Below are 121,896 nucleotides of genomic sequence, written 5' to 3'. Positions count from 1 at the left end.
ATCTTCCATGTTTGCTTTAATATCAGACAGCTTGTCATATAACACTGTACGCATTTCATTAACTCTGGGATGAGGTAATCACACAAAAAAGGAAATGTCACACGCTGACTAATGGTTTTGCAGGTAGACTCGGCTATGCGAAGTTCTCACATCATCAGTGTGGACACCTCGAGGAAGTGATTTCTCTGACCAAGACATAAAGAAGAAAGCTCCTTGTTTTGCACAGGAAACAAGATTCAAATATATTTTTGGTTCTATTTAAAATGTATATTTCAATTCACTTCAGAGTCTGCCCCTCCAGTTACAGTCTTTCTGTCCCTCCACATCTTCCAGATTCACTGCGTATTTGGAATTCCAGTCTCGTTCAAAAAGGTTTTTTAATTGTTCCTGGATGGGCAGTTGTGTTCTTTGCGGGTTGGTCGAATTCTGTTTGATAATTAGTCCCACACCAGCTGTATTTATGAAGTAATCTTCTGACCAATTGGAAGTCCCTATGCAATGGAAAAGTAGCTAATTAGAAAACATTCGTTTCCCAGTGTTCTGTTCGATCCCCATACTTGTTAAGTCCACATTGCCTGGCTTTGCTGATTTGCTGTACAACTGCAAATCTCATTAGGACCAGCGGAGCAGCAAGAATCAGGTCACCTCCTTCTTATTCCAGACCTCAGGTTTCGGAAAGTCGGTATTAACAGCAACCCTGAAGCTTCATAACAGTTTGATTCCTTATAGCCTGCAGCAGATGCATGAATCTACTCACTACAAATATGGGAATAGAGTGCAACATTTTGGTATTAAGAGAGGTAAAAGCCAGCCTTTTATATGGATTTCTAGGCTTAAAGAAAAAAATCATTAATTGACTTAATTCTCTTTACTTGTTAAAGGAAAACAAGGGGAGAAACTGGATCCTCAGTCAACCCTTGATCGACCCTTAGGAGCAGTTCTGCTCGCTTTTAAACCAGGCAGAGCTGGGAATCCAGCTGTAGGCATAGTCTAGGGCTCTCTGCAAAGCCACAACCATTCAGAAAATCAAACACTGTGAAAAAATACACGTTTTATCACTTAGCGCTTCTGGTGTTCACCTTAGCCAGAAAATCTACTGTCAATTTCAGAAGGTGTTTAGGCATGAAAACAAACTATCTGCATATCTGTCTTCAAAAGACACCTCAGTGAGAAACGGGTTCTGTTAAAGGCAATTGGAGCTGCAAGTCCTCAGCCTGTTGGAAGATCCGGCTGTTTGCTGGTTTGCATTGCTTGGAGGATGAGCTAACTGAAATAACAGAGCCCTTTCACATTCCCTTTTTTGAGGGATCCTAATAAAAGAGTGAAAAATAAACACCATCCTGACTTTCAGGAATTGAGCAGCAATTGACATTATTACTGTCTTCTCATTTCCATTCTTAGAGTTCTGTTCAACAAACAGTGCATGGAATTAATTCCTCCCAGCAATTTCTTTTTATTAAAGCACGATAATGTTTTATACTAGAGCATCAGCTCTCACTGCATCATTCTGAGCACACAGTCTGTGAAATTCCTACTGTGCTTGTCACAGGCTGTGCGCTCAGACTTGTCATGCTCCGTTCTTAATGGTTCACAATCATGTGAAATAATCTCTTACTGAACTCAGCCTACACTATTTTCTCCCCTTCACATCTCTACACTTCTTTAACCAGGGCAGACATTCTGATAAACCCATAGACTTTGATATGTTTATCTGCTTTACATGGCAAAATGAAGTCTTTTTTGAAATTACAGCCCATCCTATCTCAATCTCAGCCCTATAGATCTGTCGGTACTGTAAGTGTTTGGAATAATGGAATACATACCAATATAGGCCACTTTATCAGTGACCATATATTTGTTGTGATTCACTCTCCCATGAGGAATATTTGTGTGATTCAGAACCGGAACAATGAAGAGTTTCTGGATAGAGAAAAAAAAAAAATCAACAACAAAAAACGTAAATGGAAATACCAGAGTGAAGAACAGACTGGATAATTGGACAATGCAGATTTTCTATATTTTCAAAGAATAGAATAGTACAGAAAGAACAGAAGAGAATATTCCACACACTGTTATTAAATGTACCATAAAAGAGATTTTACTCCTATCCAAGAAAACTAACAAATAGTACTTCCAGTATACATAAAATTGGATAAGCAATTGAGATCAGATAAGGATAATGTTCGCTTCACAATGTTCCATTAGTGGCACAGCTATTATCATTACAGGGCAGACAATTAAATGCAGTTTTAGGCAGCTGTTTAATAGATCTGCATTTACCACTGATTGCTGCTCTTATTTTGTGCTAGAATGGGCTGATCACAGACACAAGGGGTACTGCAGACAGCAATAAAGCCTAACTTTCTGTGTTAACTCTTACTAAAATCTACATTTTAGTTCTATGGTGGGTGGTTTTGGTTGGGTTTTTTAGTTTGGGTTTATTATTATTTTTTTGTAAAAACCATTCCTCCTTACTTTTGTGACTTTTCTCAGTCACGGTAACTGCATCATGTTGGGAGCTTCCACATCATCCCTACTCAATGAATTCCAGCCTTGTGCCCATGGCCTGTGTGTAATATTTCATGTTCAAATACAGATTCATTTGTATAGGCAGTCAGCAGAGCTCCCAACTGTAAAAAAATGACAGTAATTAGACCTATTTAAGATACTCCACACAGGAAAAGATCTATAAGAAGAGCACTAAGTTGTCATATAAACAGTTACTGTTGTGGTGCTCAGCAAAAGTGACTGCCTGGATAATGTCACAAGTGCTGCAGCTATGCACATCCCTTGGTATCACTAGTAGCTTGCAAGAGCTGCTTCCTCAAAGATTATCTCTTGGGTTTTATTTTCTCAAGGACCCGAAACTGTCACTGCAACAATGGACGTTCTGCTTCTCCTAAACCTGATAGTTGCACACGTAACTGGCAGCTCGGACCCAAAAATCAGTGTGAGGCCCATATTCTCAAGCTGTCTTTCCAAAATCAGGTTTCTTATCGTACCACGTCGACACTGATGTGGGCTTGGGGGTTGTTGAGAGCACGCAGGGATCTCAGATAGTAGAGCATGGCTGGGTCGGAGTGGGTCCAGCAGCTGACCAGAAGCCGGATTTGTACTCTGTAGTTGAAAGCTGCACGTCTCAGAGCATTGTCAATGGCTGGCCAGTACCTAGAGAAAAGTAGATAGATGGAAAGAGGAGTATTTTTGAAACAGTTCAGTAGAAAGCTGTGACAATCAAGCGAGAATACAAGTGATGCCATGCGCAGATGGGATCACTGAGGTCTTGTAAGAGGAATGCCTCCACTGGAGATATAAATAAGATTTCTGCCTTCTACTCAGCCAGTTCTTTTCCCAGTGTGTTTTGAGATCTCCCATCTCTGCCAAGCTGTGTTGAAATTGATCAAAAATTTTAAAACTTAGGAAAGTGCATGTACACAGGTACACACACAACATGGTCCATCATGCTCATTTCCTTAGGAAACTTAAAAATAACAATAGCAACTCCAATGTAAAGCCAGATCATACAGCAGGAAGTAGAAAGGACAGTGCAGAGCCCAGAGGAAAGCCTAGGGAGTCATTTTACAGAATATGGTCATTTCAAGATCCTGGAGACTGTTTCTAGTGTCTTTAGTACAGACTGGAGGACTGATACAGGAGAGGTCCGGCACTCGCTCACAGGCCCATGAGCAATGATCAGTTAATTTGCCTAACTTCTTTCTTTTGGTCTTATGTACAAAGGTCTGGCTTCTCAAATCCTCCTTTGCACATTGTCCTATCGTGATCAACAGATCGACCATGTGCTTTCAGGCTCCGGCTGACTCACAGATCCTGAAAAACTCGGAAAATCGTGGTATTTAGAAATGTTATTTTTGAACAGTTTTCACTTCTCAAGTATATCAGTTTCTAGTTGATTAACACTCAGGCATTAAGACAGAAGCTTTGTTCCCTTTGCCTCAGCTGCTGGAGGAACCTAACCTGAACTAATCAGCCTCCATTCATTATACTACAGCTGGTTGCTGTGGAGATAGCCTGAGGTCCCACGCCGCCATCCCTAGGCCTTTCAAACTCTTTTTTGCATGAGATCAAGCCCTAGATGTCACAAATGTGGATTAAGGCTTCAGATGAAGAATGAGGAGTATTAACACACTCATTTCTAAGGGGGGAAGAGACTTTCTGCGAAACTATTCTTAGCTAAAAGCAGGAGATGAGAAACCCAGAGTTTCAATCGTACAACATAGAAACCAAAAATCCTCTGAGCTGTTTTATTTACAAAAAGTATCCTCCAAGCGGCAGCTAGTCTTGGAGATTTTGTTTCAAGGACAGTGGAATTCTCTCTCTCTGTCTATTATCCTACACCCTTCCTGCTAACACACACATGCCCAGCTGAACAACAGAGGCTTTGCACGGTCATGCCAGAGGACATGACACATGGTATAATTCTGGCTAAAAGGCAACCTAGAGCTGCATAATTATTTTTCTTTAACTTCTTTCTCAGTCAGATTATTTAGATGATTGGAAAACTCAGAAATGCTATAAGCAGATAATACTCAGGGCACTTGGTTGCATGTAAACATCCTAATTGAAGCATATCGAAGAGGATTTGGAGTCTTAGTGGTTGCCCCATGACTGACTAACTTTTTGTGTTACTCAAATCTGAGCTGATGTGCAGAGTCTCCGTAATTCTGCTGTGACCTTGGGCAGCCCACTGGGACCATGGCAGTGGTCCACCACAAACAATTTGACCACTGCAGGTCACCACTACCATCTTCTCTTTGAGATATGCTGCTGCATGCACCTAGCATGCTTCAGGAACTTGGATGTCCTTAGAAGGAATTATTTAAAAAAAGGAAAATAGAAGCCCAGAAGTTTCTTTCAGAAACTGTTGCAGTGACCATTGCAGAGGTCGGCAAAGACGGTTAAGAATCAGCCTCTAAACTATGGGTCAAGTACATCAAACAGGCAGCAGAGCCAGAAGTCAAGAGTCTTCTGAAGTAAAGAACAGAAAGAAACAGGAGCAGAAGAGGGGAGCAAAGCAATATTTTCTGTGAAAAGTCAGGTGTCAGATATATTTCTGCTGTTCGCATTCCTCTCTCTATTCATAAAGCTAGTGCGTTGTGTTTTGAGTGGAGCTGTACTGAGGTCCCTAGTCTGGCACTTCACAGTTTTCTTGCTGTATGAAGGGCACAGGAAGCTGCTCCAAAATGCTAGTGAAGCACATGGGTGGTACTGGATGCCATCCTTGCTGTAGCATCAGTATTTGCACAGCCCACAAGGCAGTCATGAATGCAGAGCAAAGCCTCAGTTCTCTCCAGTCTGAGTATTTTCATTGCAGAAGATGGGGAAGAGTACATTTTTCCTTTAAATAGTGCAATCAACTGATTTTCTCAGGATTAAAATTGTACCTCTCTGGATGAGCAAAACGGCTGGTAGGGAAATATTCCATAACAGAAACATAGACAAATTTCTGTGCCTCACTGATAATACTGATTATAGCGAAGAGGTCGTAGGTGCGACCTTCTGGACAAAATGCTGGAGGAGAAGCCTGTGAAGAAGAAAACACACAGGTCAGCGATTTCATTCTTTTTCTGTCAGACTGTGATTCATTTAAATTCAAGATCTGTTCAGTTTTCACTGCAATAGCACAAAGCATTTGAGGTGGACCTCTTTCGTTCCTCATGCCTTCCATGTTCTGATAGGTTAGATACTTACTGATACATTGAGCCTACAAGTGATTACAGGTAGAGACCTGTACTCCATCCTTGCCATACTACCTGATAGCCAAAGCTGGGTCTACCCTTATTTCTTGAGTAGTTCCAGAGAAACTTGTTGAATGAATTATTATCCAATTGGAGCACAAGTAACTGAGGACTGCTGAAGAAACTTTTCCAGCCAATGCTTAAACGCAGCTTACAGTCTATCTTGCTATTTTAAAACATACTTACAGAAAAATAGGCTTTTGTCGAGATTCCATTAAATTCTACTTCCAGAGGCCGATGCTTGTTAATATGGGTAGAATAATTAAGGGGCCAAGGGAATGGGATGGTAGCATTAGCATGTCCAACATCCCAGTAAGTACTAAATGTTTTCCAGAGGTCTTTGGCCAAGCAGCTGCAGTTGTATATCACAGCGCCAAACTCTTTCACCTGCAGAGAGAGCAAGCTATGTCACAGCCCCAGAAAAACCCACCTCCAGGGGTTTCTGTGCTGTTTCTCCCACTCAGTCAATATTTTACATCATTATTAATTTTCTCTCTTATGTGCTAGGGCATGAATCTGTGCCCCGATTTTTGAATATGCAGCAGCAGAGCTTACCTGAGATAAAGATCTCCAGTCCATATTTGCACTACCAATATAGATGTGTTTCATATCTACAATCCAGAATTTGCTATGCAACACTCCTCCTGCCAAATGTCCAAAATCTATCTTTTTTACGTGAGCCCCTGAAGAAAGATGGGGTGGGGAAAAAGGGTTTAGATACAGCATAGAGATGGTAATCTGTACTGCTTCTTTGACAGCTAGAACGTGTCTGGATGTCTCATGTGTGCAACTGGTAATAGCTACCAAAATTCACAAACATTCATTCCTGGGAATACAATAACTTGCAAAAACAAACAAAATGTGAACTTTCAGAAAAATGCTTAAGACCATGACAACATATACAGAAATCATGAACTAGGGAATACGTAGTGCTTGTCCTGTGAACCCATGTAAGCACTGTGCCAGAATAGGCCTTGGAGACCAGTTTCTCTCAGGTGCCTTTTTGCATTACTGAAGTTCTGAGGACGTCACTGAAATGAGATAATTACCTTTTCCCTCTAAAAGCTCGAGGTCAGTTGAATTTGTAGCCAAAGTTGGCATACTTGCTGCAACATACACAGAGACATTCTCTGCGAGTAATCTCTCGAACCTCTTCAGAATATCTTCACCCTGCATGGTACACTGTTTGTTAATTTTTATGTTTTGTTATAGAACATTCAGTAAAATATATGCAAGTAGAGTGTCACTAATGGATGCTTCCTTTGAAGAACCCCAATACAAGGAAGGTCAGAAATTTCACCTATTTCAGGAGTGTAACAACCAGAGAAAAAAGGGAAAAAATACTCTGATCCAATGTATGAATCAAAGTTTTTTTTCTATCATTTAATGCAATTAGTTAAAAGGTTTAAAAGTATGACCACGAACATCGCAGACTTCAAAGATGAACGCCTCAATGAAGAGCAACTGATGGATGCTGATGATCAATAGATATGCTGCGTCATTTCTGCCTGAGGATAAAAGTAACAGAGACTGTCCTAAACTGAGCTGTGCCTTTAGCAGAGACAGGGCTCAGCCTCACATCTGTCACTTTGTCGTGGCTTAGCCCAGCTGACAGCTAAGCTGCCGCTCACTCACTCCTCACTCCACCCCTCACCCTCACGGTGGGGTGGAGAGGAGAAAAAGGCTTGAGAGTCTACATAAGAACAGGGATCATCCATCGACAATGGCCGCTGGCAGAACAGACACGGCTTGGGGAGAAATCAATTTAATTTCTTATCAGTCACTTCAGAGAGGATAATGAGAACCAAAACTAGATCTTAAAAAGACCTTCCTCCCACCTCTCCCTTCTTCCCGGCTCTACCTCCTCCCTCAGCAGCACAGGGGGACAGGGCATGGGGCTTGTAGGTCAGTTCTCAACACGCTGTTTCTGCTGCTTCTTCGTTAAGGGAGAGGACTCCTCACACTCTTCCTCTACTCCAACATGGGGCAGTCCTCCATGAACTTCTCCAATGTGAGTCCTTCCCGCAGGGTGCAATCCTTACCCATCAGATTGCTCCAGCGTGGACTTTTCCTATGGATTCACGGCATCTTAGGGCACAGCCACCCACTCTGGCATGGAGTCCCTTCCCACCAACTGCAGCTGCATCTCTGCTCCACTGTCAGTCTCCAGCAGTATGTGAGGTCTTTCCCAGGAAGACAATCCTCTGCAAACTCCTTCAGGCACAGGCATCTCTGCTCCAGCGTGGGCTTCTCCACAAGTTGTGGGTGGATCTCTGCTCCACTGTTAATCTCCACAGGCGGCAGGGGGGCTGCTGCCGTCTCACCACGGGCTGCAGGGGAATCCCAGCTCTGGCACAGCTCCTCCCACTCTGTCTTCACTGACCTGGTGCCCGTGTGGCCGTTTCTTTCAGATCTGAGTCCTCTCTCTGCTGCAGCTGCACTGAGCCCAACCTGCTCGACAAACCTGGGCAGTCCCAGCAGGATGAACTCTGCCCAGCGGGTGCCCCAGGAGCGGGGCGCTTCCGAGCTCTCCCAGTACCATTGTGGTCATCTCCAGTCGAGTGGCGGTGGCCCAGCACAGACAGCTGCCCGCATGGGAGGCCAGGAGGGGCAGGGGAGGCCAGCCCCCCTCCTCCTCCCTCTCTTCACTGCAGGTCCCGCCTGTCTTGGGCTCCTTTGTCCCTGTTTTTAGGGCATTCGCAGAGGAGCTGACTGGCTCAGCCCTGGCCTTAGGTGGGTCTGACCTGGCCAGAGATCGGTCCGACCAGTTTTGGAACATGGGAAGCTTCTCTCAGCTCCTTACAGGGGCCATCTCTGCAGTCCCTCCCCTGCTACCAAAACCCCACCACATAACCCAGCACACACTCTTACTTCTCCTCCCGTGGAGGAAATGAGTCATCTTACAGCACCAGACCCACCTGGTGAGGAAGACAGGGAGGACAGTCCCAGAGAGCCCGTGTGAGGACATCGAGGAAGGTGTGCCAGGAGGGAGGCAGAGGCTCTGCCCACCGTAATGAACAGGCCAGCATCTGGTCTATCAGCAAACAACATGGTTCCTGACACATGACTAAACTCTGCACCTGCCCGGAATAGGGTGGCCTTATCCCTTCTGCTTTTCATAATAGTCCTCAGCCCATACTGTCCCCCAGACTCTGATCAGGATTGACTAGGATTTTGGTAGCTGCCACAGGCCAAGGGAGCACCATGGGGCAATTTAACATGATGGACGGTCACAAGGTAAACCTGTGTCATGGCCTCTGTCATTTACTGTTGGTGGTGGAGCCAGAGAGGCCCCACAGGAAGCCTGGCTGCACAGGGTGCCCAGGAGGACAGCCCTGCAAAGGAGAGCAAATGTCCTAAGCTGCTGTCTGAAGTCATGGTTCAGGGACACCTGCAAAATGGGCGAATGGGGAGAAGCAGCCTCTGAAGCAGCCAAAAGTCCAGCAAACTTTGCTTCCTGACTCTTCCAGCTAATCAGCGGGAACTGGCATGTTCACTTGTGTACATGGGATCCTGTAGGCCCTTCAGCCACGCCACTGACTGCCTCTACTACAGGCTGTCCATATGCAGTAAGTGAGTGTGGTTTTGCTACTGACCTCTGGGATGCTCTTAAAACACAACATAGAAATATTTGGAGACATGGATAGAGCCCAGATAGAGTCTAACTTTACTGGAGGAGTTAAGTTGATGTGCTGCTTCAGACCAGCACAGAAAACCCTTCTGGGTTTGCAGGAAGTAATGTCTCCAGGAGACACACTGACCACACAGTCAATCTGCCATCTGCTACGTGTTCATGAGACATACAACCACAGATAACTCTTGTCATTGATTTTCTCCTACCTGCTTGGAAGATGAATCATTGACGTTGATATCCTTCCCAGTAAGAGACCAATAGTAAGAAGCCACATGAATATTTTCCTGGGCTATATCAAGGAGTCTCATCCAGGCTTTGTACAAGGGTTTGGCTGCAGTGCTGTTTATCTCAAAAGCTAAGTCATAAGGAACACTTTCCACAAGTTCAAAGCTGCAATGACAATTGTGTATCATGAAGCAAGCGACTGTGACCCAATAGAGGGATGTAGATTCAGATTGGATATTAGGAAAAAATTTTTTACCATGAGAGTTGTAGAACACTGGAACAGGTTGCCCAGAGAGGTGGTGGATGCTCCATCCCTGGAGACGTTCAAGGCCAGGTTGGACAAGGCCCTGAGCAACCTGATCTAGTTGGAGATATCCCTGTTCCTTGCAGGGGGGTTGGACTAGATGACCTTTGAAGGTCCCTTCCAGCCCTAACCATTCTATGATTCTATGATTCTAAGTAGGAAGCCAAGCACCTGTCATGCTGTACAGTTGGCCATTTTGAACACCAGTCTCAAATGCAAACAGGTTGAGTTGGAAAAACAACCTGGGAACACTCTCTATCCCCAGTTTTTATAGCCAAATATATATATACACTGTCCTCCCAAATCCAGCAGAATGGCTTCTCAGTAGCCTTTCTGAGCTTTGAATTTTACCATTCTAAAGACTATATTACTAGGAGAAAAGTAACCTTCTGGGGCTGGGTGTTGCTTTGGTTTCTCCTCCACCCTCTGCCAGGACAAACACCCACTGCCTCCTCCAGGCTCTGAAAGAAGGTAAGCTCAGTAGAGGCTGCTGGCAAAGGTTCTGCAGGCAGAGGCTGCCTGCTGCTTGCCCTGCTGCCTTCCACCACTGCCACAAAGGGAGGACGGCTGGAGGTGGTGGGGCAGCTACAGAGCTGTGCCAAACACACAAGCACAGGACCAGCAGTGGAGCTGTGATTCTGTGCCTACCACCGCTCATAATGGGCAACTGCTAATGATCCAATGCCTAAACAATACCCTCACTTTTCCAGAATTAGTGATACTTTATCACTTATTATACAATGGGAAGAGAACAAAAGCCAGGTTGATATTGTCAGCATTGTAACTATTTCTCCACTTGATGATTACTTTTCCGTGTGCTTACCTGCAGGAATTATTGGACCTATTGGTGTCCTCCTCAATTACTGTGGTTCCTGGGAGACCTCCATAGAGTCCTCCTTCCTCCTCCACCGCTTCATAAATGTTGACAACTGCTTCTTCTCCCTTAGGATCAACTATGATGTTCACGCTCATGTAAACAGCCATCAGGACAAGACCAAGTGTCAAAATTGCCCCTAAGATTTGAAACTACAACAGAATCCAAACAGAAGGTTTAAGCAACCAGCAAGTCACTGGTACACCAGCTAATAGATGACTACCTGTTGCAGGTGAGTAAATCACAAACGTTGAATAGTAGTTCTGCTTTCAGCTACTGCAGACAGTATTCTTAGATACGTCACTGAAAGTGAGGGCCACGAGCTATACAGGGGTTGGTTTCTATGAGGACCATGATTTTAGTTTAATTTTTTCCAATATATCAAAAACCTGATTTCTCAAACCTTATGATTAGTTTCATAACTAATAATAATATAATAACTAATAATCAATTAGACATTGATTTTCTTTATTTTAACACAAGACAAATGGATGTTTAACAAAATTTCTACCAAAATCGAAACAAGGAAATCCATAATGCAAGATTAGCTGTGGGATCAAGCCCAGCACTACTATAAAGAGGATGTTCATGAAGTCAGGGAAAGAAAAACAGATCTGGAAATGTCAGAAGCAGAAAGACATTTTGTAGTTTCTAAACATGTTCTAGTTTCGCCTTCTAACTTAAAACTCACTTAAGTGAAACTACACAAATCTCATTTATCCATGTGACAAGTGAATAGTATTTCCTTGTCGTTCTACTGTGGTGAGTTAGCTTTATTTCCCTTTTTCTGTACTTCTTTTCTTTTTTTTCCTGAACATAGATTAAAAAAAAAAAAAAAAATAGCCTGGCCACCTGGTATATCCAGATCTGGAGCCCAGCCGCTCACTTGCTGTAACTACAGCGCCGGGCTCTATATGTTGCCCTATATTGAGAAGGAAAAGACAGCCAGTAGTGCAGATCCATTTCCCTCCAATAATTATCATGTCTGGCTCCTGCTGGCAATTCTTGGGAGCTGGGATCATCCACCATCCCATGGTAGTTAACGTGTGCTTCAGAGTTGCGCTTTTAAACCTCCAGGCAGGAGAACCAAGTCTGGGAGTGGTCATGAAGCTGTAGCTATAAATGTGAGCTCCCAAAAGGGTACACAAAAAAAATCACACCGAAACCAGTTGTCTCCGAAAGTATCTATTTCAGTTTCTATGTGGATAAAGTTGCTTATTGTCCATTTTCTCTGCTTTTCTCAAGATCTACAGTGGTTTGAATGGGAAAAAATGTTTTTAAACTGACTACCTACTTCAATTTTTGCCCCCTGGTTTGTTCTTGCTCTCATTCATGGCAAGAAAATCACATCAATTTTTAACAGTTCTGAATTTCATCCTGTGAACACATTGGCAAGACTTAAACATTGCATAGGTTTTAGAAGACATTTCTAAGGTAAGAGATCTATTTTGAAGTCACATCTTGGCGGTCACCATGCTGTACCCTGTGTTGCCCAGGTGCTCCAGACATACTGAATAAATAAATTGATGCTGTGCTCATGGTGGAAGTGAGGCTGTTTGTATAAGCAAGGATTACTGTCCTGAGCCAGGGCTGCAGGATTAGGCTCCACATCACTCCCTCTCGGCAAGGTTTGATCAGTCTACCGGATAAATCAATGAGGGTTTTGTCACTCACTTGTTTACAAATAGGATCGAAACCTACATGGATTTCTAAAACGGGCAATAAAATCATTCTTCTTAATCTGTTATTTCTTTTCAGAAATGTCAGTGTAATCTCAGCTCTTGTAAGCAAATGTAGCATATCCCAATAATTACCATTTTGACGTCTTTTTGATTGTTCACGCCTAATTTCATGTTGGAGGACTCATTAAACATCAGGGATGTTTTTAATGCTTCTTTTGCAATCTGAAAAACAGAAATGCATGCAAGGGGAAAAATAAAGCTTTATGGCAACATTTGCATAAAGCCAGTTACAGACTAAAGATGCAGGTTACTGCCATTGTTTTATATAGTGCTCTGGGATTTAAGTAGGCATCCGTGCAACTCTCTCGCAGTATTAACAGGTCTTGAGTGATGTTAACAGACTCCAAAGCGAGAGGGAGAGACAGGTCCCTGCGGTTTTTCCCTGGTGCTGTCTACACACAAATATCACTGCAGTAATTAATGTGTGAACAACTGGATTGCTGCCTCTTCGAGTTATCCTCCAACGCCCACGTTTGTCCTGTTGCAAGCTAACATGTTTGCCAACAAGCAATAATTAAGCTGTGGGTGACAGTGTACAGCACCAGTGTCGTCCCCTGTGTGACACTGTTAGGCTTCTGCTCTCCTCCTCTGTGTGTCAGTTGTCTTCGACACTGGCGTCTCTATCAGAAGGGATTCGGTTAAGCGGACAGGAACCAAGCTGAAATCTAAACTCCTTTTCTCCCCTGTTGCAACCATGACCCTGGGAATTAAGTTAACTTCTTTTCCTCCTCAGATAGTACTGCTCCAAATTTGTGTTATCAACAGCAGAGGGAACCACGAAAGCAAATACCAAAATACCCAAACTCATGGCAGATGGTAGGGCAGAGGTAGTTGGTCACTTGCCTATTTTGCCGCCTCAAAAGGTCAAACCCACACATGGGTCATGAATCATACCTGCACCAGCAGAGGTGAATTTGTCCCATAGGAGTCAGCTGCTGTTTTTCATGCTCGGAAGCAAGAAGCACATCCTGGGGTATGGTAGATTTCAGAATGTGCTACCAGATGATCTCACCACCTGTCCAGTCCCCAGACTATCACTTCCTATCCCTGAGCCACTGGGCATTTTTAGCCCGGAGGATGAACACGCTGTAATAGTATCAGATATGCAGTTGCTCCATGGGTGGCCACTCTCGAACAAGGTTTAGGTAGGAAAGATCTCGCCAGGCTTGTCCCATCCATCTTGCCATATATTCACAGCTATTGCCACCTGAACTGGATGCGCTCATGGTATCTGCCCTCCCACACCAGTAAGATGGCATGGCCACACATGTCCATGCTGCATCCAACTCCTGCCCACTCCACCTTTCTGTTTAGATGCTGTGACTGCACGGAACAGGCAGGAGCTGGACACAGCATGGACATAGCCCCAAAGGCTTCTTGTGAGACCCAGCTCACAAGAATTAGTGGGGCTGAACCAAAGAGGTGGAGGATGACTTGGGAGACAAGGGAGGTGGGTCTGAAACAGTGACTTGGGGAATGCGGAAAGGGATGTGAAAGAGGATCCAAGGTGAAAGAGCAGACAAGGAGAATGAGAAAGGGCAGAGGGAAAAAAAAGGTATGAACAGTCATGCTTAAAAACATGCTAGAGCTGCAGGGATGAAAACTAAGTTTCCGTTTCAGGGTCTGCTTGTCGTTATTACCAGCTGTACCCAGTACAGCAGTGCCTACTTTCCGAGGCAGTTTTACTCACACTTTTCACTGGCACTTTGCTTTGCTGCCCTCAGATCCAGCTGCAAGCTTTTACATGAGAAATAGTTATAAATACTGGCAGGTGAACACACATCCTCCCAGCCCTGGAGAAACTGAGCTGCTGCCAGCAGGGAAAGACAGCTGGCCGTTCCTTGGTGAATGTCAGGTCCCCAGGTCCCTGAAGTCCCAGTTCGTGTTTTAAACACAGTAAAAAGACACAATGTCTTGCCCCAAAAAGGTTACAGCCCAGCAGAGAGGGGAGATGTAACACAGTACGCAGAGAAAGCCGTGGACCACAACACACACCGTTCCTCCACCCTGAGAGAAAGTGGTGAAATGCCAACCCAGAAAATTTAGTGGGAAGAAAAGGAAGAGAAAGCAAGAGAGAAGATGCTAAGGAGTTTGGTAGGAAACAGAGGCAAAGGGTTTTTCAAAGGAGGAGGAGAAAGACAACTGAAAACCCACAGCAGCAGCCCTTCAGCCCAGGCCAGGAGAGCATAGTGAGGTTGCAGGTCACACTCCGCAGCTCGCTGCTTCGGCAGCAACTGTCCCGATCAGCTGGGCTACCCGGTAACAAACAGCCCCCCTGGCTGCTGCGGGTGGTTCTCATCACAGAACCAGGGCCTGAGAGGTGTCATCTTGTCCCCCTGGCCTCCAAAGCTACAGTGCTCCCCATGATACACTTGGCGAACCAAGCAGTGCCTTGGTAAGGAACTGCAGCTGTAGGTGCCCTTACGGCCATGTGATGGCTTCAGAAGGAGGGAGCTTGTGAGAAACAACTTGTTTCGGTTCTCTTTTTTCAGCAACAGTTACAAAACGGCTTCAAAACACAGCATTTCTCTTAAAATATGAAAGTGAACCAATCTCATATGTGCCATAAGAGAGTCATCTAGCATTTGGCTCAAACAAAGTTCTTGTTGATATCTTTGACCGGTGATGGGTTAAGTACCCAGCTGCTACACAGAAGTCATGAGAAGTGCACTAAAATATGCAGTTTAACTTTCAAGAAAAGAAACATCACAGACGCAACCAGAATTCCTAAGAATAATATTGTAGCTAGTCAGTAATTAACTATGGCTCCCTCTAAGCTTTCAGGGCTTTGTAGCTGCCAATTTCAATGACCAAAGTTCATCTAGAAGTAATAAATACAGACACGACTTAGCATTGCTTCACAGACTGGAACACAAGCTAATACCACAATCTGCTGAGTACACACGGGAGACTGTTGTTTAGACTGCTTTCTCCCTGCCCCCAAAGTAACTTTTGGTACTTCTTTTCTCCATCAGCATCAAACTGTTTCAGATTTTGGATTTCAAACTCAAGAATGGGACTTTTTAGTATACAAAACCCTCCCTGGGAACCGTTTGAAATTCCTCAGATGAACAAAGTGCATTCATCTCTCCATGACCATCCCCAGCACTCTCAAGATGATGGCACACGTACTTACCATCCTGGAAGACCTCCTCCCTGTGTGGATGTCCTACTGTAATCTGACGTTACTCCCAACTCTACTTACAAGAGGCAGCATACATGCTCGTTTTCGTCAGCAGATTTGTTTCGGGTGGTTCTGGTTTTATCCTCCTCCTGCTGCAGATGACTTCCTCTTAAACACTGAGCTTCACAACACATACTGACAGTTAAGAGTCCCAAGTTATCATCTAGTTGTACTACCCAGTTCTTAGACTCCAGGTCCTGATCTCCACCTGTTTGGCATAACTTTCTGCAGTAGTTGACCTGGCTCAGACTCTGTTGAATGGTTAAGTTCCCACTGCCTTCAGTGGTGTAAGATCAGAGCCTGATCAGCTTTAGAAGACACTGTTTGAAAGGACTGCTCAGCTTCGGTACAGTTTGCATCCCAGACATGACAGTATTCTCACTGCGTTTGTTCTTAACCCACCAGAAGCTTCATTTTAAGCTGAGGAACAAACCCTCCAAACCACTTCTCTACCCAGTTCCTCTTGCAAGGACTCTCCTGCCCAGTCATCCTTGGACAAACGTGAGGGAGCAAAGTAGCTCCTTTGAAATAACATAGCTTCATCTTAGACAAATGGTATTAGGAATTTACAGTGATGTTGTTGGGGAAGAAGGTTACATGCAATGTTGAGTTTGAGGCAGCTTCTAAGGAACGATGTCTTCTATGGAAATCCAAAGGCTGCACCTCTGTTGATACAACGCAGTATGGTAATGCTGCCGTTATTCTCCAGGGCAGTCCCTTGATCCTATTGAACCGAAGGATGCAGTTCCCTAGTTCAGTACTGAGGAAGGCTGCTGTAGGGGGCAAACAACAGAGGGACAGACAACTGAGAGCCAACAAGGATCATGAGGCCTTATCATACCCCATAGCAAGCTGCTGAAAATGGAAAAGCTATGAGAGCCAGAGGATAGGTCAGGTACGGCAGAAAGAAGCCTTTCTCTGGGAAACTGAAGGTGTGTCCTAGTTTTAGCTGGGACAGAGGTTTTTTTAACAGCTAGAAAAGCTCCATGTTTTGGTTTACTCAGAGGCTCACTCTGAGAAGAACGCTGATAACAAGCTGCCAAGGACTCTTCAGTGTGCCAGAGTGCAGAAGCACGGCGGGATAAGGGGGGAGCATAGATGGGACAAGGGGGACACGATTCCCCTTGCGATTCATGTGGAACTTAAGACTGAGGGCCAAACTGGCCCATTAGTATCCATATCGTGCAGCGTCATGCCCAGTATAAAAGCGAGTGGGCAGCCGGGAAGAAGGGCTTTTGCGCTTTGGCTTTTGCGCTTTGGCTTTTGCCGCTTTTGCTCTTGCTGTGTTTTGCGCTCTATTGCTTTTCTTTTTTTCTTTCCTCTCTCTCTCCCAGTACTTCCCACTCTCGAGTACTCTCTCTCTCTCTCTCTCTGCCCCTCTCTATTTCGGGGCCTCGCGTTCGTCGGGATTTGCGTTTCGGGACGAGACGGGCTTCGCATACGAGGGGTGGTGAGCACCTACATTGTATTAAATCATCTGTATTAAATTGGTTCTTATCTCAACCCCACGTGTTTCCCGTTTATCCTTTAATTCTCTCCCTCATTCCTGGGGGTGGGGGAGGGGGAGTGACCGGCTGTGTGTGGGGGGGGGCGGTTCAACCTAACCCACAACAAGGTGTCATGAATTGTCTGCTCCCTCTAGGACTAAACCACAAGCAGTAACTCAATGAAGGCCAAAAGTGAGATAAAAGAAGATAGTAGAGTGGATACGATGATGGTCTGGACCAGGCAGCTCTCTCCTGAATTTACTGCTGCACACAAATCACCTGTCACTGGGGACATCACAAATTTCTATTAAAACCAAGGCAAAGGCTACCACATCCCTTGACTCAGGTTACCGGAAGCGGAAGGCAGGGTCCTGCTTGACCGAGGCTTCATGTGAAGTCAGGAAAAAGAGGCAACTTCAGCGAGCCACCATGCTAAAGGTCCAAATTGCCTCCAGGAAACGTCCCTGATCCTCTGCTCACTTCAGAGGCTGAGCAACCAAACTAAACATTTCAGCTAAGTGCCTCATGAGTTGAAGTCAGCGTGCATGCCGCACACGTCAGCAAGCTTAGCAACGAGCCGCCGGGCTCTGCTTACGTGCAGGACCGAAATCCCAGCACGGACTGTGCCGATGTAAATCACAACAGCTCCCACTGACTTCAGTGAGTTCTGGATCGTACCACACAAGCAGCAGTGCATTTGCATGAAGTTCAAGACTTATCATTAGTTGCTCCAACATCACCAGTTTACTTCAGACTGGGAGAAGCTGGCTTATACCAGGAGGAAAAGCAGTTTCCAGAAAATGGAATTGTATTTCTCCTCCTCCTCGGCAGCTCTCTAACCACTTACAGCACTGATTAATGCCATCGTCCTCCTCTTCCTCTCAGCTTGCAAAAGCCTCGTTTCCTTCTGCTTTCTCTCTCCTTCCTTATCTGATCTCACATACCAGCCCAACATCAACACACGTTCTGATCTTACTAGCCATGTTGTAGCTTTGAGGGTTTAGGATGGAAGTGGGTTTGTGGGGAGCTTATGATTTATTTGACCAACTCATGCAATTGGAGGGTGGAAAGAAAAAAAGACTGGCAGGTTTCAGGGCAAACAAGCCATCTTTTTGTTCCTCCTCTTCCCCATCTCTCAGACAAGGCTCCTTCTACCAGCTGCTCTGGTGGCTTGCCACCATCCCACACACAGAGTAAACACATCTCCCGCCGTACAGTTGGATGCCACCCTGTGGTTAATGTACTCCCTCTAAAAAGCGTGCTTGGACTCCAGTTTGTTAGGAGGGTGCATTAAAGATCCAGGTGAAAGATCTTTTAATGCCTACGTGGGAGGGTTCACCAAGAAGAAACTGCCAGTTTACACGTTTCTCATCTCCAAGAGCTAATAATAGACAAGAATGTCGCTACCATTGCAGAGATTACTACAAACTACGCTTTCTATTTCACGAGGAGCAGGCGGCTGGGCTCCCAACACCAACAGTCGACAGAAGGATGGGAGGCAGGAACAGCCAGGGCCCTTACACTTGGAAAGAAAAATGGTCTATTTATACTTTGTGCCAAAAGACTGTATATTCAAATGAGCTGGGGGGGGGGGAGAGAAGTCATTTTAGATCAAGAATTGGGAAGTGACTCAGCTGACAAGCCTAGAGAAAATTTGCAAGTCTAAATAAAATTGTGGGTTTTTCTTTGTTTGGAAGTATTTTTAATCAATTTCCACTTAAAAAAAAAAAACAACAAAAAACGATAAATTCACTAAAATATCGAGCCATGGACTTGAAACATTTAACTTGAAATATTTAACACTTATTTGGAATAATTTTGTTCAAATTCAAATTAAATGCTTGTCAGGTGTATTTTTGTTTGGGAAAATATTTCAATTGAAAAAAAAAAGCATCAGTGATCTGCAGAGCTCGGTGATTGCAGAGTCCTTCACTGTCTCAGTCTTGTCACTCCTCTTGTGGGTCACTCACCGTTCAGTCGCACCTCGGAAAGACGACCTACGACTATTAGGAAAAGCTTCTGTGTGTGCTGTCTGCCTTGAATGTATCTGGCTACAAAAATCACACTCCTCTTCTCCGATTTGCGAAGTATCTGGCAACCCAGGAAATCACTGGCCCAAGTAGCTGCTATCCTCATGTCCCCCTGAAGATAAAGAATGTTTTTCCTGCTTACACAGAGTTTGCTTTACCTGTGGTGAAGGTGTGTTAGGGGCTGTGTTACAACCCATCCCCTTCAAGCCTGCCCCACCATTGGTGGCCAGGAGGGAGATCCATTCCCTGTGGCGAACGTACCTCCCAAAGAGTGACCTGCTATCCGTGGTTACTGCTGTGCTAACGCCACAGGTCTTGCGAAACCAAATTTCACCCAAGCCTCTGGATTGGTCCCTTGTCTACGAAGCACCCCCAGGTGCCAGGTAGATGCCACATTTGGAGTTTTGTTGTTTTTTTTTTTCCTTCCTACTGTTCCTGTGAGTTGGATGTTGCCAGAAGCATTACTGTCAGAACAAGCTTTTCTGGCACTAATTCTTTGGCAAGCACAGTATTTCAGTAATTTCTATTCAGAGGAGGAAAAAGAAGCTTAAGGAGGGTAGAGTCCTACTGTTTTCTTACGTTCGTTTTCTTGGCTTCCCTTGCTCAGCTCACGTCATTCAGAGACCCCAGAGTAAATGCATGAAAAAAAAACACTTTTTCTAGATAACCTCATCAGCATGCTCCTGTGCGTAGGTGCTCAAGTCTCTGCAAGGCTGCATCCAAACGGTTGCACCCCTCCTGAGGAAAGCAACACACCCCACAGCCAAACCACCCACTGTTGTCCCATGCCAACCCCATCCCACCAGAAAAAAAACTGAGACCAGCAGGGCTTTGCTCTTGAACAGTCCACAAACAGCCTTGTCAAAAAAGGCATGGTCCTCCCACACCTTCACGTGGGCAGGACCCAATGGACCGAGGGTCTATTGGTAGATCTTCACACAATGTCAAAAACCAAGAACTTGCCTCTTTGATGGCCTGAAAGTTTTGCTGTAAGGAAGGATCCTGCAAAACCAGCTCAAGGCCACACTTTCCGGTGTTCCCTTCTTATATACATGGGCAAATCAGGCTCCATACTTCCCAGTGCAGATGAGGACGTTGTAGAGGCAGCAGGATTGCAGCTGAACACTCAGCAGGAACATGCACAGAGGAGATATCACTTTTGCCATCTATCCTTTATTTTTAAATTCTGCCAGATAGCAGCTTTCATTACGTTGTAAATAGTTTTGGCCACAGTCCACTACCTCTTACATTTATTCAGCTCAGACTGTTAAAAATTAATGAAGGGATGCACTACTGATTTCCAAAGGGCACTTTGCGTTGCATCCAAGCTCAAATACCACTCAGCACTGCTGGGGAAGCCTGTGGAGAGGCAATATAGTTAGTGTGTAACCCAGCCCTGAATTTTAGAGAACACAGGAAGTCTTCTCTGGCAGACAGAGCACACACAGCTTAAGAAGCTTTTTAAGAAAGGCAGATTTTTTAAAAAATTTATTTTGTTTTTAAACACAAAATCCCTCCCTTAAACTTTAAGCATAAAAGGTCCCATGTCCACACACCTAATGCAAAGGTCAGCAGATCGGAAGTCTCCCACTGATCCTGGTTAGGTACTAATATAATTTTTTCCCTTCTTTGTCTGCATTTTAGTTATTGCTGGTAAACAATGCAAAGTTTTCATCTGTTACGCATGTTCTACTGCCTGTAGAAGCTGTGCTAATGCGAGGATGTGGAGGAACCGAGCAGGGTCAGGGAGCGGCACCCTGAAGGCTGTGCAGAGGGGAAGGAATTAACGTTACTTCAAAAGTGCCAGGAAGGATGCAAAGGTCAGACAGAACGGCAGGAGGGAAATAGAACAGTGATGGAATGAAGAGAAGAATCAAAAGAATTTCACAGACACAAACTCCTATGTATATATAAAATATATATTAAAAATATATACATAAAGGTGAGAGCAAAGGAGAGAGTATAGTAACATTCTTCTATAATCACTTACCTGCCGGGGAATGATCATATCCAGGCTGGATTTAACTACTACTGTTAACCATGGTAATGAAATAAAACAGTACTAAGAACTAAATCCAATATCACCATACCGTATTCAGAAGGAAGACCACCCTCAGGCAATGGGGACTTGCAGATTTCAATCCTGTTAAGTACGGGGGCAGAGGATAGGGGACTCCTGCACTATTGGAGACGGATCTGCCCCAGCCACAAGTGTCACCAGGACAGATCCAGTTGCACTGAGAGTCTTCAGTTGCTGACAATTCTTTCATTACACTGTACTTAACACCGATGTAATGAGGCAGTTGAAAAATTTAAGTCCACCAAACACATACTGCCCCCCCAAATTAACACACGAAACCCAGAATCGTTGTCACATGATAAAAGAATGATTTATTAGAGCAACTTTATGATAAAATTATATAAAATAACAATTTATTTTTTTAAAGACGTCCACAATATCAACTTGAAACAAAATGTACAGATACTGCCTATAATCCAAACAAAAATAAATTACCATTCAAAAAAACATAAGCAGAAAAAAATCAGGGCAAGAGAAAAATCAAAATTATACACAGCATTTCAAAGGGGGTGTGGAAAAGAGAAAGTCATTAGTCGATTCAAGTTATACAAACGTGTTTCAGCTTTACTCTCAGACAGCTCAGCTTGCATTTGTGTTGCATGCAAATGGAATGATCCAGTGAACAGTTCAGAACAGCAGAATCAGCAGCATAACAACAGCAGAGAGTGAAATAGGCACGATTCAGCACGGGGCACATCGAAAGTGAACAGGTAGTTCTGTCTGGTCTTTGCAAAAGTTATACACATTTACTGAACTTCAAAAATAGCTAGCGTGATCTGCAAAACAAGAAAAAACTAGTAGAATCTAGCACTTAAATACTTTACACTATTTTATCTCTTTTTTGTCTCCTCTTTTTTTCAGTAGGCTGTATGTAAACATTCCGCTAGTTGTACCTTTACTAAATACTCAAAGATGATGCAGACGTTCTTTTCTCCTGGAGCACGACCACACATGACATCGCTGCAGATACATTTAGGTCATCGCTCACAAAGCTCGTACGCATTCTCGCAGGAATTTACATTCACACCATCAGACCAGAGTAACAGATTTTTACATTTGAAAGCGTCGAACTGAGAACATGGTTTTCAAGTATAGTGGAAGAGCTGAGGGCTGGGATTTTGCAAGGTGCTCACGGCGTCAGGGACCCAAAGCCTATGGAAACCCAAAAGGACCTGAGCACTTGCTTCCCTACGACTTTGAAAATCCCACCCTCCGTTACATTTCTTTAGTCAGATACAAAACACAGGAAAGCAATATGGTATGAGAGTGACCCACAGGCCAGCGTCACCCCTGCCAAGCTCAACGCAAGGCCCATCTGCAGCTACCGGAGCCAGCAGGTATCTTATGCACTGATCCTGGGCCACCCAGATACACCACTGCACACCTGTCAGGTTCACACTGGAGTCACGCAGAGGCATATTTGCATGGTTGCATACAGTACTGCTTGTAACAATGAACAAAGGAGTAGTAGTCAGGTGGCCAGCTCTTTGGCTTATCTGGAGCAGACAAGTGCACATGGGGTGTGTGCTTGGGAAGCAGTGGATACAAGAAAAAAATACATTGTGTTTCATCGTTGACTAGCAAACTGTTTTAAATGCAAAGATCCGAGGATGAATGTTGTGTCAGGACACAGCAGCATTTAGCTGAGTCACAAATAAAACAAATCAAGCTGTGCATCCTCCCCCACTTCACACACGCATTTCCAAATTATAAACTGACACCAGGTGCTGCATCCTTATTAGCGACTTGAAGAGGTACCACATTTTGCAGGTTGATTTAACTGATGTCAGGTGTCTGCGGGCTCTCTCAAGTTCAGAACAGAGCAACCAAGGAAGAAAATCCATCCTTGATGTGCTCATGAATGAAAGAAGAATCATGTAATTTTCAAGTGAAAGTAAACAGAGGTCCCATCAAGGACACATTGTCGAGAAACAAATCCACTAGAGCATAGCCAGAAGATGTGGAAATGTGGTTAACAAATAAAAGTCATATGTCTGAGGAATTCACTTGTCTCTACAGCAAAACTGAAACTAACAGCAACACCTTATCTGTGAAGGTCCTTCAACTCCTAGTGAGTTGGGGTAGCACCGGGTCAGTTCAAACCCTGTCCAAGAAGGGCTTGAAAAATTGTCTCGTATGTCAGGAACGATACCACCACTTATGATATTAATCAAGGACACAGTCAGGTATTTCAAGAAAAGATAGCTGAGAATAAACAATTGAATGAACACATTCAGATAGTGCGTATATTACAGGCAGAAGAACATCAAGGGCAAATTCTTTTTTTTATTCTGCATTCATCTATGTGAAATCCAGCAGATTTCTTCATGGAAGAGCACCTCCACAGAAGCAGATGAGTCTTATAACCTAGTGGAAATCTTGGAAAGATATTTGCACCTATTGTTTACCAGCCCATCTTGCACGCTCAAAAGAAAATGGCCTGTGGGCATACTCCCGTTTTGGGACTGATCCTGTTTCTGCTGAAATTGACAGAGAGCTCCCACTGGCTTCACCGGGAAAGCAATCATGGTCTTCGCTAGTAAGACTAAACACTTTGTGAGCATCCCTATTTATTTAAATTATTTCAACAGGTTCCCACTGTTACAACACTCTAGCAGAAAAGCTCAGGTAACTACTGAAGCTAACTAAGGAATCCACTACCCACCCCAAAATATAAAGTCAGCACACAAGAAGCAGTCAAGCTTGGGAAACCATTTGCACTGGTTAAACTACACACTGTATGAGGGCAAAGTGGAACTCATCTGCTCACCTTTCCCAGTAAACGTATCCTCCACAGCTACAAAAGAATTTCGTTACCTGGTTACTGTTTATTGACCAGGAAGAACAAAAAGGAATTGATACAAGACAGAAAGAACAGGGAGCAAACACATCTGGAAGAGATCCCCTCAAAACTAAAACTTTTGTTCTTAAAGCAACAAAAATTGCTTAGAGTTGCGCACTTTAACTGAAAGACAGAATACAAAAAACCAACTTTTTTAAACAAGGAATTGCTCAGTGCAACTGCACGTTATCTTTAGTGTTTCTAGGATTATAACAGACCAAAATAAAATCCAGACAAAAATCCCAAATGTACCAACTGCCTGACACTGTTGAATAGTTTCTGAAAAATACCACAGAAATGGTGGTCTTCAAGCACTTCTGCATTGAAAAAAAAATTCATAACAGAACTAGCCATCAAGGTGGAGCTACATTTAAGCCATTATTTTTTCAGTGCTGTCAACTGAACACTAGTTCACAGCAACTGTGCAATTACGTTTATTACACGAGCCATTGGAACAGATGTTTTTCTTAGCAATTAGCTAAATCACAAACATCTTCGTCTTTGGCCCAGCCAAGACCATTTGTAGCTCATGGTAAAAAGACTGTAGATTTTAAAAAGAAAAAAAAAAGAAAAAAGGTGCTTAAAGACAGCATTCATATCAAAATCATGAAAATCTGACAAGCTAAACTGTAAAATCTGACTTTTTGTACCTACCCCAAACATTGGGCCTGAAACACCATCAAAATAGTCACTGTATTAGTAGTCTTTACATTCAAACCATTATTAACTTTTACACTTTCCCAGGAGAAAACAAAGGGTTTATTCTGTCTTGTTTGGTGTTTGGACTGAAAAAAAGGATGCACAACCTCAGTGTGGTTGCCTTTTTATGACTGCTGAAAAGGACTCCTTGCACAACTGCAGTAAGAGTTTGTCCCAGAAACCCGCGATATTGCACGATCCTTCTGTTGGATTTGCACGTTGATTCCAACAGAGCTGTAATGCTTCACTTGTACACTTCAAAACAAAAAATATAATCAGACAAACAAAACAAACCCAAATATAGCACCAAAAATGTTTCTTTCAATTGCGCCTCATTACAACTGAATAATTATGAACAGGCCAATGCAAGAACACTTCACCTTCGGCAGTACTGAACGCAGCGTACGCCAAGCCTGTTTTCTTATGGCACACTGGAAGAATAAGTGAGTAATTTTCTAAAAATCAGTCTGCCTCTACGCTGAATATGTGCTGCTCCACAGTGCTAGTCTTGTTTAAAAGGCATACACAGACTTTCCATTCACCCTCACAGCATAGATTTTGTTTTTTTCTTTTTTTTTTTTTTTTGTGCAACGTGTTAGCAATCTAAACAACTGCTCCACACAAACTGTCCACAAACCACTCATACACCACTAATGCGACGGCAGATTACAGTATGATAGCAATACAAAATATTGTATCAGATCACATACTTCTCTCCATCTGGAATGAAATTCGAATCTTGTAAGCGAGAAGACCCACAGTTCGATTTCTGTGTGTAGTTTCTCATCTGTGCTGGGGACAAAGTCTCCAGCGTGGACCCAGACGTGTTAGCAGTCCTGACTTTAGTGGCTGTAGATTGTTTAGCAGCAGAAGATGATTTGTTACTGGCAACTACATCCAAGTTTCCAGTAGGGTCAACGATGGCGTTTATGACTGGAAGGAGGGGACAAGAGAGACATATACAGACACATGAGCACACTCAGCAGATTTTCTCAACAGAAGGTTGCTGCCTTCACTTTGAAGGCAGAACTGGCATTCATTTTAGTCACAGTATTTTCCTCATTAGTACCTTCAGGCCTAAGCAGCTTTAACAAGCAAAACCTCTCCCAAACTGAAGCTATGAGGACACTCGACTTTCTGGTTAAATTGGAAAAGACAAACTATAGTAGTCAAACGGCAAGCTTTTAGCAGGAGCCCAAAACGACGCCTGTATGTTTTTATATGTCTTTATTAAGCTCCTAGATGATGCAAGAGCTTGTCTTGCCTCCTACTGCACAGAGCGCTCTGTGCAAAATTTGAGTCCAAAAAGCACAGCGCAGCTTATTGGCTGAAAGAGCTGCTAAATATTACTTCAGTAGAACAGACCTTTGCCATATTCATCTTATGGGAATATGCTAATTACCACAAACAAAGCATTTCCACAACAACAGCTTCCACATTTCAAAAGTCAACAATTTTCTTTAAAATTGGCAGCACAAGATAAATCTACTCTTCATTCCATATGCACTCGTCAGAGAGCACCGCACTAACAAACTCAACTTCTGCATCCCTTCTGCATCCCTGGCAAATCAACGCATTATTTTGTGCAACTTACTGGCATTTGAGAGACAAAAAGAATGTTCTAAACGACCAACCTTCAAGCTGTTTTTGAACTCTCCGAAGCTCCTTCAGGATAGAACTGATTTCCTAGAAACAGAAGCATCAGAACAGAAAATTAAGCAACAAAGTACTCAACTGATGCAGGAATCTAGTCCTACTCCTTTCTGCCTATCTGATCAAGAAGATTCCACATCAGTTCCAACCTTGCTTGTTTCACAGAAAAGAGGAAGCTAGTACCTGTATTGAGGTGCACAGGCACCTTTGCTCTGCATCATTTCACCAAGTGCTACAACACCACCCAGTTCACAGCCAGAGTGGTTAATTTTAGATCTGAAATGCTATCCAGATTAACTGTACAAGGACTCCTCCACATCCTCCTTAATATCAAACACAGGAAGATACTTGTAAACTCAACTCCTAGCCCAGACAAAGCCATTGGCCACACATATAGTGCCGTAGCACCGAGTGACACAGATCCTGCCAGTTGTTGTATGTACGCTTGGCATTAACCATGTTTGCTGGGTCAATTATTTTACTTAAATCCCTACTGGCAGTCCCCACCAACGACAATAAGAGGTGATGAGAGCACAAACACCACCCTAGGGCTGCAGCTTTTTATTGCCCTGTTATCAAACTGCTACAGGTGAAGAAAACAAACATGCCCAAGAAACATCTGTCTACAACAGAAGCTGTGGCAACCACATGGTAGGTGATGCTTCTGTAGACATTTAAATGAGGCCTAATGACCCTGAACTTGAACATCTGTTAAGGGACTGGGTCTTTGAAGATTAATCACAAAGGAAGAGGGGAAGAGTTTGGTGAAACACCATAGCTGAAGAAATGCACTTTGTCACACTTTAAACAGCAACAAAAAACAGCCATTCAACCCCCAAACAGACAGAAATTTCAGAAATGGATTTGAGAAGGGACAGAGCTTGCTGCTTTGGCTTCTTACAAAGCCTTCATGGACAAAAGCCTTCAGTATTTCACTTGCTTGCATGGTCTTACCTTGTTTGATGTCTTCAGAATTGGCACTTCATTTTCTGAATTAATTTTGGCCTCCATCTCCTCCCAGGTCCTTTCTGAGTTTTGAAACAGAATCCTGCAGCACAAGAAGTGGGGCAGGTCTTAAAATTGCCATCCAAAGCTGCTTAAGAGATTTAATTATCACAACATGTGGCAACAAAGGAGATTAGTGGATTAGCAACTGGACAAAGCGCCTTTCAGCTGATTTAGGAACAATCCAAAGTCTTTCCCTAACTGATGTCTTCTAGAGCAACAAGCTTTGAAGAGATTTCACAAGCTTGGTGACCTGCAGGCTGAGTGTTTTGGAACAGAGAAGGAAAGAGGAGACAATCCGCCAATTATCTGCTGTATCTTTTCACAGGGAAGGTTTCAAAGTTGAAGCATCAACAAGCATTACAATTCCAGCATTAAAATTTCAAAGGCCAAACATAGGAGGAAAAGAGATGGCAAATAATCATATTACCTCTCATTCACCACAAGCAGTTTCCTACATCTAGATTCCCTGTATCTTGTTAACAAGACTTTCTGAGGTGACAATGCACTACCTTCCACAAGTAGCAAGTCAACAAACTCAGCAGCAAGTCAACATTTCAGGCCAGGGACAAAAAGTTACTTACTTCATTTTTTCAGCTAGGTTTTCTGTATTTTCACGGATTGTATGCGATAACTGGGACACCGGGTTCAACATCAGATTGTCAAAGATTACCTAAATATAAGGGAAAATCAGAGAACTTTTGGCAAAAGTGGCACGTTACAAAACTGGATTTTTTTTTAATTTTTTTTTTTTTTTTTTTTACAGTAAATGATCTCCACTGAAACATCTTCATCTATGTGGATGATACTTGAAGCTCAAGGGAGATTAAGATAATGTGCAGCTTTGTTGCAGCACTTTGGCAAAAAGTTTAATACTAATTTGTTCAGAATTTTTTGCTAGAGACAGAGAGACAGAGCTGTCTGCAGTAACCTAACTATTTAAGCATTTCTGAAAGAAAAAGCTTAAGGCTTTCCAAGCCTCACAGGCATCTTCCCCCCTCCAAAAAATCCCAAAAAGCCAAATCGCAACGCAAGAGGTCTCACAAGAAGCCTCACTGAAACCATCTAACGTGATTTATACGAGTTCAAGTCACCTTCACAGCCAGGTAACCCACCACATTACATTCCGCTTTATTAAAAACACCACCAAAACCCCCACAAAACCTCAAATATTCAAGTCCTGCGGCTCAGCAGAGCCCCCAGGAAAGCCCGCATCAGCTGGGGCACTCTGAACCCACACCTTTTATTCAGCCTTGGCACCTCTCTACAGGAGAGCGAGGGATTGCTCCAAGTCACTCACAGGGCAGGATCAGTACCAGTGGCTCAGCCCATGCTCCCCTCCGTCTGCCCCTCCAAGTCACACTCCACCTCCAGAGCAGCGGAGTGACTGTGCTGGAGCCCTGCCCCCCTCCTGCCTGCCCTGCCTCCCCAGAGCCTCCACCCAGCTCTTCCTTCCCGACCAGAGCCAGCCAGCAGAAAGCAAGGAGAAGCAACAGCCAAGTGTTTCACCAGCAGCCTGCTCCTCTGCTCTCCGGCACCATCACCTGCTACATCCCTCACTCCAACACCATCCCCAGTCTCAAGTTTCAGGCCAGGCTTCCTCACTCTTTAGCATCATCCCAGTAATTTCCAGGTTAACCTGCTCTCTCAGCCCAGAAAATTGCATCATATTGCACACGTTGGAGGGAGCAATGAAGAACAAGTGGCTTGCTGTCTGCATGGCAGGGCACAGCACAGTGAGCCAGCTGTGCCACAGCACTTGAGCCCACCTGCAGAAATGCCTTGTAAGATCCAGATTCTGCCACTGCTCCTCCATGGGCACCTCTAACCAGGATGTTGGTTGTAGAAAAGTAAGATGCCATTAAACTATCGGTGCTGCTGATTTCAAAGCTGAGATTTTTGTGCTTTCCTTTAAAACAGCAGTGAAATAGCCTAAGTGAGCTCTGACACTGAATGCCTCCTCCCAAACAGCAAGTGCCCACGCCTCAGGTTTTAGTGGAGTTTTACATAAGAGAGGAAACTTCCAGTCAGTATTGGCAAGAAGGGTGATTCTGTTCCTCTTTTTTTCTTTTTTAAACATCGTTTTCTAATCTACAAGTTAAGGCTCTTGAGAAGTGCTGCTTTTTTGCCTTTTTTTTTTTTTTTGAGTAGCCTCCTTTGGCAGCTTAGAAAGAGCAGGTACACATACTGCAGCTTAAAGCAATGTCATATATAAAATAAAGAAACAGTAAAGAAAAAGGTGGCCTGCCTCCTCACGGTTTCTTGTCCTCGTTTTTCTTGAGGGATCCTCTTCTCTATTATCGTTCATATTTTGGTCAAAATCCTTCAGTTCCACTGATCCCGGAGGCACTTTCTGGTAGTTCAGACTTGCTTCTGGAATGTGCTGCACCAACTTGGAAATAATGAGTAATGAGTCATTAAAAATAGTAGGGAAGGAGGCAAACAGGCATTCACTGCAGGTATTGCAGACTTTCAGGCAAGCCCCAGAGGAACACTGATTCATTTAAGTCTTGTTCAGACAGGTATGGGTTCCTAAGCAAATTACTAGACCCCAATCCTGCGAGTGTCTACCCACTGGAGTCATCCTATGAAACTCAGTGGGGCTATTCCACTTAACAATTTTGAGTCTTGAGCACGTAGTTGAAAAGTACATCTCTGCCTTTTTTGAATTTAGTTAGAACTCAAAAAGGCGCCGTTTTCCCATATCTTTGTTTTAATATATCAATGCAACATTAAAGCCACATTAAAATTAATCAGAAACCATTCAGTAACACATGGAAGAGATGAAAAAGCAATACAAAATCACTGATAATGCCAACAATTAACAGGAAGAACAGAAACACAAGACAGCTACTCCTGTTTGGTTGACTGACAGACAAAAATTCTACAAGAACGGGAGGAAAATAATAGTGACGAGACAGAGATACAAAAAATAATGGGATGGAAAGTGCACCTGAGATGGATATGCCAGCCGAAAAGATCTACGAGCAATCTGTGTTAAAACAGAAACAAAGAGATCAATGCTAGTGAATGACTGTGACAGCAAGTATCAAAGAGAACACACGGTTTTGGGTTATTTTGGGTTGATATTCCCAAAGCGCATTCCTGAGGACCAGCAGTAGATGCCCACCCTCGCATGCACTGAAGCCCACGGAGGTCCTGGTCACCAACCAGTTCTGCAGAGGTGGTCTCGGGCAGCTCCCCAGTTACTTCAGAATGGACCGTGCTGAGTGAAATCCAGCAGCCCTCCGAGCACAGAGAATGGGCTAAACATAGCCCAGGATGCTCTTTGGTTGGCAAAGCACACAGCTCTTGCGAGGAAACCATGTGCCATCCAAGGTCCAGGCTCCCCACACTCTATGCAGTAGCACTTGCGTTATGCACAGGCAGAGGTATGAGATATTATGGTACAGGGGTACAATAGCCAGAAGGTTTAGCTCATAAGCTTCTCTTTATTAAGCATCTTTTCAGGAAGTACGGAAACAGTAAGTTAGGCTGCTTGCAGCGGTGAAACAGCGTCAGAAGGGAATGAGATATTCCTACAGTCCAGCAGTTCTCAGCACAACCAGTTGAAAACACAGTTAAGGGCAGCACCTGCTCCACTGTCACCAGGAGAAGATTTTCAAGTGTGACCTGGTCTCTTCTCATGCTTTCTGTTCTGTCACATCAGTAAGCATTTCCTCTTGTCATACCAACACTCATACTGAGTACATTAAACAACAACTAAACAAACATAATTGGCCTCTTAAGTTTTAGCTATATCATTATCAACTTTAAAAAAGACCAGCCAAAAGAATGTCAGGCAGGGCCAAAATTTGCAGAAGTGGCTAGTGATTTGGGATGACCCACTTGACTACACTTGCAGCAGCTCAGCTTTCAGTGTGACGGCTCAGCTCTGCAGAAAGCTCGGTCCTTTAAAACCTACACACCCACAACCCAAGGCATCCCAAACAACCCGTGGCTTTAGTAAACAGGAATTAGGAAGGCTTCATCCTTGCTGAACTCTTTTTTTTGTTTTGGTTTGCTTTGGGTTTTTTTGCTTAATCTGTAGCAGTACTCAGCTCAGTATGCCAAGAATCTAGGTTTTATAAACTATATAGCTGAGGTTACAAAAACAAACAAAAACATCCCAAACATGCACTGGGGAAACTGAAAACCTCCCTGGAAAACATCCAAGCCAACACCGGACCTGAAAGGATAGAACATGAAGAATAAGATTGAAATCTAAGGCTCCATCTTAAAAGTTAAGAGAACACTCATGATTTCAATCTTTAAACAAACTTCGTAATAAAAGTAATTTAAAAAGCGATTCATTTGAGGCTGAGAAATGCTGTGCCACACACTGGTCCAAAGCAAAGCTTCTGGTATGGCATTAAACCCTCAAAAGTGATTCCAGCATCAGTACTTATTTTTCCTGCATTTTCCCCTCACTTCATTAGAATAGGTATAAAACTTTAGTAGTAGAAAATCAAGAGCTAGCAGAATGGCACACTGCGCTGCAAGAGCCAGAGTATCAGAGACAGTCACACAGGACAAACGTTTCTTGTTCACATACTTCCTTTTATCAGACGTTTCAAGACATTACTATTGTAACTACAATAGCTATTTCTCATCACTATGTCCTTTCCTAGTATATTTAATATAAAGTTGTTTAATAAACATAAAATTCATGGTGCTTAGCAGCACACATGCTGATCTTCAGATATTTCCCAGTGACTTCCCCACATTAAGTCAAAATAATTATTTCAGTATAGATTCAGCAGCACCTAGTCTGAGGGAGGTGTGTCTGCTGATTCTTGTCCAGTTCCAAAGACCAGATGTGTGTTTATTAAACTCACATCAGTTTATATCGCTCTCATTCATAACATGACCCCCAAGATGCACCATTCGGGTCCACATCTCAGCATCACCAGTAGAAAGTCCTGATGATTTAACCTGTTCCTGGCTATCGCTAACATAGGGCAGCTCCACTGATGCATGGCAGCATTCTGGGTGTAACTCAAATGGCCTGCCAGCCGCTGGCCCTGCTGAAATCATGATGCTATCCAACCCTGTTTGGAGCTAATCTAGTTAAAAGCCTTTATGGTGGTTTCAGCCACCACTGGCTGAACACACCAAAAGTTATGACTCCTGATGTGTCTTCACAGGCTCCCACAAGTGCTTTTTCCTTTACACCAGGGTAAGATCTCAAAAACTGCTCTAGCAGTGGGTACTGCCTGGAGCACTACCTACAGCATGACACAGTCCTGCATTTGCTCTCCTGACTATGCGAGGGGGCTGACTGGCACGTCCCACACAGCAGTGCTGCAAAGCCACATCGCAGAGAAACCCTCAGCCTGGGTTCGAGCAATCCTGGCTTTGTGATCCTGCCATTCAGCATCACAACCATGTGCTTTGGAACCCATCATCCCGCACAGAACAGAAACACTGTGTTTTGCAGGTGTTCTTGCTCTAGCAGCAGAGGACATATCCCTCTGTATGAGCTGACTTATGGTCATACCCTTCAGTGGCACTCCACAAAAAAGTAGGTACACTGATTTTCTGGAAGGAAGCAGGTGCTGAGTACTGGTCATTACCAACCCATAGCAAACATTTCATTTGCAAGTCAGATGTAAGGGAGATTTGTCACCTTAACTGCTCAAAAAGAATAATACAAACAGCAGTTTTGCAGGTGTGGCACTTGCAAGGAAACAAAGCAATAAAACACTATCTCAGAGCCTGAAGTTATTGTGAAACATTTGTGCACTGTGGCTCCAAACAGCCCCAGGACAAAACCCCTCCCTGAGCAGGCTGCAGATGACACAAGCACAGCCACACCTGATCTTCTGGGTATCTCCCTAAACTTCTGCTTTGCACCTTCAGTGATGATCACAGCAGGGTCACAGGGCCTCCAAGTACTCTCTTGGCAGGGTAACAGGTTTGGTCCTCAGCTTTGAATCCTGCTTAAGGACAGGTCCACGGTTCTCACAACAGAGGGTCAAGAGGCCCACCTGAACAGCAAATAAAGAGAACTGTGTATTTTTTTTAAGCCCATGCTGGTGGGAGACAAGAGGGAATCTGGACTTTAACAGCAGCTAAGGCAATTCTGCTTTAGCAGCTTCCTGGTGACCTTGCAGCCAAGTTTGAGCTGAGCTGAGTCCTTGTGCTGTGGCACTGGTAAGCCAAATTAAAAAAAAAAACACCTCCCTCCTCCCCACACCAGCGCAGACAAACTGCGTCAAACAGTTCAGGAGGAAGCCACAGCTTCACTGAAAAGGTGGAGGACAGCACTTCCCAGGCTAAATGCCTTCCTTCTTGCCCAACTCACTGCTGGAGAACAGAGTCCCTGCCCTTGTCCATCTATACACAGGAGGGAAGGGATTCAAGTAACACCGGCACAGCGTTTCAACAGCCCTGGCAGAAAGGACACAGCAGAAGAACAAAACAAACAGCTGATACAGAGTGTGCAGCCGGAGCACACGCTCAGTGCCTTGCCTGAAACAAGGAGGGAGGCTCTGGCACACCCACTCAACCCTGTTCCCCAGATGCAAACTTCAGTGACCAAAGTCCAACTAGAGGCCATGAGATCCTTAGGAAATAATACAACTCCCACCTCTTGCAAGGCTGATTCTGGCACAGAGGAGGGCAAAATAAACAGTACCCTAAGTAGACTGCAGTCAACCTTTCTGGTGGTGTTTTTGAGGAGTAGAGGGGATGAGGGTTTTTCAATGCTGCAGCAACTGGGGACGCTGCCCTGGTCTCCCACCACAACTGTGCCCCATGTACTTAGCATTCAGGGACAGAGATTTCTTGTTGTTCGGGATCTTACCTCCTCTCTCGCTGATATGGTGGAAGCAGGAGTGTTGGGCACAGAGCTGAGGGAGGTGCTTGGTGCCGTCCCCGATGAACTCTGAGAGTCCCCATCTCCAGCAACATCGTGAATCTCTCGAGCAAGGATGGCCACGTCCTTCACCAAGGTTTGGCTGAGCCTAATGCACAGGGCACGCAGCACAGCCATTAGGGCACATGATACAACAAGCCTCATATTCATAAAATATAAAAGGAGCAGCCACAAAAAGTTTATGGAAACTATAACCTCTGCAGAGGCTAGCGAAAGCAAGTTTTTTTGGAGTGTCTTGGCAGGGTACCGAGGAACACTCTAGCTGCACACAAAATAAATACACTCCCCTCCTGAACCCAGCTTTAAAGTAGAGATTTGATAAAAAGCAAATTCTAGTGACTACACACTACCAGAAGGTATTGGAGACAATCCATAAAGAAGTTTCATGTTATTGCTCCTGCACCCATCCACTCTACTTCCTTTTTTTTTTTTAATAGAACTCAGTCATTTTTCTTCTTGGGACTTCTTTGTTTTCCTTCAAAAAGCCCATACAAGGCAAAAAGCTTTTTTCTTTGTTACTTAAATAATAAAAACTCAAATTCTCGTTCCTTGTGGTTTATAGACTGTAAATCAAAATACACCTTTGCACTCTCCAGAAGGGCTGACGAATTACCTGGGTAAGCACAGTGTGCCTTAGAGGGATCTGGTTTTCAGAAACCAAGTCTTGAAACTTCAAGCCCCTTGACAGGTGTCCAGTTAACACTCTGTGTCTGGACTGCTGCCAGCAGAGCTTAAAAAAAAAACCGTTCAGACCAAAAGTAGCTGTTGTGGTAATTCTAAAGGAAAAGCTTCTATGAGAAAAAATAATCTAGCTAGCTTCACCTGAAAGACACTTTCTTCTTTAGTTCGAAAAACGAAGCCAGGTAATAAAACTGTCAGTTCATCAAACATTTTCTCTGAAAGAAAACACATAATTGAGCTAATAAAAAGCAGTTTGATCTGCCTGCCTAAGGAGTCCCCTATCTGCACTGGTTTGGATAGAGCTGTCACCGAACACATCCATTACGTGATTCACTTACTGTAAATAAGTGGCATTTTCCCTTTTAACTCTCTCCGACTCCTCTAAACCCCTCCCAGTTAATTTGGGAGCAGCAACGGAAATCAGAGCTGCAATTACCAAGCAGAGTCTGTGACCGAGCCCTGCAACGTGCAGCGCCAGACAAGTCTGATGCAACCATTTATTTATAGCTGCTGCAACCCACAGCGCTCTCCCGCACCGGAACGCTGCTAGGGGGGAAGCCGGTGTCTCCCACACGCACGCTTCCTGCGGTACAGGTATGCAGCCTGGTTTGAAGGCTGACACACTTTCTAGCAGCCTGACAGCAACGTTCAGGCAAGAAAAGCCCTTTCGAGGTCTGTGCAGCAAGTGATACGGGTGAGGTGGTGGAAATGCGACCAAAAGCAGACAGCAGACGGCTTCCTCAGTCGGAAGTATTTCAAGTATGGCCAGTACAATGGAAGACCAGTATTTCTGGAAAGTTGGCATAACACAGTTGCATATTAGAGATGTCAAACCTCAAATGCCACTGTTTAAAAAAAGAATCTATTTGCTTTACTGCTGAGGTCCTCCAGGCAACCACTAGACCACCAGTATACAATAGGTCCTGTATCCAAGGAACATCGAGCTAAGCAACAACTCATTTATACACAAGGCCGAGACAGATTTTCTTGTTTGGATTCAATTGTGCCAAGCAAAGAGGTTTCTGCCCCACAGCCACTGCTTACTTCTCCCTCACCGGCTTCAGGCAAAGCAGCTTCAGCAGTTTACATATTTAGTCTTTGCTAATCCATTTGACTTCCTCTTCAGAGGATTAGGAGAATTCACACCAACCAGTCTGTGCACAAGCAGTGACTTCCAGCAGAAAGCAGAGATAAGCAGGTATAGACAGTTACATCTTTTGACAAACTTAGAGCTAAAAGAGGATACCCATCCACACCTTGAACAAGAAACAAACCAAGATACAACCCAGCTTCCCTGTGCCTTGGTGTTTTCTAGAGAAAAGGTACAGCCACCGCTGTCCAGCTTAGGCTGCAAAGTTTTATGAAAACCTTTCAAGTCTGAACATGCTGATGTTCAGATATGAAGGAGATGGGGGGCACAAAAACAACAGGACAGAGTGCCTCTCCTTTCTACCTCCACACCTGGGTTTGTTCTGAACACCAAAAAAAACCCTTAATCCATTCTCAGGACATGGGTCAACACGTAAAGCCCCACCTCACCTGGCTATTTCTGCTATTTCTGCCGTTTGCGCCATGAAGTTGTACGGGTCAGGGTGGTCATCAAAATCTTCATCGTCATCCGTTTCTCTGCCATTGTGCTTCTGCTTGCTCAGCCCAGAGCCACGTATCCTCGGTGTTTGTGTGGCTGTTGAAGTATGGGAGCGTTTGTGTTTAGGGGAGCTGTGATTTGAGCCATATTCCTCCTCCGAAGTAGAAGTGTAATCTGAACCCTGTGGTCTCCGCCTTGATGCTTATAAAAAATGAATTGGTTTCAGACTGAGGAAAGTAGTAAAGAGTAACTACAAAAGGGCAAAAAGGTAACACAAAACTAGCCCAAGAACACAAGGAAAGGAGAGTTTCTGTGCAGATTTTAAGTTAAACAGCACATTCTCAGAGCTTACTTCAAAGTTGAGCGCTTATATGGCTCCCATTTGCTATACAAATTTGGAGTGGGAAATTCCAATGGAAAAGCAAAACGACTGTGTTAACTCCAATGTAGCAAATTACCACAGACTTGGCTTTCCATGCACAGAAGCTCTGTGTGAAAGTAGCACACATTTCAGACTCCTCTTAGTCCCACAGAAGTTTTTTTCTAAAAAGAGCCCACTTTTCAAGCCTGCAGATACCTTTCAAATTAGCTGCAAGAAGAAGCAAAAGGAGGGTTTTTTGAGTGAAGAACAGACTATGGTGCTTGGCGTTATTTGCAAGAGTCCACACTCCCACATTCACCTCCTGCCTTGCAATTCACCATTAAGGACACTCTATGAGAAAGTGTTCACACAGTCAGGACCAGCTCCAACCCCTGGAGCCAAGTGCAAGCTGCCCACTTATCCCAACCAGTTCTGCAGATCTGTAGACATCCAGGTATTCCTTACACAGGAAGCATCAAGATCATTTGAAAACTGGGCACCTGGTGTTCACTGACTCACTACACTCTCTATGGATACTGCTTATTCCCTTTATCCTTTCCTGGAGAATGAAGACCCACCAAACACAGAACCAGTTGGGTTATTTAAAATAACAACACCTAAAAGCTTCACTGTGTTACCAAGATTATTGTAACATTGAAACACTGCAAGTGAATTAAGCCAGCATTGTAGATCACACACACACAAAAAAAGAATCTGGCATAGATGACATAGGTAGAGACTACAGATGATTACTGATAGTGAAAAAAGTATTCCTACACATTGCTATCTCAGCTACAGCTACCAAATGTCTTTGCTTAGGATTAAAATACTTAAATTTGTTCATATTCCATCAGTAGAGACTTATCTATATACATTTTTAAACACAGGTTTAGAATCAAGAGGTCACCCTGTCATTGAACCGTAATTTTAAAATGAAGAGCCTCATTTCCATCCCTGTATGCGAAGGGAAATGAGAATCAACTCCCTTCGTACCATTCAAATACACAGAGTAAACAAATCGTGTATGCAGAAGAGCAGAAAAGAAAGCTCTTTAGCTTTCAAAACTGGTAACTTGGATTATTCTGATGATCTATACCCGTGTGTTTCACACAGTTACTTCAGACGGCCCAACAATCTACTGGCATTTCTCTCGTGGCCAGATAGTTCATTCTCTTCTTCTGTTAGTGAGATTAACTTTCTCCCACCGGGAGAGCTGGAAACTATTGTGGTTAGCGAAACACTTTAAGAAATCCTTGAATAAACCAGCCACATCTGCCTCCTTACTCCCCAGGCTTGACTGACACTCAGTCATTGTATCACAATCAAAGACGTCTTGATGGCACAGTGCAACAGTTCGATTTATCAACGTTTCATGTTCTTTTACAGAAATGGGTTCTAGGTGTTGATTCGCTACAACAGCGTTAGTACAGGAACATGCACCACACACTTGGTACAGCACCGTGAAGCGTGAAGTACACAAGCACACTTAGAGCTTGCACAAGGCCCACAATCCTATCAAGGAATTAGGAGGTTAGTATTTTAAGAGCAACTAATTTGAAGAAAGGATTAGCATCATTTGCTGCAGCTATGCACAAGGAAAGGTGTTAGTGTGGCTGCTACAAAGCTCTGGAAATCAAAAACCAATTCATTTAAACCAAGAACTGGCCAACACTTATCATTTTTCTCCAAATGATTTGAAGTCTGTGGTCCAAAGGCAGAGGGAGCGTAAAGAGTGCCTCCTGTTTGGAAAACTCTGACCACATTATTTTGTTTTAAATTTGTTATTGTTAAACAAGAAGTCAATATAGCATCATCTCAAAAAAGGCAAGAGAAAAGATTGTACATACTCTTCTAGCTTATTTCCATTCTGATTTACATGCATATACAAATGTGCAAGGAAAAAAAATCATTAACATAAAGGGAAGCTGGATGCATGAAAACAATCCGAAACAAAACAAGCAGCAAAATAATATTTTAGCATGCAATAAAAATGAATACTGCAAGAAGGATAATTATTTCAGCGATATGAATGTATATGAAAAGGACACATTCAGAACTCTAAGACTCTGTACAAAAACACAGATCTGGCAAAACCAGCATCCTTCTCAACAGGCCTAAGAAACCCAGCCAAAGGGGTTCTTCTCATTCCTTGCCCCCCATCATTCCTAAAAACTAGGCAAACAGATCCGCTTTGCCATATCCATGGTAGGTCAAAGAGTACGGGCACAGACCAGGACTTAGACCAAAGGCGTCAGGAACATCTTCTGCTTACCAGTTACCATCTGAGAGTGGTCATCTGCATCACCCACACCATCTAATCAAAGGCTGATTTCAACACGACAAATGTTGGTATTGCAAGGCTCTGTTGGGCACACAGCTAGGGGCAAGTCAGCCCCAAACCTCCGTCGTGTGGGAAACACGACCGTGCACCTGCCTTACCCATGGCAAAAGTGGATGAAAACACACAGTAGCGGGAAGGTCTTGGGGCGATCAGCGTGGAGTGTCCAGCCCCACATTGGCATTTACAGGAAGAACAAGGGAACAGCCTTCACAACACAGGGACATTTATTTCTTGTTCTCCTGTTTCAGATGCCTTCAAACCTGTCACTTTGGACATCAGCTGTCATCAACACCATTATAAGCTCTCTGGGAGCAAACTTTGCACTCTAGAAGTCAAAGTAAAACAGAACACAATTCCTTGTAGCACTGGAAAAACATTAAATTCTACCTTTTTAACAGAAAAACAGCTAATAAGCTCCTGTCAAATGGCAACTGGTTGTTTAAAATTTAAACACATTCACCGGAGATTAAGAAAAAAAAAAAGCTATTTGCAATATCCTCACAGACGACACCACAATAATATCTTACTGGGTCCGAGAGATGCTCTGCTGTCTCCAAACCCACAGGAAATCTCCACCTCCGTACTGCTCGTTAACGCAGACTTTTGTACTCACTGATGCAGCGCTCGTACTACTGAGGCGCCGATCCTTGGCAACCAGTGCAGCCTATAAATTAGAAAGAGGGGAATAGGGGAGAAGCATAAAGCAGGAGCACTTACTGGATGAGGAGGAATACTTGACACTGCTTGAACGGGTCCTGCTGAAAGGCTGCTTTGCAGATGTGGCAGCTGCCATTTTCCTCGCTGCAGCTCTAACTTCCGAAACACCCGTCTTCCGACAGGACTCCACACTCCGGCCAGAAAACCCCGTCCTTGACTGCGCCGTCTCGGAGTCACTGGGCACGTAAACGAACCTGCCCGTTTCCTCGGCATGGCAAGGATGTCCAGTCGGGAGAGCTTCTTCGTCTCCGTGGACTGCTTGGGGCCTGGAGCGGTGGCTTCAGGGTTGGAGGCCGTTTTCTCAGCATCGAGACATTCGTTGTCCGAAGCATCTCCCAGCCGGGCACGACGTAGCTTTGAGGCCCTCGTGGGCCGCGGGGTGGATAAACTGTTGGAGCGGGTAAGAACTTGCTGGATTTTCTGCACGTTTGAGGTTGTTTTGTTCTGGTCCTCCTTGGTGGCCTGAGTAAAAGGTTTCCTTCTGGGAACCGGCCGGATACTGAGTGCTCATGGTCAGACACGACCGCATCAGGGACCGGCAGGTAGGGCAAGCTCGAACTTCTCTCGTCATCCGTGAAGTCGAGTGACCCTCGAGTCCCAGCGCTCCGCTTCATCTGGAAGCGTTTGGCGGCCTCCGCACGGTTTGGTGTCTCCGGTGCTTGCGTTTTCCGCTTCTCCGTCAGCCTGTCCCGAGCGCTAGGCTGCCCGCACTGGTCCTGGATGGACGGCGTGGAGGAAGATTTCTCCTTCTGCAAGCTCACGACTGCTTTGCGTTTCGGGGCGCCCGTCGGGACGTTTTTGCCGCTCACCAAGCTGACTGTGCTGGCAGTGTCCACATCCGAGTCCCCTGACAAGGAGTCCTCCAGCTGACCAGCAGTTTCTGAGGGCTCCAGCTGTTGACTTTGACCAAGTAATTTGGCTTCCAGTGCTGCCAAGGCGGTTTCAGTGTCCTTAAGGAGAAGATGAGTCTCCTGACCAAAGTCCATACGAGTTGACCGAACAGCCTCTAAATCTTTAAGCAGAGGGTGACTTGAAATATGCGGGAGTTTATTTTGAGGAACACCACTGCTTGATTTATCTTTGGTAAAACTTTCCTGTCTAACAAAAGATGATGTTTCTTTTCCTGCCATGTTTTCTTGATCTTGAGGCAGACTCTGATGAAGGGAAATAACCACTTTTCCAGCTGCATTATGTAAGCACTAACGTCTTTGACTGGTGGCTTTCCAAGAACCGGTGTGCCGGCAGACTTGAAGGAAAACTCCTGATCCTTACCGTCTTTGTCTGCTCGAGCATGGGACATGGTCAGAGAGAGCTTAGAGGGAATCACTACATCGTTGCTGTCATCACCAATGTAGAACGAAGTAGAAACTGGCTCACTTACAGCTCTCACGTTTGAGACCCGGGAGCTCCTGGCTGTCGGTTCTCTAATCTTGCGTCTTCCCATCTGCTCTAGCATTTTATTGTTCTCTTTATATTTCTTGCCTTTTCCATGCTGAAGCCATCGTCAGATCTGCTGGCATCGCTGAGGCTATGGATCAAGTCTTCTTGAATGAAGAGGCGGCTGCTGGGATCACCATGGTTTCCACACAGTGGTCCCTCACGATAGTTCTCTTGGTAACCTCAGAAAAGGACTCCCAAGTCTTCTTGAATGAAGAGGCGGCTGCTGGGATCACCATAGGTTTCCACACAGTGGTCCCTCACGATAGTTCTCTTGGTAACCTCAGAAAAGGACTCCTGGCAAACCAGGACCGTGGGTGTGGGGCTGTCCGACTTATCGCTTGGTGGCAGCTGGGGAAGAAGACGCCTTGTTCTCAAGGGCACAACATTTCTGGTTCCCCGGGTTTGGGGGCTACGCTGCTTTCTGAAGAGAGTCAAGTGGACAAGAATCAACTGTTGTACAACTATACCACTTACTTATTTAGGAAGAGTTTGATCCTGCAAAGTGCAAGTCCACAAAAGCACTCACAAGACACATGCTTAGAACTAAGCTTTTATGTAATATGAACATCAGTAGGGCCTGGCTGGTGCTCAATCCCTCAGGTTATCAGTACAGACACTACACTTAATACCTTTGCTGGATCAGAGTGCTCAACACCTTCCCTCTCTCAAGGCAGGATTTCATATTCCTCTCCTATACTATACCTCTCAATACAAGCATATACTTGAGAGGCTAACAGCCTGGCATCTATCTACCACAAATCAGGCCACAGGAATGAGATGAAAAGCCATCAGACAACCACATGCAGTGATGCAGTGTTTAAGTGACATCTACACAACATAGCGAATTGACTAAATAGATGGTGGTTTTCACAGTACAAGTTCTCATACAATTATATCCCACCGCAAAGTCTCAGGAGAAAGACCTAGAACAATTAAGAGGCTCTGAATTAGAGATCACCACCCCAGTGTGGGTCAGCTTACCAGTACGGACACGCTTCAGAGAATGAGCGCTCTTACTTTCCCCCATGCTGCTGGCTAGGACTTCATATCTGATACCACCTTAAATACCAGGATAACTGGTTTTTTGACTATGGTAATATTTCAAACACTCTGGGAGTCAGGTTCTCACACAGTGTGAAAACAGTGGCAGTGACCTCCAAAACAAAGGTTTCTTCTAATCTTTACTGTGTCTATCTATAGCTGTTGATGGCATGACAGTAATGACAAATATTTCCAACAAAAAAAGGGTGAAAATGTTTACAGAAGTCAACAAAGTGCTGTTCTCCCTTTCTCGCATACCAGCAGGACCTGGGATCCGTAAGCTGCCTTCCAGCTACAATGGGAGCCTGATCTCCTTCCACCTCTCTTCCATACCCAGTTTTCTACACTGATCTCCACGCTTCAAATCTGCCACCCAACAGCAAACCCCAGAACAGCCTAAAATTTTCAGCACAGCCAGACACAGGAGAGGCACGCACAAAAAAGCACAAGTCAGCAATTAACTCTAAGACAACTTGCAAAGGGCTTTCATCTGGCATCATAATGCAGTTTAAAGAATCACTACTCTGGGCTAGTTAACATCCAAGGCCCTTACAATCTTTCTCCTTCCCAGGTGCCCTTTAGTCATGTCAAACGTTAACAATTAAGAATCTCTTGGATGACTCTGAAAAGCAAACCAGAGGCTCCCTCCATCTTTATTCCACCAGGAATTATTCACTCTGTCCTTCCCATCCCCAAATACATTAGCTAGAAAGAAAATAAGCCACAGCTAGATGCGCAGAAGCCCTTAATTTTGCTTTTTATATCATCCTGACTTAGATTCAGCCACCTTCAAACAGTAATGTCAGGGTAAGACTTACCTGCACCTCCATCACCCTGCCCAGAGACAGATCCAGAGTCAGAGTAACTGTCCGCAAGGCTCGCCCACCTAGACACCCACTTCTGACTCCCTTGAGATGCTGCAGACATCTACAACAAAGTGGGGAAGGCAGTGTCAGTAAACCAAATCCTAGCTACAAAATCTCACCTCTCATACACACATTGCTCAGTCTCCTCAAAATGGAAATCAATCTATACACATTTCCATCCAGTCAGAAAACCCATCTACACCTCCACCATCACAGCAAATCGACCTGGAGTGCCTGTACCTGCGCATCAGCCTGAGACCCACTTGCAGCTTTTGAGGCAAATGCCTGGAGCAAGGGTGACTTCTGACTAGTGCCATTTTCACTGATTAGATGCTGATGAGAACCGGAGTCATCTTTTTCACCTTTAATTACTGGTCTAAAGGCTGAAGAGATTCTGGAAAATTCAGGTGACTCAAGAACACCAAAAACCTGAAAAGCAGTTTGCATAGGAAAGATTAAAACCCAAGAAAACAGAAAAACATTACCCCAAAAATCCAAATCCAGGAAGCGTTAGTCACACACACTATGATCCCAAGGGCCAGAAACACTTGCCAACGCTTCCACACTAACTAATTCTTTTCATCTCTACTCCACTGTAGCAGCTTTAAATACACTTATTCATAGAATCCCACTCACGCCACCTTTCCTCTCATCCTCATTATTTCGGTGTGTTGCCTTTAACAGTAGTAACTTTCACCAAGAAAAGGAGTCCCTTTTCAGCCATGAGAAATTTAGGATGAGTCAGGAAAGCCATTTAACAGCTAATTCATGGAGAATTAGAAAAAGCTGGGAAAGCTCCACCTCCAGGGCCTTTAATAGTAGCAGCAAGTGGGCTGGGCAAAGCAGCCTTGCACTGCCGCGTGAAGACCTGGGAAAGGATGCACCTCAGAAACGGTGAGTGTTTGAGCTGGCTGGCGAGATTCCCTTTGGAGATAAACAGGCTTTCCGAAGGGAGTGACTAAGACCCATGCCTCCAAAGGGCTTGTTTCTCTTCCCTGACTACAAGTAGTTCAGAGGAACATGCCATCAAGGATGGTACCTAGGCTGGGCTGAGATAGCCTTAAAGTTCTCCACTCTCACTTCTATTTTCAAAAAAAAGGTGCATGTGGTGGTGGTGGTATGGAACAAAAAGCAGTCACCTCAAAACCTCAGCAAGTCCAGAATTTCTATCATCATTCTTCCTGGACAGAAACATTGAGGTTCCATTACTAGCTGATTCCCAAGTGGCAGGTCTGCACTGCACCAAGTCTACAGCAGAGTCGGGAGCAGAAGATGGCCAGCTTGCCTGCCCGAGTCACACAGCTGCCAAGACTACTCCCAGAAATAATTGTATTTTGTGGCATTTTTCCTTGTATTTCCCCTTCAGAGCAGTTAAACATCTAATGTCAGCACTAGGGCCTTGCTGCAGCTTGAACACCCTGCCCTGAAAGCTTCCGATCACATTTCAAACAAGATGTAAGGAACAAGCGTAATAAACAAACAAATGAGGGAAGCTAGATCCAGGCTCACAGAACACTGTACAAAAAGCTCTAAAGCCAGGTTCAATTAAGGCTTCCTTTAAACCTCACCATCTTCCTGCCTATGCTTCATTAGATCTTCATAGCAACTTGCCAGTTTTGTTTTCATAATAGACCGCAGATGAACGTTAAACCTGAAAAATCAGCCAAACTTTGGTTTGCCCTGTGGTTGCTTAGCTGGGTGGGTTTTCTTTAAGCTTCTCCCTCATCTCTGGGGTTTGTTTTTAGGCTATCATTCACTTTGCAAACTCCAAACAAGTACAGATCCATCTAGGATTGCCTCTGCCCTAGACCACACCCTTCGCTATCTACTAGCTGCCACTCACCCTGCCGGCAAGCACTCCCCTTTCCAACCAGGCACAGCCAAATTCAGGACCACCCACGACCAAGGCTTGTGACAGATGGAGATCACCGCCCTCGGCCTGCCTTTCCTTTGGCCTGCCGCAGGACACTGTCAGCAACAGGGCGCAGCTCCTGTCTTCGGAACAGTGGGCAGGAGCAACGCAATGCCAGGACAGAGGCTTGGGAGCAGTCTTAGAAAGCAAAGCTGCTCCCAGCCACGGCTCTCAGCAGGATTGGCCCCATTTATTCTGCTGTTGCCTCTCCTCTGAACAGATGGCAAGCCCACTCTTGCACTTTTGCATCCAAACCCTGTTTGGAAGAAAGGCAACTCTCCGCTGTGGGGTTACCCTGCATTACTGCACTTTGTAGGGTTTTTGTTTGTTTGTAATTTTGTTGGGTTTTTTTGAAGACCAGCCTCTCATTTTTTCAAGACAGGTAACCCAGGATGATTTCCCACTCCTACACCCAATTCGAAAGCAAGCAGTCCTCCTTGGCAACAGCTAACGCAGCTGGGCCCTCCAGTGCAAGGCGCAGAAGCCCGCGCCATCCGCCCTTGGCGCACCAGCCAAGCGCAGAAAAGCACCTTTACCTGATCTATCATTTTTCGCGCTTCCTCCACCTCTTTATCCTGCGCCTCCGTCTCAATGGTGTATGTGCCCGTCACTGACACTGTCTTCCTCATCGTTCCTCCTGCCCTGGGCAGACTTTACCTCCAGTGGTGGAGCAGAGACAGACTCTGGTTCTGACGATATAACACGCGTGGAGCTACCGGCATGGGCAGAGGCACCGGTTTCTCAGCATTCGGTTTCCCAGACTGAGCAGTCTCTCGCAAGTACTCGGCCATAAAATGAGCCATTTTAGACTTCCTCCCAACGCTCCCGTAAGTTTTGCCTGACGCTCTGGAAGCGGAAGAGGATGAAGTGTTGATCCGATCCTCTGTCTTCTCCCTCTTGAAGGAGCTACTTCTCTGGGTCCCAGAGGAGCTGTTGTTGGGTTTGCCCGCCTGGGCCCCAACGTGGGACGGTGGCACCGCGTTTCCTGGCTTCTCTGCAGGCAACGCATTCTTGCGCTTTTCAACCTTGGTCTTCAGCCCTGGATCGGTGTCGCTCTGGGAGGAGTGAGCACTGTGCGTGAAGGACTGTGACCGCTTCTTCCGTGGCGTGTCCTCGAAGAACTCGATGACAAAGGCCTGCTTGTTGTGCAGCATCTCATGGGGATCACGCCTCATCTGGCGCTGCAGCCTGGCTTGCTCCGTCGCACGTTCACTGCCCGTCGTCGTCTCTTTCTCTGCCTTGGGCGCCACGGGGTCTTCAGAGTCACTCTGCGTCCCGTCCTCGTGCCTATTGCCTGGAAACAAGATATGGAGATTTGATTTTCATATTCTCAGTTGTTGTGTCCCTGTCATTACCTCCCAGTTGAAATTTATCCCTTCAGTTAAAAGAAAAAAATCCTATAGGATTAAACAACTCCAAAGACATCTGCTGTGGTACAGGGATTGCATCCCATCAGAGGAAATAAAAGGCGGCAGCTATCTCCTGACCCCCACTTTTCACAACTAGTTGGCTACCAAGTTATTAAAAAACAATTCCAGAAATTATTTCAACCCCAAGGGTTTCTGATTTTATAAAGTTGATTCTTTTAGACACCTACTGTTTTCTTTCTTTTTCTTTCCATTTAAATAAAAACGATGACATTATTTTGCCGTTCTGCCCAATTACTGCAGTCAAGATACCTCATCAGGTTCTCTCTGTTACAGAGCAGAAATATCTCTGCAGGATCAGTAAATAAACCCTGCAGCCTGCATCCCATGAAACCAATCCCCACAATAAAAGACCAGATCAGTGCGTTACAAGTGCATGCACCTCTAGGCGCTCATTACCCTCCTCTACACAGGGGAAATAAACCAGAGGCTAGCAGAAAAGTGAATTTGCAGGATTCTTTACTTTTCCTGAAGATTGAAGAATCATGTCATGACACCCCCATTAATTACACCATCCTATCACCAGCCAAGCAAAAGCTAAATCATTACTTAGAGTTCACTAAGCTTAAAGTAAGTTTGTAATTATTTTCACTTATGTTAGAAACAAGCATCTTTACAACCTTCTCTATGTATCAGTGATGCCTGCCCCTCAGCACTTTAGTTCAGGACTCTCAGAAAGTAAGTTAAAGTAAAACAAAAAGTTAAAAGTAAAACAGAAAACAAACCTTTTTTGGAGAAGGAAACGGGTGTGAAGGCACACAACACGATTCAGTCAACGACCAGGAACCTGTCATCGGGAGAACGGGGAAAGAGGTCTCTGCGCTCTAGACTGTAATATGCAGCAAGATATACTGGCTAAAATACCACGTGTTTGAAAGGAAAACTGCTCAAACCTACTTTGCAAGTTCTCCAGACACATGGATGAAGACCATTTATTACCTTAACTGTGAAAGATGAGAATTTAATACAAGATCCATTCAACCCAGGAGTCACTCCTCTGAAGAGTTTCCTAACACCCTCATGAAGGAAGCCAGCAAACTTTGCATTGTGCCCTGAAGGCTGATAAGCTTCATCCTTGGAAGGGAAAGTTCTTAAATTAAAGGGTTTGACTAAGAACTCTGCTGAATGCAAAACGGTGAGGACACAAGGAAAAAACACCTACTGTGCCCATGGATGCCCCAGCAGAACACCATGCACATCCCCTCAAACTGCTAAGATCTGAACTCTCTAGTCTTGATACCAGGCTTTATATCCACCACATTGCTCTGAAAGTCAACAGACTTACTAATGAACCCTGACAGTGGGAATCTCTGATCCTGAAGACCCAAACCTGGTAGGCAGCCAGTGGCAGCCTCCAAGACATCTTCAAAATTAGCCCTGCCAGAAGAACACGTTACACAACTATCGCAGATAAATGACACCCTGTCCTCTGCCAAAGCAGAGGTGGATAAACTCCTCAGGCCACCACACTGTGTGTTTTAATCAAACGTCCAAAGAGTTGACTTCTTGATAGGCAAATTATGCATTAAATTACCTCAGCTTCTTTCTATGCCTTATGGACTGTAAAGAGGCAAATGCAGTCAGTCTAGTATTCCTATGCATCGTTCAGGAAAATCCTAGAATACGCAGCAGCTGCCCAACTCTCTAGTTTCCTCTGAGAGGAAAGAGCAAAACCACTGAAGCACATTTCTATCCCTGACAATGCTCTCCAGCAAGTCAACAAAATCCAATATCCCAGCAACAAAAAAACCCAACCCAAACCCCAAAGCCCTCTATCACACAGTCACAGCAGACTGAAAATAAGAAAAATTACTGAAAATAATTTCAGTAGACTGAAAATAAGACCCTAAATCATCAGGCAGGGCACCTCACCACTGTCCCTTATTGGGAAGAACTAGAAACAAGCAGTGACAACAAAACAGTACAATTTCGATGCCATGCCAAACCCAGGGCTGGATATGTGAGACATTTTAATCATAGGGGCTCTCAAAAAACTGTATACAAAACAGCAAGTTGGAGGTGTAGTAGGTAAAACTCTTCCTATCACAAGGAGTTTTTTTCCAACAAGGACCAAGCAAGTATTCCTTTAAGGGAAAACAAGGTATTGCTCTCATTTAAGAAAGACCTCAAACACAATAGGTCTGGTAACTTTCAATGTGACTTCATGGTTAAAGCTGCAGCTCCAAGCAATAGCTTTTCCAGAGGCCTACAAGGCAGTGAGGATGCAAGAAGCAGTGGTCTCCTCCTAGTTGTTCAGTGCACGGCCCAAGAGAGACATCCAAGCAAGCCCAAATCTTGCAAAGTATGTTCAGTCACGAGAATCATGGGAGTCCTACCAGCTGCACTGAGAACTGGGCTCCAAACTACACTTCAGACCTCTGAAAAACCCCAAAGAATTCCTCATATTGACACACTTAACAGAACACAGGTCCACAAAACCTGGAGTTTTTGAAGAGAGCAGGATTTCAGAGAAACTTTAGTTTAAGAGAGAAAACTTTGTTCTACAAGCGCAACAATTTCCTCCATTGGTGACCATGTATATCTCAGCTCTATCACCAGTCTCCATGTCAGGATCTTTGGTCATCCCACCAAGTGGCTCTGGTCATTACAGTCATCAGGATGACCACACTTAGCCTCTCTGGACTACAGCTACAAAGAAAAGTCATTCCTTCATGAGGATGTCCTGGTTTCAGCTGGAATAGAGTCCCAGTTTTCTTCTTAGTAGCTAGAATAGCACTGTGGTTTGGATTTAGTATGGGATTTGGTATAGAAGAATGTGATATATATTGATGTTTTTATTTATTGCTAAGGAAATCAAGGACTTCTCAGCTTCTCATGTTTTGCCAGTGTGCAGGTGCACAACAAGCTGGGAGGGAGCACAGGCAGAGCAACGGACCCACAACTCCTAGTTTAGGATTTGATTTTAGGCACAAATTAGCAACAGAATATTCCATATCATGCAACATCATGCTCAGTATACAGATGAGGGTTGGCCAAAAAGGTCTCTCTTTGGACCACTCTTTGGGGCTCTCACTCTTCCGGGATTGTGGTGTGAGGACTTCTCTGTTTTGGGATCGCTAGCTGGGACAAGATGGGCGTTGGTCAGCAGGTGGTGAGCAGCTGCACTGTGCATCACTTGTTTGTATATTATTATAATTTTATATATTATCATATATTATCATTATTATTATTATCATTATTCCTTTTAATGGTATTTTATTTCAGTTATTAAATTGTTCTTATCTCAACCCATGAGCCTCCTTCCCTTTTCCTCTTTAATTCTCTTCCCCATTGCCCAGGGGGGGGGAGGGTGACCAAGCAGCTGTGTGGTGTTTAGTTGCCAGCTGGGTTAAACCACAACAGAGGAGAAGCCGAAAGAAGAAAATCCACTGAAATACCTGTGTTTACCAGGCTGCCTGACCACATGGAAATTTTTAGGCATTTAAAAATCAAAATCATTTTTTCAATCACTGGTACTGCTGAGCTGGTGTCACAGATGTAGAGGAACCAGATTAGAATGTCCCCAGGCCAGCATCACACATGACTTCAGGCCCAGGCGAAGGGCCTGCTAGCCAGATTCAAAACCATTAACAGTCATTAAAGAAATATTCTTCACCTTGCAAATGTGGAGCAGGGATAATTAATCCCAGTTTTCCTTGACAGGAGAAAGGGTTTCCCCCTTTATTATGCTACATTTGCACGGACCGCAGAGAACTATGTCCACATTGACAAGACATTCACTCACCTTTAAGCGTCCTCACATGAACTGGCAGGTCACTCTTCGTACTGTACACATCGTCTCCTGGAGACTGCCGTCTCATCAAGCTTGGGTCATTCTGGACAAGCCAGTCAGCCACTTTGCTCTCTGCTGACATCACTTCTGTATGAGCTGGTTCCTTACTATACGGTCTTCTCTGTCTGAGTGAAAATTTAGTCACATGATCTTTTATCTTTATTTTACCAGGGGTACCATCATCAAATTCAATGGTGAAAGAGGCATGACTCTGTACAACGGGGGCTACTACAGCATCAACATCCTTTGTTGGGATCTCATGGACCTGTGTTTCTGGAGATTTTGATGGCTGCTGAAATTCTTTAGTTGGAATCTCAAAGTAACTTGGCTCTCTCGGAAGGCGAACACAGACTGTTCTTGGGCATCTCTATAAGAAATATTACCATTCAGTTCCTCTTCATGTTGGGTTATCTCTTTTGATCTTTCTACAAAAGGGGGGAAAAAAAAAAAAAGCAAGAAAACCTTACATTCACAAACATCAGCTGAAATACAAGTTCTGGTTTAGACAGCTTTGTACTGTGGCCTCATCACTGAAATCAGTGCTTACTGCACTGCTGCAGTCTGACCAACATTTGTTACATTCACTTCGTCCTTTCTTCCATTGCTCCCCAAAGCGAGAGCTGAGCACTCACACACACACACCCCCCATTGTAGTTTTGACAGAGCATATTTGGCTGGTTTTGCTGGATCAACACCTAATTCTGTAACATCACTAAGGATAAAACCACAGGTTTTCAGTAGTGCCCAAACTTCTTGGCTAGAGGGTCACTTTCTTATTTCAGCCTCTTGGGAGGGCTGCTAATCACAGCCCCTCTCTGCTAGAGAACAGAAACGCTGCACGTGCATCGAAATAAACCACTTCTTTGGCAGTAGAGCAGTAGAGCATATGCTTGACAGAAATATCAGGTTTACTGCACAAATGAAAAAGAGGCATCTTTCATGCATACAGATTCACAAGAGGAGTGGTAAGACTAAATACATCCAAGGATGATGAGGTGAGAAACAGATTGCTTCCACACTAACCAAATCCAGTCAATGCATCAGCTCTTCAAGTGCCTCTTAGATAGGAAACTCCTGGGAGTGGATGGTTTACTCAGGTGGTATGCATACAATCACAGACACAGCACCGCTGTCTCAAACAAGCTTAGCAAGGCCTTTCTCATCCATACTGAATTATTCCACAACTGCTGTTACTAATGTTCAAATATTTTAGAGGAAACATTTTCTTTATTATAGTTTCATCAGCAGCAATCTACACATAGGAAGGTGCAAATACAAGCCCCCAAAAAACGTGGTAATTAAAGCCTTGAAGCAGGGTAGCTTCACACAGTAAAGATCAAAAGTGTGCAGAAATTTTGTCTCCCCCATCTTCTCCCACCGCAAATCACCTCCATTACCTGCATAATGTTCCTCTTGCCTTCTGTCCTCCTTGTTATTTGCATCATCTTCCCCCCACCAGGAGGGCTGTCCGTAAAGAGGGGTGCGGTAAGTACTGGTTTCTAGGAAGAGGATAAGCAAACACTTTGACACAGAAAATACCAATTTACCAGGTTCACAGAAGTTGACCACATGCCAAAAAGAGAAAAACAGCAGGGTCTGGTGAGATCATGTACCTATCACATGGCAGTTATAACGACAGCAATTATACATAATAATTAGTATGTTCAGACTTTTCCTTTTTCCCCCTCTTTTTTCTTTTTTACATTCTGCTGCAAGAAGCTTACTCCAACTCTCTTCGCTGTCTTTCATAGCTGCCTTTCCCAAATACTGGCTTTTCTCCCTTTCTGGCATCATTATTCACAGGAAGTGGAAGACTTTTGGCAGGATGGACAACAAACAATAACCACAAAATTGTCTGCAACTCACCTGCAATTCAGGTGAAAAATCAGACTTTTGTCCTGATCTTAATTGGGAAGACTTTAGCTTTCCCTTCTCTTGCACCCACCATGTCTTTGGATGTTGTGAGGCCAGGCATTTTTTTCAACTACTCACCACTCCCACTCCAAGTGACACACATCCCACAACAGGAAATTCTTGAAGCATTACAAATTTAGGGAAAATGGTAAAACCACCTCCTTACACATAAATAAAGAAGTAAACTCTTGCTTGCTAAAGCTCAAAGTAAACCAAGTGGACTCCAGAGTTCATTGCAGGACAGAGGTTTTTCTCCTGAAGAAGCTTCCCCTAGAAGGGCCAGGCTTCTCTAATTTTCTCTGCTCAGTAAGCACTCACTGGAAGATCAGGGCTTTGCTGCAACAACTGGCACCCAAAGGAGCCAATCCACACTGCTTCTCATTTTGTCTCCCACAAAACAAGACTGTGTTTTGGCAGTGCCTTGGCTGCTGCTGTTTATGCAACAAGTAAAAAGAATACACCTCAATTTACCTGCGGTATAGTTGTTATGTTTTTATAATAGTTTAAGAGAAGCAAATAAAGCCGCTTTTGTTCTTTCATCTAGAGGTGACAGAAACACAAAGATAGGTCAGGAGCTGAGGTTAAGCTCCAGCTTTGTTAGTTGCTTCTGCCTCTACCCGTAACAGCCATCAGCACACGCTCTACTGGCCACGTCTTAAACCCTGGCTCCAGCTACAGAGCCATAGCCAGGCTTCTACTGCCCGCTGCTGCTCGGCTTGTGGTTTTAAAAACACACTCGCTCCACGTAAAGCAGCCCTCAAACAGCCCTGCAATTCTGCATTCCCTGCTCTAACACAGACATGACAGAAAATAGTCATTAGCATAAAAGAAGTCAGGAGAGGAAGGGAAATCAAGTCAAAAAGAAGCCAAATTTTATGCTGCTGTTTCTAAAGCTACACAGACCCAATGGCCACTACTTCAGATTTTTTTTCTAGAATAGTTCCAGAGATACATAAGCTCATACATTGACAGTCCACAGGCAAAAATTTGTCTGTAAAGATGCAGCCCACAGGCCCTTTTGAAGAGATCATCTTCGTGTTTCAGAATTAACCACGCTACCTCCCTCCACAGTGAGGATCAAAAGAGGCTGAAATATTTCTCTCCTTTCTGCCGAGAGTGCGTGAAAGACAAACCGCGTTCCCATTATGTAGGCGGCCTTTGAAAGTTCAAAGGAGGAAGCATTTCTCACCATGAATAAATTGGAATTGCCAAGCAGTATGTTTCATAACTGAAGATGGGTAAACCACTCAGAGGAGAGGGGAAGAAAAAAAAAACACACAGAAAAAAAACTATTCACAAGCTTGTCAATGAACAGAGGCACCCAAATGTAGGGTTTGGTCTCTGCCAAACCTGTGTGACCTTCTGTCACACAGCCTAGCAGAAACCCACACCCTCTCTTCAGGCCATGACTTGCCCACTAGACCCCCACACCAACCACGAAGGATCTGCTCTAACAAATCAGGTACTTCTTTTGGGCACACACTGCAATGGATTATCAGCCTCTGAATTGTGCTATTGATCTCGGCTGATGGCCAAGACGCAGTCAGGGCTGGGAGAAGGAGAACAACACTTTGGGGTGATGGACAAATCCATTAACGATAGCCCTCTATGTCTGGGGTAACTCATGCCTAAAGGTCAACGGGCATTGTGATAGGCTCAACCCTGAAGAAACACATGAGATTTTGGACACTTGTCTCAGATTAATATGATCAATTATGAAAGCTCATCAGTGGTTTAATTTAAGTTGCTCATGGAACAAATCCTGAGGATACTACCCTACAGATGAAATGCAAAGACCATCTCACACTTGACTCTTGCACAAGCAGCACCCTTCCCAAGCCTGGGTGCTGTTAGCGCTTGCACCTTGCTAGGAGTGGCCTCATTACAGCTTGTCTCTCCAGGACATCCCAGTCCCTTACAGGATCCCAAAGCCCACCAGTCTAGAAGATTCTAGTCACCTTGTTTCAAGAAAATTTTGTTTTCAAAGGTGCAGAAGTGAGCTAGGAGAGCTCACACCCATTCCGCAGGACAGACTTCTGCCCAGAAGCTGCGCCAGCCCCAAGACCCGTGCCCCACCTGCACACCGAACATAGAAGCCTCTATCCCCCAGGAGCTTTTCTACTATAGGAAAAAGGCAGCTAGTCAACCTTGGTCAGACTTTTTCTGTTGATGGGGAACTTTGAGATTGCAAGGAAAGCTGAAGGAAAAAAAGACGATTTATAAAGAATAATGAGCCAGCTCCTGTGCCTTCTCAAATTTCCCCCTCTACCTTAAAGAGCCCTAATAGGTGCTTGGAAACTCCCAAAATTCCCACTCTGACAAAAGCTAGCACAAAGCAAAAACCCCAGGACACATCAAGGAGCACCTACAGAGAGCGCATCAGGTTGGCCAGAGCACACAGACCTGGGGCCACCAGGGTGGGAGCTGCTCTGCTGCACTCACTGCACAGCAGCAGAAGGTCTCTCCTGCCCCACAACACGGAGCTCTCGTGGCCCCACCTGCAATTCTCTTGCAGCGTGTGCAACATCTGCTCACTTCTGTGGGTTTTTTTTTCATTCCTTCCCTCTCCCAGCCTCCACAATAAACTGGAACTTCATTTTAAAGACTGCTAAAAGCACAGATGGAAAGCCAATGAGTTAGTATCTTGCTTTGGAGACAGCTTCATATTTTAAGAGCAATTAATGTTTCCACTGAGCCTTCATATTAATTTGCATTTTGAACAACATTATCAAGTGACACAAACACCCTCATTCTCGGCTACTGCTGCAAGTGGCCAGATCCTGAGCCAGAGTAAAATTTCATAATCACAGAATGGTTAGGTTGGAAGGGACCTTAAAGATCATCTAGTTCCAACCTGCCTGCCATGGGCAGGGATATACTTCACTACACCAGGTTGCCCAAAGCCTCATCCAACCTGGCCTTGAACACTCTAGGGACGGGGCATCCATGACTCCTCTGGGCAACCTGGTCCAGTGTTTCACCACCCTCATTGTAAAAAAATTTCTTCCTTATCTATCTAATCTACTCTCTTTCAGTTTAAAGCCATCGCCTCTTGTCCTGTCAAGCCATTGCCCCTTGTCCCCTATTTCCCTGGCTTCAGAAGAGCTACATGAATTTGCTGCCCTGCTCATGTCAGAAGCTTCTGTCCCTTCTAATTTGCCAGCACAACCGACCTGACACCACTCCCTGCTCCAGCTCTAACATAACAATATCGTATGAAAGGTGGGGGTGGGGGGAAGCACGATAGACGATAGGAAGGCAGCTAAACCAGATGGTTGTGACAGAAGTGGGCCAGGGAGCACCACCTATGCAGCTGTGCCAGGGGAATTTGCTCTTCACCAGCTGGGATGCATTTTGGGTAGTGACCTCAACCTGGACCTGCGGCATCCAGAGCAGGGCATGTGCCTGTGTCCTGAGACACACATATCGCCCTGAAGCCACCGCCTGTCTGTTATATTTTACCGTAAGATGGAAGCTCTTGCAAGAGCAGAGAGACTCAGGGCTTGCCCAAATAATCAGTGAAGCAAGGAACACCAATGAAAACTAACTGCTCAGTCATTTTAACGACATGAGACTTCCTCCAATTGATGGCAGCTCGTTACCACCTCTCTCCACTCCTTGCCAGGCTGCCCAGATGGTGCCAATTCATTTAGACATATTTCTTGGCTCATCAATTCAGACAGACAGCCCGAAAATCATCCTTTTAGATAACTGAATTGAGGTCAGCACAAGCCTTCAGCCTGCTAAATACTGACGTATCGGTGACGGTGTAATATAGGGAAGATCACTGACATGCACGTTCTGCTCCTGGATTTCAGTCTTTGGGGCAGTTTCTGTTCTGTTTTAGGCAGAACAAAGGAGGTCCATTTGTTTAATAAGTCTGACAAGAACGTGGCCTGTTAAATTAGTACAGAACTATTGACCACCTGAAGGACAGGCATTGCAATGAAAGAAAATGAGATGTGTCAATACAAAAGATGTATTTATGGAGAAGTGAATCACACAGAACAACACATGAGCAAAACCAAAAATGCAGTCCAGTTGACAAAAGTGAAAGGAGAAAGCCTGCGTTAATGCTGCTTTCTATGAGCAAGTGGGCAGAAAAGCCTTCATGATGGGCACGCAGCTGCCGCCGCAGAGGGGTTTGATTCCCCTTGAAGGCATCCATCCCCTGTAGTCAGGACAGAACTGGGAGCTGCACTTCGCCCAGGTCCTCACAAAGCTTCAAACTGTCACGAAAGAGACACACTCAGCAACAGCAAATTTCTTTGCTGACAGAAGCACACGCAGCTTTGAAGCTGTCTGCAGCAAGTCATAACAAAAGCATGAGAAACCCAGCTTGCTTTAAGTCAAACTGTTTTTGATTCATTATTAATAACAATAATGTCCATCTTCAGAAGATGCAGAGTAGGCTTCTTACAGCTGAGGTCTTGGAAAAAAAAAAGATGATCTAGCTATAACATTTTAAAATTAATTCCTTACATCTCTGCTTTTTAACTCCTCTCCAAAATAGAGAATTCAGACTTAGTACGAATAACCATAAAGCAATTCTCTGACTCTTTGCTGCAGTATTTATTTTGCACGCATGTGTCAAACCTAAGCCCTGGTCTTTGGTACCTGCTGTGAACATACACAGATCCCAGAGGCTTTCAAATCAGGCTGATAATCACAAATTTATTTGTATCAATTACATGGTCAAACCTTTAACATGCTGCAAGTACCACCACCCTAGCTCAGACAAAAGCAGATACACCACCGCAGCTCTCCTAAATTAAAGGCTAGGGTAGAGCTATGCGTCTAAATAGCTATTACCATGATCTCAGGGGAAAGCAGCCAAAGACCATGGAAACCACTTCAAACTAGGCACAACTCCCACTGCCTCGGTCCACACTGCCTGCTGACCTCAGCCCCGGACACCAACAAGACTTTCAAGTCTGCCACTCTGTTGAGAAGGTTCCCTAATGACACGCACGCTAAGCCGGCGAGTGAGCCTATTTCACAGATCCTGGGAGAAGCTCAAGTCCTGCTCCTGCAGCTGGTGATGCCATTTTAGCTGGACGCTGCAGGCAGCCTCCACCCCTGGAAACTCACGCCTGCAGCAGTTATTCAGAGGTTAGTCATCAGATTCACCATTACCTATTGCCATCAGCCTGTGAGGGCTTTAAAAAAATAAATAAATAAAGATCAGCCTGAGGATTAACTATGCATTGAGAACAGAAGATCACAAAGTAGCTTATCTCACCCAGTACCTCAACTCAGGTAGCAACAGACGGGGATTGCCGACAGTCTCAAAATCTGCTCAGCACAAGGCCATACCTGGCCTCTTGATCACTTAAGGCTTTAAACATGAGACCTGACAGCTGCTTTTAGCATTTCGCTGAACTGTGGCCACTTCTCTTATTCATATCCATATCCACCCACAGGGCTTGCCAAGCTCCTTGCCTCAAACATTTCACAAAGACTGATGATTTTCTGCTTACAGGCAACATACACCCAAAAGCTGCAAGTTCAACAGCACAAAGACTAAATGGCTGAGCTGTTTCCCATTCACTCTGCTGGATCTCTTTATCCTCAGCCCCTCACCTCCTCCCATTTCTAAGCAGTTCTAATTGTTCACATTGTTTTATTAAACCTCTTCCCTGAAAGCTTGCATTCCCTCTGTCTCTTTTCCACACGGGCCCTGGGAAGCGATCCTTCTAAAGGCTTTTGTCACCCCAGACCTTGCTTTAATTAGTCAATGCAAATTCCTAAATACCTACCGGCTTAGCAAAACAGCTCTTTTTCCAAAGCCTCTTTCTGATGCCACTCCGAAAGCCCACTCCCCGTACGAATACTACATTCTTCTTTCCACTAATCATTTTAAATTGCTGCCACTCCTCCGAGCAACCAAGGAGAAACTGTGCATGTGTGCAGCTGAAGACAAGGTGAATTAGTCACATCACAGATGAAAAAGGGACCCGCTGATCATTCTGCTCACATGACAGAGATGCTTCTTGGGGAGTGAGGCGCCGATTTAAAGGCTTCTGTCCAATCCAGCAAAATACTTCCAACAAGAAGTCCTGAATTCCTCCATCTTTCAGTGGCATTAGCAGCACTTCACAGATTTTTTTTTCGCATCTGTCCATCAGTACCATTGCACGTGACACACGTCAGCACTGGCCCACACTAAGTTCTCACAGCCCCTTCTGCCTTAGACCTACGGTCTGTGCCCACTGACGATGACAGAAACGCAACGCAGGTCTGTGAACCGCACGCTAGAGAGATGGGTCACCCTGCTGAAGAGTCACGTCCTGATTTTGAAGGTGTTCCAAACATCCATCGCTTACGCTATGTAGGTTAAAACCAACCAGTGTGTGCTTTGGAAGGTGGCAATAAAAATGAGAATGTTTGTGCAACCAGGCAGCAAACACAAACTGGTTCCAATTACCAGCAAACTGGACCAGTTACTGTTAAGGCTTTTCAAGAACTCCATGCCCCTTGAAAGTCAGCTGGAGAGCTTTCCCTGCAGTGAGGTTCACCTCTTCTCACCCTCCACGATGTCGTGGTTAATCACCACCAACTTCATCCCTTTAACCGCATGTCTGTGAGGCAACATCGCAAAGGCCACATCCATGGGGGAGGGCAACACACAGACACAGCTAAAGGAACACAAAGAAAGGTTTAAGGAGTGGAAAATGGGAGTGAGGCAAAGGGTGTGGGCAAAGGGTGTGTGTGTGTGTGTGCTTCCACGCAGTTGGAGGCAACAACGAGACCAAGGAGAAAAATTATGCTGGTTTAGTACTGTGTCAGCTTAGAGGGATTTTCATAAAGACAATACCTAGGAGATTAAGGTCAGCCAACTCACTCCAATTCGTTATCAGGAACCCTTAATGGATTTACCCAAAGTCGTATACATTTCTAGAAAGCTGCTGTATCTAAGTCACCTCACCTAAGGTGCTGTCTCACTCTTACTTCATCCTCTTCCCTCCATTCACTTCCCTGCTCCTTCCTCCAACAGACCCAGTGGGCAGTCTCTCTGCTAACCCTAACACTTTCCACTCACTCTGCCATCCTGCTGCCACCTCTGGCAGTCATCTGTCACTGGGATACTTTAAAACCATATTGTTCCTCCCATTCACCATCAAGCTCTACAAGGCCACCAACAGATACCTAAGCAGAACAGGGGAGACACCTGCCAGGGCAGTACGTACAGGAGGTAGGAAGTTGGGTGAGATGGGTGAGACAAGACTGCTGGGACGTGTCGACCCACCATGATGGGGAACAGGGAGGAAGCAAGTTTGACAAAGGGTCTTTAAAGGAAGGCAGGGGTGGGTAAAGAAATGGAGAACAGAGGAACTTTTCAAATAGAAAAGGTTTGCAGCTAGGGAACAGCGAACCTGAAGCAAAAGTCTCCCAGTTCAGCAGTTTCAATCCCACACATTGGCGCATTAGGAAATACAGCCAGTTAAGACCATACATACAGGGCTTTCTTGAAAGAAATGGCTCGTTGCTTCTTTGCCTGCCTGCACCACGCCACAGCAGCCATACATTTTCTGCTCTGAGTCATCGACTCTGTTCAAACACCAGCTCACAATTAGGAAATTAAAAATAGACCAGACAGGTGCCAAAGAACTTACCAAACCTGCTTGGCCCACAGGTTCTCCAGCACACACACAGCGACAAGGCATGCGTGAGTCATCATGCCAACTGAGGTTTTTTTGAAGGCTGAATCTCCAAAAACTGAGAGTCTGGAATACTCAAGAGGTTTAGAAAGATGACCCTTGTAGAACTGCTTCTAGATGCAACCCACGACACGACACCATACTTGATTGTGACCCAGCACAGGGCTCAAGCTGCACTTTGTTCTGAATCTTGATTAACTGGATCCTGAGCAAGTACCTGTAATTGCTTTCCTCTCTCCTTTCTCCAGCTTTGCCTGTGGGGACTCAGTGTAGACTCCGTGCTCCATGGGCTGCTCCGCCTTCTTCATTGCTGTGCCTTTGTAATTCATCTGAAGTTGGCTGGTGTACTTCTCATGCTGCAGAGACACAAGCAACAGTTGCAGAGTGTCCCTGCGATTGTGTGCCAGCTTATGGAAAAGATAAACCACCCTTCCCCGCAAAGGCAAACACTGTGGCTATGTTCTGTAATAAAAGGGACACCTGAGTAAAGGTTGGAGACCGCAGAAATGCCAGCTCTCAAATACCCTACTTGGAAGACATTGCCAATTCTAGTCCATGAGGTCACTGTGACTTAGCTCTGCAAAACAGCTCATTAGGAAACCCTTCAGAGAGTAAACTAAGAATCAGAACTTAGCCCATTTTCCATTCAGGATTCAAATCCTGAAATCCCTTTGTTCTTAAGCAACGTTATAAATTCTTTCAGGGCACTCATTTGCATTATCTCTCTTTTTCAGCAAAGGCAATTAAAATACATTTTAATTCTTTCCCTCCAAACCTCTCACCAGCTAGGAAAGTGATTCTGCCTTAGAACAGGCTCCACATTAACACAGTAAATGAGCTATTTAAAACTGGGTTTATCACAAGTAAATTAATAAAAAGGTGTACCCATCCAGATTTCTCCCAAGTAAGTTCAATGAATTATTCGCCCAATTCTAGCTGTTAGATTTCCAACCCTCTCCAAGTCCTAAACATGGAACCAGGGCTAAGATGACAATATCTGCTAGCCAAGAGGTGATGCTTGGCACTGATGGCCCAATCCCTCATCTAAACATGACAGCTTTCCTGCCTAGAGGGGGTTGCTTTTCTGCCTTAGATGAGAGGATGCTTTAATATTTCGTACCTACTACTGAAATTTTTGTTTAAAAAAACATCCACTCATAAGAGGACTGCTCAGTAAGCAAAATGGGGAGCTTGAAGGCAAAAAAAAGATGATATACAGGAATAAATCAGGCAACTTTAGCCTGCTGGAGGAAGCATGATGGAGCTGGCCTAAGTCACCATGCTCATAGAAAGGCATCTGTGCTCCACTTCTGGGAGGGAACAAGTTCTGCTGTGCTTCACCCACAAGCTAATTTGCTGACTGTTCTTTAATACACTACTGCTTTAGTAACCTTTTTTGTTGGCAGTCATGAAATCATAAATAACTTCATCTACATGTTAGCACAGGGATAAGAGAGATCAGAGCCAAGATAACCGGGAAACATATCTCTCCTCAAAGGAAGGTTTTGTTAAGTCCCAATCCAAGGAGAGCCTCATGTTGTGGAATGTTTCACTGTCAAGAGTATTTTAATATTTCAGGCTTCTTGACCATTACTAGAGCACTTAAAAGAAAAAATTAAAAAAAAAGAGGCACCTGCATCCAGACATGCTTACCTTTAATGCTTCTTCTGGGACTTTGTGTTGAATTTGCTCCAGGACATACATGTTTGAATGTACGGAACTCATTAAGGAAATTGCAGAGGAAGTGGATGGACTGAGAAGCGTAGCATTTAGTCACAGATGAAAACAAGATCATAAAACAAGAGAAGCTTGTAATACACAGCCTGCACTGCATCCCACCATGGTCTTTGTCATGCATGTTCTGCAACAGAGCACGGAATCACATCTGCTGGCCAGACCTGGGTAGCACAGAAGGGAAGCAGGGCAGCAGAAGCTTGGGCTAGTGCTAACAGCTCTGTGCAGGACTCGGAGCAATCAGAGCCCTGACTCAACTCACACTTCACTCCTCTCCACAGCTGGTAGCACCAGGCAGACCACTTCTCCCGTGGTATCCTGGCCAAGATGGGCCAGTCTTGGATGCTTTGGACAAGGGAACAGAAGAGTTCAGCTCCCTGCAGGGATGCCTGGGACTACGGTGTTCTCCTGTCCTGACAAGGCCTTTCAGCCACTGCAGTTTCCTGGATGAAAAGTAAATCAGGTCATGAGCTGCCGTGACCTCTTAGGAAGGGAGGAGTTCAACATGGCTGAGCCTAAGCAATAATCCTCAGCAACACTGTGGAAAAAAAAAAAAAAGCATCTGGCAATGTCAACATGAACAACCCAATCAGCACAGCACGGAGGAAAGGGGAGGAAAAGGAAAGATGGAAAATGTTAGACTAAAAATAAACCAAGTGATACTGGCATAGCAGGGAAACTGCGCAGTCTGTAAGTGAAACTGTAAATGGAAGAGACAAACACCCTCATGTACAGTGCACAGCTGACTCGAAGACCTCAGGAGATGCTGCCATCCACATGGAGCTGAACGTGGTGTGCACAGAAAGCACTGCTAGAGAGTGGCACTGAAGCAGCAAAGGAGAGGAAGAGATTGTAACTGCATCAGCAACTATGCTGGAGTAAAAAGACGACTCTCAAACCTACATTCTTCACAGTTCTCCTGTTGAGGGCAGTAAATTCTACAATTCATAAATGCAATCGTTCATTTTGCATGAATATCCATTTAAGGGCTGCAGGACTAAACACTTCAACTCAGGCTTAGTGCTCTGAATTGCTTTCTATAAAAAGTTTAAACCTGTATCACAGCCATTAAAACCTATCCACACTCCAGGCACTGGCTTATGCCTTCGCTAGGCTGGAGTTCACAGCAAATCTTCTAAAAGTTTCCTCAACACCTAGAGACCAGAAGAGACATGACCAGCTACATGAAAAAAACACTTGGAGAACTGCAAACTCAAGAAGAGCTAGAACTGAGGTTACCTATGGGACTGTAACAGGCTTCATCACGTGTGCACTGAGTTGCCACCTTTAATGACATGATCCCAGATGACAGTGCTCCTTTATCAGGCAGCACTCAGTAGGGGGCTACTCTGTATTTCCCCCTCCCCATGTATGTCTGAACCCTCACCAACTGCACCTTGTTCAAATACTGATTTTTTTTTTTTTTTTTTTTTAAGATTCAGCAACCACCTCTCTTTAAAAAAAAAAAAACCACTGTGAAGAAAGGATTTATTTCTAAAACGGCAAGAGGCAGAGTGAGACTTAAGACCAAAAGTATGATCTTACACAAGGTCTAGAAAACCCTCTTCTCCAGCAGATCCAGGATTACACATGCACCAGTTTAAGCATCCCTGTTGCAAGAGTGAGTGCTCCTGCACAGTCGCTGCCTAAAGCCAAGGTTCCCAGAACCCTGGAAGACCAGGGAGGCTCAGCCTCCTCTTGCTGCTTCAGCTCTCTGGGCTCCTGCAAGGTTTGGAGTATTTCAAGGGCTACAGCATGGTCAAGCACAAACTGATTATTATGAGGACAACAAAAGGCACAAGAGGCCTTGGGGTCTAGGATGTACAAGAGTTTTCCAGCCAAACACTTCCTTCCCCTGCAATGGTAAAACTTAGTCTCTGCCTCTATTCTCAGAAACGTCTGGACTGTTTTAACTGAAATTTCCCCACAAAAGAAAAAAGAAGCTTAGAGAAGATGTTTGCTACTTCTAAATTCAGCCTGAGTGGGTAAAGTTTGGCAGACAGAAGCAACTGAAAAAAAGTAAAAAAAAAGCATGAAAAAGCATCAATAAGAGCCTTACTTACCACTGTTGCTCTGTAGGCTCAGAAAGGCATTCCAATATCTATTCTTATAGCCAGTCATACATATCACATCAGGACAAAAAGAAAGAGATGAAGGCAAAGGTGTTTTAGCAGACACTAGCAGCATTTGTGACTCTGTAAACAAAGCAGTAACTGCAGCCTAGCCTCCCTTGATAGAGGTGAAATTTGCTATTGCTAAAGAGAGATTTACTCTTGCATTTTGTGGCAGGAGCAATTTGCACAAGCAAACTTCAGTCGATACAGACTCAGGGGCCTGACCACAAGCCCCAAAGCTAAACGTGTAGGGATGAAGACCTGCAAATTGTCTGAAGGCAAGCATCTGGGTGAGATGATTAACAAAAACACACAAGTTGGATGAAAAAAAAATAGGAGGATGTCAGTTCAAACAAAAGCATATGAAATATGTTTGCTCCGGAGCTGATACCAGCTACAGTTGCCACCCAAATAAAAAGAAAAAACCCAACTCTTCCTTAGAAAAAGTCTGAAAAGTCATCTCCACAGTCGCTACCTCCACAGTCACTACTGCCAGTGCAGGGCCTGGTTCAAAGACCATCGAAAGCAGCAGGCATCATAATTAATACACCCCAAATCAGGTCCACGGTGGAGAATCAAAAGCTTATGAGCCATCCAAAGGCTCTAGGAGGCACAACAACACCCTTAGCCACAATTCGCACTGTTAACTCTCCATGAGGCAAACAGCACAAAACCCCATCAAAGACTGCATCCCACTCCCTCTTCAGACGAGAAGGATATCATAGCCGAAGCGAATGACATCATTCAGTTTTAGGGTGATGTACTTCTGGTCAGGAATCCTCACATCATTGATGAACGTCTGCGGGAAAGAAGCACAAGAATGTTTTTGACTGAGGGTATGTCGTGGGTTAGGTTGTAAACCACCCCTCACACACGGCTGGTCACTCCCCTCCCCACCCCCAGGAATGAGGGAGAGAATTAAAGAAGAAACGTGAAACCCGTGGGTTGAGATAACAATGATTTAATACAGATGATTTAATACAGTGTATGTGCTCACCACCCCCTCGTATGCGAAGCCCGGCTCGTCCCGAAGCTGCAATCCCGGACGAACGTGAGGCCCCAAAATAGAGAGGGCAGAGAGAGAGAGAGAGAGAGAGAGAGAGAAGGAAGGAAAAGCAACAGAGCGAAAGCGCAGCAAGCGCAAAAGCCAAAGCGCAAAAGAGCCAAAGCGCAAAAGCCCTTCTTCCCGGCTGCCCCTCACTTTTATACTGGGCATGACGCTGCATGATATGGAATACTAATTGGCCAGTTTGGCCCTCAATCTTAAGTTCCACCACAAATGACAAGGGGAATCGTGTCCCCCTTGTCCCAGCTATGCTCCCCCCTTATCCCGTCGTGTTTCTGTACTCCGCACACTGAAAAGTCCTTGGAGTTTCACTTCCAACCACAAACATCAGCTTGCTATCAACATTCTTCTCAAAGTGAGCCTCTGAGTAAAACCAAAACACGGAGCTCTTCTGGCTGTTAAAAAAACCAACTCTGTCCCAGCTAAAACTAGGACAGGGTATCAAGGTGACACATCTCAGATGGATGGGGGTCCTGGAGGGCACCCATGCCCATCTGCCAAAGGCAATGCACACATGTGGGGTGCACTAGCACAAAGTCAGCCAGGAGAGGAGCTAAGCTCCCTTGAAAAATCGACACCACCAAGCAGCTCCCATGGGCAAGTTAGAGTACCCCAATTCTGCTTCAAAGCAAGGTGCTCTGAAGGGATCTCTAAGGAGATTTATTTTTCCACCAACTGCTAATGAAATTTTAGTCCCCAACTCAAACACGCAAATGAGGTGCCTGAAGTTAGGAACTTCAGATGTTCTCAGTTCTCCTCCACCTTCACAACCAGCAAGTGCAGCAAATGGTGCAACTCATACTCTAATTCCTGATCTGGGAATCAGCTTTCCACTGGATGTCAAACAAGACTGGTGCCAGCCCCAAGGCCTGATAATTTAACAAGCAAAGACTATCACAGAGGAAGGGGGAAATGAACAAGCACAGGAAAACAAGCACTTGCAGTGGCATCACCATGACGCCTGAGGCTACATTGTCCAAGACACCATATATCAGCACAACAGGACCCTCACGCAAAAGATTCGTGTACTCGTTTTTCTTACGCTCCAGGCAATTACTTGAGGCCCAAAGAAACTAAGTCATCCTTATAAAGGTGCAAGAAATGTACTTCACAGCTGTGAACAAACATCACAGATGTCTCCAATGACTGCTTTCTGAGGAGACTCCCCAAGGAACGATCTTGCAGAACAAGGAGAAACAAATCATGGACACCTTTCACAAATAAACCCATGTACTTTTTTAATAACCTGGGCCAGAAACTCTCAGAGTGCTTTCTCTCTCTCTCTTGCTCTCTATTTCGAGCCTCCCGTTCATGGGATTGCAGTATCGGGATTTATCTGTTTTAGGATTGCAGCTTTGGGAAGAGACGGACCTCGGTCAAGCGGTGGTGAGCAATTACACCGTACATCACTCATTTGTATACATTTATCCTTGTACATATCCGTACATATACGTATTGGTAGCGGTAGTAGTAAATTGTTCTTATCTCAACCCATGGGTCTTTTCTTTTTCTTCTTTGATTCTGTCCCTCATCCCTGGGGGTGGGGGAGGGTGAGTGAGCGACTGTGTAGGGTTTGGTTGGCAGAGCGGCCTAACCCACAACAGTCAAATAAAAATAAATTGGGAATCAGTTGAAGAAGCACCAGTGTGCTGATAGGGACTGGGCACTTAACTGCACCTGGGGCAGTCACAGACACCACGAGTTACCCTATCTTGCAAGGTTTTGCAAGGAACTGCAAGGTTCACCCAGCTTTACAGACGAGGAAACCACTGCTGGGTCTTTGTAGCCTGAATACAAATGCAGCTACGCTCTGATGAATCAAAGTTATGCTATAAAATGAATTTACATGCTTTCACCACTGAGGCACAGTCTTTCCTTCTGCCTTCTCACTTCGGCCAAGCCAAGCATGCATGATAAGACCAAGCGTTAACCACAGGGGAAAAATAAATGCTAGAGTAGGAAGCTAGAACTTCAGCAGACAACAGCCCTCAGCTTCCTGGCAATTTACAGAAGAGCCGAGGAACAAGCCTATAATTTCAGAATAAAACCAGTGAAGCTGGTTAAAAGGCATGGAATTCCTATTTGCATGACTTTTTAATATTTAAAAATCCCACAACAGTCAGATCTGCAACAGGAATAATTACTTGCTGAATTTTCTACAAAACGAAGGTCTGCAAGAAGACTCATTTTGATGTTGTCACCTATTCATCCATGGTTACTTCAAGTAAATAACCAAGGAAACTGCTTATTGCAGATAGAAACGCTACCTTCAAAATCAAAAGACCCCTTAACAGAGACTGCAGAATCAGCTGACACTGTAATAAAAACAATACAAACAATTTTGACAATTAATATGAACCAGACTATTCAGGCAGTGCTGACAAGCCATAAAGTAAATACAAAATAAAAGCAAATTCTGAAAATGGAACTAAAATAAAGGTCCTCAAAAGCGATTTCTTTAGTGATTTAGGGGACAAAACAAGTTTTTATGAAAATTTTCAAATATGGACCTATGTTTCTTTCATGCAAAATAAATTCAGTTTGGCCACAACAGTCTTCTCCAATAGAAGCGTGTTCGACCGGCTGCAGAGGACAGGCACTGCTACAACTCCTTTTACTCCACCGTCCCTCTAAGCACAAGTCTATCATTAAAATGTTATAAATCCATATGCTTTAGCATGTGAAGATAGAAGGGAGTTAGTGGTTCAAGCCTTCCCTCTCTTGCAAGCAGAATCTTCAGCTGCTATTTTGTCACCATGAGTTCAACACCACAGGTTTTGAATCAGGGATCCAGCTAGAGCCCAGACCAGTTACTGGAAATATTCCCATTTCAGCAGGGCTCTGTGCCTTCAACTATTAGGCTGAGAAGGATTAACAGTCATTCTTGCTGTTTTCAGATGCCAGAAGAGGCAGAACAGTTGAGGTCCGCTTTAGCCATTGTTTTTGTACAAGTTTCTGGGTTCATCTTGCGGTTTTGTGGTTGTGATGGTGGAGGGCTTCTGTTCTAAGTCCCAAACAATGACTGCAGTAAAACCCCTACTGGGAAAACAATTATGTGAATCTAGCTTAGACCTGCTCCAGCAGAGGGAATAGCTCTGCTGGTATGAAGAAACAGCCAAAAAAGAGGCATGCCATGACATTAGGACAGTTTTAACTACGATACTGCATTTAAAATTCACAGAATCCAGGTGGGCAGACAAAGCCCTCACCAAGCTGCCTAACCACCACTGTGTCAATCAGGACCAGAGCAACGGTTTAAGATTCAGGCAGGCTCAGCTCCCTGTTCTGGGCTCACATTATCCCTTGGTCTTCACACAAGCCAGGCTCAAGGCAGGCAAAGAGCAATTTTTATCATAAAAAAAGAGGTGGTTTTAAATAGTTTCTCCCCAAAGTAATTAAATGTCTCATCATCCCATAAATCACTGCATGCACTGACAAGTGAATTGCCAAAAGGTCACCCTGCTCATGCTGAACAGCTGCTCCAGAATCTTCACCAGTTTAACGTTAACATCCTCAAAACAAGGCTGGAATTTACTTTCTCCTCTTTTGCAAGAGGTTCTATGATTTTATGAGTCCTGAAGCATTTTGCAAGGACACCAGAAGAAAGGGAAAACGAAATACAACATTCACGGAAGCTTTCCTTTTCTAAGATGAGATGCTACATGACTTCCATCTCAGGCCTTGCAAATAATTATATATGTTTAGCTTAACTCACACCAACAGCTGCAGTGACCAAAAGGGTCTCTCAGTAGAATTAAGTGAGCGCACAAGCGCTTGCAGACTCAGCACGCCGCGCGTCTGCCTCCATTGGCCGGGAGGTTTGCTACTTACGCCGTTTAAGCTCCCGAGATCCTTCACCCAGTGCTCATCCTTCTCCTTGTCATAGTTGATTACAGCGTGCTGCTTATCGACACTGCGGGACTGGGAATGAAAGCACAACGAATGGAGACCGGTCAGGCATGAGAGATGCTGTTAATCAAAGCAACATTTAGACATTTAACTAACTTGATATGGGGTAGGGGGAGAGAGAGAGGCAAAAAGCAGACAGGATTAAATATTATTTACTACTATAAATAATCAAAGGATAAACAGTAAACGCTTCCATGGTTGTTTAAACAGCTCACTGAAGACAATACATTATTTGCACAGAGAGAGGAGGGGGGAAATCACTGAAGACTGTCGAGACTGCACCATAATTTCAATAATATCAATACACACTGAAAACAAAACCAGTCAACTGAATGCCTGGGGACAGGATCTCAGCCAGTGTGAAGTATTTATTGAAGCTTTATTTTCCACCAGCTGAAGCCAGTGGCCTCATCACTAGGGACATTCCTATTTGGGATGATTTCTTCCTATTTTCAAAGAGAAAAAATAATTTCTCAAGTTACAACCAAAATTATTCATAACAATGTATACTGTTCCCAGGATTATGTCCCGGAGTTGATTGAAATTCTAGGAAGTTTTCCAAGTTGAAGGGAGGCCAGTAAATTTGGGATGAGAAAGAAAGCAACTCTAAAAAAATACAAATTTAAAGCTGGATTTGAAAAACACTGAACTAGACAGTGATTTGGTGCCACTGGTTTTGCCACAATGCACAAGTACCAAATACACCTTATCTTCAAATAGAGTATGACACTTCAGCAGGAATAGTGTCAGACTTCTGAGGAAGAAGTGTTAGAACAAAATCTGTGAATAATTTTGAAATACGGCATGTTACAGCTGTAAATACACCAGACTGTCTGTATTTAGAGCTACTGCCTCTCATAATTTGAATTCTTGCTGCAGTTGACCTCAACTGGTCACTGGAACTGGTCACTCCATCAGTATGTACACATGACACTGAGACCCTCCCTGGTATCTCAGGCCAGGGTGGGTAGCGTGTGCTACTAGAGCAGGGAGACAAGCCAGGCTCTAAGTCAGCTAATCCTCCCCTTCCTGGGCATCAACCAACAAGTTCTTGGTGAAAAGTCCCTCCCTTTCCAAGTTTAAACACGCTGGTTTACACAGTCCTGCTCTCAGCAAGTCACTGTCTACTTCCTTGCACGCACGCAGAGGCAAAGATTGTTTCAGGGGAATTCCTTGGTGAAAATGCAGAGTTTTTCTGGACAACTGCAACCATTGCAGGAATTTCTTCTGCCCCTGCCAATGTCAAGCACCACTGTAATATCCCAACAGCTGGCCAAATGGCAGCTTCTCCCCCTGCAAAGGATATGTCAGCCGAGGAGACCTGTCCTCCAGAATAACCCTGAAGTACCAATATAAAGCAAGAACATACTTGGCCAGAAGACCTGCTCTCCAACCTTGTGATGTCCCTCACATCATTCACAACATGCCACCACAAGCAGAGGCAGTGAGGAGAGGTGGCAGGTGACTCCAAGCCTCCAGTTGCCTCACTAATCAGTTATCCGCACGCTGCCGAATTTACTAAGTGTCAGCTCACGAGTCCCAGTTGAAAAACAAGGCAACACTCGATGCTTTGCTGCCCAGACAGCAATCGCTCCCCAAAGAAACCAACCAACAACTGGTGGGGCAGGCAGCAGTGACAAAGTGGTCAGGGGCACCCCACTCACATCTCCTGCTATGCTGAGACCTAAACGCAGGACGCAACGCACAGCAACGCCCTCCCAGGCAGGGCATACACAAACCTCTCATCCCCATGCCATCCCCACACTTGGCATCTGATCCCACCTCAAACTGCAGGTCCTACTCATTTGCAATGTGAAGCTGCTGCTTCTTTCTGTTACTATTCACGTTAGATGCAACCTCTCGGCAAAAATTGCAATTGTCCAAGCAGCTGTGGCAAGTCATGTGCAGCGTTAACGTAAGGATGGTCCAGGGATGCTGCACAGGACCTCCACCTCAACACCTGGGAACGTCTCCAGCTACAGCCTCACGTATCACTGCATCTGATGCTACATGAGCTGGGGTTGTACCTGACCTGCTACACGGTCCTCAGACCCTTTGGGAACATGCAAGAAGAGTCTCTTTCCACCACTCTGCCCACTCAGGTCCATTCCCACAACCATCGAGCAGTGTGGGCATTGCCCCGGACTGGGGCTCTTACAGGGGCTCACGGCAGCTTATTCACAAGCAGAGGGGGAAGACGACTCAGCACATGGCATGGAGAGAATTAATCCCCTTTTCCCATCCACAGGCAGTTATATAACTACATTTCACCCTGCTAGACTCCAAGATGACTGCACACAGGGGTCCTGCCTGCACAGCACAGATGCAGACGCCAACATCTTCCCTGGTCCCTGCTACCCAAAAATCATGGACATCACTGTTCCCAAGCGTTGCTTTAGCTTTTTACAGCATGTCACAGGACACTCATTTAAAGGCAGAATTTAAAGGCAGAACAACCCCTCTTAGCCCTCTTCCAAGGGAAGACAGACTTCTACTCCAAAGGCTAAGCCAGACAAAAAATTGAGGTAGATTTTATCTGGTACTAAGTCACAGGTCATTTAAAAAGGTTTATTTCTGGGAACCAGCTGTCTCCCAGAAAAGTCAATTTGCCCTGGATCTGAACCCTGATGTAAGTCAGCACAGCCTTTGGGCTGCTGTGTTTTAAAACAGCTGACTACAGCCACTCAGGGGTCTCAAACTAGACAAGGGTCATCACAGGGGAGCAGAGATGTATTCCTGCAGCATGATATTCCCCCTACATAAAAGCAGGAAGAGAAAGGAATCAATTCGTGCCAAAACTTCCCATCTTCCAAGGAAGTTTCAACTGTGTTCAAGACAGAGTCAAATGGTATGCAAAATTTGACCTGTAGGCATAGAATCATAGAATGGTTTGGGTTGGATGGGACTTGAAAGATCATCTAGTTCCAACTCCCCTGCCATGGGCTAGTCCTGAAACTACCTCTCAGCATCTCTTTAAAGAACACATCAGGAACACAGCAAACTGTTACACAGATCACACTTCTCTGACATTTTATGCTTTTGTGGAGAAGAGGGGAATTCTGTTAGTTTTATTTATGTTAAACCAGCAAACATCACAGCAACTGACAGCAGGAGTTCCTAAGGGCCCATCTCCAAGGAAACTCAACTTAAAACAACTAAAATCACACCTTATTTATTTTGATGCAGACTTGCCAAAGGTCACTCTTGCTTGAGAAGTGAGGTGTGGTTTATTTCAACATCAGTCAATTTAACATAAACTGCTCTTGCGTGCAGTGACAGCAGCAATCCAGCGGCTGATCACACTTTTGTTCTCAGAGAGGAGCAGACTGCCTCAATCCCACTTCCAAAGAAAAGACTGGAAACAGCCAAGAGCTCGAGAACAGTCCTGCTGAAGTCACTCCAGCCCAGCAGGCTAGTGGTTTCTTATGCATGACCCACTGAATCACAGAAATTGATTTAAGAAGTCTGAGTCAACAACACCACATTACAGAGTAGCCCATGGGTGCAGAGCTGCCAATGGTCTGCAACTCCACTGGAAAGATTTTAGGCAACCTGTAAATTGGAAAGCTGCAATTAACTTGTCTGACTCACAGATACAGGAGGACTCCCTAGCTTAAACGCACCCCTTGCACCAAATACCGAGCCTTGCTTACGATCAATCATAATCTCTACAACAAAAGGCAAGACTGATCCATCTGTCAGGAGGGGATACAGGGATCCAAGCAGAAAAAAAAATGTAAATTCCCAATAAAATGTGGAAAAAAAAAAAATGAAGTGTCTATATCCAGATGTCAAAAGCAGAAAAAAACTGGTACACCCTCGCAGTTGATCTGTTCCACTGAAAAGCACTTGCAAGGGGTAAGCAGCACTCCTCAGCTATGGCAAGGATCACCGAGATTCTGCTTGGACCCAAACAGCAAAACCAGAGCTGAAGCACCTTGGATGAGGTCAAGAAGGGGAAAAGAAGGCAGAGAAGGGAGGTCTCCTCCTAAGCATTAGTGATCTGCAGGTAAGAATAAGACTACACTCAGAGAGGCTGGGAATGAAGGAAGAACGCAGTGTTCTCACCATGTCCCGACACCCGACTGTTATTGAGTGAAAACAACTCTCAGGAAAACACAATGTGTGCTTTTCTGATTAACAACATTTACACTTCTCTGAAGGGAAAACATGGACTCTCATTTGTTACTACTCTAAACTCATCCAGGGATTGCATTTCCAGACATTTAAATCACTTCCTATTATAAGGCTGTCCTGCCTCTCCATCATATTACCTACAATGCATCATGTTTTAAATACCTAGTAGAAAAACCACACATGCAGCATATATCTGAAGACAGAGGCATTTTATAGCTCCTTTTTCTTCCAAGACCATATTAAGCAGATAGTCCAAATCACAGATGGGAACAGCACCCGAGTCTGCCAGTGCACCAACATCTGCATCGTCAGTCTCCAATCGGACACGCAGCCAGACAGCTCGCTGGTGATTCTCAAAACTGCATGCATCAAACCAGCAAAAGCCCCTGCTTAGCACGGGGAGCAGCAAAAACAGCTTCAGAAGCAGGGAGGAGTCTCTGTGGAAGTACACACGACACTAGCTACGTGTGCTGCAGATACCCTACAGCTTTGTGTCTGGCGAAGGGTTTGATACACAGAACAGGGCACTCGGGATGAAACCACAATCTGCAGAGATGCCAAGCAAAACCCACAAGGAAACAAGACCTGCTTAGGAAGGCAGGAAGAGAAACACAGCCAGCCAGCCTGCATTTCCCCACAGGGCCGGGGAGCAGACGCAGTTCAGCTGTCTATGTAGATACAGATGCTGCTTCTTCCCCAGGAGAATTACCATGGGCAAAAACCTACTGCTCGGGGTTGTGATTTGGACCTCAGCCCTGCCAGTGCCGCGAGGCATCGTGGTATCGGAGATGAAAATAAACAAATGAGAACAGTTTCCCTGTTCCTCACTGCAGTCTGTTGTGCATGTCTGGCACAAGATAACTGCAGCATTCTGGTGGCAGCACACAATAAACATTTGCTCAAATACTTTCCATGGTGAACAGGTTACATTTCTGCCAGTACTGTGCTCTGCACAAGTGTCCCAGTAAGGAAATACAAACCTCTCCCAGTGTCCCACTTTAGAAGGGAGATAGGCAAGGCCAACTTTAAAAAAAAAAAAAAAAAAAAATCCCTTGCCTTCTGGCCTGAAATAGAATATTTAGTCTTCAAAAGTAAACCCCAGACAAAAATTAATGACAGATATGAACACTGGTCTCTCTGTTTCACCACGATGCATTTCACTGAGTTGTGTACACAGGCCACTTGGGTACTTTTCCAGAATGTTAGTGAATGCTCCATCCTGCCCCAGGCTAGTTACAACTAAGACATCCCAACAAGAGGCAGCCTGACTGCTCCCATGGGCACATGCTGCCAGTTCCTAAATGACCCTGCCTAAGCAGACAAATGTTTCTTCAGCAAGTGTGGCCACCTCATCCTGGGGCTGGACTCACTTTGCAGCTCTCAAGCCGCAGAGGCTCCTGCCTTCAGCTTTGCTGCAGCCAAGATGATGGGCTTAGGGATCTGTGGCAGGACCAGGGCCTGAGCATTCATGCAAAAACAAGGCACTGAACAAAAGAGAGAAATCCCCCAGGAAAATGAAACTGTAATCCCCACAGCTTGGCAAAGGGATTTGGAGCCTGGCAGAGTTACCATAACAACTCAACCTGTTATTTTGGAGTAGAATGGGTTTTTGCTTGCTGGTTCCCCTTTCCGAAAGTGGAACACCGGTTCAGGTGACCCAGGGTCAGATCCCTGATCGCAGGCAGACAACATGCTGCCCACAGATGCACTGGCTTTCCCTTCGTTTTACACAGCCACCCAGGAGACACGGAAAAGCATCATCTTAGGTGGGACAGGAGCCTGAGTTTCTATAGCGCAGCCAAGTTGCGAGCTAATGCCTGGATCAGGATCTCAGACATGGAAATGGTCCCCTTTTTCCCTGCCCGCTCCAGAGAGGAACAAACTCTCCCTCCGCAGGCCAGGCTTCCAGCCAGCTGCATGCAGCCCTCTCACCCCTAATAACCACCTCCAGCGCTACCATCACCTCGCTCCCTACCCTCCCTCCAGCAATGAACTCCCCTCCCAGGTTTGCTGATCCTGCCATGCCTCCAGCCTCCTCAACCCACGTTTCACGAGACATCATAACCCTCATATCAACTGCAGAAAACAATGTGAAAACAGAAAACAACGAAAGAGAGAAGAGCCAAAAAAACAACTCTAGTCCTGGAAATACGAAACGCCCATCGTTTCTCTCACAGTTGCTGCCCAGGCACCTGGAAACGCTGTCAAAAAGCACAGCCTTCCCAAGGCTAGATCCTCTCCTTTCTGCCTGTAAGACACCTACTTTCCTTGTGACACCTAATGATTGACTCTCAGGATCACTGCAGTTCCCAACGCCCAGGGACTAACTTAGGTGCCAGTTTACACCCTCTGGATAACTGAAGCACGAGCAGGACACCACCCTGTCCCAACTACAGCTTCCCACTCCAGCCCCATGCTTCCACAAGGAAAAAGGTCAGGACACAAAAGACATCAGAGATTCCCCATGGCTTCTACTGGGAGCTCCCAAAGCAGGAAATACCTGAGTGATGGATTCACTGCAGTGAATCCACCTAGAAGTACCAGGAAAAAGATAATCTACCAAGTTCACACCATCTGCTTCCTCCCAGCATAATGCTGTAGACAAACTACACCGCACCTATTGGCACTGTTTATGTATACACTTACTAAACTACACGGGAGGAGGCATCGTATTATCAATTACAGCCTGGGGAAGGCAGGATACACGAGGTCAATGAAACCTTAATTTGACCAGATGTTACACGCACGCAGAGTTCCACCATCGCACTGTATTATTTGCGGAGTGCGCCATGCACCCTGTGTACCAAAGGCAGAACAGACCCTGTGGGGAGAAAATATCCAGTAATGACACAATAACAGATTGCATCTTCATGCCTATGTACACAGGGGCAGAAGCAGGATTACACAGACAATCTTCACACTGGCATGTCGTAACTGCTCTGCAGTTACAAACGCTCGAATTAGCAGCCATAAGAATGCTCCTTCGGTGCCTAGAACACTTGTAATTCCCTAGCTTTTTACCAAAGCAAGCTAAAAAGAGGGAAATGCCTATTCAAACACTATCAAGTAACCATTTATCTGATTCACCAGAAGAACAAACTTGTATGTTCAGCTCACAAGCCCCCAGCACTTGGACTAACTGATACCATAAGCAGCAGGCGATGTCCCATATGGAGCACTGACAGATGCTTGGCTAGTAGCTTTCACAGCTATCTGCTGACACCAGAATAAAAGCAAGCCTTGGGCCCATCTCAGGCCTAAGGGAGACACTGCTCAGCAGGCACATCCAGCAGTGCCCCCTTTCCGCACACTGAACAACTTCTGCCCGATGTGCATCACCTTCCACTTTTCCAAGTCCTGCTGTTCCTCTTCTCACTCTGCACAAATGACAAGTGACTCCTTGTTATGCCACCCTGCTCAGCCAAATTTTAATCTCCTGGTGAGGCTTTGCAGAGTAGAAATCCAACAATTAAATGCAAAGATCTGGCCTCTGGCTTCCTGAAACACGGGTCAAGAGGTTGAGCAAGTACTCTGGAAGTATCATTATGCTCTTGGCTTGTCCTTGCACTTTCCTCGACAGCTGCTTTGACCACTGTCTGAGTCAGGATACTGAGCCAGATGCACCTTGATCTAATCTAGCGCAGTTGCTCTTCACATCTAAATCCCAGCCTTGTGCATCCCTGCACCTAGTTCCTCTTTGCCCAACCTGCAACAGTTCTGTGCTCCAATCTGTCCCCTCACCCACCTCAGCGCCAGATGAAAAACGACTTAAGACAATAGTATCAAACAAGTCCCTGCTGACCACAAACAAACTCTAATTTTTTTTCAAAGGTTTGGAACTTGGTCAAACACATTTAGATTATTGACTGGGGGGAAATCACCTCTGACCTAGGCATTCACTCTTAAAAAGCATCACCCCCCAGCTCTACAACGGCAGAACTTCAAAGAACAGCTTGAACATACTTTTAAATAGTTTACATGAAGAAAACGGCATTTTTCTCAGAGTTGTTCACAGTGAAGACCAAACAAGGGATCTGATCATGTCCAGAACACAGTGCCTAAAACAGACACCTGGAAAATAAACTCTCATCCAAAACAGTTAAAGTTTAGCAGAGTTATAAGCAATTGAAAACAGTGTCACGCTGTCTTAAAACAAACGCAGGAGAAAGGTAGAAAGCAGAATGCACCATGCCATCCACACCTCCTCCTGCTGTACCTCACACATGTGTACAACCTAACCCAGCGTAGGACAACAGCATGCCTAAAACATTGCTCTAAAGAGAGGGAAATACTCAAGGGAGCACTGGTTAAACATTTTGCTTTCCCAATTTTTCCAATAAACATCTCTCTCTCAAACAAAACAGGGAAATCATGACTCTGCTTTCCCTTCTGTTAAATGTTTACATTTAGCAAAAATGCAAAAGAAGCTTTGTTTAGGGACAGAGAGGAAGATTTTAATAGTCGAGTGAAAATTACAAGTTTGCAAAATGTTTGTCCTCTGAGTAAATACCAATCACATTAAGCAAATGATCAAAGCTGATAAAAATGGCAACTATATTTCCCAAGAAAAAAGCTGGGGGGGGAGGGGAGAGATAATTACTTTTTTCAAGATGGTCCACAAACTCTTTATTTTTAGCTAAAAAAAAAAAGTAAACGTTTTCATAGGATGACTTCCTACCACCACCAAGCTTCACAAAAAAAAAAACACGCTAGTGCAAGTTAGTGAACGTTTAGATTTCCACATCCTGCTGTTTGCTGATTGTTACCTTAAGTGAGCCAGTGAGACTGCTGAATAAATCAAGCCCTGTTTTTCAGAAAAAGGGCAGAACCAAGCCCTTGACTCTGCGTAACAACACTGTGCATGCCAAGCTACACTACATGGCATTTTCTTCCATGCATTAACATTCAAACCCAACGTAAATCTCATTCACTTGTATTAGAAGCTCTACTGATGAGCAAAAACATTTAAGATATTTCTAATCCTCTTAATAGGTATAGAAGATTTCAAGGTAGATTATGTTTCCCCACTATCAAACCTACTTAATTTTAAGCTTAAAGACTCTGGTTTTCTTCACCTCTTTGTTAACCAGAAAGCAAATCTAGTACCTGTATGAAGTAAGTAAGCACAGGCGAAACTAAAGCTTGATTGTTTGGTGACAAAGCCACCATTTTGCTGTTTAGGGATTTGATACCTTGAGACAACATGTTCTAAGAAAATATCAAAAGACAAGACCCTTCTAAAACAGTAAAATGAGAAAGGCGAGATGGCAAGATCTCCAGGACAAGGGTTATCTCTGTGTCAGATGTTTGCACGCCGTCTCATACGTGCAGTTTCAACAGGGAATCACAAACTGTATCACATGGAAATCACTAAGCAGTAACGGTTTTAGAGACGAGAAAACACCAACCAGGTCATCCAGTCCATTCCCCAGACACTGCAGTCTGCTCCCAGTTGTGCGCTGTTAGGGATTAAATGCCAGTATCTTGAAATACATAGGCGAATTAACCGTGCAGTGAATCACACAGCTTCAGGGTCAGTACCACAGAAATACTACAGGTGCCAACACTGTCACAAGAGCTCTGTCCATCTGCTCTGATAACCGCCCTGCTTCTTAAGCTTTCCCCAAGATAAACGATAGTGCCAGCCTGCACAACGATTTTGTGACACGGACAGTCACAGTAGGAAAAAGTCTATTTTTAGATCTCATCCTCCATCTGCTCACACACAACTTCGCTTGGATATCAAGTCTCTGTTCACAGTCTCTCTTCTGCACTGAGTCTTACTACAATCGTTTCATTTGGAGTCCAAGGTAGCTCTGGAAAACATCTTTACAAGCAAATTGCTAGGAAAATAATGTGCTGTGCTGTTCAAAATAAGACCTTACATGTGATCCTAGAAAAAGCCTTATTACTGGAGATAGTAAATTAATGTGTTTATAAAGGGTCACATGTAACTCACCCCCTGAACATAAGCAGCTGGCTTTTACAGACAATCCAAAGCCTTCATTCTGGTGAAATAACAAAAAACTCCTTTAATACCACCACCACCACCACCTATGATCCCCCAAATATACGCGCTTTACTCTATCAGATACTGCTGGCTCCTCTAGGAACCTCAATTCATTCACCTTGTAGAAAAAAGCATGGCAAATGTAGAGCATCACAAGGTTGCTAGTCCACACGCAACACTGACAAGCCAGCTCAGACTTGCAGAGAAGCACAAAATACTCCATGTGGTATGGAGTGGCTCACAATCCACACTGTCCAGTTAACCCCATAAATAGCCAGAGAAACAAGCAATGCATTTTAAGCATGACTGATATTTGTGGACTTTTATTTTAGGGTGCACAACTTGAGACATGTGATTCTCAGAGTGGTAAACTCTAACAGGAAATAAAACCTCAAACACCTTCAAAAGGTACTAAGATGGGCACCCTAAAACTCAGGCCGTTTTTGGAAACCAAGGCCACTGTGTATGTTTTCTCCCTTCAGAGAGAATATGGCCATCAGGTTTCTGAGCAGTTAAATGCAGACTTACAGAAAATATCAGGACACTTTTAATGTCTCACCTTTACATGCCTCTCCAGTCAGACACACAGAAACATGAAATAAAAGATAGTGTGATTCACGGGAAAACCCAAGCAAACGATCTGCTGTCAGAACAGGAGCATGCTTCAGCCTCTACCACTGCAGCACAGCCATGCCATTCACTGCCAGCTAGCAGAGCAGTACAAACACTGCAAGCCCTCCTTTTGTGGACACTAACATTTTATTACAGCTAGACAACACCTTGCCTTCCAAGTACATCTCGGAGAAGAACTTCTACTCTCCTAAACAGACCTCCCGCTAACATATCATACAAAATTCCTGCAGTAACTACAAATACAGCCTGCTTGGTAGATCATCAGTAAAGCATTTAGGACATACCTGCGACCAGGCTAGCAGTGGAAATTGGGAGTCTCTGTTGTGCCGGAAGCTTCCTAATTGTGCCATCAACAGGCACATTTGCCACCTCTGTAAAGGGGCAAAGGGGGAGCTGGCAAGTGCAATCTACCATTTTTTTTGGCATTTCAGTCCTTATGGCATGGGTCTAGCAGAAACACTAATTTAATTCTGAGCTTCTGCAAATTCCTGAGCTGAACTGCTCCTGTCAAAAGCTCTTTGTGAGATTCCAGCTCCGTTTGTTTAGAGTGACATCCATTACATTACGCTGTCAAACATCAGACCACAGTCAACACTTCAGACACGTTGGATTAGGTTCAGCAGGGACACATGCTGGTATGGGAAGCACTAACAGAAGCTGCAAGTTAGTCCAAGTAACACAATTGCTTTGGGAAGAGGTCACCACCTTACTCATCCCACGAAATCAGCCAGTTTCTCTGCTAAACATCAGTATTTCCTACCATAATTAAAAAACCCCTAAGTGAGAGATACTGACAACTTAATCATATTTAAAGGAAAAAACAGGCAAACGAAAAACCTTATCCCTGTCCAAATCACACATACTAGCGAACAGTGCACGTATCAAATGCTACAAAGAACAGTAGCATAATCACAGATCAGGACAGAATGGTATGTATTTGCCTACTACTTCTAGTAGCATCAAGATAGTTTATCTATTTGACTAATCTCCCAACACTACAGCTCCTATCCATCTGATGACATAGCAATTTCAAAGAAACCTCATTTGCACTTTCACGAACATATGAAATCTTCATGGGAACTGCAGACTCAACATAAAAAAGGAAGTTCCTTTAAAAGATGTCATTTGGAAAAGGTATGCAACACGTCTACAGATTCTCAGCGTTACATTCACATCTACTGCATCTTCAGAAGAAATAACAAAAAAAAAAAAAGCCACTTACCTGGAGCATCAGTTCACAGTCATCTCTGCCAACAAATATCATCTCCCGAGGGAGCCGATGGCGAATGCCAGTGCTGCTCACCAAGAACCACGAAGTCACGCTCATTTTGGCGCTTGGCATTTAATCCTTATACATCCTGAACACAAAAAAACATGATGCACAGTGAGCTATTAATGAAGTGTGGAAGTACACCAGTTCATAGCTGCAGTTCCCAAATTTCCCTGTACTAGGGCACACAGCGCTGCCTCTTGGACTTCGTGTTCACGTATTCAATTTCTCGTGGCAACAAGCAGTTGTGAAGCGTGTGCCAGGCTCTGCTGCCCATGTGCCATGAGTAGGAGCTCTGCAGCCCTGGAAATATTCCCATAGCAAAGTAAGATGAAGAGTCTCAAGAAACGATTGTTTTTTAAAAAAAAATGAAGCATGCAGCTGAACCCAACCAATGAAACGATGAAATATGGAGGGGAAGAGGGTATCTTTTCCAGAACATTTCCTCATTGCTAGCACCGCGCACAAATCACAGCCTGAGCTTCCCCTCATCAGTCCAGAAAGATCTGGACCACCACATCAGTAAGGTGACATAACCTGGCTCCTCTAACCTTTCACAGTACGCTCCCAGGAGCAGTTCCACCGGTGCTGGGAGAACAGCCTCCCTATTGCTCATCCTCCTTCCACAATGATATAAACTGTGAGCCCACAAACCCTTCCTTCCTTCCTTCCTTCCTTCCTTCCTCCCTCCCTCCCTCACTGCATGAGCTGGTCCGAAAACCAAACCACGCTGCTACCCCAGGACAGGAAACACAGGCTGCAATTCCCACCGGAGGGCTCTGGTGTACACCGCTCCTCTTTCCTCCGCAACAGGCAGAAGAGGAGGCAGCTGTAACCTGCGAGGGCAGCAGCAACGTGCAGCACTTATCTGGAAGTCTCCCAGCCACACCTGTTTGTTGTCGCTGCTACAGCCCTGTTCCTGCGGCCTCTCCTCCCTTCTCCCATAATATCTCGTTTTCCTCTCCCTGGTTGAAGGAAAATAGAAGTGGCACACAACAGGCTCTCGCCTTCCCCTCACCCACCTCCCGGGATGGAAGTTGCATTCCTAAATGCACCGAAGGAAGGAGATCTCCATTTTATCTGGGCTGCGCTGCGCTCCCCGGCCTCACCGCCGGCCCTCCCCTCACCACAGCGGCCCGGGGAAGCGCAGGTGACACCCGCCGGGAGGATGAACGACCTCCCCCGGCGGAGCGCAGGCCTGGGGGGGGGACGCGAGGGGAGACTGCACGCCCCGCCGCCCTCTCTATGGCTGCGGACACGCCAAACCGCTCTGGGAGCCGGCGGAAAGGGCGCCCGTGCCCGTCTCACGACACGCGAGCGGCCCCGCCACACCGCGCCCGGCCCTGCCGGGGAAACACCGCCTCCCCGACAAAGCGCCCGGGGCGGGCGCCGGGAGCAGCCGGCCGAGCCCCGTGGCCGCCTCGCACCGCCCCGAGCGAGGCTGTGCGGCGGCCGCCGGGGCTGGCCCCCTCCCCAGGGCCCCGGCCTCGGCCGCGCTCGCTGCTGAGGGGACGGCGGGCAGCCGCGGCCGGAGCCGCTGAGGGGCCGCGGCAGGCCAGGTGCGGCGCGGGGCACCCCCCCTCCCGCGGGGCGGGCGCGGCCCTTTGTCTGCCGGGGCCCGGCTCTCCCTCCCCGGCCCCCCGCCCGCCCTCCGCCGCCCTACCTGCTGCGGCGCTCGGCGCGGTGGCAGGCCGGGCGCCGCGCCCCGCCAGCCGGCTCTGCCTGCCCCGCGGGCCGCTCCCGGCGCCCGCCCCGCCCCCGCGCGCGGCAGGTTCCCGACGTCAGGAGGCGGCTCCCGGCCGCGGCCCGACCGACCGCCCCGCCGCCCGGCCGGGGCCCAGGGGCCCGGCCCCGCTTCCGGCCCGGCTGCCGCCTCGGGCTGCGGCCGGCGCTGGCGTTCCCGGGCCCCGGCACCTGAACGGCAGGTGTGACTGAGGCCGACGGGATTTCTGGGTCACGGCTCCTCAGCGCAGGAGCAGCCGTGCCCTGGTTCAGCAGCCGTCCGTTCAGGGGCTCCGAGGGGCTCCCTGCAGATCAGCGCAGCCTCGCCACAGCTCTCTGACGGGGGTGCAGCCGTCCCCGACCTCGGGGGGCCCTACAGGCCGGCCCGGCGTTGTGGGACGGGAGATGCTGCCTCCGCCAGCCACTGGAGCCAGTCCCAACACCCGCCTCATCTCCCGTCCGGGTGCCAACACCGGCCTTGTCTCCCACCCGGGTCCCAACACCGGCCTCGTCTCCCACCCGGGTCCCAACACCGGCCTCGTCTCTCACCTGGGTCCCAACACCTGCCTTGTCTCCCACCCGGGTCCCAACACCGGCCTCGTCTCCCACCCAGGTCCCAACACCCGCTTCATCTCCCACTTGCAAGCCAACACCCACCTCTTCTCTTACCCACGTCCTAACACCCACCTCTTCTCCCACTCAAGTGAGTCCTAACACCAACCTCTCCTCCCCCACCCTCCACCAGGCTTCAGGGGATAGGTTGACATCCATCTCCACATGCCCTCAGGTCCTCTTGCAGGGCAGTACCTAAAGGCAGTTGACTGGGCTGAATTAATCTCAAGGATCTGACTACGGAATAAGAGCCTGAAATAGGTGCTGTGAAAGGATGCACCATTGTATGGGCTCTCTTCTGTTGCAGGTAACTACAAAATTCCTAAAGAGCAGTAAGTGTAGAGAGCAATGACCACTTTTTTTTCCCCATCAGGAGGAAACCTGAGTATCGTGATAATAGATCCAACTATTTCCCACTGCAAAAGCTTTTGCAAGCGAGCCCACGGCCCCTGCAGAAGCCAGTGGAGCTGCAAACAGCAGCAGCTACGCACTGGCTCTTCGGCTCCAGCTAGCATGGGTTGCTAAGGAAAGACTATAGGAAGACAGCAAGTCCATGGTGATATTTCCCCAAGCTTGTATTCCAGGCAGAAGAGACATCTTTGCATTTATATGCTGTATGTTGTATGTTTGATTTTGAGTATCATTTCTCTGTCACCTCCGGGAGCTTTCCTAGGTGGCTTCAGTGCTGTCTTTCAGAATTTTTGCTAGGATGTAGCCTTAGTAATGTCTGATGGCATGGGAACCATAGGTCCAGTACGCTGCTTGCAGAGGGTAATCCCACAGCAGCATCACTCCATGACTTACTCCTGACCTTACAGCTGTCCAGTCAGTCTAATGTCACCATGGCCCAGACAGCAGTGGAACCCATCCGCTGAGAACAGTGGCAGGGAGGGTCATCTGCTATGAGGCTATAGAGCCAGGGAAGATGAAGAAAACACCATTTCTTCTTTTCATTCCTCTTTCTGAAGAGCAGTAGGACTTTGTTATTATTTAATTAATAGTATTATTGCCTTCTTTAATCAACATTTGACTTCTTCCCTGGCAAATACATCGTGCCCTAGGGTGATTTCAAGGTGTGATTATCTTCAAAGGCTTCAAAGCTGGCTGAGGCTGCAGCATCTGTGTTTTATTGCAGTGCTCTTGCTATCTCCTCAGAGCGGAGCACCACGCCTTTGCAGCATGCCCTGTCCCTCCGATGCCAGGCAGGAGGATGGGGTGAGCAGCCGCTGTTTCCAGGGTGCTTTAAAGGCTTTCACACTGCCATAAAGTAATAGAAATCCTTTATAAATAAAAATTGGCTTCCAGAATTTCACCAGTTTGTCCTGTCATTGAGCGATGTTTTATTATTAAGTGACCTACAGCATAAGTTTTTGTAAATGTTATTCACTTCTTTCCGAACCGCATCTATTTGCTGGAGAGGCTGTTCTATGAGCTGATCCACAGAGCATCTCTATACTGATGTAAGGAAGGAGGATAATTCACTTCTTTATACAAGCCTGCCATCTAGGCAAATCTTTGTTATAAGTGACTATTAAAAGGTTAGTGTTTGCTTTAGTCTCTCTTTAAGCCCAGTTTTACCATTCATTTGTACAGGTGTATTTATCTGAGCAGTCAGTGCTTCACTATTTATAGAAAAGAGAAATAGTCCCCATTCCCACCACGTGTCTTCTGACCTGATTGGAGATGCAGTTTAGGGCAGTACACTGAGCCTGGCTGAATGCTGCCTTACAGCCTATTTTATTCTGGTAATCTAAAGGGACTAAAAAAGCTCATAAGTGGAGTCCTTCCTTCTCCTCTTTCCTCACTCCTCCCAAAATAGTGTGTGGGCTGCAGAATAGCCTGGTGCTACACCATCATCTTTACATCCCAGGCAGAGGGTGCCTCTGTGGGAAAGAGAAGCTGTTGCACTGCCATACTTCGATTTTTAGGGTTTTTTTCCTATTGGAACAAGCCCCGTTGGCAGCCACTGCAACAGCCCTAGGCTGCTCTAGTTTACACCGCAGGCTGACCAAACACAAAACTGCCTTTCAAAATATGATACTATAGACCTGTCTTAAAACCATCTCTTCCCACAGGGAGAAGGGAACGCCTGGGAAAGACCTCAAGAAGTGGGTGCAGCAGCATCACAATGCGGCTCATGCAAAGTTTGTGACAGAAGGTGCTTATCATGCAAGTTTCTCCACGTTCATCTACAGCACCATCACCTCCAACTGCAAGGCTCATGCCCATGGCTGTATTAACCTCCATGACCCAGGCGGCAGCAGGTTCATTGTACCGTACATTGCAGAGACGCAGAGTAAGGACCAGTCCTGGTCCCAAAGCGCTGCTATTCCCGGTAAATAAGGAGTGTGAGGGTGAGATAAAATGTCCAGGCAGAAGACTAACAGCAGGTCACAGGCCTACACGAAAGCCACACTTCTGCATCCAGAGCTGTTGAATCAGGTCGTCCACTCTACTGAAATACCTTTTGTCTGACACCCTGAACTCACAGCTGTCACAGCTTGGAGCAGAAGCACTTTAAACCCCTGCTTCCAAACAGAGATCCCACCATACCCAGAGGAGCTGAACTAAATCAAGCCCTTTTTGCCAGGCTCTGCTGTAAGGGAGATTTTCAACCATTCCCAAACATGAACCATCTTGCTGCGTCTTTCTTTTTTTCCCATGTGTCTTCCCTCTTGAAGGGTGGTTTTCCTTATGCATAAGCTAAGGGAAAGCAATAATTCTGGTTATTGCTTAGATATTCACATGATGGGTAGTAAAGATATGCAGGACTGCTAGGCGAACTCTGCCTGATTAACCCGTCACATGCTGGCTGAAATCCGGTGTGCACAGCTGCATGCACAGAAAGTCCCCAGGCACACGTGCAGTCCATGAATTCCTGACTGCTTTGCATCAAAGAGACTGTAGAAGTAGTCGTCAGGAACTATTTCCCAAGATTATTTCATTTACTCTTTGCTAACTTGCTTTGAGATGCACCAGGAGAGATTCACAAGTAGGTCATGCAGCATTTCTTAACCCCCTTCTGCACTCAGATTCTGCTCCTTTAGTGATGACTTTTCTTTTCCAGAAAGCCAAAACTGCAACCAGGCCAGTTCTCTGGGCCCCACTGCAGGGAGCTGCGTACGCTGCTGGTGTGTGCCTGCAGCGTTCTTACTTTGGATCAGGATTTCTGTGGTGTTTTTTTAATGCGAGCAGGAAAGATGTGTGGACTTTTGCAAGAAGACACTGCAGGCCTGAACCTGTGTCTTTGATACACTTAATGGTGCTGTTGCCTGCCAACAGAAAGTGCAGGATTGAGCCCTGTCCTATAGAGCCTATGACCAAAGCTTTTCATCACTGATTCTGAGTATCAGCATGAGCTGGATCATCATAAAATGTAAATAATCCTCCTTTTTAATATGTGCTTTTTAAGTGCCATTTTGAAAATCTTTCCCTTGATTTTTTTTTTGTTTGTTTCTTGTCGATTGATTTTTAAATGACTCGGTATTTGTCAAGAATATGGATGTTTATCTTAATTTTAGTTAGACTGGTGTAACAACGTCACTGAACAGAATTTGGACCAGCAAAAGCGATCTGCCCCTCCTTTCTGCCTAAGCATCAATCTTTCGCTCTGCCCAGTCCCTCAGTTGTGCTGGTTGCCAACATTCTCGTCTCCTGTACAGCCGGGAACAGGCCCCAGTCCTGCCTAATCAGCTGGGAAACAATAAGACCATTCATGTGCATGGTTATTCACTTGCATAAATGTTTGCAGAAATACAGTCTGACTGGGACAGGCCTCTGTCATTTGGATGGTTCTACAAGATGGATTTTACAAGACTAGTATTTTTAACCCATTTTTCACCACTTATAGAGACAGATTCTTAGCTGGAGTGTAGCAGCGTTGCGCAAAATGGCTTGTTTGGCGTCCTGGTTTTATACCAGCTGGAGAACTTTTCCTGTATTTTTTTACTCACAACGTAGTCCCATGTACCAACATGACATTTAATTTTACTGCTATGGAATTTACTAAAATAAAACCTTATATGTGTTAACGCTTCAGAATGTTCAGTATGGCCTTCTCCAGTTATCTTCTTTTATTCCCCAGATATGTCACAGAAATAATTTTCTTTTTATTATGTAGCCTAAATTGTAGAGCTATTTTTAATTTATGACCCTCATAACTCGAGGAGGGGCAGGAAGAAATATCAACGCAATAAAAGAGTGGAGCTGGTGTAGTGTGAACATTGTCAGAATGTCTCATTTAGGATTTGTGTGGTATAAAACTTTGCTGAAAGAATTAAAAACATACGCTTAACTGATCTCATATTTGGCATTTTTAATTAGTAAAAGCTCAGCAATGATGATGTCGTGCTGCCTGATGAGATTAGGTCAGGTGATACACAGTTGTGTGGTGTGGCATCTTAAATAGGAATCACCTTATGGCAAGTCAGAGCTATTTCGATATTGCATTTAAAGAAATAGCTTCTCAGGGAAAGTTGATTGGTTTCATAAGAGAAGCAGCAGGGTTTTGAGGACTCCTGTGTGGGAGAATGTGAACAATGGGCAGCTTGAGATCATCTCTATTTCATTTTTTTTCCTCTTATTCATTAAATTAATTTTCCTGTATGTGCATGTTTCTTATGAGAAAGGTTGCGAGCCTCCTTAGACAGAAAAAATGATTCCATTGGACTCCATGGCCTGGAGAATCCAATGCAACATGCATGCTCAGAGGACTGTACTTTGCCCTCTAAGCCATGAGCAAATTCCTTCTCCTGTTCCTCTGTGGTTCTTGTTATAGTAGTAAGGCAAGAATATTTTGTTGAATACCAGAGATGCAAGATTTCCTCAAGCGGTTTTGCTCCAGTAATCGCCTCTGGTTTTCTTTTCCTTCCTTTTCCCCTAGTACTTCACTTGTGCTCTTGCACATTTTCAGACCCAGCCCAAGCTTTACTGCATGGTTACATGTACTGCAGGCTCTGTTCCATGCAACTGATCCTCTGCTACCCTGTCCCAAGGGTTTGCTTGTTCAGAAGATGCGAAACTTCTCCCATTGGATCAATTTTAAGCCTTTCTAGGAAAATCCTCTTGATATTTAGATCACTGGGAACATGAAGAGGATGAAAATCCTCGTTTGAATTGAAACATTAGTTTGCACTAAAGAAAACTGAAATTGTCATTCAGTAAGAGCTCACTGATTTATGGACTGCACAAAGTTGCTCCTTGCCTGAGACTTCTTCAGACGTGGAGACTTGGCAATAGGTGAATGAGAACTCATTAAACAGAACCCATTCCTGTAGGTTTTGATCAAATTAAGGTCTTTTACTGGAAATCCAAGGCTGCTGATCTTTCTTTGCTGGCTTTATAAATAAGGCAAATAAAGAAGGGAGATTTTTGGTTACAGTAGATAGTTGCATCTCTAGAGGAATCATTACTATTGTCTCTGTAGCCAAGTGTTTCCTCTGCTAACTGATACTAGATTATACTATTCCGGTTTAATGAAAATATCAGTTCTGCCTGAAACTATCTTCTTGGTTACTTTCATTCTATTGCATTATAATTTTTGCCTGCAAGAGAAAAAGCTTTGATGAAATATTTAACAGATAGATTTAAAAAAAAAAAAAATCATAGTTTCCTTTAAATTGAAGGATATGCCCTCAGTAACATCCTATGTAGAGGCGAAGGCCTTACAGGAAAAGAAGGTTCATAATGTGCTGGCCTGCAGGGAATAATTTACTACATCACTTGGAGAGTCACCTATTTTCTGCTCTGTGAAGTTAAAACCATATTTCACTGTGTTGATCTTCAGCAATGCTCCTCTTTCACTTGAAAGTGGTGGAGAAGAATGTTATGAATATGGATGAAAAGGTCAGGAGTGTCAGGACAAGCCAGACTGCTTCGATAGGGTCAATTGTAGGGGCAGCTTCAGTAATTTATAGCATACACACCATCGGTTGGAGATTTATGTGCTTGCCAGGCATTTTATAAGAACTCATTAGGGCAATATTTATTTCTTTGAGGAAAAGAGTTGGATTAGCAGTACCATAGGAGAATGAAAGGCACCAGAAGGAGACCAGCAGAGCAGTATTTTCAAGATGTAGTAGTAGTGGGTTCATTACATGCCAATTCTTAAAAGCTTCAGGATACTTTGGGATAATCTTCTCCCATGTGTTCCACATGCATTAAGTCATCTTAAAACCCTGAAAAAATATGCGTGTTAGGTAACTGCACACAGATGCTTGGGGCTGTCCTTCTCACCACAGATTTTATAAGTAGAAGCTCCATCCATTTCAGGTAAACAAACCAATCCCAACTGACACAAACTCTCAGTTAAGCTGGGCATGAATCACTGTATCATTTCAACACTCCTGGCAAGTCTCAAGTGCCAGGGTATTTCCATGCAGGTGAAATTAACTCCCAAAACTGAATTGTGGGTAGGTGAGATAATTGATTGAGGAAGGTGAAGTGACATCTGAAGAACCAGAGGCACCACGGTGTTGGTTATCTGCCAAGCACAAAGCAAGTGCATACTTCTTATCCACACAGGTGTCTTTGTTTAAGTTGTCCAGAAGAGACTCAGAATACCTCTCACCTCCACTGCATTTTGCTATCTTGCAGTATTTTATGACACAAATAAAATTCTGGGCCCTTTCAATACCTGTACCTACAAGATGAATGCCTGCTGAGAGATGATGGCATCATCCAACTACCATTGTTAATATCAGCTTCAGTGTTTGGGGAAGAATTGCATTTTCTGCTGGAAAAGCTTTGGCAGAAGCAACTCTAAACTGATGGCATCTGGTGACTGCAGGCAGCAGGACCATGTTGTAGCTCACTGGCCAGATCTGGTATCAGAGGGTATAGGAGCTCTCAGAGGAGAGTTCAGCCATCAGCTTCAGCTGATGCTGCTCCTTTCCCTGGGGCACAGCAGATTTGTGCAGGTTTCCTCTTTTTCAATGACTCGTGTCCCTAGCACCAGTTCCAGAGAGAAAAGGAGGCAGGTAACACCAGCAAACAGCGCCTCTAGGAAAAAAACAGTGACTGTAACACCAGTCACTGCTGGTCATACCTGCCCAGCAGCTGAGTAATTAGGGATGAGAATGGGTTACACTACTAGATCTCACTAAGGGGCAGTAGCCATCCTTTTTTGCACTGGGACATGCAGAATCGCTTCTGCATCATATCACAGGGCAGGGCCTTCTCCATGGCACATCACCATCTTGGTCATGTCTAGCCTCATTTTGCCTTTGCCACTAGCAGCTATAGGTCAAATTTCTTCTCTTGGGATCTAGAAGAAACATCCTAGAGCTTTCTGCCCACTCACCATGAGTTGAATTTAAATACAGAGACATTCATTAATACTGTATTTTGTCTTAATTTCTCATTCATTCTCAAGGGTTATTTTCCCCACTCTACATTTTAACATTAGACATTTCTCAGCACCTGGGCTTGCATGTGTACCAGCTCAAACACACAGTGGAGAACGGAGGAGCCAACACAGCAGAGAGATACCAAGCGGTGTGGTTGAGACTGGATGGTCAAGAAAAAACAAGTGTGAAAGAAAATGCAGGAGGAGCGACAAAAAGGCTGAAGACTGTACACTTGGGTGTTGTACAAGACTTAGAGGCAGCAACAGCAGGTGGGACATGAGAGTTGTCCCACTTTGCGGCTATTTTCCCTCTTGTCGTCTTTGGTACCCAAGTAGACTGCAAGCATTTTGAATCGGGGACTGTCTTTAATACTTTGTACCATGCATTGAGCTTCTTAGCACTCCTCTAATACAAATAATCATTCAATAGAGGCTACTGTATACCTGGAAAGGTTGAAATTCAGATCCCTTTGAGACCCTAGGTAAACTGGAGGTAATGTCTTACAGAAATTTAAATATGAAGACAATAAAGTGAGGAGAGGAGAGAGATGGTAATAGAGTTAAGGTTGATGACGTGGCTTGTAATTTCTTTCTTTGTTGGACTGGTAATAGCTGAGCAGAAAAAAACTGAGCAATGTCTTTTACCCCAATGATCACATTTATAACGAGTCATCTTATTCACACACGGAGAAGATGAATAGGAAATTCTCCAGTGTGTAGTTTGACTGGTCCTATGATCTGTTGTTCAGCCATAAGCTGATTGCCTGGGACACGTCTGGACAAGGAGAGGAGCTGAGGTTAACCACACTCTACGGAGAGCTCGCTGTGCCCTTTCACAGTGAATTCAGCAAACTTTATGCAAATATCTTTTGCAAGTATTTGAAGGGAGGAAAAAAAAAGCAACACAATACTGTCGTGGTGGCACAAAAGGACTTTTGAAATTTCCAGTTAATAGTTGAAAGCATTTTGAACTCTGACTAGTGCATTGGCCAATTATTCGCCACATTTCTTTGTTCCACACTGGAGTATAAAAAGTCATGCAGAAGTATGGCTTAGGCTTCCTCACCCCTATAGATCAGCAAACAAGAATGAGCACAATAGCTTTCAAAGAAACATTTCCTGCTTTAATGCAAAAAAAACCCCAACCCAAACCCACCCAAAATAGCTATCTTTTAAAACACGCTTTTTATTTTTCCTTAAAGAAAAGGGGGATGGAATTGGAGGACAAGAGCGACTGTATAGTTCCTAGTCTGCCGCAGAGCCCCACGCACAGTGAACAGGAGGAGAAGCATGGCACTGGGAGGGCCAGGGAGCTCCCACCCCAGGAACCCTCTGAGGAGCAGGAACACAGCCCCCTCCCCACTGCCCCACTCACAGCAGCATGAACCTTGAGCCCAGGAGAGCCCAGGAAGAGAGAAGTCTACCTGATGTACCATAACCCGTGTGAAGGGATGTTGATGCTTTCAGAGACCTAATCATAAGATCAGGTCAAAGACTGAAGATGTTAACAGCGGCAGCGATGATGTCATTGGCCATTGGGCACTTCCTTACGGTGTACTTTTGTAGCTCTGTGTCATTTCTGCGCTGTGCTATCAGTGTTAAGCCATTTTCTTCCTTCTCTGAGCTGCAGCTGGTTAATTTTTTACATTAGAAGCACTTAGAGTGGATGGTGCATAGAAACCAGCTTTTAAAAACATTGTATGAGAGATGCCTGCTGTTGTAAAATAAATTCAAGAATGCCATTGGCTTAAGAAAAGTATCGTGCTGCCTTTCAGACTAATTTAAAACTTGAATTGCAGCCATTTTTAGCTTTAACAAAATCGATAAGACCGTATGCTGTGTCAGTCATTGCCCATTTCAATCTTTGAAGTCATTTTGGCAGCCAGTAGCAAAGATACCAACATCTGGGAGGCTGACTTCACCCCTGAAGATTCTTTAGGATTTCAGTGGGATTTTCATATTGCTGCAGTCTGGAACAATCAGGTCCTAAATCGGTCACAAGTACATTAAATAGAATAGAGCAATAAGCTGGCATTTGGCTCTAGTTTGCTTTTAAAATGATGCTGGCTTCAAAAGCAGTTGCATCACTATATGGAAATGGTAAAATTGTTGATGATGATGTGAAAAGGACTGAGGTGTTCAATAAATATTTTTGTTCTCAATTTGGAAACAAGAAGAATCATGCACTGATGTCATGAGGACAATGCACTTTCCATCCCATTAGTTACCAAGGAGGCTATTAAACAGCATTGCTAGAGATAAACATTTTTACCTTAACAGGTCCAGACAACTGTCAGCCTCACAACTGAAATGAATTGGCTCAAGAGTTCTCTGACCCGCTCGCACTTAATCTTGGAGGACTGCAAATGTTTGAGAGGACTGGAGAAATGCTGCGTTTTGGGTAAATGATTTAAAAAAGAAAATCACTGGGGCAATCGAAGTAATTCTAAACCAGTCAACTTAGCAATTCTGGGCAAAGTAATGAAATACTGGTATAGAAGTCAGCAAATAAAGAATGTCAGTGGGAATAATAGGGGTCAACATGATTTACAGAGAAGAAATCTTGTGAAAGAAACTTGATTTTCTCTTCTCCTGAAATCATTGGTTTGGCTGAAAGCAGCTACTAAATAGACATAAGACATTTGGCTTTTGTAGATTGCTTGATAGCTTGCAGTACGCTTGTTATAAACTACCACAATAACTAATAACATTAAAGTCTCAGGTACGGGAATTAAGAACTGACAAACTGGCAAGTCTTAAGTAAAATACAGACCTCAGGAAAGACTCAGCGAGAAACAGGGGTGTAACCATGTCCTGATACCGCAGCCAACATTACCCAGCTGCTCTTCCGAAGGTGGGTGGTTTGTGCAGTTTTTGTAGAACTGACTCGAGTTAAAAAAATGGGGATGTCACAGTTTATAGGAGTGCCAGCTGAAGCCAGTTTTGGACCTCCACCTCCTGTGCAACTGGCTATGAAAAAAATCTCATTGTATAACTGGGCTGCAGCTGGTCCCTCTGGGTATACGGAATCCAGTGCATGTGCAGGGCAGGAACTCAGCCCTGGGGTCTCTCTCCCGGCCGTGGCAGAAGGGACAAGTGCTGGTCGGATGCAGAAGCAGGTTGATCTGAACCGCTCACTTCAGCACCCGTACGGAGTCCCCAGATCCCCCTCTGACCCTCTGGGATCAGGAGATGGCCCGCTGCCTGGGGACAGGTGTGTCCTGTCCTGCATCGCTTCTGGAAACCTCCCAGCCCTGTCTGTCACAATCCATCTTCATGGACCCACGGGAGCACGAGAGGCTCAGTGTTCAGGATTCAGGTTTTCGGTCACCAAAGCAGTCGTGCTGGGAAAATTTATCACAGCCGAGTGCTTCATCTGTGCTTTGGCTGCTTTTGCTGGACAGTGTAAAAATAAAAAGCCAAGAAGTAAATGTGGAGATGTTAACATCCTTACACAGCGAGATTTCACATCCCTGACAACTTACACTCCAAAGTCCTCTTCTGGGGGAGGAAGACGGGCAGGAGAGGCTTTGAACACACTCATCTAGTAGGAACAGATCCCTCAAAACCTCTTTACATTAGCGGAAGGTCCAACCACGTGCATTTATTCCGTTCTGTGTAATTACGGCTCTTGCCTCCTGGTAATTATTTTACTATCCATGAAGGATTACGAAGCCATTAACCTGGAAGAGAAAAAGAAAAAAGCAGGGGCATGTGGGAAAGACTTTGAACACTGAACTCATTCGCCAGTTAGAAACAAAAGTGCGTGTTCAGAAGGTTAATTAGCAAAAAAGTCTGTCTCAAGGCAACTTCTGCTTACTACTAATGGATACTATGAAAATTCATAAATTCGCTGCTCCTGATGGAAGGATTTGCTGACTGCAGACTGCTGCGTGGGACTGTGTCTCTCCGCTCCTTCGCGAGGAAAAGGTAAGGGATGGCCAGAAAAGCCTCTCATTCAAGTGAAGGGGTAAACTCCTGCAGACTTCAAGTTCTTCCATGCTGTGTCCTTGTCTGCCAGGGACACACATTGCCCCGTGCTCAGGGAAAGGTTTAAACTGCAGTCTTTGCTATATTTGAAGGGAAACTTAAAGCTCCTGACCTAAAATTAGCACTGCCAGCTGCATTTCGGGCAGCACACCAGCTTTTGCTTTGCTCTTGACGCAGGGCAGGAAGGTCCAGGCTGCAAAGGCTCCCGATGCCCCTGGGACCTGCTCCCACCGAGGGCAGCCACACGCAGGCAGAGCCAGTCCTTGATGAGCAAGAGACCCAAGAGCTCATGTGTTCTGGGAAGGAACAGCATTCCTGGGAACGGCCGTACTCTGTCAGGCAAGGGACCACCTAGGCAGCAGTGCCTCTCTGGCCACAGCCAGAGTGAATTCCTGGAGAAAAAGGCAAAAATACCTACTTGCCCTGGGTATCGCCTGGCTGCCAGCCATCCACAGCTCAGGGGCTTCCTCGGGTCTGTGTGGTTTCCATCTGCTAAACAGCCTTTTGTGAATCTGGCCGGCCTTTCCTTGAACTCAGGATAATTTCTGTCATTTGCAGTACAAAATTGCAGCAAAGAGATACAAGGCCTGTACCAGGGTACCGTGGGCTCCCCGGTACCGGTGGAGGCAGAGGGGACTTAGGACACCTGATTGGAAGGGCCCACTGCATTTGAAGGCTGTTATAGATCAGCTTGCACCGAGTTTTCCTTCAGACCTTTATGCAATTCCTGTGATTTCTTGGCACTGAGCGCTAATGATTCACCTGAGTTGAGTCATGCACAAGGCGACGTGCCTCTGTAAGGCTTCCCACCGCAATCGCTGTGCTCAGCAAGTCTGTGAGGTGAAAACAAAGGATCTTGCAACTGCTAAGCCTTCTAGGGAAAAGGAGAGGCTTAAAAGAAGTTCAGCGATTGCCTGCACTGGTCACAACTACAGACTTTATAAATCAAGCTTAGCTCCTTCGCTGGAGAAAAGCAGCTTCTGGATATGTAAGACTTGAAGGGAAACGGCATAGCTGGAAGGCTGGGTTTGGGGGACAGGCCGGGATGTTGGGAAGGTAGGATGGATTTCCGCAAAAATGACAGAAGCCAAGGAGCCAAAGAGCAGCCTCAAAGTGACTCCAGAGCCCAGCCTCCTGCAGCGGGCACAGGACAAGTAACACAGGCTGGGTGGGTGGGTAAAAACCTGGGTAGAAAGACAGAAGGCAGAGAGATACCAAGAAGGCATCAGAGGCAGCATCACTCCATATCTAGGGAGAAAACCAGCGGTCAATGCTGCCTGCAGGTGGCATTACCAATGAAAACAGAGAGTGGAAGAAAATACGGCTTTCACCACCACCCAACCCAACACCTGTTTTGATCGGCAGCTAAGCTGCTGCTCTTTTCAGCAGGGCGTGATGGGACATGGCAGAGGGTTGCAAGATTTTGCATAAGGTTGGATGAATAACTCCAGCAACACCTCCCCTCACCACTGTTATGCAGCAGCTCTACAATCTAGATCAAGTATTCTGTTGACCAAATGACACATCTTTTGGCTATTCGTGATACGCATTTGTTGCGATGCTTCTACTACCCATACTGTCCTACTGAAACCACTGCCAGTATAAACTGAACGGTGCCTGTGTGCTCTCAAGGGATTGCAATATCCAGAGGATACAGGATCGAGGCAGGGCAGGAAGTGAGCAATCAGCCCTGCAAGTCTATGGGCAAATATTCACACACACACTCCCAGTGAACAGAACCGCCCCAGCTGCAGATGGGAGGACATCAGTCCACAAAACTCATCAGCTTGCAGTTCAATTAGCATCTTGAACAGGCAAAATCTAGAGTGGCCTTGGTGACATGAACATTTCTGCTTTGATTTTCAAGATCTGTATTGCTTGAACCTGTTTGTCTTGTGTTTAGCTCCATGACCTGATTAAATCACAAGTCAGCAAAAAAAAGTAAGCTCAAAATTATGCTGTATGCCCAGCAGTTCTCTTTAAGGGATTAGAACAGAATAGAATAGTTCCAGTTGGAAGGGATCTACAATGATCTTCTACTCCAACTGCAGTATTTGCCTATAAAAAGCTATGCATATTCTTCCGAGAGCCACCTGCCTTGCCTAGTAGATATGGCCAGTACCTTCCAGTAGATCGGGCTTTACTCAGTTACTTGTGGTTTTATCACAAGAAGCATTTATTTTAAAATTTGACATGCCAAGCACACACCTTAGGTTGAGTTTACGTAAGTTCCTTGACGCCAGTGAAGATGGCTTTCTGGAAATCCTGCTTTGTTGTGGCTTGAAATTGTGTAAAAGTAGACAGGGACAGGAGGCCTGAGATGTAAGAACTGGGTCATATTCAGATGCTCTGAGTTCGCCCAGGTGCTCTTTCACTCCTTTGTAATCATAGAATCATAGAACCATTTAGGTTGGAAAAGATCCGTAAGATCATCAGGATCTGATGAAGACTCAGGTCTTCCTGATGCTCTGAAGACTCAGGCAACAGGAAATGGCAGGTGAAGCGGCACAGGTGGCAACTTGGCCATCTCCATTTGGTCATATGTGAGGGTGTCTGAGAGAGGAAGATGGGTCAGGTGTGGAAGAGAGGTGGGAGTGAAGACCAAGCTCCTGCCAGATCTCATCATCTTGTTGAAACACAGCACATTGCTAGAGTTTCCGAAGCAAGTGGGTTGCCAGCATTTCTTTTCCCTTCTAGTCTTCCTTAGAACTAAAAAGAAATTTGGCTTCAGTTCTAGGCTTGAGGCAAAGAGAGGATGGAGGGGTTTAACCCAAATGATTAAGCCTTAAACCAACTATAACTAAGTGAAAATGGGTTTATGAGAGGAAGTTAGAAGTAGCACTGCCAACCTCACCTATAAAAGGTATTATGTCAACCAAACTCAACATTTTGTGGTTTCAGTCCTCTCCAAGATTTTTAATAGGCTGTGAACTTGTTCCTTTATATATTTGATCACATCAAGAGATATTCATATTCAGAAAATCATTTGGAGAGTATCTAAATGAAATAAGGGATTTTAAGATTCCCTTGTGTATGATGGACTTTCTAAGTTCCTGCTTGTGCTGTGATTTCTTCAGCTGTTTCAACACTGATTCCATACAGGGCAGCACATGAATACTGCAATGATTGGCTTTAAATAGAGATATATGAATATTTGTGTACACTAGTGTGTGCTTGATTGAAAGAAGACTCCAACCTTAAAGAATCTTTGAGAATGTGAACTCTATTTTTTCAAAGCTAAATAAACTTATTGTAATGCAGCCCACCAGTGTAAACCCGGCTTATACCTGTATAGCCATCTTCCCTTCCAAAAATAAATAAAAGAATTGCCACAATTCCTTTTATGCTGAAAACCATGCCTGCATGAAGGGGGGAGATGGGTGAGGAATTGTCTCTCGTGTTGATGTCAGTATAGTTAATGGGATAGAAACAAAAATGGAAATTGCTTCTGCACCCAAATGATTGCATGGAGGATGTGATATAGAGGTGAAACAGGAGCAGGGAATGCCATAAAACGGGCCCTCCTGTGATGGCCACACATGCTGTGGGATACACAGCTGATCAGTTCCTTTCAGAGCACCCGCTCAAAATTGCCTTATTTGACTTTCTTACTGCTCAGTATTTCATGTTCCTCCCTTTAAAAACAAATGCTCTCAAATTTCAGGTGCTTTTCCCTTCCTCATTTTTCTATTTTAGCAGAGGCTTCCTTAGGTGTATTGTAAAGCTGAGCTACCTCCCAGGTTGAGCCTGGTCTTCTCTTAGCCTCAGGCAGCTACATCACAACACCCCACGTATAAACAGATCAGGCTCTGAAAATCACTCTGGGCTTCTCTTCCCGATACTCATCCCCACAAGGACACTCTTCCAGCCCCAAGAGTTAGAAGCTGACTCATTCCCAGCCAAAACTAATCATGGGACAAACTGGATCTACTGATCCTGGTGCCAGCATTGAAGCCAGAAGCCAGTCCCTTCACCCAGCCCAGGAGCATGGTCCCCGCACCACGCTGCACCGCCGCAGTGCGGACAGAGATGGGGCCATGGCCCCTTCAGCTCCAGTTTGATAGACTGGGCTCCACTGGCCATCTCCAATATGTTTTGCATGAGAGATGATGGTGGAAGAGCATGTTCTATGATGTGCAGTGCGACACCATCCTGGAAATAATCATCCCTCCTCTTCCTCACTGGGGCTGCTGCTTCCCACCCCGGATAATCCTTGCTTGTGCTAGTGCAAAATTTGCACCGGGCACACAAATAAAGTGAAAAAAAAAAAAAGAACAAAACACATTGGTTTAGTCTGGCACAGGTCTTCAATGGCAGGACTGCTTCCTTCAGTGGCCATACCACCTTCAAGTGCTTCTCTCTCATTGTTTCCTCCTACATTTGTCTTCCTTTCACACAGAGGACCAGACTGAGCACAGTATCCCAGGTGAAGTCTCACCAGCCTCTGTACCATGGCCTTTATCCCACTTTGTATCTGAGATACATCCCCACCCCTTATATCCCACTGTCAGGGCCATGGCATGGTGGTGGATCTCAGTCCTCCTGATCTCAGAGGAGGCACTGAGATGTTCTCCTTCCTAGTTACTGCCAAGCGTCAAGCACTTGTTTCATGGCATAAACTCTGTTGTTACTCCACAAGCTCATGCTCACAGCAACTGAATTTCATTCCCTTCTCCTACTCTTTCCATCTCTGCCCACAGGGACACACCAGCTCCCCTGTGCTGGCAATGGTTTCCCAGTCTCCTTCTCGAGGAACTGCTCCAGTAGCTTCCCCCAAGGCCTTCCCTACTACTCACATTGTCCTGACCAGTTCATTACCCCACCAAAACACTCCTACTAATTCTCATCTTAATGCATCATTTCCCAAATGGCACTTTGTCAACTGCTCTGAGAGACAAGGTGGGTAATGTACGGATGCAGTAGGTCTTATCTGGAAGATCAGTTCTCTTATCAAATCCAGCTAACAGGTTAGGCTGGCATGGTCGACTTAGGATAAGCTCTGTTGTATGTTATCTCATTTTCCATTTGCTCCCATGTCGGTAAGTGCTCATCCCTTAAAAGTTTTCTTCAAAGCCTTTCATCCCACCAAGGTAAGATTAATCTAATGTATGGCTGTTTTGATCTCACCCTTCCTCTCTCCTTGTTTCAAGTTTGTACACAAATGGAGTGTTGTACTTGTCCTAATATCTTCTTCAAATCAGGGCCTATGTGCTGCCTTCCTTTCCTGCAGAAGTTTTCTGCAGCATTTTGCCACAGGCTTTTAACAGACAACAGCAACAACCAAAAAAAAACGACCAATCTGATAACAGAATGGTTTCAGCACTTAAAGGGGGCCTACAGGAAAGATGAGGAGGAACTCTTTATCAGGGAGTATGGTGACAGGAACTGTGAGGGTGGTGAAACACTGGAACAGAGAAGTTATGGATGCCCCATCCCTGGAAGTGCTCAAGGCCAGGTTGGATGGGGCTTTGAGCAACCTGATCTAGCGGAAAGTGTCCCTGTCCATAGCAGGAGGGGTTGGAACTAGATGATCTTTGAGGTCCCTTCCAACTCAAACCATTCTATGATCCATGATCTATTCTATCAACATGCATACGTGCATGCACAGAGTTGAGCTTGCAGCAGACTTTCTGCAAAAGGAGGTGGCAAGAGGAAACTGCATCAGTGCCGCAGCTTTATTGGAAAGGAGTAGTTTGCTAGCTGAGGAAAGCCAAAACGTCAAGGTGTAATGAGGTGAGGAAGGAAAGTATGGCATCATTTCTTCTGACCAGACATTGGAAGGTAATATGTTGTCACTGGCCACGTGTCCACCCACCTATAATATTTAAATGGCTCCCCATCGTCTTTTAGCTGAGCATTCAGCGTAATAGGTTTATTCCTTTTGGAGGCAGGGAAATCAGCCTTTTTTCCATTTTACAGGAGAAAAAATGAGGCACAGGGGGACTAGATTGTGTCATATAATACCATAATAGCATAAATACACATAATAGCCATGTAATGGCTATTTTAAAATTTTTAGCTGCACTCTTCATTATGCACCATTTTTCACAGTGTAGTGAAAATCAAAATATCCCAGTGCAGGAAAATTGCTTACTGTTACCGAAAATATAAAGTAGGTTTTCATGGTAAAAGAAAAAATTCCACAACTTCAAAGGTGGCTTCACTTACCTTTTCTAATTAGCGAAATACATTTAGAGACAAAACACGCCCCTTACAGACTACTGTAATCTATAAGCACATAATACGCATTTTAATTCATTTTAAGGTGTTTTGTCTGCAGCAAGTCTTCCATTTTTAATGGGAGTTAAAATTCCATTTTAACTGGCCACATCAAGACATTTAACATTATGGAATGGTTGGATCTCAGTTTCATTCAGAGTTTTCCAGAGGAGAGGTACCCAACTGCCCCATGGAAAGGCTCAGCCCCGTGGGGTTTTCAGTGCTGTTAACTCCTGCTGAAGCCAGCGCTGAATGGGAACAAGCACTTACTGCCTGTGTTTGCATCTGTTTCCTTAGCTAGCATCTTCTGCTGCCTCTTACCATGAACTTCATGCAGGGCTTTTGCTCCTTTGCCCTGACAATATCATTTTTCCGAAGGCAACCAGGCAAGGGACGTGTAAGTATTACCTTAAATACACACTAGAGGATGCTCTTGGGTCATCAGTGAGAGACAAACTGCTTCCTCCTACTCCTGATCTACAGCGGTTCAAGTCGTTTCAAGGCTCAGAAAGTGTTTCAAGGCTCAGCCAAGGCTTAGACGGTGTTTCAAGGCTTAGAAAAGATAAGAAGAAAATGCTCGCGCAGGGACAAAAGTGTAATGTAAATGACAAAGTAGTGATGAAAACTGCTCCTCCTGCTTTTGCAATGCTATTACCGCTCAATATACGTTTAAAATATGCAGGCAGGCAGGGACTTAGACAAGCCCAATAGTTTGATTTTGGTTTTGTTTTTGTTTTTAGTCACCTACTCATCATACATTATGTAGGGCATAATTTTGACAGAAAATATTGGGCAAATGCCAGATAAAGGACATTCCTAAATCCTCATGTGCTGTAAACATTACTGCAGACAACCAGGAATTATAGGAGGAAATTTGGGGTGGTTGTACATTTCTGCAGTGCTGTGAAGTACCCAACCCATCGCAGCACCCATCTCCTACCAGGCAGGAGCTCCCAGGACTTGGTGAAAATCCTGAATTTCAGCTGCAGGGGCTCTCTGCTCCCAGGCTGCTGGGTGCAAGTGGGACCCCCCATTCTCCTGGCAGCTTTTGGGGTATTGGGGAGTGTTTTGGGATCCAAGATGCCCTGACAGCAACAGCCTGGAGGATGGAGGCCAGCAGAAAGTTTAAGCATACCCTTAAGCACCTGAGTGCTCTGTTGATCCAAGATTATATCTACATGTATAATCCCAACACGGAGTGGTGCCTTCCCTCCCACAGGTAATGAGAGAACTTTTGCAGTGATTTATATTTGTATCAAAGCCTTGTTTATAACGGCAATAGCATCTTGCTCTGTCGTGGTTTTGTTTTGCTGGTTTGAAAGACTTTCTCTAAAAGTCCCTTTTTCAGCAAACTGCCTCTTTTTGCAGGATGAAACCCGTTGCGGTGCCCTGGAACAAATCCAATGTAATGAAACACCTGGATGCAAATTCAGACTGTCAGGTGAGATTCAAACTAATAATAAAAAAAGGACTTTAAATGAAGGGATGCAATTTCAGGGAGAGCTGGAAAATCCAGGGAGGGGGCGATTTTTTGGTTTTTAAAAATGGTCCTGGCATTCTCAAAACAAAAGAGAAAGGAAAACCCATAGTAAAAAGCCACATTAATTTCGACATGGGGTGACCAGAGGATGCCGTGTCCTTCTTAACCACACTAAAACTCCAGCTCAGGTGGCAATTCAGGCGCCTAGCACCTGCAAGGCTGCAAACTGGAGAAACCTTTCCCAGGAGCAAGGCTTGCTCCAGCCTTCAGCCTTCCCCAGCAGAGCTTATATTAGATACAAAACTTCTTGTACTTTGCTCTTTTCTGAAGGGAAGGTGGATTTTGATGTAGCATGGGAGGATGTTTAGCACGGACAGCAATGTGCAGGGTGTGCTCAGCTGGCACGTAGGACTGCTCAAAGCAGCCCAGGGCAATGCACCCCCAGCTTGCAAAGCCCCATGGAGACACATCTCAAACATTTCTCATCCCTTGAGCGGCACAAGCATTAACCCAGTGATCTAACCAATGCAGACACCTTGAGACGGGACAAACTGCCCAAACAGACCTCAGCAAGGGGCCCAAGGCAAGAGCGGTCTCCATGCCTCTGCCAGGATGGCTCCTCCACAACACCCATCTCCAGCCACGGGCAGAGCCGGGCTGCGTTATAACAACCCCCTTTCTCCCAGAGTTTTGCCTGGATATGACCGGCTATTTCTCTATGTGTGTGCATGCGGGATGCGGGGCCGCTAACGGTTCTTCATGTCTTACTCATATAATCAGCTTCTTGCCAGGCTAGTCCACCTCTTTCTCCTACTCCCCACTAGTTACTAGAACTGAACGCCATCAGATTTATGGCCTCCCACTTGGCAGAGGAAAATCAGGGCCAGGGCACAAGGCGAAGCGATGGGCAGATTGGGGTCCAGCCCCTGGGAGCGCTGCTTTTGCTTCTCCTGCAACACAAAGTCACACATCAGCTGGAGCAATGGGGGAAGCTACCAGTGCCTTTGCTGCCCAAGCCCAGTCCCTCATACTGTAACAGTGCTGAAACTCCTCTGGGGGGAAGTTCGTGCTGCTGAGTGAACCAGTGGTAGGAAAAACAATTCTAAAAGCAGATTAACGGTGTAACAGGTAGTCATGATGCTCACCTGGGACTGCAGGTTGCGATTCAAGACCTTGAGCATCTTAATCATTCAAACTGACGCTGAAACTCCTGCTCTGAACTTCAGACCCCTCACTCAAATTCGAACCTTTTTTCCTTGGAAAATCTGTTTTCCATACAAATCCCAGATACCCTTTCCTCCCCCGAAGACGTGCAAAATGTTTGGCCTAAGCAGCTCCATGTGGTAACAAATCCCAAAGGCTAATTGTGTGGAAAAGCATTTCCTTTCATCAGGTTTAAATTTTCTGCCTTTTAGCATCGACTGCACCCTTTTCCTTGCATCATGGGAAAGCAATGTTTAATGCACAGAGCTGGAAAGAGCCCAAGACCACCGAGCCATTGCGTGAAGACCAGCGGGCTGCCAGCAGCTTTAAACAACTGTTGATCACCACCACCACCAAATTCCAAACTGATTACCAAAAAAGGCCAAGGCCAAACCCTCATTTCTAGGCTATAAAAACAGATTCTTCCAACTGTTGTTACGGTGAGGAATTCAGCTCGTTTGCAGATGACAGGCGGAGCGGAGCTGTCAGTTGCTGGCAGGAGGAGAACACCCAAGGCTTGGGAAGTTGTACCTTTCTCCTTTATTTTGCCTGGGTAGTTGCTAACATTGCACAGGGCTTTTCAGAAGAAAATGCCAAATCAATCCTCTTTTAGTTTGAAGTGAAGCAGTAGCTATTCTAACTTTCCCCAGCAGTGTCTCTAGGATGTCTTTGCAATGTGAAGAGGTTTCCTCCTCCCTCCCTGACTTCACTTTCTCCTTCCAAGCATCTGCAGGGGCTAGTGGCTCTGAGAGTGCCTTGGAAATAGCCAGACAAAAGGATGAAGGGAAGGGCGGACGTGCCTCTGCTTTGCTCTTGCTAAGGAGCATAAGCAGCTTTGGGCAAAAGTTGGTTCAAGCCCCACCAGAACAGTCTGGTCTGGATGGCTTCAGGCCCATCTCTCATGGGAGTGAAGCTGGGACAGCAACACAACAGACAGCTTCAAACCACAAAGCTCACATCAGTCTGCAGGCAGGGAGTGAAGGGCCCTGCATGTGGCTACACCAGAGCAAGGAGGGTCCAGACTCAGGCCCCCTTTCCTGCTGCCACCTCCTTAGAGGTGCTCAACTCTCAGCTTATGGCAGAGGTGGGCCCCAGGCATGGGACAGTGTGGAGCACACCCATCTTTTCCTTAAGAAGTCCAAAAGCAGCCTTGTAAAAGAGGACACACACTCAAACCCAGCCTTTCCAAAAGCCAGGAGAGCACCAGCTATGCCAACCATCCCTATATCAGGTCTCCAAACACAGTTTTTCTCCCATTTTTGAAGCAAAACAACTGAAAAAATGGCAAACTGCCCACCAATAAGTCAAGTCGGTGCAGTTTCCACAGCTCATTCGCATGGCTGACACTGGCCAATGAAGCCATCACTCCCGGTTCCACTTGCTTTGTCCCTGTGTATGCCAGTGGCAGCAAATCGTGCACCTATCGCTGTGCCCATTCCAAGCCCTCTCCGGGGCACAGACCCACGCGTGCTGGGCAGACAGGCCAGCAGACAGGTGGGGAAGCAGCAGAATCCATCCCACAGGGCTCCCGAAGGGTTTCCTTCCTTTGGGTGAGGACTCCTGTATCTGGGAAGCTCGGGCAGAGACACCAAGTTTGTCCCCACAAGCGCTGCGGTGTTTGTTCAGACCCAGCGAGGCAGAAGATGCCCTTGTGCACGCACCTCTGCTCACCTTCCTCCCTGCCCAGCCACCACCCGTGGGGATGAAATCACTAGTTGATAATCCTAATAAAAATGCAATTGAAAATTAAGCATTACCACCCAAATCCTTTGCTGTCACAACACAGAGAGTAAGCTTACAGCAGATTAGTCGGCAGCTCCCATCTATCCCATATTCACATACACAAACTCCACTTTTCTAAAATAGCTGTTCCTGTAACCCGCATCCTCAGATAACCTGGCACTGTTTTGCTCCCTTCCCTGAGAAGAAGTGGCGTATGGGGGACAAATGGCTATCGGAGGCAGGAAAGCTCTGGGGTAAATCCCTGTTTATTATCCGTAGATGTAAGCAGAAGGGCTGAAAAGAAGCCAGCTTAGAAAATATCTGGCTACTACACATGAAAAAGTAGTGTTTGGGGAAGTTATCTGAAGGGCAGCAGCCTTCCCGAGGCTCATATCTGCTTCCATTTAAGTCAATAAACATGAACCTCAGCCAAACTACTTAGCAGAGATTTCTGCACAGATCCTTCATTCAAAATCTTTTGAGTGAAAGAAAGTACAACTATGATTTTTGTAGATTTATGGCCAAGAAAACGTAACCAGGTTATTATAATAGAAACGATGTCACTCATGTCACCACAGGAACAATGCCAAAGTTGTGGTTGAGATGGAGCTATGAATGTGCATTTTTTGGTAAAGTAAAAAAAATACACTTTTGGCTCTACAATAGAGCCAAACACAGGAATAAGTAAATTTCAAAAGTCAGAGTTCTAAGATTTCTTTTTTTAGTTTCTGGGTGGTTTTTTTTTGCTATTGAAGTTTGAAAATGGCTCTTTTTTTTTTGTGGGGATTGGAGCTGGACTGGCTGAATTACAGTTTTGCATACAATCTCCTTATTTAACTGGTCTCATTTCCTCAAACGAAATTCCTCTAGGACAAAAAAAATTTCTCTACTTCATCCATCCTCACAGTTATCTTTGCTTTAAGAAAGTTTCCACTTTAAGTTCAACGTTTTGTCTGTGCACATCCCACACACGTTCGGATGGGCAGTTACGCACGTTCATAACCTCGGCAGTTAGAATTTTGTTTAAGCACAGCTCACCTCGAAGAGCTCCAGAATTTGTTGCCTGCTGCACACAGGCTTCAAAGCGAGGTCTGTTTGCATTCACATGTCATTAAAGGCAATATTGATGAGCTAATGAAAGGTAGAAGTGGAGCAAGGCATCAAACACTTGACCATAATCCAGGGACAATTTTGTATTGAGAAAAGAGCTGCTCTGGTCTAAAGAAGCAAAGAAAGAAGTTGAAGCAGCAGCAGAAGTACGGGCAGATGCTAAGGCAGCCTCTGCCTGCCGAGGGGGAGACGAGGGAAGAAACTGAGCTACAGGTTCTGCTTGTTGTCAGCTAAAACCAGCTGAAGACACGCAGACAATTTTCCCATCCCGGTTCATTTCCCTTTCTTTATGCTTATGATGCAAGTACAGATTAACATGATTTTAAGTAAAACCTGAATGGCTGCATAAATTCGAGTTCTGCAAATAGTCCGGAGGAAAAATAAAAAAGAGGGATGGGTATATAAAAAACAAATATCAATACAATTGGTTTCTTCAGGAGTGTGAGGGTGATTTTGCTACCTTTCCCTCTAACAAATAGCCAAGTGGACACTATTGCCTTGTGCCTCAAAGGGCAAAAACTTGACCAGACGCAGCATGAGGATGAGGGAAGAACCCACATTCTGTTACCCAAGATACCTTCAAATTAATTTTCCTTTTGCTTTTCATGTTTCCTTCCCACTGCTTTTTCCCAGCTTCTTTATAGAAAGAGATCCGTGCTCATGACTCTCCAATAATGGGGTGAGGGGCTCATCTTGTCTTGCTAATAACCAGCTGTCCCTTCTTCGCTGGAGCAAGAAACTGGGTTTGGTTTAGTTGAGTTTGTTGCACGGTTTTGCACACACGCAAGGTTTGAGGAATTGCACAACAAGCCTACCATTTTTAAGGGATTAAGAAGCAATATGCTAAACAGCACGTCAAGAATCCTCCATGACCCGGGTCTCCTTCTCTCTCATCCCACGCAACAAATGTTTCATGCCCTCAATTCAGTTTCTGGGTCTCCCTGGCTCTTCTCCCAGCCCAGCCTCAGCAGTAGGGTACATGAAGGAGCTCAGCATGAGGACTAGATCCTGTTCTGTCATCCCACCCTGTTCCGGCCCTTCCAACCCCACACGGAGCCCAATTTGGCCAAAATCCAGCTCATACAGGGAGCGCATCCACACTGTCTCACCTTGCTCCATCACCACTTTCTGTGCAGCGTGGAAGCACTTCCCAGGTGGGTCTGCAGGGCCAGGCGCCAAAGAGTAACATCCATCCTCCTGACGGGAATAGCAAGATTCTCCTTCATTTCACAGGACCCAAGATTCCATCCAAATGTCTTCTGCTGTTTGTTATTCTAGGGAGAAGGGGCTTTCTGCGGGAGATGGCCGTATTGCCGAGGTGACTTCAGCATTATTGGCTCTACCACAGCCAAGAGATAAACGCTTTCTGCTATTTACCCCTCAAACTCCGGTCAATATTTACTGTATCGCCCTCAACGCATTAGTGAAGACATTCACCCACATCCACTGCTTGCCAAAAAGCACGTTAATTTAGCCCAGTGACACAATTCAAAGCAGTTTGAGTCATCTACGTCCCTGGCTATTGTTGTCCAGACAGACATCGCATCCATCCACGCATGCATTAATAAAGACTTAAAAATAGATCATCAGTTCCTCTAGGCTTGAAATAACACATCTGATCCCAGGAAAGTGAAAGACTCAACAGAGACAACCTCAGCTGAGGAGGTACAATGCAGGTGATTTTCCTAATGTATCTTCAAGTGGTGGTGGCTGAGTCCTTCTGCTCTCCTGGAGCCCCTGGCTAGGGAGGGGGCACTGGAGATAGTTCTGCAGTGCCTGCACTGCCGCCTTGGCTGGGCTTAGGTGCTGACGAACGGCAGATCAATTATTCATCAGCTAAAAGGCAGACTTCTACTACAACAGATGTTTCTCCGAATGTTTGACACTGCCCATTAACTCACCCTTTAATTTTAATTGCTTAACTAATGGCTATGTTCAAGGTTAAATGAGTTTAAATCTTCATTCTTCTCTTTCACTGCTTAATATAAAGATACCATCCAACCTAACGGGGAGAAGGGAGGGAGAAGAAAGTGAACCAAGTATCATCTTTGACGAGATACAAACAAGTGGCCAGTTAATCCTCCACGCACTTGCCCAGAGGTAGACATTAACACTCAGATCTGGTTTTCTTTTATGCAGAGAAGCGATGGAAGGATCCCTCTGGCTGAAGGTGGCCATGGGGTTGCAAAGCTGGGCTCAACCTGGGATCGCAGTTGGGAAAGAGGCGGCTCAGGGCGAGCATCCTTCCTGAAGCCAACACAAAGAGGAAGCACCTGCTCAGGGAGGTAGGAAGTATTTGTTTCAAACACACCGTTTAGGTAGCCTCCAAACCTAGAACTCAACTTAGATGGGTAATTTAGGTTTGTAAGTCACGGCAGTGTTGGCCTGGCATGGTGTTCCTATGCTTCCTCCTATAAATATTTATATCCCATCTGAAGAGCAGAGTTTGCTGGCCAAGTGGGGAAGGAGCTCCTGCGGAAGAAGAGAACTTCACCTCCCTGCCCAGGGCAGAAGAGAGGGATCCATATCTCAGAGGATACATCCCTGAATAAGTGCTGGGCTGCAAGGCAGAGGATGTGGTCCCTGCCTTGCTGCTGCCATTGCGTCCTTCTGGCTGATTATTCCACTCATTTTGTACCAGGCGGGACTACGCAGCTGGTGCTCGACATCTCAGTGAGATCACAAACACATTAATTTCTGCTGCATGCGTAGCTACGGTCTTGCTATCTGCCAAGCCAGTAAATACCATGTATTTTAGCTCTATTATTTAGTGCTCCTCAGGAACAAGCAACATAGGTGCTGCTAATGCCATGGAAAGAAGTGTGTCCTTGTCCCCTCACTGCTCCCCACTGCAGGCACTAGGATGTCCCCGCAGCAGCACCCACCTTCACTGCCAGGATCAGTCCCCTCAAGTCACACTAGAAGAAAACGTAGGGATGCATCCTGGAGAGGCCACATCACCAGGCAGGAGGCTTTTCCTCAGCTCAGGCAGGCTCAAAGACACGCTTCGGCATGGATTCTGTTGATGTAACTCAAGAACATGTCGCACCATTTTTCTAGCAGCGGCCATGGATTTAGTTTGGATAGTTCAGATCTGCACACCCTCAAAATAAATTACCAGTACCAGTGGGAATAATGGGAGAGGCAGGACCAGACCCAGCCCTTCCCAGCCCAGGGAGCAGCAGCACCAGAGCATCCCAATCCCAGGAAAGGGACTTGACACACACAGTTACGGAAAACACTTTTTATTCTTTACCACACTAAGGACATGAGGGAAGGAAAGGGGAAGCAGGCAGAAGAATAAGCATTTTTTTTTTTCAACATAGAGGAGAAAAGGAAGCGGGTCTCCTTCCTTTCTGGCTTGCTTTCCTTCCTTTTGTCCCTCTTTTAAGAGGTGAAGGAGCAGAGATTAATGCACACCATTCTCCAGAAATTCTCCAGGATATGTTGTTCCAGATACTTCTCGTCTGTTTTGTGAACAATTTGGAAACTGTAAGGTGAGCAGACCCCATGCTGGAGCTACAGGAGGCCACGGTCTGATCTCTGCTTTGCTGGTGTAGGTATAGCTCAATTCAGCCAGTACAGCTGAATCAGGCTCTAACACCACGTTCCTACCAGTATTTTGCAAAAACTCTTTGGTTACACCACTCAGATCCAGGAAACCTAGTCCCCACTTTTGTCCAGGAAACATTCAAGATCAGGTTGAACGGGGCTCTGAGAAACCTGATCTAGCTGAAGATGTCCCTGCTCATTGCAGGAGGGTTGGATGACCCTCCAAGGTTGCTTCCAACCCAAACTATAGGAGGGTTATAACCAGCTGCTTCACTGCCATCGTGCATCAGCCACCACCACAACCATGACCTAGAGCACGCCTGGCCTGGGTGTCCATGCGGGAAGAGGGAAAAACATAAGCTGTTAAGATCAGGACTGGCCATGGTCAAACATCCCTCCTGGTCCCAGGGACAGCTTAGCACAAGAAAGAGACGCCCCCTCCTCCCTGCCAGTCTCCTCCACCCGAAAACGGTACCAAGGAGAGACAGCTGAAAACTTGTGACTTTCCACTTTGCACGCAGCAGGAAAGTTTCTCAGCCCTTTTTCCCAGCTAAGCGATTATAAAGTGGAACAAGTCTCTTTAGTTTAGTTTCTAAACTGAAAAGAAGTTCTTAGGTTTAAGTTGTTTTTTCTTTTTTTTTTTTTTTCCCCCAAGCAGGCTCACGAGGACATCCACTCATTCGATTTTGGCTCCAGCTCAGCAGCGTTCGGTAGTGACAACCATCAATCCTGCCAGACAGCCGATGGCACAGACTGCTAGGAGTGGGCGATCTCAATTTTTTGCAGCAACACTGCAATTTGCGTGGCGTTTCGACGCGAGCTGGCAGGCAGCCAGGCGTTCAGCATCCTCCTCCCACCCAGAAAGGTGTCTCTGCAGAGCAAGGTGCCGGGGCTGCGCTACGGCTGCCAAGACCACGGCGTGAACCGTGCCAGTCCCGCAAATAGACGCGGGATCGCAGAGCTGTTAACCCTACACGTTTCAGTGTCGCAAAGTTCACCGGTGAGACTGTTTTTTTCCCCCCACCAGCTGAGTTCAGCCTGAGTGGTTTAAAGTTTAATTTTATGGATGGTTTAGCACAGCGCAAGTTTTGGCAAAAAAGGGGAAGGTTGCACCAAGCACCGGCAATGCCGAGGTCTGGCTACCAGCTCACCCCTGCCCTTTGGCGAATATCGGATTTCTGAGTGCAGAAGTGAGGATTTCATTCTTTGTTCTTGAACTCATTCTTTCCATCCCAGGGGCCAGCGGAATGTAATCTCTCCAGATGCCAGCACCTCTTAGGAAATTGTAATATAGCAGCTATGCACTGTAAGTGGCTTATTCATACATGGAGAAAAGAATAGTAATATCCTTGGGGGACGGTTTTGAGACAGTGCGCAGTGACACAATCCCTGGGACAGGCAAGATTCACTTCAGCTGAGGAACTGTCCCCAAACACGCTCGTTTCCAAGAGGAGCAGCAGAGCTGGTGTTTCATATTTTACTCTTGGTTTGTTTAAAGTCTTTTCTTGCTGTTTAAAACCACCAGTGCTTCCTTCCTGGGGAGGGAGGCAATGCTTTTAGGGTTACTGTAAATAATCAGAGCCAGAACAATCGGCTGAGTAAATTATCCTGTCCGCTGACACTAACAGGCTCCACTGAGCTCCTAGGAACCTGATCAGCTTTTTTTCCCCTCTTGCTACTATTATAATAAATTAAAGATTTGCCAAAACTCCCTCTTTGGAGCAAAGCAAAAGAAACACCTCGTGGTGAGCAATTCCAAGGAGCATTCTCAAAGCTCCCATTGACCAACTCCGAATTAAGAGGTTCGTCGAGAAGAAAAAGCATGCAGGAGAACAAGGGAGCCCGAAGAGCCAACTGACAGATTACCACACGACAAAGCTAAAAGGGAACTCCAAACCCTGCCAGCGCGGCTGTCCGCAGAGCCTGCCAAGAGCCAGATGCAGCCACGGGGATAATACCCTCCAGGGCTGGGGAGCTGGGTGCTTCTCAGCCTACTGAGCTGAGGACAAGGGGATAGAGGAGCAGCTGTGCACCTCAAGCCCATCATGTCTATAAGAAAAGGGCTGGAGAGAGGCATAGGCAGGTGTCTTTGGAAAAGAAAGGAAAAAAAAAAAACCCACAGGGAATTTGCCTCTTGCCCAGACACTCCTCTGGAAAAAAAAAAAAAAAAAAAAAAAAAAAGCTGCAAAAAAAAACCCCATTCAACGTCCTTCTGAGTAGTGTCTTTCCTCCTTATGCAAAGCAAACCACCACTCGCAGCGGGAGGACGGCAAACAGGTCAGGCAGGGGAAGAAATGACACATGAGCAAGGGAATAACCAACACGCTTTGCAGAATTAGGAACCAAACCGTCCCTAGTCAGGAGCTCAGCGCTCTCCCCTTCTCCAAGCAGGTTTTCATTAGCAACCAGCTCCGATGGCTCTGCAGCGGGATTACGCCGAGGAAAGGGCAAGTTAACACAGATGTGTTGGTGCTAACGTTACCCGTGAACGGAAGTAGCATAAACACAAAATATTTGTTTCGCTGCTACTGTGCAACATCTGTTCGCGATGACTTACTCATTCTCCGCTCTCCCTCCCTCCGGGTCTCAAAGTACACAAGGAAGAGGGAGAGGCTCGCAGGTAACCGATGCCGTCGTCCCCGCTTGGAAGTTGTGACACGTCAGAGCCCGTTCAGCAGCCTTTACGCGGGCAAAAGGCTGCACCGCTGCGCTGGAGTTTGCCCCAGCGGGGCAGAGCTTGGCAGGAGACAGCCAAAAAAACAGACGCTTTCTACGGAAAGTGCATTAACATTTTCTGCAATTCAGCACCTCCACATATGAAAACCCATGGGGATGGCAAACCTGAAGGCTTTTACCTGAAAGGCTGCAAATCTAATACTTTCCTTAGCAAATTTAAAAAAAAAAAAAATCTTAAAAAAAATCATATTTTAAAATTGTATTTTAAAACCCACTGAATCAGCCAGCTTTGGCTGCAGTGCCAAAAGCCAGCTACGCAGTAAGAGCTCTCACTACATCTATTTTTCTTCCACAGAACCCTTTAACACCACGCAGTTGTAAAAGCTAAGGGAGTTTGTGCCAGGTCATGATGCGGAGACAGGCTCTCCCAGGGAAACTCCCGGCACTGACATTTTAGCAACAAGGCTTTTAGATATGTCAACTGGAGACGAGAATTAAGAGATCCAGATATCATGACTGTGCATAAGATCATCCTGGGGGACAAATTTGGGTTTTGTAGTACGTTCCTCATACCTCCCGGCACTCCCCTGTGCTCCATCAGCTGCACACAGCCACATCACATACCCTGAAGACCCACTAAACGGAGAAAAACACACACAAACCGGCATATTTTGAAAAATCATTTTCCAAGATAAATCTCCTACGTTTTCTTATTCGGAAAGCAGTTGACATTTTTTGTTGGGTTTGAAATAAATGAAACAAAAAGCGAGAACTTCTGATCTGAAGGTGAATAATAATGCATTGCAAGAATTTGCCAGTATGCTACTGGAGGCACAGCGAAACAGCAAGAAAGTCACTGTGCTCATACTGTTCTTCAGAGCAGCGTTCAGCAAGTTTTGGCATCTTTTGATGTTTGCAAATACTGTAGAACAAAGTGTTGACTGATCTTTTAAATTCTAGTTTTACAAGCAGCAAGGCTTAAAAGAACCTGAGCCCAACAAACAGGTGGCTTTTGTTGAAAGTCTCAGGTGACTTTTTAGCCTAATTTTAGAGGTAATGAGAGTTTCTGATTCTGTTGATGGTGAGGAGTTAAACTCTGCATTCAGGAAGTTTCTCTGTCCCACAGGCACCAGCAACAAGAAGCAGCAGCGCTATTACCGTCTTTTTAGGGTGACACCATGGCCCAGAGCCCTGTACTTTGCTCCAAAAACCAATTGCCCCTTTTGTGTTGAAGTCTGCAACCCCAGATTTCTCTCTCCCCAAAACTGTCCTCATCCACTGGGTGCAGAGTCTGGCTCTTGTCTTCGCTCATCTATTCCAACCTCCTCCATCACCCTTGCAGGAGGGGATGGAGAACCGCCTGCAGACACTGCTGGCTGCGCCCCAGGCAATGAGGTACTCGTCAAGGCTGGGAACAGCAAGTCCAAGTTCCAAAATGCTATGAAAGACCTGAAGCTCACTCTTCGTCCCTCCTGGGCAATCACCCCTGGCTATTGTACTGAATGGCATCACTGACTTCAGCTCCTTCACTTCCTCAGCTTTGAGAAGGTCCAGACAAGACAACCTCAGGTGCTTGAGACTGTACCATCTCTGGATACGTGGAGCTGAACAGCTTTCAGTGCTCTCGTTTCATGGCATTGAAACTAGGACTGGGTAGCAGCCGAGAAGCTCGGCAGATCTTCCTCAGACCTGCTCCCCAGATAGAGCAACACTCAACTCCCTGGGTAAACTTGAGCTTAACCAAACTTTCCATGCTCCCTCAGAGGGTCAGAGCTGAAAGTTTGTCTCCTGGTGCCCCTCCTACACCTGGGAGACAAAGTGCTGCCCAGACTAGAGGACAACTGTGAGCAGGCATGAATCCCCCTTCACCCTTCAGCCCAGAGCAGGGCAGAGATACGGGTACCTGCAGCACCAGGTGTCACAGACCAGGTGTTTCCCAGCAGCACCAGACCCTTTCCCCTCCAGCAGTGAGTTTTTCCACCATACTCTCAACATATGGCAGCTGAAGCACTCAGGCCATACAGGGCAGAACACAGGAAGGATCGTCACGTTCACTACCTCATTCACTTACCAACACCACCACAGGCTACACCATCCTATGCTGGTGCAGCTCCAGTCTAATGGGTCTCACAAGGTTGACAGCCCCTGGTGTAGCCTGGCCCTTGAACCCCTTTTACTAGCACAATGTATCTGAACACGGTCCTTTCAAATTAAGGCAAGAGAAATTTCATTAGTAAGAGGCTAACGAGGTTATTTCTGAAGTCAGAACCAGAAGTTCAGTTTGAAGGCTACAGGAAAGGGAAGGCAATCACGTTTGGTTTATTTTCCTCTAAAAATTTCAACGGTGTAAATTAAAAAGAGATCAAACTTCTACCTTAAGCAAAAGCCTACAACAAGCCCCAGATGAACACAGCCTGCCGTTGGCCAAGCAGAGGTCAGTCCCTAAGAGCTTCCTGAAGAACAAATACAGCACTGAGGTCTTAACCTTCCATGTTTTACAGAAGGCACTTCTGCATGCATTGACCCAACGGCCCAGTTCTCATCCTGCCCACCTACAGACAGCAGCTTACACCCTGAGGCCTCCTGTATCTTACTGAAACAAAACACCCAGGGGGTTTTGGAATAAGCTCATTCTGCAGTCTGGCTGCTTTGCCAAAGACTGCATCGAGGTCTAGTTTATAAGTTGGGTCAATTCCCCACATAGCCCATTTTTACGGCTCAGTCATCACGCTGCCAGTAGAAGCTTCCTCCTCATCCACCTGAAAAGACAAAAGTATCAGAGCATATGACCTGGGCTAGACATCAGGGGGAGAAAAAAGCTTTCCAGGCTATGGGACAGGTGGGCACCACAACAGATTGCCTAAGGAGGTTCTCACAAGCAGCTTAGCACGTATTTGTCAGGTAAAACCAACGGTGAGTCAGCCCTGCCCAGGAGCAGGAGGACAGATCAGATGCCCAGACAAGGTCTCTTCCCTGCCTCTTTCAAGGATTTTGTGTATGTTCTTTGACAGCAACTGGGTGAAAAGGGTTTGCTTACAAAACATTTTCAGAAACAAAACTGTTAGATTTTGCAGTGTAAGAACATTTCTAAGGAAATGATTAAAAGGAAATCAGCTGCTTCTGACAGCTGATTAGACATCAGAAGAGTTGAAATCCTAGTCACTGTGACTACTCCTGGTCTACCAAAACGAAGATATTTTTATTTAATTTAGAACATAAGGGAGACAGAAGCTGCTGCTTCTCCAAAGATCACCGGACCTCCATAAAATAAAGACAGCTTCTGGTACATGAGAAATGTTGCAACCCATTTCTGGTCCTCGTTCAGTGCTCATTGCCATAACCTAGTGTACAGGTGTGATGGATTTTTGAACACAAGATCTATTATGTTTCCTTCCAGAGGCTCAAAGTTGTACAGGCTTTCGAAACACCTTGCCAGGTAGTTACTTTTTATATTGACTCAGTGTTCGCCCACAGTCGCTGCCAAGCATTAGCTCAAGTCTTACCCATAGGTTGAGAAGTCAGCACTGCTAACAAAATTCTTCAAAACCTGACCATCCTCCTCCCCCTATCCTGAAGCAAAATCCAAGTGATCCTCGCACTTAAGCACCTACTAAAGGGAATGAGAGGAATTTGTGATAGACAAGGCAGAACTGGCATCACCCTTTCTGCCCCCCTCTTGCACCCAGTCCAGCCCCACACAGCATTTGTTCTGCAAAATCCTGCTGAACTGGAGCTGCCTTCTTTCCCCCACTTTGGAGACACTGTATTTTTGCACTTGTGCTTTCGATTGCGCTCTCAATACGACCTTGGGAACGAAGACGGCACCGTCTTGTTCCCATCTTGTGCCAACCAGGAAGCCCAGCGCCTGCCAGACACCGCGGAACATCACAAAGTACAAGGGAGGTTCTTCCTTCCACGGCCAAAGCCAAGACAGCCATTTGATAATTAACCACCGGGATCGAGCCAGACAAGCCACGACAACGAAGGTGAAGATCGCTGCGCTCCCCGGCACAGCCCGCGCCCCGCGGGGTGGCCGGGAGGAGGTTAGGGGCTGACCCCAGACCTCGCTCGCAGACACGGCGGCAGATGTGCCGGGCTTCCTCATGGTCTCCCCCTTGCCTGGCAGATGCTGGACTCTCTGGGAAAGCACTAAATGGATTCTGCTGAATCACTGCAGCAGATGGTTCGTAACACCACCTGGATAGCACAGAAAGGAGAGAGAGAGAAAAGGAAGACTGGGGAACAGAGAGTACCTAGTGTGGGGGCTGAGTTATCCCCAGGGAGAAGTAACCTGTGGATAAGGCTGTCATTTGAACTTTTATTTCCCCAAATTCCTATGTTATTAAGACTGATCACATCCCTTTCCCAGCAATTCTGTCCCAAGGTCTACAATATATATTGCTTCAAAACCCCTTGGGAAAAGCCTTCGAAACCCCTTGGGATGCCAGAGCCCACCCTCTGCCGCCGGAAAAACACTGGCAGCACTGCCCGGCCCAGGCTGCGTTGGCTGGCAGCAGCACCAGCCTTCATCCCGGCCTGCGCCAAACTCCTCTTGCTGGGGTAGGGCATGTGCAAGGTTCAGGTGCATACATGGCCCAAGAATATTAACATGGATTTTTTTTGGGGGGGGTGTGTGTGTTTCGTTTCGTTTGGTTGTTGTTTGTCTGTGTTTTTTCTTAAAGCCAGGCTGGCGAGTATTCTACTTTTCTGCAACAGATCATTTTGAAAGGGCAGAGGAGCCAGCTGTGTACAGCAGCGTGCAGCTGCACAAGAGGGAACAACAAACAGGAAACAGGTAACAATAACCAACGCGTTTGCTCGCTCTCCTCTCGTTGAACAGTACGAGCGATTTTTGCTTCTATTTTTTTTTTTTTTTTTTTTAAATTGGGATGAAAACAGGTAGTCAGGAAGACAGCAGAAGGCTACAGCATGGACATGGAGGGTGTGCACTTGGAGAGCGCTCGGCATCCTCCTGCAGCGGCTCATCGCCACGCATGACGAACACGAAACCGGGCTCCCCGAGCCCTGTCGTTATGAAAGACACCCGACTGCACAAAGTTGCTCAATCTGCGGCACTTCCAGCCAGGCCCTTCCCAGCACAAAACAGCAAGTCATTTGAGACAAAATGTTCTCTAGGCAGGTCGCTCGCAGCCCCATTCGCGACTCCTCCTCCTCCTCCTATTCCCAGGACAAGGCGTTTTCACACACCAACTGCACCGTAGGCTCAACTCCATTCCACTTGAGCCCAGCTTTGTCCTACATAGGCTGTTTTTGCTGGGGCACACCTGCCATTGGTTTCCTCAGATAACAGCTGCTGTTTCATGTTCTGCTGTGCGCCTTCCTCAGCAAAACGGCGCAGAAAGATACTCATGGGCAAGTGAAGCGCAGGGTGGCACGATCCAATCCTGAGCACGAGCAGTAGCTGGATGGTGACGGTACAACCAACAAGCTGGGCAATACAACGATCCCTCTATCCCTCCACCCCAACTACTTCTCATGGGGCACCTCCCTTATTAACATGCTTGGAGGCTTACTTCACCTGCAAGAATCCAATCTAAACAATAAATGCAGTCCCTTCACACAGTGCTTCCCGTAACATAGGATCCAACAGCACCTGGAACCTCCCCTGGTGACATCCCCATGGGTCAGCATGAACTTTCTTCGGTGGCTGGGAGGCACTTGGTCCAAACCCGCACCCCACTACCTAAGCAAGGAAAAAGCCATTCTTCCACAGCCTCCAGCTGCACAGTGGCACACATGGCCAGATGCACCCGGGCATCCACAGCCATCCCTGTGTGTGCCAAGGCCAGACCATCTCCAGAAGGCACTTAGCACTTCAAAACAAAAGCTAAATATAAATAAAAATGTTTCACAACACTCACCCCAAGGAGAACCAGGCTTTGTATGGGTGGCAGGAACCCAAACCACTGGCGTTGGTAGGACTGACCTTTTCCAACCTAAGAAACCCGTTACATGCTGCGATCCTGGAAGATGACAGCCCTTGCAGCCCAAAGTTAGGACAGCGGATGCCCTTGGGGGTCACCTCCTTTCCCATAGGGAAGGGCAGGATGGCTCCCAGCGTACCACAAGCTGGCAGGCAGGGAACCCTGCCTAGAGGGATCCCATTGCTTATTCAGTACGTACACACCCCACACCCCCCCTTTCCAGTGTCCACTTAGTGGCCTGGTTTCTTCTCAAAGCTTTTTATATTTCACATTCCTAAGATTTAATTATGTTATCAGAACAACAGGCATCAGGATTTGGAGTGCCAGAATTCACATTAGCAATTGCTATCAACAAAGAAAACGGGCACAGCATGCCCATGCCAGAGTAGATGTGGGCTGCTCTCCTCAATCTACTCAGGGTTATTTATAGCCTGTTTGCAAGCCATCCACCTCCCAGGTTTAGCTTCCAGCTTGCTTCTTTCTGCGCACCCTCTCCCTCAAAGGAAAGCCTTTTGCCTCTCCCTTCCCTGGCACAGCACCCAGATTTGGACACATTTAGTTAATTTTACGTGGCAGGGGGTGTAAGACACCTTTCAATCTTCTTGCATGCATCCACAACAGAAGAAAAGAGAAAACAGTGTCATAAATAAGCAGCAGGGACACTCACCCCCTAATTGTACAATTTTTAAAAAAATATATATATTTATAGTTTCAACACTTGACCACATTGAAGCAGGATCACTGCACATATCCAGCAGCTTTCCGCCCTCCCTGCAGATGAGGATGGAGGCACAAGCTCCATGAGGCAGGACACATCCTTGAACACAAGAAATACCCACGTATTTTGAGACGATTCCAAAGAAGCAGCTATGTGATAGCAGGAGGGGAGAGACAGCTGTGCCTCCACACCAGCACTAGCCGTAATTTGCCCATCCCTCAACCAGCACCATTTCAAGGCAGTCTGACTCTGCCAGGATCCTTTGCCTCCGAATAATTAAGAAACACAAGATGCAGCACACATCGTACAGGTGCAAACCTCCCCACCAGCTTATTTTCCTCTCCTGAGCAGGAGCTGGCACGGGCAGCTCACACCTTCCTCCTAATCTCAGCTCCTGCTGAAGACAACCCACGTTTTAAGGCAGACATTTAACAGGAGTTGGGTCAGGCCTCAGCTCTCCCAAGCTTGGGAAAGATTCAGCGTTTAAGAGAAGCCCTTCACTCAAATTGGCTGATGTGGCTTCGGTCAGCTGCCAGTGTTGGGATGCTGGTGGGTACTGGCATTGGGATGCTGGCAGGCACCAGAGCCCTTTGCTGGGCTGTCCAGGCACTCTGCATCCCTTCTGCATCCCCAGGCTCGTCACCCGGTCCCCAGCACCCGCCTGCAGCTGTAAAGCAGCATTGCTCAGGGCAGGGCTGGTCCAAAGCTCACTCAGGGCATCGAGCGAGAGTCGAGCCCGTTCACACCTCCCTGATACTCCGCGTAAAACGCAGGAGTGGTGCTGGTTTTAGTCCTGCCCAGTGACTAAGGCAATGTTCGGTCACGCTCTGACTGAGATATGGCAGCTGCTCACATGCCTAAAATTTTACATGGCCCTGAAAAAGAAAGAAATATTAGAGTATACAACAATTTTTTAGAAGAGCTGCACAGCCACCTGCAAAATATTAATAGCAAAATTAAATTAAATCATTAATAATAATAAAAAAAAACAAACACCACCCCCCTTGCGCTAAAGGGAGGAGGAGGAGGCGGCTCAAGCTTACAACTCTAGCACGTTTTATTTTGTGTAAATTTATAAAGACAACAATCCTAGTCACGATTGTCACATTGTACAGCACATACCAATACAGTTGCAAACAGAACTCCACGCAAAACTAAGCGCTAACAGTAGCTTGAATCACTCTTCCTGCGATTGTCGTATCTAGACTAACAGTATTACACTAACACTGAAGAAAAAATAGTTCACTATAAAACAGTGATAGAACGTTTTTATAAAATATATTCCATTCCAATAGCTTTTCTACATACTGTATACTATAAAACTCTCCCACAAAAATTAGTGTCTTTAAATATACATATTTAATCTGAACTGCACCAAGATTAAAAACAATTAAAAATATCAATGATTTTTTTTTTTTTTTTACATTAACTTCACAGTATTTGTTTGTAGTAGAAGACAAATCCAGTGTTTAAAATGCGGAGCAGGACTATCCCCTACAGAGACAGTAACCGCCCCACAGTGAAATAGTTTATGAACAGACAAGCGTAAGTGTGCAACGTTTTTAGTACTTCTCTGTAGAGTCATGAACCACTTTGAAAACATGCTCCGAGCTATTGCAACTTAAAAATAAGAGACACACACAGAGATAGCAAAAAAAAGTCACCTTAAGAACGAAAATAAGTGCAAACATATTTTTACTTTAGAAATTCAAGCTATGAGGACTGGGAACACAAATACCAGACTATTAGAACAGCGTGTTCATGATGTAGTAAAGAATGAGAAAGTATCTTTTTTTTTTCCTCTTTTTTAAAAAAAAAAAAATGCAACAAAACTTTTCCCCCATATTCACTGCAGTACAGAACATGCTCATAGCATCAGTTTAATGAATTATTTCTATACTAAGATCAGACAAAAACTTGCTTCAACTTTTCCCTGCTCCATATGCTAACGATGTTCTTATGGCACATGTTATTTTATGATCCTCTTAAAAAAAAAAAAACAGTAACTGAAGACTGAAATGCAAAAAAAGTGTCACAAGAATGCAAAAATAAGATTACCAACTTCAGTAATGCTGACTCTACATTAAACTCTTCACATGTTGTTCAACATGCAAAACCCATTGTTATAAAATTTAAAGTGAAGTGTAAATTAACTAGTTTTGAAATAGATTAACAGTAATAATTCCACTTCAAAAAAAAAATCTAATAAATACTATATCAAGTATCTTCAGGAGAAAAAAATAACTTAATTTTAGTAGAAAGAAAAATAACTTAATTTTAGTAGATTTTGTTCAGTGCTATTTCCAATCACAGCAAAAAGGAAAAAAAAAAAAAACAAAACAAAAAAAGAAAATGATTAAGTAGAATAAGACCACAGTACCAAAGCCACTTATGTTCAAGATACAGTACTCTCCCACAACTCTCATATGTAACAGGTTCAGCAAAAATATTTTACAGTCGAGAAATTAGACTGAAAACAACAAAACCCCAAACTATAAATAGAAGCAAAATTTCACATTACATGTACATTCATAGTTTAAGAGATGAATAATAAGAGGAGGTTGCAACAAGTATATCCTGAATTTCTTTAAA

The 121,896-nt window shown here is 45.3% G+C and overlaps 2 protein-coding genes across 2 annotated transcripts; both read right to left on the bottom strand.

The window, feature by feature from the left end:
• Positions 1 to 242: 242 nt before the first annotated feature.
• On the bottom strand, positions 243 to 12,685 carry PLD4 (phospholipase D family member 4). Its single transcript, XM_009988385.2, has 10 exons — positions 12,608 to 12,685; positions 10,743 to 10,945; positions 9,597 to 9,780; positions 6,806 to 6,926; positions 6,312 to 6,439; positions 5,943 to 6,143; positions 5,403 to 5,542; positions 3,003 to 3,168; positions 1,824 to 1,920; positions 243 to 491 (listed from the first exon to the last, which is right to left on the bottom strand). Exons 1-10 carry the CDS (start codon positions 12,665 to 12,667, stop codon positions 283 to 285), a joined length of 1,509 nt encoding a protein of 502 aa, XP_009986687.2. The 5' UTR covers positions 12,668 to 12,685; the 3' UTR covers positions 243 to 282.
• A 12,869-nt stretch (positions 12,686 to 25,554) lies between these two features.
• On the bottom strand, positions 25,555 to 81,067 carry CEP170B (centrosomal protein 170B). Its single transcript, XM_086613731.1, is given in 31 exon segments — positions 25,555 to 25,790; positions 26,492 to 26,543; positions 27,465 to 27,558; positions 28,100 to 28,188; positions 29,764 to 29,907; positions 30,469 to 30,507; positions 34,324 to 34,483; positions 36,616 to 36,865; positions 39,569 to 39,571; positions 40,084 to 40,266; positions 40,269 to 40,580; positions 40,583 to 41,275; positions 41,278 to 41,571; positions 41,574 to 41,624; positions 41,703 to 41,912; positions 41,915 to 41,944; positions 43,383 to 43,491; positions 43,671 to 43,859; positions 45,879 to 45,951; positions 45,953 to 46,046; positions 46,049 to 46,636; position 47,169; positions 47,495 to 47,598; positions 50,515 to 50,898; positions 50,901 to 50,987; positions 51,960 to 52,061; positions 60,355 to 60,493; positions 61,791 to 61,849; positions 64,706 to 64,784; positions 68,883 to 68,972; positions 80,963 to 81,067. Coding segments are annotated over 31 exon segments (5,043 nt in total).
• Positions 81,068 to 121,896: the final 40,829 nt, after the last annotated feature.

The sequence above is a fragment of the Tauraco erythrolophus genome, chromosome 6, assembly GCF_009769465.1.
Source record: "Tauraco erythrolophus isolate bTauEry1 chromosome 6, bTauEry1.pri, whole genome shotgun sequence".
Classification (NCBI taxonomy): domain Eukaryota; kingdom Metazoa; phylum Chordata; class Aves; order Musophagiformes; family Musophagidae; genus Tauraco; species Tauraco erythrolophus.
The sequence above is the reverse complement of the archived record's forward strand: the minus strand, read 5'-3'. Positions and strand labels throughout refer to the sequence as shown.

Coding starts and splice junctions, on each gene's coding strand:
- PLD4 (XM_009988385.2), bottom strand. CDS start 12,667: ATGTTTAATGAGTCCTCCAACATGAAATTAGGCGTGAACAATCAAAAA. Junction 6,927..9,596: donor ATGATTCATCTTCCAAGCAG/GTAGGAGAAAAT, acceptor TGTACCATGCAG/GGTGAAGATATTCTGAAGAG. Junction 492..1,823: donor TGATAAAGTGGCCTATATTG/GTATGTATTCCA, acceptor TCCATTGCATAG/GGACTTCCAATTGGTCAGAA.